The sequence below is a fragment of the Rhinoraja longicauda genome, chromosome 31 (genome assembly GCF_053455715.1).
Source record: "Rhinoraja longicauda isolate Sanriku21f chromosome 31, sRhiLon1.1, whole genome shotgun sequence".
NCBI lineage: Eukaryota > Metazoa > Chordata > Chondrichthyes > Rajiformes > Arhynchobatidae > Rhinoraja > Rhinoraja longicauda.
This window is the reverse complement of record NC_135983.1, coordinates 985,207-1,129,385: the sequence shown is the minus strand read 5'-3', so window position 1 is coordinate 1,129,385 and position 144,179 is coordinate 985,207. Positions and strand designations below refer to the sequence as shown.

General features: G+C 48.6%; 1 protein-coding gene across 1 annotated transcript; it reads left to right on the top strand.

The window, feature by feature from the left end:
- The first annotated feature begins 36,319 nt into the window (after positions 1-36,319).
- On the top strand, positions 36,320-142,495 carry LOC144608520 (gelsolin-like). The gene is made up of 17 exons (XM_078426400.1): positions 36,320-36,463; positions 66,219-66,420; positions 72,387-72,541; positions 76,745-76,906; positions 82,717-82,866; positions 83,879-83,968; positions 86,097-86,229; positions 92,171-92,259; positions 93,335-93,550; positions 95,916-96,049; positions 97,539-97,629; positions 105,295-105,465; positions 107,690-107,864; positions 110,757-110,878; positions 128,436-128,513; positions 132,709-132,769; positions 142,119-142,495. Exons 2-17 carry the CDS (start codon positions 66,228-66,230, stop codon positions 142,289-142,291), a joined length of 2,193 nt encoding a protein of 730 aa, XP_078282526.1. The 5' UTR covers positions 36,320-36,463; positions 66,219-66,227; the 3' UTR covers positions 142,292-142,495.
- Positions 142,496-144,179: the final 1,684 nt, after the last annotated feature.

The window sequence follows — 144,179 nt, the reverse complement described above, 5'->3', positions numbered from 1 at the left end:
GATCCATCATTGTACCGGTGCCAAAGAATGCCTCTCCAGCGTGTTTAAATGACTACCGACCGGTGGCCCTCACCTCGGTTGTCATGAAATGCTTTGAGAGGCTAGTCAAGAAGCACATCTGCGCCCTCCTTCCTCGCAACATGGACCCACTACAGTTCGCATACCGTCCGAACAGGTCCACGGATGATGCGGTCTCCCAGGTTCTACACACCGCTCTCTCTCATCTGGACAGCCAGGGGGGCTATGTGAGGATGCTGTTCATTGACTTTAGTTCAGCATTCAACACAATAGTCCCCAGCAGACTGGTTGAGAAGCTGCTGGAACTGGGGCTTAGCACCCCTCTGTGTGACTGGGTCCTGGCTTTCTCACTGCCAGGCCCCAAGTGGTCAGGATGGGGGAACACACATCTAGCTAGCTCCCTCACCCTGAACATAGGATCCCCCCAGGGCTGCGTCCTTAGCCCCCTACTGTACTCCCTGTACACACATGACTGTGGGGCCAGGATCAGCTCAAACTCCATCATCAAGTTTGCTGATGACACTGTGGTGGTGGGCCGGATCTCCAACAACGATGAGAAGGCCTACCGGGAGGAGGTGGCTGATCTGGCACTCTGGTGTCAGGGCAATAGCCTCCTCTTGAATGTCACTAAAACAAAGGAGCTGATTGTGGACTTCAGAAGGGCTAAACATCCAAGGACGTACACGCCACTGGAGATAAATGGGTCTATTGTGGATAGGGTGAGCAGTTTTAAATACTTGGGAGTCCGCATCGCAGAGGATCTGACATGGGCAATGCACATTGCCACACTGGTGGGTAAGGCTAAGCAGCGCCTTTACCACCTTAGACAACTGAGGAAATTCAGAGTGTCTCTGAGGATCCTTCATTGCTTCTACTCTGGGGCTGTAGAGAGCATCCTGTCCGGCAACATTACAGTCTGGTTTGGGAACAGCTCTGCCCAGGACAGTATGGCCCTGCAGAGAGTAGTGCGTTCGGCAGAACGCACCATGGGAACTACACTCGTCCCCCTGCAGGACCTATACATCAGGAGGTGCAGATCCAGAGCAAGCAAGATCATGAGGGACTCCTGCCACCCCAGTAACGGACTGTTCCAGATGCTACGATCAGGCAAACGCCTCCGCTGTCACGCTGTGAAAACGGAGAGGATGAGACGGAGCTTCTTCCCACAGGCCATCAGGACTGTCAACTTTTATAACCCCAGAGACTAAATTTTTGTCGACACTAATAGTAACTTATTAACTTTATTTATATGCTGTAACTGTAATTCTTTTTGTGCACAACCCGCAGGCATTGCCACTTTCATTTCACTGCACATCGTGTATGTGTATGTGACAAATACATTTGACTTGACTTGACTAAATAATATTATCTGATCTGTAGATAATTTTAACATCAGTACATGTGACAAAGACACTGAATCCACACCGACTATCGATCACCCATTCACACTAGTTCCATGTTATCCAAGTTTGCATCCACTCCCGAAACACCAGGGAAACTTTACAGAAGCCAATTAACCTACAACCCCTTTGGCATGTGCAAAGAAAACCCACCTGGTCACAGGGAGAACGTGCAAACTCCACACAGACAGCACCCGAAACTGGGATCAAACCCAGGTCTCAGGTGTTGTGAGACAGCAGCTCTACCATCTGTGCCACCTTATCTTTGGATTTTTCGACTAAAAAAAGATTGATAGATGTTTAGGCATAAGGTTTAAAGAGTTTGTGAAGGGATATTGGAGAAAATTACCCATGATCTTACTGAATGGCAGATCAGGCATTTGGACAAAATGGCCTGTTCCTCTTTCTATTTCTATTGCACACCTGGAATGATGCATTTTAATTTTTAACTGTGTTTTTAAATGCTATTAATATGTCCTCACTTCCTTGTAATCTTAATGCAAATATCATGATATCAATTTCATCTTTATCTGATTTCATCTTTCAGTGCGCAGTTATCACAGTCTGAAGCCAGAGATGCTGCCTGTCCCGCTGAGTTACTCCAGCTTTTTGTGTCTATCACTGTAACCTTCCTGATTTGTTGGAATCCATTCAGGACATTCAGAAAAAAGTACATTTGCCAAAAACTATTTACTCTTTATTTATGGAATCTGAATAAGATCTCGTCGCCGGGGCTGTGGCTGCGTTCAAGGTCTTGAGACGGAGATGGACCCGTGGGAAGCGCTCTGGATCACGCACCCGACTCCGGCGACGAGGATTACGCACACCGCTCCCAAGTATATTCCTCCCAAATCTAACGTTCTCTCAACAACAAAGTGGACGAACTGCAACTCCTGTGCCACACTAACAAGGACTTCTGTCGAGCCGCTGCCCTGTGCTTCACCGAGACCTGGCTGTGTGAGTCGACCCTGGACAACGCGCTGCAACTGGCTGGCTTTCAACTACACAGAGCGGACCGCGACACAGAGGCAGCGGGAAGATCAAGAGGAGGTGGAATATGCTTCTACACTAACCAGGACTGGTGCAGCGACATCACGGCACTGTGTAACTTCGGTTCCCCCAATTTAGAATCGTTCTTTATCAACTGGAAACCCTTTTACTCTCCGAGAGAATTTACCTCTTTTACTCTCGCTGGAGTTTACATCCCCCCCAAGCCTGCGTACGTGAGGTGCAAACGCAACTCGCTGACCAGGTATTGAGAATAGAGAGTGACTCCATGGTCATTGTTTTGGGGGACTTTAACAAGGCCAACCTCAGTCGTGAGCTCCCAAAGTACAGACTTCATGTTACCTGCCCCACCAGAGGGGAGAGGACACTTGATCACTGCTACACTTCAATCAAGAACGCATATCGCTCAGTTCCCCGGGCGGTTCTGGGTCTCTCCGATCATTGTTTAGTTCACCTTATTCCGACCTACAGTCAGAAACTAAAATCTGCTAAACAACGAAAAGGTGGACAAGCGAGGGCATTGAAAAACTACAGTCCTGCTTTGACTGCACTGATTGGAATGTGTTCAGGGAAGCAACCACAAGCCTCGATGAGCACACAGACACTGTGACATCCTATGTCAGCTTTTGCAAGGACAGTTGCATTCTCACGGAGCCCCGGATCTGGTTCAACAACAACAAGCCCTGGTTCACAGCAAAGTCAAAGGATGAGGCCTACAGGAGCGGGGATACAGACCTCTACAGGCAGGCCAAGGGCAAGCTGAGAAGAGGAATCAGAGCTGCCAAGGAAAGGTACTCTGAGAAGTTGAGGAGCACGTTCTCAGTTAATGACTCTTCAGTTTGGAAGGGCTTGCAAGAAATCACCAGCTACAAGAGGAAAACCTTGGACAATCGTCAGCTGACCAACGACCTGAACGAGTTTTACTGCAGGTTCGAGAAACAAAAACATAACCCTGGGACCCCCTCCCCCCGCCCCCAATCATCATTTCACATGTACTCAAAGACTGACTCCAGTTTGCAAAGACTGGATCCGTCCTCACCCACTCCTCCCCAAGCAGCAAGGAAAATCTTTTTCAGTCAGAGAGTTGTAAATCTGTGGAATTCTCTGCCTCAGAAGGTAGTGGAGGCCAATTCTCTGAATGTATTCAAGAGAGAGCTAGATAGAGCTCTTAAGGATAGTGGAGTCAGTGGGTATGGGGAGAAGGCAGGAATGGGGTACTGATTGAGAATGATCAGCCATGATCACATTGAATGGTGGTGCTGGCTCGAAGGGCCGAATGGCCTCCTCCTGCACCTATTGTCTATTGTCTATTGTTACACCTACTCAGTGACTGGCTGGAGTTTGCAAAGACTGGCCCTTCCTCCCCCCTTCCCCCCATTCCTCTGTCAAGCTCCTCAAGTTTGCGGATGACACTACCGTGATTGGACTGATCCAGGATGGGGAGGAATCTGCCTACAGATGGGAAGTGACACAGCTGGCATCCTGGTGCCACCGCAACAACCTGGAGTTCAATGTTCTTAAGACAGTGGAACTAATTGTAGACTTTCGAAGAGATCCCCCTCCCCTCCCCCCACTCACCATCAACAACACCACAGTCACATCTGTGGAGTCATTTAAGTTCCTTGGAACCATCATCTCCAGGGACCTTAAATGGGGGGGGGCACCATCGACTCCACAGTCAAAAAGGCCCAACAGAGGATGTACTTCCTGCGGCAACTGAGGAAACACAATCTGCCACAGGCAATGATGGTCCAATTCTATACTGTTATCATTGAGTCCGTCCTCACCTTCTCCATCATGGTCTGGTTTGGCTCAGCCACCAAGCACGACATCCGGAGGCTGCAACGGATCGTTCGCACAACTGAGAAGGTTGTTGGCTGCAACCTTCCCCCCATTTACGAACTGTACACTGCAAGGGCCAGGAAGCGAGCGGGCAAGATCATCTCTGACCCCTCTCACCCTGGCCACAAACTCTTTGAAGCACTTCCCTCTGGAAGGTGACTCCGGACTGTCAAAGCAGCCACAGCCAGACATAAAAACAGCTTTTTTTCCACGAGTGATAGTTCTACTCAATAACCAAAGTCTGTAGTCTCTTTTTTGCTCTGGTTTATTTTCACCCACATGTTTAGATCGTAATGTTGTCTCCTTATTGTTTTGATGTGTTTATACTTTATTCTTAATTTCATATTTTTCATATTTTCATATTTCAGATACAGCGCGGAAACAGGCCTTTTCGGCCCACCAAGTCCGCGCCGCCCAGCGATCCCCGCACATTAACACTATCCTACACACACTAGGGACAATTTTTTACATTTACCCAGTCAATTAACCTACATACCTACATAATTGTTAACTGTATGTTTGTGTTGTCATTTGTGAGCGGAGCACCAAGGCACATTCCTTGTATATGCACATACTTGGCCAATAAACTTATTCATTCATTCGTTCATTCATTCATTCATTCATTCATTCACATCTGAAAAATTGTCCTGACCCAAACCGTCACCTATCCATGTTTTCCAGGGATGCTACCTAGCCTCTGAGTTACTCCAGCACCTTGTGTCTTTTTTTGTGCAAACCAGCATCTGCAGTTCCTTGTTTCTGCTTTACTCTTTAAATTGTCTTTTATTGCAACTGAAATATATTGACTGTGGCATCATGGAATGTTAACTTGAACAGCACACTGATTCGCAAGCATCTGTGTGTTTTCAGATGGATTAAAAGGGAAATCAGGTAAATGGAGAAAGGAACGCGTTATATTAATCTGATGAGTTAATGAGGCATGTGGGGAAACACCTGGAAAGCAAAAACAAAACTGGACCAAACACTGATGTGTACATTTTGTATAATCTTACATTGAGCCATTGGGCTATGGATGCACTTTTGTAACACAAACATCATTCACATTGATTCAATACAGTGGTACACGAGCTATGTCGTATCTTGTTGGCTACATTGTCATCATATCATATCATATATACACATTGATTCAGTTTTGAGTGAAAACCTGTGTTCAAGCCACATTCCAGAGGCTTAAACCGAAAAACCTAAGGCAACAACTTCATACGGTAATGTGACGCTGCTTAATTGTTGGGGCTTGAGATTTAAAATCTGCTTTCCTATGGTGCTTTTAATATGGCAAAACATCCAAGATGTTTAACGAATGTTATCAAATAGAATTTCACACTGAGCAATACAGGGAGATGTTTCAACAAATAAAAGTAATTGACTAGTTAAACCATTGGGTCAAGATGAGCATTATCAAGTAACAATTACTAACCGCCTATTTTTGTTTTTCGAAGGTAGACACAAAATGCTGGAGTAACTCAGTGGGTCAGGCAGCATCTCTGGAGAGAAGGAATGGGTGACGTTTCGGGTCGAGACCCTTCTTCTCAGAGGAGGGTGTATCTCTTTTTCTTTCAATATGTTTGTTTTTTCATCTCATTAACTTTTATTAAAAGGAATTGTAACCTTAACAACTTTGGTCTGCATTGTATCACAGGAGTTCCCTCTGTTCTCTCCATCTCTTCCCTTCTCTGCAACATAAAACACAGTTCTAATGAACTGCTCACATACCCTGCCTGATCTGCTGACGACATCGTACTTTCTGTTTCTGCATGTTGGCCTTCATAGCGAGAGCATTTGAGTTTAGGAGCAAGGAGGTCCTACTGCAGTTGTACAGGGCCCTGGTGAGAACACACCTGGAGTATTGTATGCAGTTTTGGTCTCCTAATTTGAGGAAGGACATTCTTGCTATTGAGGGAGTGCAGCGTAGGTTCACCAGGTTAATTCCCGGGATGGCGGGACTGACATATGATGAAAGAATGGGTCAACTGGGCTTATATTCGATGGAATTTAGAAGTAAGAGAAGGAATCTTAGAGAAACATATTAAATTCTTAAGGGATTGAATAGGCTAGATGCAGGAAACATGTTCCTGATGTTGGGGGAGTCCCGAACCAGGGGTCACAGTTTAAGAATAAGGGATAGGCCATTTAGGACTGAGATGAGGAAAAACATTGCCACCTGGAGAGTTGTGAATCTGTGGAATTCTCTGCCACAGAAGGCAGTGGAAGCCAATTCACTGGATGTTTTCAAGAGAGAGTTAGATATAGCTCTTAGGGCTAACAAAATCAAGGGATATGGGGAGAAAGCAGGAACGGGATTCTGATTTTGGATGATCAACCATGATCATGTTGAATGGCGGTGCTGGCTCGAAGGACCGAATGGCCTACTCCTGCATCTATTTTCTATGTGTCTATGTTTCTAATTCATCTTTTATTGTTTGGACAAGATGTTAGAAGTTTTCAATATGCAAATTATCTGTTTATTCTTCATTTTCTTTCACTGTCTTACACAGGTTTTAATGAAGGAGAGGTACAAGCATCTAGCTTTGTCTTGTTTCGTGTACGTTTTAACTTTGTTTTGTTGTCTTTTCCTATTTCTTTCATTTGATTTCAAGGAGAGACCCAGATTCCACACTGGCCACATGGAATCCAGGTTAAAGTGTTAGAAATGTTAGTGTCTTAATTCTGTATATGAGATGTTACCACCCTCTGAATAAAGACATTTTTCCTCATCGCCTTCCTAAAAGAACGTCCCTTAATTCTGAGGCTTTGACCTCTAATCCTAGACTCTCCCACTAGTGGAAACATTCTCTCCACATCCACTCTACCCAAACCTTTTCTGTATGTTTCAATGAGATCCCCCCTCAATCTTCTAAACGAGTTTATTCCTAAACAGCTTTATTCCTAGAGCTATAGCTGCTGTGAATCGGACCTGCTGAGAGCCCCCCATGATCTATCTCTGCCCCCATGGTCATCTGGCACAACTCACCCTGCATGAACCTATTTTTGCACTTTACCCTGTTTCCTTTTTTTCCCCCTCCCTTTGTTGTTTTTGTTTTTGCTGTGATTTATTTATTCTACAGCATCGATATGGAAGTGGCATTCTTAATCTCATTGTACTTGTACAATGACAATAAAGATATATTGTAATGTAAACATAGCACAAAAAGTAAGGACATTTGTGTTTGGTAGATTATTTCTTTGTTGTAACAATGCTTCTTGGCAATAAATCTTATACCGTTGGAAAGCCTGTTTATTTCCCTTTTAAATGGTGCCACATTTGTAAGGAACATGCATTTGTGGGATGAGCAGCAGAGCTGAGTATATGGGTTGCGCTCATGAAAAATTTGCCAAATCTTTGCCAATGCCAAACAGCTTATTCTGCTGTTGCTATTGACTCTTGTTTTGAGCCTCTGGTACCCCCAGGTGCTGACAATCAGGTGCCTGATTGGCAGCATCTGTGAGCATGGGCCCTGCTACAGTGGTCAGTAGGTGTCTGCTCCAAGAATCGGCATGCCACGTTTGACTGATCTGGATAGGGCCCGTGCGATAGGGCAACTTCAAGCTGGTGTTCCGCAAAACCAAGTTGCGGCATTATTTGGAGTGAGCCCTAGTACCATCTCCAAAGTGAAGGCCAAGTTCCATATAACGGGGGATGTCAGAGACAGGCCGCGAAGTGGGCGTCCCAAGAAGACGACACCCGAAGAAGACCGTTTCCTCACCCTGTCAGCATTGTATTGAGTATTGTATTGTACAGGCTCAGTGCCAACAAATGTTCCTCATAGGTGTCCTTCCACTATCTGTTCTTCCACCTATTTTCATATCATCCTCAATTTTGGACACAAAGCCTTTAATCCCCTCGTCCAAATCATTAATATACAACGTGAGGAGCAGCGGCCCCAGCACCGAGCCCTGCGGAACTCCGCTAGTCATTGGCAGCCAAACAGAAAAAGCTCCCTTCACTGCCACTCTTTGCCTTCTGCAGTCCAGCCAGCCTGCTGTCCATGCCAGTATCTGCCCTTTGATACCGTGGGCTCTCATCTTCCTGAGCAGCCTCCCGTGTGGCACCTTATCAAAGGCTTTCTGAAAATCTAAGTAAATGACATCTCCTGACAACAATCCCTGTTCCAGGCATACACTGGCCCTATCCCCAAACTCTACCTCCGGTACATTGATGACTGCATCGGTGCTATGTCCTGCACCCTTGCAGAACTTATGGTCTTCATTAACATTACTACTCATTTCCATCCTGCACTCACATCACTTGGACCATCTCGATACAATATGATAGAACTTTATTTATCCCAGGAGGGAAATTGATTTGCCAGCAGTCATAAAACACAACATTACATGTAACATGTAATTAAAGTGACGAGTGGAAAGGATTGGGGATGTGCAAAGATTGGAGGGTGGGGGGGGGGGGAGGGGTGAGTCTACCCCACGACAGAAGGGGGAGGAGTTGTACAGTTTGATAGCCGCAGGGAAGAAGGATCTCCTGTGGCGTTCTGTGCTGCATCTTGGTGGGACCAGTCTGTTGCTGAAGGTGCTCCTCAGGGTGACCAGTGTGTCATGGAGGGGGTGAGCTGTATTGTCCAGGATGCTCCACAGTTTGAGGAGCATCCTCCCCTCCAAGACCACCCCCCATGAATCCAACTCCACCCCCAGGACGGAGCCAGCCTTCCTGATGAGTTTGTTGATCCTATTAGCATCCACGGCCTTTGCCCTGCTGCCCCGGCACACGACAGCGAAGAAGATGGCACTGACTACCACCGATTGGTAGAACATCTGCAGCATCTCACTGCAGACGTTGAAGGAGTGGAGCCTTCTCAAAAAGTACAGCCGACTTTGGCCCTTCTTGTACAGGGCCTCAGGTACACTCTAAGGTATCTGTACTCCCTGGTAAACTCTGACACTCCCCTACAGTTTCTTGATCTCACCGTCTCCATCACAGGAGACAGACTATCGACTGATGTCTATTATAAACCTACTGACTCCCACAGCTATCCAGACTACACTTCTTCCCACCCTGCTTCCTGCAAAGACTCTGTCCCCTACTCCCAATTCCTCCATCCACATCCACTCCCCCTCCCATTCCCACACTGACCTTTCTGTCCTGGGCCTCCTCCATTGTCAGAGTGAAGCCCAGCACAAATTGGAGGAACAGCATCTCATAATTCGCTTGGGTAGCTTACACCCCAGCGATATGAACATTAACTTCTCTAACTTCAAGTAACCTTTGCTTTTCCTCTCTCCATCCCAACCCCTTCCCAGTTCTCCGACCCGTCTGACTGTCTCCGACTGCACTTTATCTCTGTTTGCTTTGTTATTACCTTCTCTCAGCTGACAATAATCTATATACTAAAAGTCTTGTTTGTTTGTTCCTGAACTACAGCCGAAACGGTACATGATAGCGCCAAAATTATAGGCCCACCTTACCTACCGTCGTCCCTTTGGTGCTAAGGGAAGATGTTTCATTGAAATCGGTTATACATTTTTTAAGTTATTCACATTTTAAAGTTTAAATCTATCTCCTAGGAAGGGAGGGAGGGAGTGGGGTGGACAGAGGGGGGGAGGGAGAATAAGGGGGGTTGAGGGGGATGGAGTGTGGGGGGAGGGGAGGGGGAAGGGGCAGAGGGGGCTGCACAAATGCAGGAGAGATTTGGGCCCAACGAGTCCACTTGGTCAAGTCTATTCTAAATTTTCCTAATCTATGCATTTCCCTCCCCCTTGCGATCAGTCTTGTGAGAAACAGAATGATTAAACCACCAGAGACAGGGTGATTAATACCTGAAGGAATGAAGGGGGGGGAACTGAGGGTTTGTGAGAGACAGGACGATTAAACCCGGAGACAGGATGATAAAAGTTTAACACTGCCTTTGTTAAGACACTGAGGGAATGATTGTGGACAGAGATAAGCTACACAACCAGCCACAATCTTAAGAAGGTGTCAACGAGGCAGGAGAGGGTTAAAATGAGTCATGTAGATAGCTACTGCGCTTGCTTAATGAGGTAAATGAACATTGCAAATACGCCCCTGATCCTGAAACTGCTAATTACCATTTACCTGCAATGTATGATCTGGGAGTTACCCTGGGCGGTACAGAAGATTGTGCACCTCAGCGCTCTGATTGGAAGGAGCCCGAAGGGGAGGGGGATCCAACGAAGGGGAGGGAGATTCAAAGAAGTTGTATTGTATAAAGAGAAGGCACTGTCTTTGTCTCGGGGTGTCTCGGTTTGGAGAGGCACCCGGCTCTGCAGACTCGTAATAAATATTTCTTGTTTCAACGACTTTGTCTCTGGCATGGTGATTGTGAGCACCAAAGTTACATCTCACAGTCTGAAGAAGGGTCTCGACCCATTCCTTCTCTCCAGAGATGCTGCCTGACCCGCAGGTTTAAACCAGCATCTGCAGTTCCCTCATAAACATCTAATGACTCTCCTTTCGCCAATCTGACTTCGGCCTATTTTATCGTGAACTTCTAAGTACTCCGTAGCTTCATCCTTTATAATGGACTCTAAAATCTTACCTTCGCATTTCATCTTTTCTTCCCGTTTTGCCTTTTTTCGTTATCTTCTATTGTTCTTTAAAGGTTCTCAATCCTCTGGCTTCCCACTAATCTTTGCAATGTTATACGCCTTTTATTTTATTTTTATACTGCCCTTGATTTCCCTTGTCAGCCACGGTCGCCTTTTTCTTCCCCTAGAATCTTTCTTCCTGTTTGGAATGAAAAGATCCTGCATCTTCCGGATTATTCCCAGTAATTCCTGCCATTGCTGTTCCACCCCATGCTAGGGTCCCTTTCCAGTCAACTTTGGTCAGCTCCTCCCTTATGCCTCTGTGGTCCCCTGTGCTCAACTACAATACTGACACATCCGATTTCACCTTCTCCCTCTCAAATTGCAGATTAAAACATCATATTGTGGTCGCTACCTCCTAATGATTCCTTTACCTTGTGTTCCCTTATCAAATCCTTATCTACATGTAACACCACTTTCAGGGAGCTTTGGACCTGTTCTCCTAGATCCATCTGCTCTACAACACTCCCCAAGGCCCTATCATTCACTGTGAAGGTTTTGCCATGGTTTGACTTCCCAAATGTAACACCTTGCACTCATCTGCATTAAACTCCATGAGCCATTCCTCACTCAGCCCATTTGCCCAACCGATCAGGATCCTGCTGTAATCATCATATCATCATATCATATACATACAGCCGGATAACCATACTCGATAACCATCTTCACTTCACGATACCACTTCCATCTTCACGATTCCACCTACTTTGGTGTCATCTGTAAACTAACTTTTACATGCCTCATACATTCTCATGTAAATCGTTGATATCATCCACACACAGCGCAGGGCTCAGCACTGCTCCCTGGCGTACACTAGAGGTCACAGGCCTCCAGTCAGAAAAACAACTTTCCACAACCACCTTCTATACTTTTAAGGATCATTTCTATAGTCTGGGACAATAAAGGACTTTTGGCTAAGATCAAGTGTAGTATCTGTTCTGGCACAATCTTAATAAGAACAGGGTAAGTATAAGAGCAGTATTTGCATTGGGTCATCGACGAGGAGCGGAGGTCAGGAGCACGTGTCTGGTTTAGGGGTGGATCGATGCTGGTTGGGTAACCAACCTAACACCCTTATCCAGGTGGGATGGCAGTAGCAAGTGGAGCTGGAGGGCAGGGTATTCGGAATACCCTGCGAGTATCGGTGAAGGACCTCAAGGAGGGGAACCCTTTCTCAAGGGATCTCTTCATCAAGAAGGTGCTGCTGGAGGCCTGTGGATTCAAGGCCGGGGACATCTTCTGCCTCCAGGACTTCCCAGGTAACGGATACTTCGACGTTACCTTCCAGAACCCGGCGGGATGGCAGAAGTTACTGCAGGACTTCCGGGAGAAGGGGGATGAAGCCCCGCTGTCGCTCCTGAAGGTGCAGCCGCTCTTCACCCTCCCCACCCAGAGGGAACGGATGATCACGGTGCACATGTTCAACCCACATGTGCCCGTCGTGGATGTCCTCACCTTCCTTGCGCGCTACGTCGAAGGGGCCGGGAACTGCGTGGACATAAAGGACTTGTTCGGGATCTGGACGAGCAAGAGGCAGGTAAAAGTGAAGCTGAGGGTGGACGGGAAGGGATTCATTGTCCACCCTCCCTCGGTGTTCGCTATCGGAGGGAACCGGGGCTACATGACGTACGTGGGGCAGCCCAGGGTGTGCAGGAAATGCAACAAACCTGGGCACGTGGCGGCAGAATGCAGGACAGTCGTCTGCAGAAACTGCAAGTTAGAAGGCCACGAGACAAGGGATTGTAAAGAGAGTAAGAGCTGCAACCTGTGTGGGGAGGCAGGCCACCTTTACAGGGCCTGCCCTAAAAGAGCAAGCACTTATGCACAGGCGATAAGAGGGGCCGCTGCCAGCACACCCAGGGTGGACGAGACGCCTCCTACCACTGAAAAAGCCCAAAAAGGAAAGGAGAGCAAGGGCGATGACAGCGCGACCACCAGGAGCCCCAAACCGCAGGACAGAGCCCCCCAGGCCCCTCCCCACGAGGGTGAGTCGATGGAAGAGGGGGAACAGGAAGAGGAGGAATGGAAGGTGGTACAGCCGAGGAAAACATTGAAGGCTGTGCGCACGGAGAAAAAGGCGGAGGGGGCAAGCAAGTCCCAAAAAAGAGTCCTCTCCCAGGACGAGGCCAGCAGCCTCTCCGCATCGGAGGATGAGACGACCGGGAAGGGCCGACAACGGAGGCAGAGGCAGAGGAAGGAAACGGGGGAGGAGGAAGGTAAGAAAAAGAACGTGTCTGTTGCCCCCCAGCCCCAGGAGACTGGGAGCAGTGCCAATGGGCCCCAGCCCCAGGAGACCGTGAGCGGCACAACGGCCAATGGGCCCCTGCTCCGGGAGACCGTGAGCGGCACAATGGCCAATGGGCCCCAGCTCCGGGAGACCGGGAGCGGCACAACGGCCAATGGGCCCCTGCTCCGGGAGACCGGGAGCGGCACAATGGCCAATGGGCCCCAGCTCCGGGAGACCGGGAGCAGTGCAGTGGCCAATGGGCCCCAGCTCCGGGAGACCGGGAGCAGTGCAGTGGCAAATGGGCCCCAGCTCCAGGAAACTGGGAGCAGCGCAGTGGCCTCGCCAGAAAACACACCCTGTGCGGAGGAAGCCACCAACCTGTACCATTACCTGTGCGACAGAAATGTGCAGGAACTGAGCCAGATGATTGGCATGCGGGAGGATCGCCTGGGACACTAAGGGACAATGGAGCTGAAACTGGCATCCTTAAACGTGCGCAGTGTGAAGAGCACTGCGCGATGTGTATCCGCCTTGCAGTACCTGGCCAAGGTAAAGGCGGATGTGACTTTTTTACAGGAGTGCGGGCTGCCACACCTTCGCTGCTATCGGAGGTGGTCGCGATGGTGGCCCCACGGACTGTCGGTATGGTCGGGGGGCAATGATTGTCGAGCGTCCGGTCTGGGGATCTTGCTGCGGGGAGGGGGCTTCACCATCACTGAGGTAAGGGAGGTGGTGGGGGGGCGTCTCTTGGTGGTGGATGTAATGTACCGTGGTTCTCCGCTCCGGCTGATAAATGTGTATGCCTCACCCAGGCGGAGCGAGCGGTTGGCCGTTCTCCAGCAGCTCCCACCGCTGCTGGCCACGTCTAGACCGCTCGTTCTGGCCGGTGACTTCAACTGCATCATCGATGCGGCTGGACGATCCGGCAGTGCCAACCACAGACTGGACGGCACCTCCAAACTCCTGGTGGAGACGGTCAAAGATGCAAAGCTGCGCGACGCCTTCAGTGACCCTGCAGGCGGAGCCCAGCGGCGGTTCACCTGGTCAGGACCGAACGGTTCAGCCCAGTCCCGGATAGACTTCCTCTTCACATCGAAGGCCGTCACGGTCAGACACACCGACCTCGCGCCGGTGTTCTTCTCTGACCACTGCCTCCTTCAGGCCACCTGTCACCTACAGGAGGACCGGAAGGCGGGCAGAGGGACGTGGAAGTTAAACGTGGAGCTGTTGACCCCGGAGAACGTTGAGGAGCTAAAGAGGGACTACGCATGTTGGAGAACTGTGAGGCCCCTCTTTGACTCCGCGACACTCTGGTGGGAGGCAACAAAGGAGAACATCAAGAAGTTCTTCGTCTCCAAAGGTGTTCAGAGAGCAAGACAGGGTAAGAGGGAACTGTGTCAACTCCAGACAGATTTGCAGCAGCTACTCCTTCTGCAGAGGAGAGGGGTGGATGTGAGGGAGGAACTGAGAGAGTTGAAGGGCCGGCAAGCTCGGCACTTTACCTCTGAATCCTCCAAGATCATTTTCCGGTCCAGGGTCCGCCATGTTGAGCAGGATGAGACGTGCTCACGTTACTTCTTCCATAAGGTTCACAGGGGGAGCTCTGTGATCAAAAGCCTTAGGGAGGAGGACGGCTCGGTAACATCCTCGCAGTCAGACATGCTCAAGATCTGCAGATCCTTTTATAAGGATCTGTACGATGTAAAGAACACAGACAGCACCGCCTCCCAGAACTTCCTGTCCTCCATCACGGAAGTCTTGGACGACAGCAAGCGGGAGAGTCTGGACCAACCACTGACCCTGGAGGAGCTGACTGGCTCCATCCGTTCCTTTGACTCGAGTAAAACTCCCGGAGGCGATGGCTTACCGGCAGAGTTGTACTCGGCTCTGTGGGACTGGGTGGGCCCGGACCTGCTGGAAGTGTACAACGATATACTTCTAGCCGGCAGCATGTCAGACTCTATGAGGAAGGGCAACATCACCCTGATCTACAAGCAGAAGGGGGAGATGAATGACTTAAGGAATTGGAGACCCATCACATTGTTGAATGTAGACTACAAGATCCTGTCTAAGGCCATCGCCAACCGGGTCAAGTCTGCTCTGGGACAGGTGATCCACCCGGACCAAACCTGTGCTGTACCTGGCAGGAAAATCTCAGACAGCCTGGTGCTGCTGAGAGATACCATTGCCTACGTGCAGGACAGACGGGTGGATGCCTGCCTGGTCAGCTTGGACCAGGAGAAGGCCTTCGACAGGATATCGCACACGTACATGAGGGACGTGCTCTCCAAAATGGGCTTTGGGGAGGGAATCAGGAAGTGGATACAACTGCTCTACTCCGAGATCTGTAGTGCAGTCCAAATTAATGGGTGGGAATCAGACAGCTTCCCCGTCAGGTCTGGAGTCAGGCAGGGTTGCCCTCTTTCCCCTGTCTTGTTCGTCTGTTGCATTGAACCCTTTGCCGAATCCATCAGGAAGGATGCGAGCATAAGAGGAGTGACATTGCCAGGCAGTGGGGGCACTCAGGTCAAGGCCTCCCTGTACATGGACGATGTCGCCGTCTTCTGCTCGGATCCAGGGTCGGTCCGCAGACTGATCAGCGTCTGCGACCAGTTTGAGTTGGCCACGGGGGCCAGGGTAAACCGCAGGAAGAGCGAGGCCATGCTCTTTGGCAACTGGCCCGACCGATCTTCCATCCCCTTCACCATCAAGCCTGATTTCCTGAAGGTGCTGGGGATCTGGTTCGGGAAGGCTGAGGCATGTGACAAAAATTGGCTGGAGCGGATAGCCAAGGTGGGGAAGAAGCTGGAGCTGTGGAAGCAGCCCTCCCTCTCCATCACGGGGAAAAACCTGGTCATCAGGTGTGAGGTGCTCTCGGGGCTGCTGTACTTGGCGCAAGTGTGGCCCGTCCCTCCCCCCCACGCCAAGGGGATCACCCGGGCCGTCTTCCGCTTCATCTGGGGGTCGGCGATGGACCGGGTGCGACGAGCCACAATGCACAAGTCGGCAGACAACGGGGGTAAAGACGTGCCCAACGTCGCCCTCATTCTGATGGCCACTTTCGTGTGTGGCTGCATCAGGCGGAGCATAGAGCCAAGGCACGTGGGCACCAAATGCCACTACCTGCTGAGGTTCTACCTGTCCCCGGTGTTGCGAAGGATGGGCCTGGCGCAGATGCCACGCAATGTGCCAGTCAGCTGGACATTGCCGAACCATCTGTCGTTTGTGGACAGGTTCTTCCGGACCAACACCTTTGACCACAAGTCCATCGGGCAGTGGTCAGCACGGAACGTCCTGCAGGCACTGCAGGGGAATGACTCCATGGATCCTGTGGCGTGGTTCCCAGAACGGACAGCCCAGCTTGTCTGGCAAAATGCCTCATCGCCAGTACTCACCAACAAGCACCAAGACCTGGCTTGGCTGGCGGTGAGGGGAGCCCTCCCAGTCAGATCCTTCCTGCACCGCCGGAACCTCACTACCAGCTCATCTCATTAACTTTTATTAAAAGGAATTGTAACCTTAACAACTTTGGTCTGCATTGTATCACAGGAGTTCCCTCTGTTCTCTCCATCTCTTCCCTTCTCTGCAACATAAAACACAGTTCTAATGAACTGCTCACATACCCTGCCTGATCTGCTGACGACATCGTACTTTCTGTTTCTGCATGTTGGCCTTCATAGCGAGAGCATTTGAGTTTAGGAGCAAGGAGGTCCTACTGCAGTTGTACAGGGCCCTGGTGAGAACACACCTGGAGTATTGTATGCAGTTTTGGTCTCCTAATTTGAGGAAGGACATTCTTGCTATTGAGGGAGTGCAGCGTAGGTTCACCAGGTTAATTCCCGGGATGGCGGGACTGACATATGATGAAAGAATGGGTCAACTGGGCTTATATTCGATGGAATTTAGAAGTAAGAGAAGGAATCTTAGAGAAACATATTAAATTCTTAAGGGATTGAATAGGCTAGATGCAGGAAACATGTTCCTGATGTTGGGGGAGTCCCGAACCAGGGGTCACAGTTTAAGAATAAGGGATAGGCCATTTAGGACTGAGATGAGGAAAAACATTGCCACCTGGAGAGTTGTGAATCTGTGGAATTCTCTGCCACAGAAGGCAGTGGAAGCCAATTCACTGGATGTTTTCAAGAGAGAGTTAGATATAGCTCTTAGGGCTAACAAAATCAAGGGATATGGGGAGAAAGCAGGAACGGGATTCTGATTTTGGATGATCAACCATGATCATGTTGAATGGCGGTGCTGGCTCGAAGGACCGAATGGCCTACTCCTGCATCTATTTTCTATGTGTCTATGTTTCTAATTCATCTTTTATTGTTTGGACAAGATGTTAGAAGTTTTCAATATGCAAATTATCTGTTTATTCTTCATTTTCTTTCACTGTCTTACACAGGTTTTAATGAAGGAGAGGTACAAGCATCTAGCTTTGTCTTGTTTCGTGTACGTTTTAACTTTGTTTTGTTGTCTTTTCCTATTTCTTTCATTTGATTTCAAGGAGAGACCCAGATTCCACACTGGCCACATGGAATCCAGGTTAAAGTGTTAGAAATGTTAGTGTCTTAATTCTGTATATGAGATGTTACCACCCTCTGAATAAAGACATTTTTCCTCATCGCCTTCCTAAAAGAACGTCCCTTAATTCTGAGGCTTTGACCTCTAATCCTAGACTCTCCCACTAGTGGAAACATTCTCTCCACATCCACTCTACCCAAACCTTTTCTGTATGTTTCAATGAGATCCCCCCTCAATCTTCTAAACGAGTTTATTCCTAAACAGCTTTATTCCTAGAGCTATAGCTGCTGTGAATCGGACCTGCTGAGAGCCCCCCATGATCTATCTCTGCCCCCATGGTCATCTGGCACAACTCACCCTGCATGAACCTATTTTTGCACTTTACCCTGTTTCCTTTTTTTCCCCCTCCCTTTGTTGTTTTTGTTTTTGCTGTGATTTATTTATTCTACAGCATCGATATGGAAGTGGCATTCTTAATCTCATTGTACTTGTACAATGAGCACAAAAAGTAAGGACATTTGTGTTTGGTAGATTATTTCTTTGTTGTAACAATGCTTCTTGGCAATAAATCTTATACCGTTGGAAAGCCTGTTTATTTCCCTTTTAAATGGTGCCACATTTGTAAGGAACATGCATTTGTGGGATGAGCAGCAGAGCTGAGTATATGGGTTGCGCTCATGAAAAATTTGCCAAATCTTTGCCAATGCCAAACAGCTTATTCTGCTGTTGCTATTGACTCTTGTTTTGAGCCTCTGGTACCCCCAGGTGCTGACAATCAGGTGCCTGATTGGCAGCATCTGTGAGCATGGGCCCTGCTACAGTGGTCAGTAGGTGTCTGCTCCAAGAATCGGCATGCCACGTTTGACTGATCTGGATAGGGCCCGTGCGATAGGGCAACTTCAAGCTGGTGTTCCGCAAAACCAAGTTGCGGCATTATTTGGAGTGAGCCCTAGTACCATCTCCAAAGTGAAGGCCAAGTTCCATATAACGGGGGATGTCAGAGACAGGCCGCGAAGTGGGCGTCCCAAGAAGACGACACCCGAAGAAGACCGTTTCCTCACCCTGTCAGCATTGTATTGAGTATTGTATTGTACAGGCTCAGTGCCAACAAATGTTCCTCATAGGTGTCCTTCCACTATCTGTTCTTCCACCTATTTTCATATCATCCTCAATTTTGGACACAAAGCCTTTAATCCCCTCGTCCAAATCATTAATATACAACGTGAGGAGCAGCGGCCCCAGCACCGAGCCCTGCGGAACTCCGCTAGTCATTGGCAGCCAAACAGAAAAAGCTCCCTTCACTGCCACTCTTTGCCTTCTGCAGTCCAGCCAGCCTGCTGTCCATGCCAGTATCTGCCCTTTGATACCGTGGGCTCTCATCTTCCTGAGCAGCCTCCCGTGTGGCACCTTATCAAAGGCTTTCTGAAAATCTAAGTAAATGACATCTCCTGACAACAATCCCTGTTCCAGGCATACACTGGCCCTATCCCCAAACTCTACCTCCGGTACATTGATGACTGCATCGGTGCTATGTCCTGCACCCTTGCAGAACTTATGGTCTTCATTAACATTACTACTCATTTCCATCCTGCACTCACATCACTTGGACCATCTCGATACAATATGATAGAACTTTATTTATCCCAGGAGGGAAATTGATTTGCCAGCAGTCATAAAACACAACATTACATGTAACATGTAATTAAAGTGACGAGTGGAAAGGATTGGGGATGTGCAAAGATTGGAGGGTGGGGGGGGGGAGGGGTGAGTCTACCCCACGACAGAAGGGGGAGGAGTTGTACAGTTTGATAGCCGCAGGGAAGAAGGATCTCCTGTGGCGTTCTGTGCTGCATCTTGGTGGGACCAGTCTGTTGCTGAAGGTGCTCCTCAGGGTGACCAGTGTGTCATGGAGGGGGTGAGCTGTATTGTCCAGGATGCTCCACAGTTTGAGGAGCATCCTCCCCTCCAAGACCACCCCCCATGAATCCAACTCCACCCCCAGGACGGAGCCAGCCTTCCTGATGAGTTTGTTGATCCTATTAGCATCCACGGCCTTCGCCCTGCTGCCCCAGCACACGACAGCGAAGAAGATGGCACTGGCTACCACCGATTGGTAGAACATCTGCAGCATCTCACTGCAGACGTTGAAGGAGTGGAGCCTTCTCAAAAAGTACAGCCGACTTTGGCCCTTCTTGTACAGGGCCTCAGGTACACTCTAAGGTATCTGTACTCCCTGGTAAACTCTGACACTCCCCTACAGTTTCTTGATCTCACCGTCTCCATCACAGGAGACAGACTATCGACTGATGTCTATTATAAACCTACTGACTCCCACAGCTATCCAGACTACACTTCTTCCCACCCTGCTTCCTGCAAAGACTCTGTCCCCTACTCCCAATTCCTCCATCCACATCCACATCCACTCCCCCTCCCATTCCCACACTGACCTTTCTGTCCTGGGCCTCCTCCATTGTCAGAGTGAAGCCCAGCACAAATTGGAGGAACAGCATCTCATAATTCGCTTGGGTAGCTTACACCCCAGCGATATGAACATTAACTTCTCTAACTTCAAGTAACCTTTGCTTTTCCTCTCTCCATCCCAACCCCTTCCCATTTCTCCGACCCGTCTGACTGTCTCCGACTGCACTTTATCTCTGTTTGCTTTGTTATTACCTTCTCTCAGCTGACAATAATCTATATACTAAAAGTCTTGTTTGTTTGTTCCTGAACTACAGCCGAAACGGTACATGATAGCGCCAAAATTATAGGCCCACCTTACCTACCGTCGTCCCTTTGGTGCTAAGGGAAGATGTTTCATTGAAATCGGTTATACATTTTTTAAGTTATTCACATTTTAAAGTTTAAATCTATCTCCTAGGAAGGGAGGGAGGGAGTGGGGTGGACAGAGGGGGGGAGGGAGAATAAGGGGGGTTGAGGGGGATGGAGTGTGGGGGGAGGGGAGGGGGAAGGGGCAGAGGGGGCTGCACAAATGCAGGAGAGATTTGGGCCCAACGAGTCCACTTGGTCAAGTCTATTCTAAATTTTCCTAATCTATGCATTTCCCTCCCCCTTGCGATCAGTCTTGTGAGAAACAGAATGATTAAACCACCAGAGACAGGGTGATTAATACCTGAAGGAATGAAGGGGGGGGAACTGAGGGTTTGTGAGAGACAGGACGATTAAACCCGGAGACAGGATGATAAAAGTTTAACACTGCCTTTGTTAAGACACTGAGGGAATGATTGTGGACAGAGATAAGCTACACAACCAGCCACAATCTTAAGAAGGTGTCAACGAGGCAGGAGAGGGTTAAAATGAGTCATGTAGATAGCTACTGCGCTTGCTTAATGAGGTAAATGAACATTGCAAATACGCCCCTGATCCTGAAACTGCTAATTACCATTTACCTGCAATGTATGATCTGGGAGTTACCCTGGGCGGTACAGAAGATTGTGCACCTCAGCGCTCTGATTGGAAGGAGCCCGAAGGGGAGGGGGATCCAACGAAGGGGAGGGAGATTCAAAGAAGTTGTATTGTATAAAGAGAAGGCACTGTCTTTGTCTCGGGGTGCCTCGGTTTGGAGAGGCACCCGGCTCTGCAGACTCGTAATAAATATTTCTTGTTTCAACGACTTTGTCTCTGGCATGGTGATTGTGAGCACCAAAGTTACATCTCACAGTCTGAAGAAGGGTCTCGACCCATTCCTTCTCTCCAGAGATGCTGCCTGACCCGCAGGTTTAAACCAGCATCTGCAGTTCCCTCATAAACATCTAATGACTCTCCTTTCGCCAATCTGACTTCGGCCTATTTTATCGTGAACTTCTAAGTACTCCGTAGCTTCATCCTTTATAATGGACTCTAAAATCTTACCTTCGCATTTCATCTTTTCTTCCCGTTTTGCCTTTTTTCGTTATCTTCTATTGTTCTTTAAAGGTTCTCAATCCTCTGGCTTCCCACTAATCTTTGCAATGTTATACGCCTTTTATTTTATTTTTATACTGCCCTTGATTTCCCTTGTCAGCCACGGTCGCCTTTTTCTTCCCCTAGAATCTTTCTTCCTGTTTGGAATGAAAAGATCCTGCATCTTCCGGATTATTCCCAGTAATTCCTGCCATTGCTGTTCCACCCCATGCTAGGGTCCCTTTCCAGTCAACTTTGGTCAGCTCCTCCCTTATGCCTCTGTGGTCCCCTGTGCTCAACTACAATACTGACACATCCGATTTCACCTTCTCCCTCTCAAATTGCAGATTAAAACATCATATTGTGGTCGCTACCTCCTAATGATTCCTTTACCTTGTGTTCCCTTATCAAATCCTTATCTACATGTAACACCACTTTCAGGGAGCTTTGGACCTGTTCTCCTAGATCCATCTGCTCTACAACACTCCCCAAGGCCCTATCATTCACTGTGAAGGTTTTGCCATGGTTTGACTTCCCAAATGTAACACCTTGCACTCATCTGCATTAAACTCCATGAGCCATTCCTCACTCAGCCCATTTGCCCAACCGATCAGGATCCTGCTGTAATCATCATATCATCATATCATATACATACAGCCGGATAACCATACTCGATAACCATCTTCACTTCACGATACCACTTCCATCTTCACGATTCCACCTACTTTGGTGTCATCTGTAAACTAACTTTTACATGCCTCATACATTCTCATGTAAATCGTTGATATCATCCACACACAGCGCAGGGCTCAGCACTGCTCCCTGGCGTACACTAGAGGTCACAGGCCTCCAGTCAGAAAAACAACTTTCCACAACCACCTTCTGCTTCCTTACATGAAGCCAATTAGCTAGCTCTCCTAGATCCCCATGTGATCTAAACTTCCAGAGCAGCCGACCATGTGTAACCTTATCAAAGGCCAGGCTAAAATCCATGAAATAAGATGATTTATGGATTTATGATGTGGCTCTGCCCTCCCACCGCCAACTTTGAGGAAGTGGGAGGCAAGACCCTGGTTCACCGGCCCTTGCTCTTGTGTCCGCTATCGCTGGCTCTCTCCACTCAACTCTCCACTTCTCCCGTCCTCAGGGGACAAGCAGGGCCAGACTCAGTGGCTCCCTCTACAGGCCACAGCCCCATCACCTCCCCATGGTCTGCCATCTCTTCTGTGAGGCAAAATCACAGAATTAGCTCACAGAAAGCCCCTTGACTTAGATACAACATGTAGAAAGTTCCACGTATTTAAATTATACATTGTGTGAGATGTATAAGTTATATATTGTTTTCATATCTCTAGTTTCCCTCTCCACTGACTCTCAATCTGAATAAAGGTCACGACCTGAGGAGTCACCTATTCCTTGTCCCCAGAGATGCTGCCTGACCCACTAAGTTACTTCTGCATTTTGTATCTTTCTATCCCATACACCTTGTTCACCACTCTGTCTACATCAGTGAGATATAAACTGGGACTCCAATATCCTTCTGCACATCAATGCTGTTAAGGGCCTTGCCATTAACTGTACAAGCGGTTGAGTGTTCCAAAATGATAAGTTCTTCCCTGATTCTTCCAAAGAATTGTTGGGTATTGATCACTTAGTTATGCATTAGAGCTTTATAATTCAGACTTCATTCATACGTTATCATCTAAATAGGACATAAGTCACTTTGATAGCTTTCAGTTTAAACCACTGGTTTGAAATCCAGTTTCTCTGCAGTATTAGGTTGGAACCCAATAACAAAGATGAACCCCCATGTTGATGTGTGCACAACATCATCTTAACATAGAAACATAGAAAATAGGTGCAGGAGGAGGCCATTCAGCCCTTCGAGACAGCACTGCCATTCATTATGATCATGGCTGATCGTCCCCAATCAATAGCCCGTGCCTGCCTTCTCCCCATATCCCTTGATTCCACTAGCCCCTAGAGCTCCAATTAACTCTCTCTTAAATCCATCCAGTGATTTGGCTTCCACTGCCCTCTGTGGCAGAGAACTCCACAAATTCACAACTCTCTGGGTGAAAAAGTTTCTTCTCACCTCAGTTTTAAATGGCCCCTTTATTCTAAGACTGTGACCCCTGGTTCTGGACTCGCCCAACATTGGGAACATTTTTCCTGCATCTAGCTTGTCCAGTCCTTTTATAATTTTATATGTTTCTATAAGATCCCCTCTCATCCTTCTAAACTCCAGTGAATACAAGCCTAGTCTTTCCAATCTTTCCTCATATGACAGTTCCGCCATCCCAGGGATCAATCTCGTGAACCTACGCTGCACTGCCTCAATTACAAGGATGTCCTTCCTCAAATTAGGAGACCAAAACTGTACACAATACTCCAGATGTGGTCTTACCAGGGCCCTATACAACTGCAGAAGAACCTCTTTACTTCTATACTGAAATCCTCTTGTTATGAAGGCCAACATTCCATTAGCTTTCTTCACTGCCTGCTGTACCCGCACGCCAACTTGCAGTGACTGGTGTACAAGGACACCCAGGTCTCACTGCACTTCTCCCTTACCTAACCTGACACCATTGAGATAATAATCTGCCTCCTTGTTTTGGCGCCAAAGTGGATAACCTCACATTTATCTATATTATACTGCATCTGCCACACATCTGCCCACTCACTTAACCTGTCCAGGTCACCCTGCAACCTACTAACATCCTCTTCACAGTTCACACTGCCACCCAGCTTTGTGTCATCCGCAAACTTGCTAGTGTTGCTTCTAATTCCCTCTTCCAAATCATTAATATATATGGTAAACAGTTGCGGCCCCAACACCGAGCCTTGCGGCACTCCACTCGCCACTGCCTGCCATTCTGAAAAGGACCCGTTTACTCCTACTCTTTGCTTCCTGTCTGCCAACCAATTTTCTATTTTGTTCTGAAGAATGTTGATATGAGCCAGGCCCCTGGGAATAGGTCAATCACTGGGGTGCAGGAACGAACTGCAGGTGCTGGTTTAAACCGACAGACAGAAAATGCTGGAGTAACTCAGCGGGACAGGTCGCATCTCTGGAGAGAAGGAATGGGTGACATCGGGTTGAGCCCCTTCTAGAGGGGTCATTACCAGGGTGGAACTCTTGTGCTGGGCTATATTCTCCTTTCCTGTTTTCCCTTGTCAGGGGATACACTGTACACCAGGGGTGTGAAACTACTGGCCCACATCCGGCCCGTGAAGGGGTCCAGTCTGGCCTGCGGATGATTTCCTCGCAGGGAATATGAAGGAAAATGCAAGTGGGATCTGCAGCTGTCACCTCCCCACTCCCCAGCTCCCGGGGGTGAGTGGAAGCTACGCCCATATCCAGCCATGTGGTGAAGCGGGCGGGAAGGGGCCGGCGCTGGGGAAGGTGGGGAGTCCCAGCGTTGTTGTGGACACTGGGAAGTGTCTGGGCTGCCGTTACAGAGACCGCCACCATGTACCTGAGACCCAGGTGAGTGCGTGGATAGGTGGGGAGTCTCAGAGTTGCTGCTGCCACCATGTACCTGAGACCCAGGTGAGTGCGTGGATAGAGGCTGGTGGGAAGTCGCTGCGCTGTGAATGGGGCCGCAGCCAGCGATCCACAATCTGAGCTGCTCTCCAGGGTGGGGGCTCTGTGTTTGGGTTAAGGTTGGGTGGGATGTGAAGACACAAGGTAGTTATGCGGGAATAGGGAAGAGAAGGGAGAAGGTGGCGGTAAAGGAAGGGGAGGGGGAGCATATGAGGGAAGGGAGGGTTTTTAGGGATGAGGAAGGGAAGAGAGGGTGGCGAGGGAGGGGAGTGGGGGAGTAGTTGGTAAAGGAAGGAAGTAGGGAGGGAGGGGATGAGGATGGGAGCAGATATGAGAAGGAATGGTGTTTAGAGATGAGGGAAGGGAGGGGATTTAGGGACGAGGTAAGGAAAGAGAGAGGATGAAGTAGGGGAGGGGACTGGGGGAGTAGTTGGAAGGAAGGAAGTGGGGATGAGAGAAGGGATAGGCTGAGGAAAGGGAGAGGCAGGTGAGGGAGAAGGTGAGGGTAGAGAAGGACATGAGAGGTGAGGTGAGAGGATGTGAGGGGAAGGAAGAAAGACATAAGGAGAAGGATGTGGAGTGGGGCCTTCAGGTGAGATGATGGACAGACCACCTTTCACCATGCCAGGTAGCTGCTGTTTGGCTGTTCACCACCCAGCCAGCCCATTGTGGGCAAAACATAAACACTGTAGGAAGACTATAAGACAGGGGAACAGAATTAGGCCATTTAGCCCATCAAGTCTACTTTGCCATTCAACCATGGCTGACCTATTTTCTCTCTCGACCACATTCTATTGGCTTCTTCCTCCCTGTAACCTAATCAAGACCTATCAATCTCTGCCTCAAAAATACCCAGTGTCTTGGCCTCCACCGCTGTCTGCAGCAATGAATTCCACAGATTCACCACCCATTCCTCCTCATCTCCATTCTGTATGTATGACCTTTTATTCCAATGTTGTGACCTCTGGTTCTAGACTCTCCTATTGCTGGAAACATTATTTCCACATCCACTATATCTAGGGCCTCGATACCAATCATAAAAGTAATGCTTGCCAGGCAATTTTCTTCATAAGAAATGATATTTGTAAAGTGAAACACTTTGTAGTTATAGCAGAGACTGAGACACATGAGAGCAGGTTGAAAAAACGAAGGCAAGGAGAGCTGTGGGAGCAGCGTGCGTGCGTCCACGCGTGCACAACTGACCCGGCCCGCATGGTCACACCTTGCCCATTCCGGCCCGTGACCTAAAATGAGTTTGACAGCCCTGCTGTACACTGTCCAGAAACTGAGACTGAGTCAGCACTGCTGCTCAATGTAGTGCTGTGGTGAGTCATGAATGAAATAAATCATCAGATGTTCGCTTGTGCTGGAACAGGGCATCATGAAGAGTAAACAGCTTTGAATAAACTCTGCCTGGACCCTCAGAGGAAGGTTGGTCACTCACAGAGGACTGTGCAAGAATGTACAAACATTCTACAAGAAGGTTGAGGGGTTGCAACTCAACATGTGGGCAACAATGAAAGAAGCAGGACCAGGGAAAATGGGGAAAATAACTCCAGCAAAATCTTTCCTTGTGTAAAGCAAACCATGTCTGTATAAACTAGAGTGATGCACCGAGCTTCTGAAAGGGGGGACCAAGACAGGAGTTTATTACTTTTATGATTTACACCAAGGCATTTCTAAAGTAGCAGAATGCTGCAAAAAGTATTGCTGTGGGATGTGTCTCAGTGTGGTGTGGCCACTGCCCTGCAGCAGGGAATGGTGAACACAGCCCAGTCCATCACAGGCTCACCACTGCCTTCCATCCACTCCATCGTTATGGTGCGTTAAATCAGTAGGGCTGGAGGTATCATCAAGGATGCCTGCCACCCTGTCCACTCTTTTCTTTCTCCAACCTACTGGGAGAAGATGCAGGAGCTTGAAAGCCCGGACTTGACATTGTGAGCTAATAAACTTGACTTGACTTGACACAGTGAGGACAAGGAGAACCTGCTGTGGGTTGAGATTCATCCACTTTGACCTGACAGAATATTATGTCACAGGAAGACCATTTGCCCGAGTCAGTCTATCCCAGTTTTATGCAGGGGAAATCCACCCAGCCCCGCTCCCACCTCCTCCCCCTCACACACATCGCAAAATCAAAACGCTTTCTCAGTTCATCTTGGCTCTTCAGCCAAACACATCTCCTCAGCTATGATCCACAAATGCAAAATATAGAAAATAAATTGGTTATGAGATAAAAGGCCGAGCATGGAGGGGGGGAGGGGAGGGGAGGTGGGGAGGGGAGGTGGGGAGGGGAGGGAAGTGAGGGAAGTTGGGGGAGGGGAGGGGAGGTGGGGAGGGGAGGGGAGAGGGGAGGGGAGAGGGGAGGTGGGGAGGGGAGGGGGAGAGAAGAGGGGAGAGGGGGGAAGGGGAGGGAAGTGGGAGGAGGGGAGGTTGGGAGGGGAGGGGAGGGGAGAAGGGGAGGGGAGGTGGGGAGGGGAGGGGGAGAGGAGGGGAGGGGGAGGGGAGGGAAGTGGGAGGAGGGGAGGTTGGGAGGGGGGAGGGGGAGGGGAGGGGAGAGGGGAGAGGGGGAGAGGAGGGGAGGAGAGGTTGGGAGGGGAGGTTGGGAGGGGGGAGGGGGAGGGGAGAGGGGAGAGGGGAGAGGGGGAGAGGAGGGGAGGAGAGGTTGGGAGGGGAGGGGAGGGGGGGAGGGGAGGGGGGGAGGGGAGGGGGGAGAAGAGGGTGCTGCACCAATGCAGGAGAGGTTAGGACCCTCTTGGTCAAGTCTTCATTAAAATGATGTTGACTCAAAGATTTCAAATAACTAGATGTATGGAGAAAGAATAGAAAATACTTTTCACACGTAGGCTGAACCAGTGCCGATCACCACCACCACTACATTTTTACATGGCGTGGTGTTACATTTCCTATGATCACACTCGTGATGCTATCTTGGCATCTTTTACTCATTGTATAAATGCGATGAGACTCCAGGATGGTGCATTGCCCCCCTGGTGCCAGGGTCCAGGGGTCTCGGAGTGGCTGCACGACATTCTCAATGGGGAGGGGGAGCGGCCAGAAGTCGTTGTGCACATTGGCACAAAGGACATGGGTAGGAAAAGAGATGAGGTCCTGCAGAGTGAATATAAGTAGTCGGGGAAAATATTAAAAAGCAGGACCTCCAGGGTAGTGACCTCTGGATTACACCTGGTGCCACGTGCTGGTGAGGGTAGGAATGGGAAGATAGGACAGATGGAAGCGTAGCTGAGGGGTTGGTGCAGGGGGCAGGGATTCAGATTTTTGGACTATTGGGATCTCTTCTGAGGCAGAGGTGACCTGTACAAGAGAGGTGGGTTAACAGGGGGGCAGGGTCCAATGCAGGACTGAGGCAGGTGAGAGGCTGGAAGTTGGCATGGAAGGTTGGCATGGAAGGTTGGCATGGAAGGTTGGCATGGAAGGTTGGCATGGAAGGTTGGCATGGAAGGTTGGCATGGAAGGTTGGCATGGAAGGTTGGCATGGAAGGTTGGCATGGAAGGTTGGCATGGAGAATGATACAGGATAGACAGGAACATGACAGGTGGCACTGAAGAACAGCGGGATAAGATTGCATTTATTTTAATGTGAGAGGCCTGAGGGATGAGTTGGATGAACTCAGGGTGTGGATAGGTGCATGAGACTAGGTTGTCGGTGTTACTGAATCCCGGCTAATGGACAGGTCTGGCACCTTAATGTTCCTGGGGATTGGTGCTACAGGAGACGGGTGGGGTTACAGAGGAGGGGTGTTGCTTTATTGGTTAAGGAGAATGTCACGGAAGTAGTCTGAGATGACATTACTGATGGTTCGTCCAGTGAGGCTTTATGGATGGAGCTGAGAAATAAAAACGGAAGAGCACCTTGTTGGGGGTATACTACCGGCCCCCAAATAGTCACGGGAATTAGAAGAACAAATGTGCCAGGAGATTGCGGGCAGCTGCAAGACTAATAAGGCTGTCATAGTGGGGGATTGTAACTTTCCCAATATAGACTGGGACTGTCATAGTGCCAAGGGCTGAGACGGGTGGAAAGTTTCCTCAGGCAATATGTAGAGGGCAGCTGGGAGTTTAAAAGTCTGGATGAAAAAAAATGAGGCCCTGGTCAGGAAAGGGAATAAGGTATGAGACAGTCCAGGCAGCTGGGACCCAGTGCATCCTTGGAAGAGTATCAGTGATTGAAGAGCAGAGTTAAGGAGATCATGAGGGCAAAAAAGGACAGATTGCACTGGCAGAAAAGACAAAGGAGAATGCAAAGATATTTTATGTTTACTTCTAACTGTGAGGAATTTATGCAGGTAACGAGAGAGAAAATTGGATCCCTCAAAAGTGACCATCTCTGTGTGGAGCCGCGAGAGATCTTGGTGGTTGTAGGTATGTGGGCTTGTAGGTTGTTCCCATCCACCTCACTCTCGATGGCACGGGTCCCTCCTCACTCTGGGGTCCCTCCTCACTCTGGGGTCCTCCTTGCTCCCAGAGGCATGGGTCCCTCCTCACTCTGGGGTCCCTCCTCACTCTGGGTCCCTCTTGGCGGTCCCCCTACACTCAGTGGTTGCTCGCGGCCCTCCTCTCGACGGCCCTCCTCACACTTGGCGACGCAAATCCCTCCTCATTCTCCTCACTCCTGGTGGTGTGGGGCCCTCCTCACTCTCAGCAGTGTGGGTCCCTCCTCACTCCCGGGTCCCTCCTCACTCTCGGCAGTCGTGGGTCCCTCCTCATGTTTTGCTGTATCGCCATCTCTCAGCAGCAGATGTATTACAGAGGGGGAGCAGTCTCACAGAACTGCTGTTGGAGAGAGGGGGAGAACATCATCAAAGTTGCCAACCTTGAGGAGATTTTGCAGTGGAGCCAAGGAACTGCAGATGCCTGAATCATGCATTGAACACAAAGTGCTGGAGTAACTCAGTCAGTCAGATGGACAGGTAGATGGATAAGAAAGGTTGACAGGGGAACGGACCAAACACAGGTAAATGGGAGGAACTTAAAAGGGATATCTTCGTCGGCAATGACTGTGACTCCCAATTCTTTTATACCATTATGAATTAAGCACTGTTCCTTTTTACGATACGATACAATAGAACTTTATTTATATTTATCCAAGGAGGGAAATTGATCTGCCAACAGTCATAAAACACAACATACATGAAACATGAAATCAAAGCGACGATTGGAAAGGATTGGGGATGTGCAGATTGCCGGGGGCGGTGGGAGTCAGTCTAATATCATCAAAGACCCACACCACCCTGGCCAGGCTCTCATCTCGCTCCTCCCATCGGGAAGTAGGTACACGGCCCTGAAAACCACGACCACCAAGTTCAACCAGAGCTTCTTTCCAGCAACCAGCAGGCTCTTGAACTCGACACAGCATGAAAACCAGAACTCAGCAACGATGATCTACGCCTTGTTTTAGGTTGCGGTACAGACTTCAGTCTTACACTATTATGGTCTGTGCACTGATTATTACTGCTTACTAATTTATTGTATTAGTCAGTATTGAATATTTATTTTATGTGCTTGGCAATAATGGGCCTGTAATGATGCAGCAGGTAAGGATTTCTGTTCCATTGCCAGTACACACAACAATAAAACACTCTTGGTCTGGAATTACAAAATCCTGCAGGGAGCAGACAAGGAATAACAATCAGAGGACAAAGGATTAAGGTGAGAGGGGAAAGATTTGATATGAACCTGAGGGGCAATGTTTTCACACAGAGTGGTGAGTAAATGGAATGAGCTGTCAGAGGGGTAGTTGAGGCAGGTACTGTAACAACTTTTAGAAAACATCTAGACCATTGGACCCAAAACTCTCTTGCATTGGTCCAGCACCCTCCCCTCTCCCTCTCCCCTCTCTCCCTCTCCCCTCTCTCCCCTCCCCCTTCCCCCTCCCCCTCCCTCCTCCCCCTCCACCCTCCTTCCCTCCTCCCCTTCCCTCCTCCCCTCCCTCCTCCCCTCCACCCTTCCCTTCCCCTCCCCCCCACTCCATCCCCCTCACTCCATCCCCCTCAACTCTCCTTTATCCTCCCTCCTCCCCCTCCCTTGGAGATAGATTTAAACTTTAAAATGTGAATAAATTTAAAAATATAACACCGATTTCAATGAAACTTCTTCCATTAGCACCAAAGGGACGACGGTGAGAAAAGGAGGACCTAAAATTATCACACTATCGTGTACCGTTTTGGCTGTAGTTCAGTACTATAGTTTTAGTTTATAGATTGGATAGGTACATAGATATGAAAGGTTTCGAGGGAGATGGGCCAAATGCAGACAAATGTGACTAGCCATCTTGGTTGGTACGAATGGGTTGGACTGAAGGACCTGTATCGATGCTGTTTGACTCCATGACTAAAATCATGCCTATTTAGCTCCACATACAAAGAACATTGTTCGGCCCACATTTTGCCTTCCTGCCATATTTCCTGCAAACTCTTTCCTTCCAGATACTTACTAACATCCCTCATGAACATTCTACTTGAGTCTGCCTTCACTACAAACCCTGTCAGTGCCCTCCTGCCTCTAACCACTCACCACACGTGTGCTGGTCTTTGTGTGGGCCATGCAGGCTCAGCACATCGCACTGGCCAGTGAAGAAGGTCCACACTTTGACCCAGCAGTTGGTCATCTAACCCGATACTTCCTGTGTGATTTGATGAAAAGCTAATTGTTAATTAACCCTGTATGATTCTGTCCTGTAGCTTTTTAATGTGCCAAAGTGCCACACAACTGGAATCTGGTGTTCCATTGCTTTGTTTCCCCCTAAAATATCACAAATTATTGCACAGTCAACTAATGTGCTCTTTTAAAAGGAGGATCATTTAAAATTGATTGTCAACTATCGTAGAAACAGAAACCTAGAAAATTGGTGCAGGAGTAGGCCATTTGGCCCCGAGCCAGCACTGCCATTCAATATGATTATGGCTGATCATCCAGAATCAGTATCCCGTTCCTGCCTTCTCCCCATATCCCTTGATTTTGTTAGCCCTAAGAGCCATACCTAACTCTCTCTTGAATACATCCAGTGAATTGGCATCCACTGCCTTCTGTGGCAGAGAATTCCACAGATACCCAACTCTCTGGCTGAAATTTCTTTTCCACATCTCAGTCCTAAATGGCCTCCCCTTTATTCATAAACTGTGACATTATACTGTGCCTGCCATGCATCTTTCTGCCCACTCACCCAACCTGTCCAAGTCACCCTGCAGCCTCATAGCATCCTCCTCGCAGCTCACACTGCCACCCAGCTTTGTGCCATCTGCAAACATTGAGATGTGACATTTAATTCCTTCGTCTAAATCGTTAATATATATTGTAGATAACGGGTCCCAGCACCGAGCCTTGCAGTACCCCAATGGTCACTGCCTGCCATTCTGAAAAGGACCCGTTAATTCCTACTCTTTGCTTCCTGTCTGCCAACCAGTTCTCTATCCATGTTAATACCCTACCCCCAATAACATGTGCTCTAATTTTCACACTAATCTCTTGTGTGGGACCTTGTCAAAGGCTTTTTGAAAGTCCAGATACACCACTTCCACTGGCCCCCCCTTATCCATTCTACTTGTTACATCCTCAAAAAATTCCAGTAGAATAGTCAAGCATGATTTCCCCTTCATAAATCCATGCTGATTTTGACCGATCCTGTCACTGCTTTCCAAATGTGCTGCTATTGCATCTTTACTAATCGACTCCAGCATCTGCCAATGTCAGGCTAACTGTTCTATAATTCCCCGTTTTCTCTCTTCCTCCTTTCTTAAAAGGTGGTGTTACATTATCTTGTGGCACCTTCACGCCCACATTGGTTTTGCATACAGCCTGTCACCACTGGCAACTTGCCAGCAGCCTCACGAGAAGGTCCAGCCACACGAGCTCAATAACAACTCACACTAATTGGCCTTATCTGCACATGGGTTATGATTGGTGAGAATGTAGGTAAAAGTGGCTTTTGGAATAAACGGGACACAAGGTGTCTGGCTCGGCCAAGTGTCGTTTGTTCTTTGCTTTCTGTCGTGGGATTCAGTTGATCCTGCCACTGGTGACCCCGTTGCTACACGCAACCTTCCACTTACTCACAAAATGTATGACGATAGGTGGGACACGATGAAGTAAAACTCCAGGTCCCAACTCTTCTTACAACCAATGCCAGAGCGTGGTTTTCAATACTCAAAGCTCAATTTCACCCTCAAGGCCACGATCCAAAGGTCAAATTTCGGGTTCCTAGCAGCTTGTCTTCCAGAGCAGATCGCAGGGGAAGTGGAAGACGTGCTCCAGGAGGCTCTGAACCCTGAAGAAATTACGCCATACGACGTGATTAAATCTGCTATCTTGGAGCAAATGCAGCCCTCGAAGCAAGCACGCATTTCAGAGCTGCCGGGAGATGTTAATCTCAACGATAGGAGGCCACTGTTGGAGGGGCCGCCCCTTCACTATTTATACGGATCACTAACGGCTCAGATACACTACTCGTGTAAGAGTGGGGAGCTATTCACCGCGAGAATCCGCTACTTGGACTTCGTTCTACAGTTCTCCAGTGACAACAGGCACATTCATGGCAAAGTAAATCCGGTTGCCGACGCCCTGTCAAGACTGGAGGTGGATGCTCTGAATGTGGCCACACTCATCGGTTTTCATGCCATGGCTCATGGCAGCATACTGATTCCGATCTTATCCATTAGCACCGGACGCATACAGCCCTATAATCGGAAGATGTACCTATCGGTGACACGAGAGGAACCATCATGTGTCACACTTCCACAGGCAAACCAAGGCCGTTTGTGCCTGGGATGATGTGTCGAGAAGTTTTCAGCATGCTGCACAATTTATCACAACTGGGCAAGCAGGCTTCAATAAAACTAATCTCCGAACGTTTCATCTGGCTTTTCATCAAGTGCCGTTGGATTCTGGGCGAAGACGTCAACAATCCAAGATCTCCAGGCACACTAGGACCCCTTTCAGTGAGTTTCCTGTACCAAACAGCAGTTTTGAGCACGTGCACCTGGACCTGGTCGGCCCACTCCCACCGTCAAGAAGCTACACATATCTGCTCACTTGTGAAGACCGGTTCACAAGATGGCAAGATGCTATCCCAGTCATCAACATTTCAGCAGAAACAATAGCCCGCGTTTTTATCAACCGATGGATTCGGTCTTTGGGGTCCCAAGTACGATCACAAGAGACTGAGAACCGCAATTCGTGTCTGCGCTGTTTCAAACACTAACCAACCTCTTGGGTACGAACCGGATTTGAACGGCTGCATATCATCCACAAGCAAACGGCCTGTAGATGATACATAGTATCATCGCCAGTTGAAAGCCAATCTGGCAGCCGGGGGAGACGCGTCGAACTGGAGTGAACGGTTGGTTGCCTCTGGTTCTGCTTGGCATTCGTACGGCGGTGAAAGCAGACCGAGGATGTTCATTGGCGCAAATGGTTTACGGCACAACTCTGAAGCTGCCTGGCGAGTTTGTGGAACCAATCCCCACAGACAGATCCTATGATCCAAGCAGGTATGTTGATCGATTACTGTGAACTATGCAGCTACTCAGGCCAGCACCAACACAGCGAACACCTGCAGTGGTCCATGTGCCTGCTGACCTCCAACACTGCACGTGTTTTAGTCTGACACCACGCCGTCCACCGTCCACATTATCACCAAGTCACCCAACGCCAACACAGCGAACACCTGCAGTGGTCCATGTGCCTGCTGACCTCCAACACTGCACGTGTTTTACTCTGACACCACGCCGTCCGTCATCCCCTACATCACCAAGTCACCCAACGCCTACACAAACGTTTTGTGATCTATCGGAATGGAAAAACTGACACTGTATACGTCGACAGGTTAAAGCCAGCATTCATCGAGAAGCAACCGACTACCTCACCCACCGAACCAGCAAAGTCACAAGACCCCAACACTTCCCATCACAGACCTCCCACACTGTAGCACCAAACAAGATCAGGCTGTAAAATCAACCTGCCAGTCTGGTACAGGGCAGGACAGAGCCAGAGTTGTCACCTTGTATGACTCAGTGGCCGGGAGGGAGCTGTGGCACCTTCACACCCACGTTGGTTTTGCTTAAAGCCTGTCACCGCTGGCAACTTGCCAGCAGCCTCACGAGGAGGTCCAGCCACAAGAGCTCAGTTACAATTCCAAGCCAGACACACTAATTGGCCTTATCTGCACACGGGTTATGATTGGTGAGAATGAAGGTAAAAGTGGCTTTTGGAATAAACAGGACACAAGGTGTCTGGCTCGGCCAAGGGTCGTTTGTTCTTTGCTTTCTGTCGTGGGATTCAGTTGATCCTGAAAGCTACAGAAACTAATCCAGAGTCTTTGGATTACAGAGCCATGATCACAATGAATGGAGGTGCTGGCTCGAAGGGCCTTATGGCCTCCTCCTGAACCTATTTTCTATGTTTCTATGTTTCTTTGGAATCTAAGAAGAAGGGACAAGCAGGAAACAAACATATGGCACTGGGGAACTAGAATATTATCTTCATAATTATAGGAGCAGAATTAGGCCATTCGGCCCATCAAGTCTACTCCGCCATTCAGTCATGGCTGATCTATCTCTCCCTCCTTTCCCATTTTGTGTCCATCTTCTATTAATGGTCAACCTGGGAAAGTTGGTTGCCATTTATTTTTAAGGAGATTAGGTGGATAAAGCAGCTTGAGTTTTTTATACTAGTGTACCAATACACGCCTATTGTGTAAGTCATGTCTTGGTATGAATTAATCTCGGAAATTCACTGTGCTTTGGAGGTCTAATATTAAGCGTACAATTCTGTATAATGTGCAATCCTGTACAATTTGTGTTTTAATCCCCAAATCTTTGTAATTTAAATAGATTTCAATAATAACTTCAGCCAGAGACTGTACTAACTTGTACTTGCAACAGGGGTGTTTGAGAAACCTTCATTTCAGATATCTCCAACGCTGTCCCGAGCAAGTTTGAATTGTTTTACATGAGAACGACCATTGCAGATATTCCGAGTGAGACTGTGTGAAACATCTCCAGATGTTTGTGTTCACACCCTGGTCACTTCCTGAACTGATTCCTTCATCTTTTCCACCAGAATTACATTTCAGCAAAAAAAAAACATTGAAACGTTGCAAGAAAGTAAATTTGAAGGGACGATTCCGGTATTTAATCAGAAAATAAAGAATGCACAGTGTTTTGCGCGGGTGAAGGTTCAGCCTGGAAACCTGAGCGCCTGTGGTCGCAGATGTCATTCCTCCCGCCCCGCCCCGCCCCCCTGGCGCAGAAATAGCAGGGAGGGAGGGAGGGAGGGAGAGAGGTGCGGATAGATCAACGCACGGATAGATCAACGCACGACCAGCCAGGCTCAGCTCAACACAGCACCGGCAGGCAGCCTTGTGCCAATCACTTCTTTGCGTTGCCTGCGGTTTTGGGGGTAAGAAAGGCCGGTGCTGGTTTTATTTGTTATTGTATTTGTGATGGACCTTAAACTTGCTCTGTAGTGTGTGTTGGAGCGAGGGACGTGGCTGGCGCTGGCTCTGCTCCTGGCTCTGGCTGGGCGCTGGCTCTGGCTGGGTGCTGGCTGGGCGCTGGCTCTGGCTGGGCGCTGGCTGGGCGCTGGCTCTGGCTGGGCGCTGGCTGGGCGCTGGCTCTGGCTGGGCGCTGGCTCTGGCTGGGTGCTGGCTGGGCGCTGGCTCTGGCTGGGCGCTGGCTCTGGCTGGGTGCTGGCTGGGCGCTGGCTCTGGCTGGGCGCTGGCTCTGGCTGGGCGCTGGCTGGGCGCTGGCTCTGGCTGGGCGCTGGCTCTGGCTGGGCGCTGGCTCTGGCTGGGTGCTGGCTGGGCGCTGGCTCTGGCTGGGCGCTGGCTCTGGCTGGGCGCTGGCTGGGCGCTGGCTCTGGCTGGGCGCTGGCTCTGGCTGGGCGCTGGCTCTGGCTGGGCGCTGGCTCTGGCTGGGCGCTGGCTCTGGCTGGCTGCTGGCCGTGTCTGCCTCTGGCCGTGGCCACATTAGGGGGGCGAGGAGGGGCTGCAATGCGAGACCAGTTCACTTTCCCGTCTTTGAGGCGCCGCTCGCTGGAGGCGGTCGCGGGTTTCTGTCGATCACCCACTAAAACTGCGCGCAGTTTGTTCTGCAGAATATTTTATTTGCCTCCCTTAAAAATAAAAATAAACGAGTTCGCTCTTTCTTGCCCCGGGATAAGTGGGTGTCGTGGGCTGTAAGTGGGTGTCGTGGGCTGTAAGTGGGTGTCGTGGGCTTGTGTTGTGAGGGGGGGCTTGTCGTGGGCGTTGTCCACAGCGCTGGTTTGTTTATCACGACTCCCCTCCACACATTCCCCCAACATTAGTCAGCGGGTTAAACCACGAAAACCGCGCACCTTAATGTAGTTCACCGCTAAAATCACGTATTTCAATACATGGTCAAACGTTTTCCAGAAACGTTGGCAATAACTGGCGACAGAGGAGAGTCAGTGAGTCAGTCAGTCAGTCACTCACTCATGGTTGGTGATGACTAACTAACTCGCGGCCGATACAAGAACTATTGCCCCAGTTTCTTTTGCACATTTCTCCCTCGCCACCCGTTTCCATCTGTGACAAACTCCAGAGTGAAGTTCTGATCTGGGTGTGGCAAGGTTATCTTTGCTCATCCTTGGTTAGTTTTGGTTAAAGTTGGAGAAGGATGAAACGTCACTTTCTGAAAGTTGGTAGAAAACTTTAAAATGTTGAAGTTAAAGCGACAAGGAACTCATTGAAATAAACGCCGATAGCTACCATGTCTACCCAAAGTATGGGAGTTTCACTGAGGCCACGTTGTAAAAACGTTTGTCTGGTTTGATGTGTGAAATAATGGACTTCTCTGACATCTGCCCGTGATGAGGTGAGTGGGGTGGAGATGGATATCTTGCTTCTTCCCTTCTCCCCCACCCCCCTCAAAAAAAAAATTGCCTTGTGGAAAATTTGACCTTCAATAGACAGGGTGGTACTGATTGAGAATGATCAGCCATGATCACATTGAATGGTGGTGCTGGCTCGAAGGGCTGAATGGCCTCCTCCTGCACCTATTGTCTATTGGTCCAGGAGGCTCAGGGGAGATCTTATGGTCTCCTATAAATAAGATCACGAGTGGAATAGATGGGGTGAATGCAGAGTTTTTAAAATCCAGAGTAGGGAATCAAAAGCTAGAGGACAGGGTTCAAGGTGAGAGGGGAAAGATTTAATAGGAATCTGAGGGGGAACTTTTACACTTAGAGGGTGGTAGTTATTTGGAACAAGCTGTCAGAGGAGGTAGTTGAGGCAGGTACTTGGGGTATCTTTAGAGGGATATGGGTCAAAAGCAGTCAGGTGGGACTAGTGTAGATGAGACATGTTGGTCAATGTGGGCAAGTTGGACTGAAGGGCCTGTTTCCACAGGCAACATCTCTATATGATCATGAGAGAAATAGGTTGGGTGAATGTACAGTCTTGCCCAGAATAGGGGAAGCAAAAACAAGAGGACATGGTTTAAGAAAGGGGAAAGATTTAATAGGAACCTGAGGAGCAACTTTTTTAGTCGGAGGATGGTGGACATTTGGGATGAACTGCCAGTGAGGTAGTTGAGACAGCTATTATAACAGCATTTAGAAAACAACTAGACAGGTGCATGGAAAGAAAAGATTTGGAGGGATGTGGGCAAATGGAACTGGCTTCAATGGGGCACCTTGGGTGGCAAGGTGAGTTGTGCCAGAGGGCCTGTTTCTGAGCTGATAGTTCTATTACTCCATCTCTATGTTATACTGAGGGTTGCCTCTCTCAATTGGCCCCATCATCATGTTTCAATGGTCTATACAACAAGGGCTTCAACCTGAGGGATTTATTTTTTCCAATCCGCCTGATAATTGCATTGTAGAGCACACAGCCAAAAGCTTTTCATGGTTTAGTTTAAAGATACAGTGTGGAAACAGGCCCTTCGCCCCACCAGTTCACACACTAACACTATCCTACATACACTAGGGACAATTTGAAATTATACCAAGCCAATTAACCTACAAACCTGTGCGTCTTTGGGATGTGGGAGGATACTGGAGCACCCGGAGAAAACCCACACTGGTCACGGGGAGCATGTATAAACTCTGTACAGACAGCACCTGTGGACAGGATGGACGCCGGGTCTGTGGTGCTGTAAGGCAGCAGCTGCACCACCGTGCCGGTCCTGATGTTGGTGTCTGGGTGTGGTGCAGCTGCTGTAGTTAAATTGCTGTATTAATAAACTGTAACCAATCCACAGCTTTGTGTTCAAATTCCACAGTGGCAGCTGGCATTGTAAAAGCCTGGGTAATAATGACTACATAGCTGCTGTTTATTCACAATGCTGGAGTAACTCAGCAGGTCAGGCAGCATCTAAGGAGAGAAGGAATGGATAACGTTTCAGGTCGAGACCCTTCTTCAGTCTGAAGAAGGGTCTCGACCCGAAACGTCACCCATTCCTTCTCTCCTGAGATGCTGCCTGACCTGCTGAGTTACTCCAGCATTTTGTGAATAAATACCTTCGATTTATACCAGCATCTGCAGTTATTTTCTTATGCTACATAGCTGCTGTTTGGTCATTAAGAAATCCATCTGATTTAACTTCCTCACTTTGGTGTATGATTCTAGACCCCACCAATCTTGTGCATCTCCATTCAAGTTTAGTTTAGTGGAGTTTATTGCCACGTGTACCGAGGTACAGTGAAAAAGGTTTTTGTCGTATGCTAATCAGTCCGCTGAAAGACTGTACAGAATTACAGTCGAGCTGTCCACAGAGTACACAGTTTAACTCCCCCTCCCATTCCCACACTGACCTATCTGTCCTGGGCCTCCTCCATTGTCAGAGTGCGGCCCAGAGGAAATTGGAGGAGCAGCACTTCATATTTTGCTTAGGCAGCTTGCAGCCCAGCGGTATGAACATTGACTTCTCTAACTTCAAGTAACCTTTGCTTTCCCTCTCTCTCCATCCCCTTCCCAGTTCTCCGACCAGTCTTACTGTCTCTGACTACATTTTATCTCTGCTTTGTTGTTACCTTCTCCCAGCTAACAATTAACTATTTTACATTTTGATCTCCATTTCCTTTATCCCATTTTTCACTCCTTGCACTTCCCTGATCTTGCCTTTGATCTCTCGGTTTCACACCAAACACATCCATATCTCTGTCTCCCTCTCCCCTGATATCAGTCTGAAGAAAGGTCTCGACCCAAAACGTCACCCATTCCTTTCCTCCAGAGATGCTGCCTGTCCCGCTGAGTTACTCCAGCATTTTGTACCAATATTCGGTTTAAACCAGCATCTGCAGTTCCTTCCTACACAGTGTACAGGTGCAGGATAAAGGCTTGTGGGGGTTGCTAATAAATACTGGTAACTCAAAAATGCTGTAAAAATGTTTTTTTTAATGAGGGGTGAGGCAGGAACAAAACACAAAGTGCTGGAGATCTCAGCAGGTCAGACGGCATTTGTGGAGGGAGTGGACCCATGATGTTTCAAATAGGGGGGATCTTTGAGAGGGAAAAGTAGAGGCTTTGGACAGGGGTGCTGCAGCATCTAGTGTCCCCCAAGCTTGGGTCTTGTCAAAGATTGGCAGTGGAGCAAGTCCAAATGATCTTGTGCACTCCAAGCAAGCTGCCCCTCTCCCTTCTCTGAGTGGTTTCTCTCAGTTCTGTGCACTGAGGGAAATGCCATGGTGGGCTTGAGAAGCTCTCGTGGTGGGCTGGGCTTGGGAACCCCTCGTTGTGGTGGGCTGGGCTTGAGAAGCCCTCGTGGTGGTGGGCTGGGCTTGAGCCCTCGTTGTGGTGGGCTTGTCTTCACTGGTGCAGGGCAGGTATTGTTTGAAGAATCTCTTGAGCCGGCAAGTCTATTTTGTAAATGGTGTACCTTTTCTTTTTCAACAACTGACAATAATGGAAGTATAATTGATCAATAAATGGGCAGCACAATGGTGCAGCTGGCAAAGCTGCTGCTTCACAGCACCAGAGACCCAAGTTTGACCCTGACCTTTGGCAGGGCTGTCTGTGTGGAGTTTGCATGTTCTCCCAGTGACCACTTGGATTTCCTCCGGTTACCTCCCACTTCCCAAAGGACTGCATGTTTGCAGGTTAATTGGCCTCTGCAAATTGCCGGGATGGATGTGAAATGGGATAATGTACCACTAATGTGAATGAATGGTCAGCATGGAGCAAGTGGGCTGAAGGGCCTGTTTCCCTGCTGTATCTCTAAACTAAACCCAGATAAATTGAACCAAAATATGCACTCAAACATGCAGTACTTGCACATGCACTGCTCAATTGACACGGAACCTGAATGTGCCAATTTACACAGCGTCCATTGTTTCCTCAAATTCACCGTATGTTCCTTTTATTTCAATTCCTTCTTTAAAAAGAGAAAAAAGTTACTTTATACAGAAGTGGTCCTGATGTGGTATCATAAGTTCATAAGTGTAAAGGAGCAGATTTGAGCCGTTAGGCCCATCGCATCTGCTACACCATTCAATCACAGCTGATCAATCTTTCCCTCTCAACCCATTCTCCCCCCCTACTCCCTGTAACCCCTGACACATGTACTGATAAAATGCTGGTTTCTAACTTTGAATGGTGCAACAGGGGAAAAGTCTTATTGTTGCTTTAGACTATAGAGATACGGCACTGAAACGGGTCCTTCGGCCCACTGAGTCCACGCCAACCTGTGATCACCCTATATACTAACACTATTGTACACACTAGGGACTATTTACAATTTTACTGAAGCCAATTAACCTACGGGGAGAACGTACAAACTCTATACGGACAACACTCATAGTCAGGATGGAACCCCGGTCTCTGGTGCTGTGAGGCAGCAGCTCTTTTGCTGCACCACTGTGCTGCATCTTTAAACTAATTGTACATTTGTGCCTGTAAAACTGTTTGAATGTTTAAATTGTTTACAAGAAAATTCTAAAATCCTTGAAGGAAAATATTTTGTTTTTGAAGCCAATCTTCAAGTTGCCCAAGTGTGAACCTCGGGTAGAAAGTGCCATGTTGGGTCAAATAATGATCCAAAGTGAGCTTGGTTAATGGTGATGAAACCTGCTGTGTCATTCAATAGAGTGGAACATGAGTTGTGTTGCGTGTTAGCCTTAAGTATCAGCGTTGCGCTTCAGGGAGTGAAACTATTATAATGGTTGGATAACAAAATAGTTTACCTACTAAATTATTTATCTATGGTATGGTACTATAGTTGTCACATGTCACGGTGGCGCAGCGGTAGAGTTGCTGCCTTGCAGCGAATGCAGCGCCGGAGACCCGGGTTCAATCCTGAATACGGGTGCTGTCTGTACGGAGTTTGTACGTTCTCCCCGTGACTTGGGTGGGTTTCCTCCCTTCGTTTTCCTCCCACACTCCAAAGAGGTACAGGTATGTATGTTAATTGGCTTGGTAAATGTAAACAATTGTCCCTAGTGGGTATAGGATAGTGTTAATGTGCGGTGATCGCTGGTCGGCGCGGACCCGGTAGGCCGAAGGGCCTGTTTCCACGCTGTATCTCTAAACAGTGAAATTCATTTTTGTACACAGTTCAGTCAAAGTTTTGTATACAGTTTTTGTATGCAGTTCAGTACAGTATCATTTTTGGATTCAGTACAGTATCGCTATACATAAGCACTTTGATATATATATTGGATAAGTATCTCCGATACAATCCAAGTGTACTGTGCCAGGCTACAGGTGTGGGGCTAATGTCAACATAATTTACCAGCAGCCGTCGTGCTGTAAGTACTGGTTCGATGGGACCGCAGGTAAGGATTGTAATATGTTCAGAGAGGAAGGTGTGGGAAATTATCCCAGAATATTGAGGAAGTAGAAGTGTTACTTCAGTAAATGGGCTCTGGGCGTGTGGTCTAAACTGGGGAAGTGTACAGTGTGGTTACATGGCCGAACACAGGTAGTCCTGTGCACTGTATAACATAACCCACAAAGCAACTTTAAACTCTTTGGTTTGAATAGTTAAAAATCTTAAACTATTTGTTCTTGGCCAGTTAAATCTATTTGGGTATCTTTGTAAAACAGCACCTCATATTTTGCGTGTGCAGCTTACAGCCCAGCGGTATGAATATCGACTTCTCTAACCAAGTACCCCTTGCTTGCCCTCTCTCTCTCCATCGCTCACCCAGCCCTATTCTCCGACCAGTCTCACTGTCCTCCTGATTACATTTTATCTCTGCATGCTTCGTTGTCACCTTCCCCTCGTTAACAATGATTAATACTAAATTTTCCTGGACTTTCGTCCCCTTTGATCCCTCAGTTTCACACTATGCCCTTCCATATCTCTATGTCTCCCTCTCCCCTGACTCTCAGTCTGAAGGTCTTGACCTGAAACATCACCCATTCCTTCTATCCAGAGATGCTGCTTGTCCTGCTGAGTTACTCCAGCTTTTTGTGTCTATATTAGGTTGTCTTGTATGATATTGCTACAGTTTTATTGCACACTTGAAGACATGGCTTTGTAGGTTCGATGGTCTCAGTAAACTGCCCGCTGTAAGTGAATTGAAGAATCTGACGGCAGTTATCGGGAATGTAGAGAGAATAGAATGCGGTTAGTAGAGACAAGGGCTTGATGGTCAGCAGGGATCCATTGGGTGGAGAGTTTGCTTCTGTGCTGCATGACTGACTTGTTTAGTTTTGCACTGTTTCCTGCACGCATCTACAGTAGCATTTGCTCTTTGTGCATTGCCACACCTAGGTGCTTGTTATGCAACTAAACATATATTCTTAATTTTAGAGTCCCACAGCACTGAACAGGCCATTCGGCCCAACCTGTCCATACCGACTAGCATGCCCCCTCTCAGTCCCAATTTGCTGCATTTGGCCCATATCCCTCTAAATCCTTCCTGTCCATGTACACGTCCAAATGCTTTTTAAATGCTACTAGACCAAGTGGACCCGTTGGGCCCAAACCTCTCCTGCATTGGCACATCCCCCCCTCCCCCCACCCCCTCCCTCCATCCCCCTCAACCCTTCCTTATCCTCCCTTCATAGGAGATAATAATAATAATAATAATATATTTATTTTATATAGCGCCTTAACACATGCACAAAGCGCTTTACAAATACAATTAACATAGAAACAAACAGACAAACTATCCTGACGGAAAAGCGGCGAATAAACAACGCCAGCGTCCTCTCACGTCAGGGTCCGGCAGTAGACATTAAAGAACACAAGACACACAGATACAATTTTTTACACAAAACAGCCATCACAGTGATTGCTCTAGGCATACCCTCACTGTGATGGAAGGCAAAGTCTTATCTCCTCCTCGTTCTTCTCCCGTGGCGCCACGAGGCGATCGAGGCTCCCAACCCCTTGAAGCCCCCACCGGGCGATGGAAAGTCCCAGGGTCGAGCCGAGCAGGCCGATGAAAGTCCTGAGCCCCCACCGGGCGATGGAAAATGCCGCGGCCGAGCCACGCAGGGCGATGAGAGTCCTGAGCCCCCACCGGGCGATGTAAAGTGCTGCGGCCGAGCCACGCAGGGTGATGAAGGGCCTGCGGGCGGGTTGATCGTACCTCGTGCTTCGGGGCGGTCGAAGCTGCTACGGCTGGAGCTCCCAAAAGCCGGTCGCCAGCCAGGGACCTGCGAACTCCCGATGTTGCGGTCTGCAGGGCCCACGGCCGAAGCCTCCGAGATGGTAAGTCCAGGCCCTGCGACCGGAGTCTTCGAGGTCGATCCCAGCTGGAGGCCGCTGACTCCACGATGTTAGGCCGTTGCGCGAACGGAGATACGACACGGTAAAGGTCGCATCTCCGTTGAGGAGGAGATTTAAAAAAAGGTTTCCCCCAACCCCCCCACCACCCCCCTACATACACAGAATTAAAAATAAAACAAAACGTACATTTAACATCAACAATGACAAAAAACACAAAAAAACGTGTTTTAAACTTTAAAATGTGAATAACTTTAAAAATATAACCCCCCCTCCCCCCCTTTATCCTCTCTCTCCCCACCCCCTTTATCCTCTCTCCCCACCCCCTTTATCCTCCCTCATCTCCCTTCTCTCCCCCACCCCCTTTATCCTCCTTCATCCCCCCTCTCTCCCCCCCCACCCCCTCTAACACCCTTTATCCTCCCTCATCCCCCCTCTCCCCCTTTATCCTCCATCTCACCTCTCTCCTCCCTCATCCCCCCTTTATCCTCCCTCATCCCCCACTCCCTTCCCCCCACCCCCTCTAAGCCCCTTTATCCTCCCTCATCTCCACTCCCTCCCCCCTCCCTCCCTAGGAGATAGATTTAAACTTTAAAATGTGAATAACTTAAAAAATATAACACCAATTTCAATGAAACTTCTTCCATTAGCACCAAAGTGAGTAAGGTGGGCCTTAAATTGTTGCGCTATCGTGTACCATTTTGGCTGTAGTTCAGGAACAAACAAACAAGAGTTTTAGTATATAGATTACACTTGCAACAACTACCTCCTCTGGTGGCTTGTTCTGAATACCCACCACCTTCTGAGTAAAAATGTTGCCCCTCTGGTTCCTATTTAATATTTCCCCTCTCAACTTAAACTACCTCCTCTGGTTCTTGGTATTTGCCCGATAAATTCTCCCCCTTGATTTTGGACACCTCTCTAAGATCACCCCTTGTTCCTTGGAGGAATAAAGCTGGAGCCTGCCCAACCTCTCCCTATAGCTCGGGCCCTCTAGTCCAGACAACATTCTTGTAAATCTTCTCTGCATTCTTTCTAGCTGACCAAAGATCCTTCCTATCGTAGGGTGACGAAAATTGAACACGATACTCCAAATATGGCCTGTTAATGTGCTGTACAGTTGTCTAATAAAGAGGCAAAGGAAAGAATAATTGCTCAGGAATTTGGTTCTTGGTTGGGAAGAAAAGTGATCTGCATTGCCATCAAGTTCCATTGCACTGGGCTCTGACGTTTTAGACACTGCTGGTGATGAATTGTCTTTGAGTGTTTCTGAATTAATGATTGTTTAATTTAGAGATACAGCGTGGAAACTGAAAGCCCACTGTCGACCAGCGATCACCCATTCACTAGAAGGAATGGGTGATGTTTCGGGTTGAGACCCTTCTTCAGACGTCTGAAGAAGGTTCTCGACCCGAAACGTCACCCATTCCTTTTCTCCAGAGATGCTGCCCATCCCGCTGAGTTACTCCAGCTTTTTGTGTCTATCTATAATTAGAACTTGCTGCCTATCAGGGTTGTGAAAACATTCAACTCATCTCTGAAAAGGGGATAAGGTACATTTGATGAGAAATGGTTTGGAGGGACATGGGACTATATTGACTTGTGGATGTCATGGATTTGATGGGGCTGTCTGGTCATTTTAGCATAATAATGATTCTAATTTTGGATCCCTTTATATTCTCTCCCATTGCAGGAGCCACATTCGACATTTATTGCCCCTTCTTTGCTGAATCTTTGTTCAGACTCAAGTTTTAACTCTGTCAAAGTGGATGTAAATGCATCGAATCATTTGGATTGATTAGTCTGTAAATTGCAGACGTTGATTTCTTGGTGATATTGATTTATATTTTGTGCTTGGTATTCGTGCAACTTGTCTGACAGGTGGGGGGCTTACTCTGAATGCAAGGACGCATTACAAAAATGTAAATTATGCCGTTATGTCATGCATTAAATTAACAGCATTTTTGATGCTATTAGATTAGAAAAAAAATGTTTCTCGCCATCTACATTTACTGAAGATGTTGGTTCTCAATGCTCTTGATAAACTAAAGTGTAGAACTTGTTGACTCAAATGCGGAAACATTGTAGTTTGGCACAATTCTAAAGAAGGCATTCAGTACATGAGTCAGGAAGTCATGATGCAGCTTTATAGGACTTTGGATAGGATGCTTTTGAAGTTAGTGTGCATTTCTGGTCGCCCCAATGCAGGAAGGGTGGGGAGGTGTTGTAAAGGATGTAGATGAGGCTTGCCAGTTCCACGCCTGGATTACAGGCTATTAGCCGTAAGGATGAATCATACTATTTTCTCTTGTACTCCAGAGGTTGAAGGGAGACCTGATAGAAGTATATAATGTTTACGAGGGGCATAGATGGGATAGACAGTAGGAACCTTTTACCTAGAGTGGAAATATCAAAGACAAGAGAACATGGCTTTAAGGAGAGGTAGACACAAAATGCTCGAGTAACTCAGCAGGTCAGGCAGCATCTCTGGAGAGAAGGAATGGGTGACTTTTCGGGTCGAGACCCTTCTTCAGACTGATATCAGGTAAGTGGGCGGGACAGAGCCGAAACGTCACCCATTCCTTCTCTCTCGAGATGCTGCCTGACCCGCTGAGTTACTCCAGCACCCTGTGAAACATCACCTATCCATGTTCTTCAGAGATGCTGCCTGACCTGCTGAGTTACTCCAGCACTTTGTGTCTACCTTCGATTTAAACCAGCATCTGCAGTTTTTTTCCCCACATGTATCTCTGTCCCAGGTGACTGCTCTGCACTACATAATGATTAACTGTGTAAAGCTGCTGCACAATTAAACAGGAGACCTGTGGAGACCCTGTTCCAGTGTGTTGGATGTTGATCATGTATGTGAGGAGAATCTACTCTCCACATTCTTCGGTCTTCGGATTCATTTGAGCTACTGTGGGGCTATATTTGGCAGGTGATGAACATTGTAACATGGCAAGTTTACAGAAGCAACAAACAGGTTTTGTGAGAAATATGGCCTAGGAATTTAATGAGGAGGTGGGTGGAGAGAAAGGAATGACATTGCATCTAACTTGGCCCAACTATCTCTGGTCTCCAATCCCATTTCAAGGCTGCACTTTACCCCCTTTGCCTTGCTTTCAGGTGGGTTATTACTTCAGAACCCAAGGCAGATTTCAAACAATGAATTACAGTGGTATCTTGATCAAGTGGCCTGAGGAATGGTTCATGGAGTTTAATGCAGATCAGTGTGAGGTGTTGCATTTTGGGAAGTCAAACCAGGGCAGGACCTAGACAGTAAATGGCAGGGCTCTGGGGAGTGTTGTCGAGCAGAGGGATCTAGGAGTGCAGGTACATAGTTTCCTGTAAGTGGCATCACAGATAGATAGGATGGTCAAGAGGCCTTTGGCAGGGCCGTCTTAACGCATGGGCCTGATGGGCACTTGCCCGGGGGCCCACGAGCATAGGGGCCCCATGCTGATCTGTGTACGTTAAGTGACTTGCAATAAATAAATACTACTTTAAAAATGTAGGTTCAATAGTGCTTTTTTCGCAACATTTTCGGTCCCTAATTGCTTCTCACAGGATCTGTAAGTGCTTTTCGCAACAATGTAGCACCCTAAGTCCATCGCTAAGTGCTTTTCGGTAAGTGCTTTTCGCCGGCATGACGGGGGGGGGGGGGGGGGGGGCTGGTAGGGAAAGGGGGGTGGGGGAGAGTAATGGTAGGGGCCCCAGTACACTGCTTTGCCCGGGGGCCCATAATGCTGTAAAAACGGCCCTGGCCTTTGGCACACTGGTCGTCATCAGTCAGGGAATTGATTGTAAAAGTTGGGATGTTATGTTACAGTGGTACAGGATGTTGGTTTGGCTGCATCTGGAGTATTGTGTTTGGTTTCGGCCACCCTGTTATAGGAAAGATATTGTTAAGCTGGAAAGGATGCAGAAAAGATTTAAAAGAACGTCAGTTGAGTTTAGTTTATTGTCATGTGTACCGATGTACAATGAAAAGCTTTTGTTGCTAAAGATGTGATAGCATTACATTTGGAAAGTGGAGAAATCATCGGACAAAGTCAGCATGGATTTACCAAAGGCAAATCATGTCTGACGAATCTTATAGAATTTTTCGAGGATGTAACTAGTAGAGTGGATAAGGGAGAACCAGTCGATGTGTTATATCTGGACTTTCAGAAGGCCTTCGACAAGGTCCCACATAGGAGATTGGTGTACAAACTTAAAGCACACGGTATTGAGGGTTCAGTGTTGAGGTGGATAGAAAATTGGTTGGCGGACAGGAAGCAAAGAGTAGGAATAAACGGGTCCTTTTCGGAATGGCAGGCAGTGACTAGTGGGGTACCGCAAGGCTCAGTGCTGGGACCCCAGTTGTTTACAGTGTATATTAATGATTTGGACGAGGGAATTGAATGCAACATCTCTAAGTTTGCGGATGACACGAAGCTGGGTGGCAGTGTTAGCTGCGAGGAGGATGCTAGGAGGCTGCAGAGTGACTTGGATAGATTAGGCGAGTGGGCAAATGCATGGCAGATGCAATATAATGTGGATAAATGTGAGGTTATCTACTTTGGCGGCAAGAACAGGAAAGCAGAGTATTACCTGAATGGTGACCGATTGGGAGAAGGGGAGATGCAACGTGACCTGGGTGTCATGGTGCACCAGTCATTGAAAGCAAGCATGCAGGTGCAGCAGGCAGTGAAGAAAGCGAATGGTATGTTGGCATTCATAGCAAGAGGATTTGAGTTTAGGAGCAGGGAGGTTCTGCTGCAGTTGTACAGGGCCTTGGTGAGACCGCATCTGGAGTATTGTGTGCAGTTTTGGTCTCCTAACCTGAGGAAAGACGTTCTTGCCTTAGAGGGAGTACAGAGAAGGTTCACCAGATTGATCCCTGGGATGGCGGGACTTACATATGAGGAAAGACTAGATAGACTGGGCTTGTACTCGCTGGAATTTAGAAGACTGAGGGGGGATCTTATAGAAACATATAAAATTCTTAAGGGGTTGGAGAGGCTAGATGCGGGAAAATTGTTCCCGATGTTGGGGGAGTCCAGAACCAGGGGTCACAGCTTAAGGATAAGGGGGAAGTCTTTTAGGACCGAGATGAGAAAACATTTCTTCACACAGAGAGTGGTGAGTCTGTGGAATTCTCTGCCACAGAAGGTAGTTGAGGCCAGTTCATTGGCTATATTTAAGAGGGAGTTAGATGTGGCCCTTTTTGCTAAAGGGATCAGGGGGTATGGAGAGAAGGCAGGTACAGGCTACTGAGCTGAATGATCAGCCATGATCATATTGATCATATTGAATGGCGGTGCAGGCTCGAAGGGCCGAATGGCCTACTCCTGCACCTATTTTCTATGTTTCTATGTTGCCTGCTAATCAGGCAGCAGAAAGATAATACAAGATTACAATCTATCCATTTGCAGTGTATAGATACATGATAACAAAATAATGTTTAGTGCAAGGTAAAGCCAGCAAAGTCCAATCAAGGATAGTCCGAGGGTCATCAAAAAGGTAGGCAGTGGTTCAGCTCTCTGGTTGTGGTAGGATGATTCAGCTGCCAAATAACAGCTGGGAAGAAGCTGTCCCTGAATCTGGAGGTGTGAGTTTTCACACTTCTATACCTTTTGCCTGATGGGAGAGGGGAGATGAGGGAGTGGCCAGGGTGCGACTCTTCCTTCTTAATGCTGCTGGCCTTGCCGAGGCAGCGTGAGGTAGAAATGTTACCTGGATTTCGAGCCTGAGCTTTGGGGAGAGGTTGGGCAGGCGTGGATCCTACTCCTTGGAGTGTAAGAGACTGAGTGGTGATCTTATTGGAGTGTGTAAGGGGAACAGAGGATGAATGTACAAAGTATTTTTTACAAGGTGGGGGAATCGAGAACTAGAGTGTATATGTTTAAGTCGAGGGGAAAGATTTAATAGGAACCTGTCGGGTAACTTTTTCAGAGGATGGTGGGTGTTTGGAATGAGTTCTCAGGAGTTGAGCAGTAGTTGAAAAGGCATTTAAAATCTCTTGGGCAGGTACATGGATAGGGAGGTTTGGAAGGGCAAGTACCAAAAGCTGTCAAACGGCATTGTGTACTTAATCTCAGTCGGTCAGGGTCCGTGGCTGTGACAACGTCTGTTCCAGGGGGTCAAGACGCTTAGCACAGGTGTTATTATGTCAATAACTGTTATTCCAGACGTACAGCAGCTGAATTTAACCTCTTGTTGGGAGGGACCGGATAGAGACTGTTTGCATTCTGCTTTTTTAATCTCCAAGATTACACCTGGATCAGATATTATTTTGAGGCTGGGCACAATTAGTTTAGAGATGCAGCACAGAAACTGGCCCTTCGGCCCCCCGAGTCCACACCAATCAGCGCTTCCCACACATTAGCACTATCCTACACACACGCGGGACAATTTACACTTGTACCAAGCCTACAAATCTGTGCGTCTTCAGAGTGTGGGAGGAAATCAAAGATCTTGGAGAAAACCCACACGGTCACGGGGAGAACGTACAAACTCCGTACAAGCAGCACCCGTAGTCGGAATTAAACCCTGGTGTCTGGGGCTGCAAGCGCTGTAAGGCAACAACTCTACCGCTGTGCCACCATGCTGCCATGCCCCTCTAATCTGGAGCAACTCATTGGGTCAGCAGTAGACTTACTGCCTTACAGCACCAGAGACCCGGGTTCAATCCCGAATACGGGTGCTGTCTGTACAGAGTTTGTACGTTCTACCCGTGACCCCGTGGGTTTGCTCTCATTCCCACACTCCTAAGTTTTTCGGGTTTGTAGGTTAATTGACTTCAGTAAAGATTGGAAACTGTCCCTGGTGTGTAGGATAGTGCTAGTGTACTGGGATCACTGGTTGGTGCAGACGGTGGGCTGAAGGGCCTGTTTCCACGCTCTATATCTCAACTAAACACATTGAAGGAGGCCAACCCCAACTCTGTGCGGCCACACAATGGAAACCCCCATCAGAGGGAACTTTCCAGTAAACTACTTCTCCAAAACCACAGGTGAACAGTTGCGTAATTGTTTGGAGGAAGAAAAACCTAAATGATGCCGCTGGATAAGGGTTCTCCTTTTAAACATGCCAGGTTTACCATACTCTGGAAATCCAGTGATAGACTTTGGCAGAGAAGCTACAGTCTTGACTTTGAGATCAGCACTGCCCACACACATGGGATTGTGAAATCAACCAGCATGTGGTGGGTGGGGTGCCCAGTCTAGGTGGGGAGAGGGGCAAACAACCATCTCCAGTGAAGAATCCTCGCTGACAGAGTTAGGACTCATTACTTTGATGCCAATCAAGTACAGAATGCAAAAATGAAAGATAAGATTTAGTGAGAGGTCATCAATTTTTATCAACAATTAATGAGAACTGAGATTTAAACTTTTAATGGCAAACATTGACATTGATTGGACTCTTGTAATTAAATGTCCTTGGAGTCCAGTAGTTTAGTTTAGAGATACAGCGTGGAAACAGGCCCTTCGGCCCACCGATTCTGTGCTGACCTGTGATCCCCGCATACTAACACTAGCCTATGCACACCAGGGGCAATTTACAGTTTAACCAAGCCACAAGCCGACAAACCTGCACATCTTTGGAGTGTGGGAGGGAACCTGAGAAAACCCACACGGGTCACAGGGAGAATGAACAAACAGCACATGTAGTCAGGATGGAACCCGGGTATCTGGCCCCACTAGCTGTGTCCCCTATTGATAACTACCTCCTCTTTCTGTTCTAAGTATTTGACGCTAAATCTCTGGCTAGACAGGTCCTGGGGAGCAGAACCGTTCAGACACACTCTGGATGATCGTTCCACAATTATGTGCTCTGATCGTTCTCTCATTTATGTGCATCAGTGTGAGAACCTCGCTTTTGCACAAAATCAGTCTGGTTGTCAAAGCCAAGTGCAGATGTTGCAATTTGATATTTGAATCAGAATCGAAGGATGTACCTTTAGAAAGATGAGGATGCATTTGTTTAGTCAGGGTGGTGAATCTGTGGAAGTCATTGCCACAGAAGGCTGTGGAGACCAGGTCATTGGCGATTATTAAAGTGGAGATTGACAGGTTCTTGATTACTAAGAGTGTTAAAAGTTAAGGGTAGAAGACAGGAGAATGGGGTTGAGAGGGAAAGATAGGTCAGCCATGAATGAATGGTGGAGTAGAGTCAATGGGCCGAAATGGCCACAAAAGCTTTTCATTGTACATCGGTACACGTGACAATAAACTAAACTCAACTGACGTTCTTTTAAATCTTTTCTGCATCCTTTCCAGCTTAACAATATCTTTCCTATAACAGGATGGCCGAAACCAAACACAATACTCCAGATGCAGCCAAACCAACATCCTGTACCACTGTAACATAACGTCCCAACTTTTACAATCAATTCCCTGACTGATGAAGACCAGAGTGCCAAAGGCCTCTTGACCATCCTATCTATCTGTGTCTGTGTCCTATCTATCAGTCTGAAGAAGGGTCTCGACCCGAAACGTCACCCATTCCTTCTCTCCTGAGATGCTGCCTGACCTGCTGAGTTACTCCAGCATTTTGTGAATATCTATCTGTGACGCCACTTTCAGGAAACTATGTACCTGCACTCCTAGATCCCTCTGCTCGACAACACTCCCCATTTACTGTGCAAGTCCTGCCCTGGTTTGACTTCCCAAAATGCAACACCTCACACTCATCTGCATTAAACTCCATGAACCATTCCTCATGTACAAAAATGAAAGATAAGATTTAGTGAGGGTTGGTCAGGGTGTGGTTCTCTGAACTGGGGAGGGGATCCACCTCTTTCCCTCTTTCTTGACCAAAGATGGGTTCTCTTGTTTTGCTGTTGCCATGGTGTTATTGATGGTATATTTGGGTGTGCAGCAATTTTTAAACTTGAACATTTTATTTAAGGACAAGTTCAGACCTCTGTATTGCTAATGTAGTGCAGTCTCAAAATGTCTCCAGGAGATTCTTTTCATATCTCCGTTTAGTACATTTACTTTAATCATATACACGAACTACAAGTCTGAAGAAGGGTCTCGACCCGAAACGTCACCCATTCCTTCTCCCCCAGAAATGCAGCCTGTCCCGCTGAGTTACTCCAGCATTTTGTGTCTCTTCAACAACAAGTTAATGTCCACCTTTACATTGATTCTCCAAGCGAATCAATAATGCACTTACAAAGCACCGATGTCACCCTCGATTCCTCTTTAAACATTAACGTTTAACAATTGATTTTGCTGGTGGTGAATGCCTTGAGCAACAGGGAGTGCAAGGCTGACTCTTTGTTTGGGCGGTTTGCATTTGTGATAATTATTTACACAATAGGGTGGGGCATGAAATCTCCCCAAGGCTATACATTAATCCCTGAGTAACAGGAGACCTCTTGTGTTGCTTTCCAGTTTGAGTTGCTAAAATGTGCAGTTGAACCCAAAGGACACTGACTTATGGCCTGTTCCCAGGGTCGCGCTCAGAGACGGACATCAAGTGCTGCTGGAAGGTCATCAACTTGAGCAAGGTGTCCATCAGGGAATGTTACCCACTGGCCCGCTCCAGATTGCAGGAATACGTGCTGAGGAATGACCTGGAGCTCGGTGCAGCCAACGCCAAGGCTCTGTGGGGGAGGACCACAGTCCAGGGTCCTTCCTCTGCGAGACATTGGGGGGGGCAGAGTCCAGTGGAGACGCCCCTCAAACAAGGCAAGAGATATCACCCTAGGGTTAGGCACATGAGTGGCAAGGGAGCCAGGTGTAATGATAGTTTCGTGAACACTACCAAATATAACACTAAGGAATATATGTACAGCTGCTGAGAATGTCAGAAGTGTTTTTGCACTGTTTGTGTTTTGCATATTTATTATTCTGTAGTTTCTTTTTTTTTGGGGGGGGGGGCGGGAGTAAAACAATATGGTGAATCTGGAGATGTCCCCCAGTTGTCTGGCCTCACTAGCTTCAGTGGTGTTTGCAATGTCAGTGGTGAGCCAGGCTGCTCTGGGAGTGAACACTTCATGTGGGATGATGGGCATTTCATTCCACAAGAGGGGCCCCTTGTCATAGAGTCCTACAGCACAGAAAGAGGCCCTTTGGCCCATCGTGTCCGCGCCGCCCGTTACCAAACACAGTCTAATTTTAATCCCATTTCCCCGCATTTGGACCGTAGCCCTGAATGCTGTAGCATTTCAAGTGCCCATCCAAATGCCTCTTAAACGTTGTGAGTGTTCCCGCCTCCACCACCACCCCAGGCAGTGAGTTCCAGACTCCAACCACCCTCTGGGTGAAAAAGTTATTTCTCACATCCCCCCGAAACCTCCCTCCCCTTACCCTGTATCTATGTCCCCTCGTTGTTGAACCTTCCACCAGTGGAAGAAGTTCCCCGCCATCTACCTTATCTATGCCCCTCATGATCTTGTACACCTCGATCATGTCTCCTCTCAGCCTTCTCTGCTCCAGGGAAAACAACCCCAGTCTGCTCAGTCTCTCCTCATAGCCGAGGCCCTTCATCCCTGGCAGCATCCTGGTGAATCTCCTCTGCACCCTCTCCAAAGCTATCACATCCTTTCTATAATGTGGTGACCAGAACTGTACACAATACTCCAGCTGTGGCCTCACCAGTGTTCTGTACAATTCCATCATTACCCCCCTACTTTTATATTCGATGCCCCGGCTAATGAAGGCCAGTAACCCATATGCCTTTTTGACCACCCTGTCCACCTGTCCTGCTGCCTTCAAGGACTTGTGTACCTATACTCCAAGGTCCCTCTGTACCCCTGTCTTCCCTAGGGTCCTTCCATTCATGGTGTACTCCCTCTCCAAGTTATTTCTGCCAAAGTGCATCACCTCGCACTTTTCAGGATTAAATTCCATCTGCCACTGCTCCGCCCATCTGACCATCTCATCTATATCTTCCTGCAGCTTGCAGATCCCTTCCTCGCTATTCACCACCCCCCCTACCTTTGTGTCATCTGCAAACTTGCTGATCATGCCCTGTACGTTGACATCCAGATCATTAATGTAGATTACAAACAGTAAGGGACCCAACACCGATCCCTGCGGCACCCCACTGGACACCGGCTGGCCTCCAGTCACAGAAGCACCCTTCTACCATCACCCTCTGCCTTCTGTCACTAAGCCAGTTTCTTGTGTCTGTGCAATCCAACAGCTGACTCTATTTCACCCTCCCGGAGGTGTGTTGGTCAATTTCCCTCCCCTCCACCCCCTGTGTTGACACCACTCTTGTCCATCGCTCAGAATTACTCCCTGGATCACGACTGTAATAGAATCATAGAGTGATACAGTGTGGAAACAGGCCCTTCGGCCCAACTTGCCCACACCGGCCAACGTGTCCCAGCTACACTAGTCCCACCTGCCAGGATTTAGTCCATATCCCTCCAAACCAGTCCTATCCATGTACCTGTCTAACTGTTTCTTAAATATTGTGGTAGCCCCTGCCTCAACTACCTCCTCCGGCAGCTTGTTCCATACACCCTTTGTGTGAAAACGATACCCCTCATTCCTATTAAATGTTTTCCCCTTTGCCTTAAGCCTATGTCCTCTGGTCCTCTATTTGCCTACTCTGGGTAAGAGTCTCTGTGCATCTACGCGATCTATTCCTCTCATGATCTTATACACCTCGATGCAATCATGCATTGTAGCTGGGGGTCTCTTGGGAGATGATCCAAGAGCTGTTGCAACTGAAATCTGCAGTAGCTGTGTAGGAAAGAACTGCAGATGCTGGTTTAAATCGAAGGTAGACACAAAATGTTGGAGTAACTCAGCGGGTCAGGCAGCATCTCTGGAGAGAAGGAATGGTTGACGTTTTGGGTCGAGACCCTTCTTCAGACTGGTGCCATCGAGGGGGCGGGCGCTACAGGAGACTGCAGCCCCACCCTGCCGTGACCCGTTTGTGATCCGTATTTCCCATTGTAGCTCCATCCTGACTCACCTGGGTGAGTGGGGGCCAATGATTCACTCACACTGTTGCCTGGTCTCTCTTCATTCTTCCATGACTGGATGACTTCATGAAGAGGCAGTGGCACTCTGCTGATGATGCACAATATTCTGGGAACAGATGCATTTAGAAACTGGGACAGACTTGGAATGTTTTCCCAGGAACGCCAGAGGTTGCATGGAGATTAGACCGTGGGCCAAGGTGCTTTTTCATTTCATGTCGTCACCCACATCCCATATCTACCTGTATTTATAACATTGTGTATAGAAATTATATTTGAAACTTGTCAAGAACATAACCTGCACATATTTTTAAAATATGGAAAAAACTCCCAAATCTTGTCAATTTTCCGAGTAGTAATTGTCCAATCAAAGCACGTTTGTCATTGAGTTGGACGCCAATTAGAAAACATATAGAAAATAGGTGCAGGAGGAGGCCATTCGGCCCTTTGAGCCAGCACCGTGTCAAGCGCTTTGTTTCAGGCTCGCTAGGCAGCCTGGGATCATGGCGGAGAGTATTGTGTCTATCTTTGGTTTAAACCAGCATCTGCAGTTCCTTCCCACACACTAGCACAAAGGAAGATGGTTGTGGTGACTGGAGGGCATCTCAGCCACAGAACATCTGTGCCAGAGTTCCTCAGCTTCATGTCGAGGGCTCGGCCACATTCAGCTGCTTCATCAACTACCTTTCTTCAGTCGTCAGGTCAGGAGGGATGTGCGCTGATGATTGCACAATGTTCAGCACCATTTATGACTCCAGACACTGAAGCCATTCTACGTCCAAATGCCAAAAGACCTGAACCATGTCTAAAAATAGGCTGATCAGCTTCTTCTTTCTTGTCCATTATCTATGTTACATCACTGTCATCGTCTGTCCTAAAAAGGGCGCAAGCTTCCAGCGACAATCAGTGGGGGCCTCACTTGTACGGTAGACGATGGTGGTAGAATTAGCTCAGGACACTTCCAGTTTCCAGCCCCACCAAGTAGACGCTTCTGCTATGGGGCTAATAGGTGGCGAGTCAGATTCACCCGCACAAGTGCCCGGCTGTGACAATAACAAACGAGGAAATGCAACTATCATCTCCTGACGTTCACTGGGATTTACTTAACTGAATCTGCAATATAGATATCTGCAGATCATCATTAACCAAAACTGAACTAGATGAGCTATTTACACAGTGGCTAAAAATGCAGGTCAGGGGCTAGTAATCTTGCATCAAGCAGGGTGGCATGGTGGCGCAGCAGTAGAGTTGCTGCCTCACAGCACTTGCACTGCCAGAGACCCAGGTTCAATCCTGACTATGGGTGCTGTCTGTACGGGGTTTGTACGTTCTCCCCGTGACCTGCGTAGGTTTTCTCTGAGATCTTTGGTTCCTTTCCACACTCCAAAGACATACAGGTTTGTTGGTTAATTGGATTGGTATAAATGTAAATTGTCCCTAGTGTGCGTAGTATGGTGTTGAGGAGTGGGGATTGCTGGTTAGTGCGGACTCAAATGAGCCGAAGAGCCTGTTTTCACATTATCTGAACTAAACTAAAGCAAGCAACTCCCCTCCTAACTCCCCAAAACCTGTCCCCCCTTCGACAAAGCTCAAGTCAGGAGCATGATGGAATACTCTCCATTTGTGCAGATGAGCACATCTTCAACAATACTCAATACCAAACAGGACACAGTGGTTCTCTTAATAGACACCCATTCACATTCATCCACTCACCCCTCCCTCCCCTGACACAGAGAGGCAGCAGTTTGTACCATCTACAGGATGCTCTGGAGCAAGTCATTGACACTCTTGAGAAGGCACCTTCCAAATCCAGAAGAAGGACTCGGGGGAGCCAAAGCCTATGGACACCACCACCGGGAAGTTGCCCTGCTCGCCAGACACCAACCCCACTTGGAAACGTGTCACTGTTCTTTCACTGTTGGTGGGTCAAAGTCCTGGAACTCACGAACGAACGAACGAACGAACAACACACGGATTGCAGTGATTCAAGAAGGCAGCTCACCTGCACCTTCTCAAGAGCATCCGGAGATGAGTAATTCAATGCTGGCACAGCCTGTGATTCTCACATCCCTTGAATGAATGTTTTAAATAAAGAGTGCATTCACCGATACCAATTTAAGAACGCAAATTCACAGATTAAGAAGTTCTCTGTCCAATGTAGTTTTCACATTAACACAAACAGAATACCTCTGCAGTAAATCCTGAGAAAACCCCGCAGTGCGTGTTCAGAATTCTCTCGTCTCAGCTCCCGGAAAGCCGTGGAGTAGCCGGGACCGGAGCAGCCGGAGCGATCCCGGGATCAACAGAGCCCGCCGCTGACTTGTTATAATTAGCTTAATTAATTAGTGTGCAACCTTTTGCACTGACGAGTTATGAATTCCTTCTCAATTATTTTTTAATCTAAATCTGTGCAAAATTTCAAGTAGATACCAGAGATGGGTCACAAAAGTTAAAATCTGACACATTTTTGATGTTTGGCTTTTTATTTTGATGTCTAGATCTGATAGATGTACATAAAATAATGAGGGATGTAGATGGGGTCAGATGTAGGATCCCAGGATGTACAAAATAAATGCGAGAGGGCATAGCTTTAAGGTGAGAGGGGCAAAATGTAAAGGGAATGTACAGGGCGTGTTTTTTACACAGGGTGGTGGGTGCCTGGAACACGCTGCTCAAGGGGGTGGTTGAGGCAGATAGTGGCAATAAAGAGACGTTTGGATGGGCACATGGGTGTGCAGGGATATGGAAGATGGGCCAGCAGATAAAAGTTGGTGTTAGCGACACACAGACACTCTCACTCTTTTTGGAGTGTGTTAGGAAACCAAACCTTCCGTAGAAAACCCATTTGGTCACAGGGAGAATGTGCAAATTCCGTACACACAGCACCCGTAGTCAGGATCGAACCCACGTCTCTGGCGCTGTGAGGCAGCAGCTCTACTGCTGTGCCTCCTAAATGCCATTGCCCTGATTTTCTGGTTTGGTCAGTAAGCTCACCATTTGCTCGTGAGTTTTGCTTAAATGGCCGTTATTTCTCTAGTTGTGTGCAAATCCTCAGCCACAGCTGGTGTGTGGTGGAGCGAGGCGGTCGGCCGGCCCTCCTGTCCTCAGGTGCTGTTTGTTTGAAGTGGTGACAAACCATGACAAAGATGCTCAACGACTTTATTTTCCAGCCAGTCCCAGCAGCAGGTTGAACTCCAGTCCCACAGCTGAGCTTCTGGATGGTTAGTAAACACAACCTGCAAACAGCAGCCTGTGGAGAGGGCCACTCCTGTCAGGCAGATGTTGTGTTTCGTCTTTCTTATCGATTGGCGCTAAATATCGTGAGGGGAATAGATCAGGTAGACGCACACAGTCTCTTGCCCAGAGCAGGGGAATTGAGAACCAGAAGTTTAAAGTGAAGGGGGAAAGATTTAATAGGAACCTAAGCTGTAATGTTTTCACACCTCAGGTAGTTGAGGCAGGTACTATTGCAAAGCTTCAGAAACATTTGGACAGGACAGATTTGGAGGGATATGGACCAAACACGGACAGGTGAAACTAGTGTAGATGGGGCATGTTGGTCGGTGTGGGCAAGTTGGGCCCAAGCTGTATCACTATATCTGGTCACACTTGGTTTTGAGATACAGCATGGAAACAGGTCCTTCAACCCACTGTGTCCACATCGATCACCTGTACACATGTTATCCAACTTGTGCATCCTACACACTAGGGGCGATTTACAGAGACCAATCAACCTACAAACCTGCACATGTGGAACGAAACCAGAGCACCTGGAGAAAGCCCATGTGATCACGGAGAACATGCAAACTCCACACGAGCTGAACACAGTATTCAGGATCAAACCCGGGTCTCTGGCACTGAGCTCTACTCCTGTACCACTGTGTTGCCTTGCTGCAGGAGGTGTATATTTGGGGCATCTGATTCAATCAAGAATTCAAGTACTCGCTGTCCAGTAAAACGCGCAAGAAAATACTAATGTAGAAAACGGCCCAAGATTGCCGAGCCATGCCATCCAGCAGTGTTTTACTGGTCAGTGTCTGGTGTTGTCCCTAGTGGTAAAAGCAGTTTTAGGCAGAGATCTTAGTTTAGTTTAGAGATACAGTGCCAAAACAGGCCCTTCTGCCCACCGAGTCTGTGCCGACCAGCGATCCCCGCACACCAACCCTGTCCTACGCACATTTGGAACAATTTACAGTTTACCAAGCCGATTAACCTACAGATCTGTATGTCTTTGGAGTGTGGGAGGAAACGGGAGAAATCCCACAGGGAGAATGGACAAACTCCGCACAGACAGCACTTGTAGTCAGGATGGAACCCATTGTCTCTGCCAATAAATTACATTGCATTGGTTTGTGACTTTGATTCTTCAAGTTGATTACTACAAAAGCCAAAGTGAGAAACATAGAAAATATGTGCAGGAGTAGGCCATTCAGCCTTTCGAGCCAGCATCGCCATTCAATGTGATCATGGCTGATCATCCAAAATCAGTACCCCGTTCCTGCTTTCTCCACATATCCCTTGGTTCCGTTAACCCTAAGAGCTAAATGTAACTCCCTCTTCAGGGGCTTTTGCATTACATGCTCTCCACAGTTTGATATCCACTTCAAGACCACACTTCCAGCTTCACCATGAAGGCCTTGTGATATCGCTATTGCAGCCATCTTTGTTTAGTGCTGGTCATAGATTTAAATACAAGAGAAGTGCCAGCCAGTGATTTGTTCACCTGTTGTAACAGGTGATCCCACACAACTACAAATCCTCACTCCTGTTGCACGAGGGGAGCTGGCAATAGAAGGAAGCGTGCTTTAGAATCGTTTCAGGGCCGATCTTTTTACAGTGATTGGGGATGAAACGCTCACACTATGGGCCTTTTGCCTGGGGAATGAGTGCAGTACAGCTGTGCTTTTTGTTCCACACTACTCCAGGCAGATGAACAGCTGACTGTATGAAACATTCACCCGTGATAGACACAAAGTGCTGGAGTAACTCAGCAGGTCAGGCAGCATCTCTGGAGAAAAAGAATGGGTGACTTTTTGGGTAGGGACCCTTCTTCTGACAGAGTCTGAAGGGTCTCGACCCAAAACGTCACCCATCCTTTTTCTCTACATATGCTGCCTGGCCTGCAGAGTGAGTCAGTTTGTGTCCATCTTTGGTATAACAGCATCTGTAGTTCTTTTGTTTCTTCAAACATTCCCAATCCCTTTCCAAAAGTGGCTCAAGCAATTAGTTGGCATCGAGCACTGACACAGGCCCTTCAGCCCAACGTGCCCATGCTGGTCAAGATGTCTGAGCTTGTCCCATTTGGCCCATATCCTTCTGAATGTTTTCTGTCCGTGTTCCTGCCTCAATGCCTATCTATGACAGGACTTCTGGTTTCAGTGGAGACTACGTGCTGCCTTGTCCTGCCGTGATATCCTGGCCTGGCATCTGCACCAGTGAAGTGGCCTCAGCCCAGGAGCTTGTATCATCTGTCATGGAGCTTATTTTGAGCCAATCCATGAAATGATTTCTAAAATATACCTTTATTCATAGTGTATTCTAAATGAAATTAGAGGTGTGTCTTTGTATTCATCGAACCGTCAATGACACGGTTCCTCAAGTCAGAAAAAGGGTCTCGACTCGAAACGTCACCTATTCCTTCTCTCCAGAGAAGCTGCCTGTCCCGCTAAGGTACTTCAGCATTTTGTGTCTACCTTCGATTTAAACCAGCATCTGCAGTTCCTTCCTCCACATGGTTCCTCCACGACCCTATGAAGCATTTGAGAGTCTGTCCCTCAGGTCTCAGCCCCTCGACATCTGTCGTGGCTGAACCTGAGAACCTGTCCTTCCCCTCAAAGCTTTAGCTTCAGTGCACCCCTCAGACGTTCCCGGCACCCAACCCATGAGCTTCGTGATGCAGCTCTCTGCAGCTGCAGTGTAGGGAGAGGGCAGTGGGTTAATCTAGTCACAACCAAGAGGCCATTCGGTCATAATTGGGTAGAGATGACTACTATTCTGCTGCAGGTTGTCAAACAAGAGGAAGATGCACAGGGCTGGAGTAACTCAGTGGGTCAGGCAGCATCGCTGGAGAACATGGACAGGTAACATTTTGCGTCGGGACCCTTCTTCAAAGTCAGAAGAAGACTCCCAACCCGAAACGTCACCCATCCTTATTCTCCAGAGATGCTGCCTGACCCGCTGAGTTCCTCAGCACTTTGTGTCTATCTTTGATATACACCAACCAGCATCTGCATTCTTTGTTTCTGCGTACTGGCACGCAAGAGGTGTAGGGACATCAGTCCATCAGTCTGAAGAAGGGTCTCGACCCGAAACGTCACCCTGATCAGTCTGAAAAAGGGTCTTGACCCGAAACGTCACCCATTCCTTCTCTCCTGAGATGCTACCTGACCCGCTGAGTTACTCCAGCAGTTTGTGTCTACCTGTCAAGCAAGAGGATTACCCTGAGTGCCCCATCCATCATTCCCATTGTCGAGATGACAATTCCATTGGATCGTGTTTCATTGTCAATGTCTGTCACAAAGTGCGGAGCCTTCTAGTCGATGCCCTGAGGATATGCGAAGCTACTCTTGATGTAGAGAGAGGATTTAAATGACCTCAGACACACCCACTCTGCCTTGCTGACCTGCTGGAAGCCCAACCTTGAGCAGCAGCTGTCTCCTGTGACACGCTGAAATCTAGACGAAAATAAAATCTCAAATCCTACTTTGCTGCAGTTTAGATTGACCCCAGGTTCAGGGTTGCAACTTTCTGGGACAGGGATTCAATGGGATGTCTGGATGGAATACCAGGAATGAACGCAGGAATTATTGGGTTTCGACCATACTTGTAGTATTGTAAACATTTTTGGGTTCCATATCTGAGGAAGGATGTGCTGGTGTTGGAGAGGGTTCCAGAGGAGGTTTATAAAAATGATCCCAGGAGTGGTTGGGTTAACATATGATGAGGGTTTGACAGCACTGGGCCTGTACTCACTGGAGTTCAGAATGATTAAGGGGGGGGACCTCATTGAAACTTACCGAACAGTGAAAGCCCTGGATAGAGTGGATGTGGAGAGGATATTTCCAGTAGAGGGAGAGACTAGAACCAGAGGCCATAGCCTCAGAATAAAAGGACGTACCTTTAGAAAGGAGATTAAGGGGTGGTGAATCTATGGGATTCATTGCCACAGACGGCTGTGGAGGCCAAGTCCATGGATATTTTTAAGGCAGGGAGATTGACAGATTCTTGATTAGTAAAGGTATTGGGGGTTATGGGGTGAAGGCAGGGGAATGAGGTTGAGTGGGAAAGATAGATCAGCCACGATTGAATGGCAGAGTAGACTTGATGGGTCAAATGGCCTAACTGCTCCTAGAACTTATGAACCTCACCAATGTGTTTCTGGTGCATGTTATCCTTGTCAGCCCATCACATCCTTCAGTGACTGAACTGTACATCTCTTGGCTCCAGCTATCAATGATGTTAAATTGTTATCAGAATCAGAATAGCCTTTATTGTCATCCAAAAAAACAAGTCTTTTGGACAAAATTCCGCTACCCACAGTCCAACAATAAGAGCAATAAAAATAAGCAATAACACACACAATCACAAACCAACACAAACTAACAACAAAAAAAAGAAACATCCATCACAGTGAGTCTCCTCCAGTCACCTCCTCACTGTGATGGAAGGCCACAATGTCTTTTCTCTTCCCCTGCCGTCTTCTCCCGCGGTCAGGCTGGTGAAGTTGCCACGTCGGGGCGGTGGTCTCATTACTGTTACAGTTGCGATCTAGTAAGCACAGAGGCTCAATGGTTCAGTCAGCTGACCCACCCACCTTGTAAAACAAGGACGGGCACTGTCCATGTTCGGAGAGCCAGTCTCTATCATTGTTATTGAAGCAGACTTGTTTTTCCCCCTGCTGATGTTGATCTGGTAGAATGAGCTGCATTTGCCAAAATTCTGGGGTTTTTTAACTAAAAAAACAAGCTGCTGGAGAAATGGCAGAAGGAGTTTAATCCGAGCAAGTGCAAGGCTTTGGGAGGTCAAATCCAAGGGGAAAATATACAATTAATGGCATGGACACTCAGAGCATTGATGTACAGATCCTGGGGTCAGATTTGATAACTCCCTGACAGCCACAACACAAGTAGATAGTGTGGTAATATGAGATGTGCCTTCATAGGTCAGGGCATGCAAGTTCCAGCAGGGAGACCTGATGGAAGTGTATGAAATTATGAGAGGCATAGATGGGGTAGACAGTCAGAATATCTTTCCCAGGATGGAAAAGTCAACTACTAGAGGCCATAGCTTTATAGTGAGAGTGGCAATGTTTAAACATATGTGGCAAGTTTTTTAAGACGGTAGTGAGTGTCTGGAACGCACGTGTCAAATGTGGCTGAGGCAGATATGATACTGGCATTAGGGAGACAAAGGCAGGCATCTGGATAGCGACGGATATGGGTTATGTGCAGGCAGATAAGAGGTGCTCTCTGTGTCATATTCGGTACAGATATTTTGGGCCGAAGGGCTGTTGTGTGCTAGATAGTTTTGTTCTATGGAGGAATTCAGTGAGTCTGATAGCATCTGTGGAGGGAAATGGGCAGATCATAGAATTTAAGAAACAGTTGGACAGATACAGGGATAGGACAGGTTTGGCGGGTTATGGACCAAGCGCAGGCAAGTGGGACGAGGGTAGCTGGGACATTGTGGGCGAGTTGGACCGAAGGGCCTGTTTCCACACTATATGACTATGAGTCTAATACAAATATAGAATCATACAGCACGGAAATGGGCCCTTTGGCCCAATTCACCTCTGCAGACGAAGATGTAGTAGCAATTGTACCTGCCTCCACTACCTCCTCTGGCAGCTCCATACGTGGACCTCTGGTAGGTCCATATACCAACCACCGTCTGAGTGAAAATGTTGCCTTTCTGGTTCCTATGATATCTATCCCCTCTCACCTGAAACCCATGGTTCTTGATTCCCCCACTCGAGGTGCAAGACTCTGTGCATTCACCCTATCTATGATTTCATACACCCCTATAAGATCAGCCTTCTGGACTCCAGAATAAAGTCCCAGCCTGACCAACCTCTCCCAAGAATGGTTCAATGGTGCTTTTATCGCAAAGTGCTAACACAATGACATTTTTTTCTTACAAGCAGTCCCGTAGAGTATTGCCATATACCCGATCTTTAATGAGCAAGTCTACAGAATTAGTTGACTGAGCCCGCATGCAAGAGGCACTATGTTTTGCCACCATTTCTATATCCATGCTCTAGTTGTGACCCAGGCTGCTGCCGGCCTCCAGCCACCTCCTTCCTTGGCTCGGGCCCTCCAGTCCTGGCAGCATCTTTGTGGGGGTTAGGGGCCTTTATCTGCTGAGTGAAATGGTTAGAAATGTTTTGGGTCGGAATCTTTGTCTGCCTATTATTTTCCCCGCCACAGATGCTGCCTGATCTGCTGAGTTCTCCAGCATGTGGTTGGTTTTGCTTGAGATTCCAGCAGCTCTAGTCTCTTAGTCGGTGTGGGCAAGTTGGGCTGAAGGGCCTGTTTCCACGCTGTATGGCTCTACATGGTCTTAACCAAGCTGCTCGACTTTTTTGCAGGATTGCACAATGGTCTACCACCCTGAATTTGAGAATGCTGGGAAAGAGACGGGCCTGCAGATCTGGCGGGTGGAGAAGCTGGACCTGGTGGCTGTGCCCAAGAACCTTTACGGGGACTTCTTCATGGGAGACGCCTACCTGGTGATGCGCACCATTCAGCATCGCTCGGGCAAGTTTCAGTACGACCTGCACTTCTGGCTAGGTGAGTGCCCGCTCTCGACAACTACAGCCCTCTTACTGTCTTTCAATCGCCATTGGCACTTTCCCCCCCCCCCCCCCAAACGTCATTCGGGGAAGGTGCCGTCAGCTGTTCCATTTGCAAGCTCGTGCCTGGAACTTCGGATACACAGCTGTGGGATTTGTGTCTACATTGGGTACAGAACTAAACCAATGTTTAGTTGAGATTCTTCAATCCAAATCCAGTTCCAAAACTCAGTTGTTTTTGTTGGCTGCTTGTAAATTCTGCCATCTGTAATATTTATGCTGTGTATTTGCATCAAATTCAAATTGAAGTCTGCTGGTTTAATTTGAATGTGGCTTGTAAAGTAACTTGAAGCGACTGTGCAAGAACTCTAGCAAACTGCAGGGGGATTTCCACTTGATATGGTGTAGCAACTGATGCAATTGTGACCCTTCCACAAAAATGCCCTAGTGTCAACATGCTCAAGGGACTGTGTATTTTGTGTTGCACCTGTTCCCTGAATCCTGGTGTTACTTGGGCCCAGCTTAGATAGGATCAGACACAATATTAAAACATCTCTTGGATCAGTGGTGAGTTTCTTGGACAAATCAGTTTATTCAACGCCTTAACAGTACGCACTGGAAAAATGCTCTGAGAGAACCCAAAGTGTTTGAAAGATTCACAGCACCCACAGCGTTTTTATATTCTCACAAAACAACGGTTACTTGTGAAATCTACATTTAAATAAGTCATCATTAATCAATATCTCTGTAACCTTTGATTTTTGTATTTTCCCGGAATTAACCTCATGTTCCCTGTTACTTAAAGAGTGTTAAACAGTCCTGTTAAACAGATTCTAAACAACTAATTTTCCTTTTATAATTTTCAATTTCTGACAATAGTCTGTGGTCAAGGGAACCCTCTCCTCCTCTTTCTCTCTCTCCCCCCCCCCCCCCCCCCCCCCCACACACACGCACTCAGCCCAATACCAGAGCGGTGGGTCATTTGGGAGACAATGGATATGTTAGATATTCACAGGGGTGGCACGGTGGTACAGCGGTAGAGTTGCTGCCAGAGACCTGTGTTTGATACTGACCACGGGTGCTGCCTGTATGGAGTTTGTACGTTCTCCCCATGACCTGCGTGGGTTTTCTCCAAGATCTTCGGTTTCCTTCCACACTCCAAAGACGTACAGGTTTTGTAGGTTAATTGGCTTGGTATAAATGTAAATGTTCCCATGTATGTGTGTGTGTGTAGGATAGTGTTAGTGTGCAAGGATCGCTGATCGGTGCAGACTCGGTGAGCCAAAGACTCTGTTTCTCTGCTGTATCTCTAAACTAAACTAAACTAAACATCTGACGAAGGATTCCCCCTCCCCCATTGTTTCTCTGACGTGGGTTCAACATGTTTCCTCTGCACGCTACATAAACTGATGGAAATGCAGTAATGGGCGGGGATATGGCAGATGGAGTTTAATCTGAGCAAGTGTGCAGTGTTGCACTTTGGGAAGGCAACAGGGGAAATCAGGGAAAACTGTACAATTAACACTTGCTCTGTCAAGTCTGTGGGGGTGGGTGATGGTGGAAATCGTTGTTGTCCTGAAGTCCCTGTATCAGTTGGGGACTTCTCGGCTCTGCTCCCTGTGCTTGTATTTTTGTTTGAACAACAGATGCCACTATTATCCTGTGAAGGAGCCCGGGTCAGGAGGACTGAACTGACTTTGTTGTTTTTGTAATGTGGGCTGTGTTTGTTTCCCAGCCTCTCCATTGTCTGTTACCCTCCTGCAATCCCCTACTCAAACTCTCTCTCAATCTGCTGAAAGATGTCCTCCTTTGATTCTCACCCTCTGCTCGTCCACTTGGAAGGAGTGAGGCTCTATTTTTAGCTCTACTTTCTGAATTCTACATTGAATTATCTTGCCGAATCCCCTGCCTTTTTTTGGAACATAAACTATTTGTTTAAGTCCATCTGTTTGACCCAGCTCCCAATCACCGGCCCAAACATTTCTTTTGTGCTTTGATAACAAATTACTGTAGACATAACCATTGCTGCCATTGGGGGTTGGTAGTTGGATTGAGGATTGAGTGTTTGTTCGTGCGTTCGGCATTTCCCAGTGATAAGACCAGTCCTTCCACAGTAGCAGTGGAGCAGCTGGTATCAATAGACAACAGGTGCAGGTGTAGGCCATTCGGCCCTTTGAGCCAGCACCACCATTCAATGTGATCATGGCTGATCATTCTCAATCAGTACCCCGTTCCTGCTTTCTCCCCATACCCCCTGACTCCGCTATCCTTAAGAGCTCTATCTAGCTCTCTCTTGAATGTATTCAGAGAATTGGCCTCCACTGCCTTCTGAGGCAAAAAAAATCCACAGATTTACAACTTTCTGACTGAAAATGTTTTTCCTCATCTCCGTTCTAAATGGCCTACCCCTTATTCTTAAACTGTGGCAACTGGTTCGGGACTCCCCCAACATTGGGAACATGTTTCCTGCCTCTAGGGTGTCCAATCCCTTAATAATCTTATACGTTTCAATAAGGTTCCCTCTCATCCTTCTAAATTCCAGTGTATACAAGCCTAGTCACTCCAGTCTTTCAACATAGGACAGTCCTGCCATTCCGGGAATTAACCCAGTGAACCTACGCTGCACTCCCTCGATAGCAAGAATGTCCTTCCTCAAATTTGGAGACCAAAACTGCACGCAGTACTCCAGGTGTGGTCTCACTAGGGCCCTGTACAACTGCAGAAGGACCTATTTGCTCCTATACTCAACTCCTCTTGTTATGAAGGCCAACATGCCATTAGCTTTCTTCACTGCCTGCTGTGAAGAAAGCTATACTACCCCTTTGTTTCTTCACATCAAGGCACCTTTACTGATTTAATGAAAGGTGCAGGTTTTCTCCACGAGCATATCTATGGGGGATGGATGCCGCGCTTGTGGATCCACTTCTTGCTTTGTGATGTGGTAGTTTCTAGAACTATCTTTAATTGGACTTTATCTTGCACTAAACAATATTCCCTTTATCTTGTATATGTGGACGGCTCTATTGTAATCATGTATTGCCTTTCCGCTGACTGGTGTGCACGCAACAAAAGCTTTTCACTGTACCTGTTACCTATATGTACCACATGACAATAAACTAAGTTTAGTAATGAGTAGGTAATCTCGCCAGGAGATTATTCTCTTGCCAAGGCAAAGCATAGAGGTTTGTGCATTAGGATTTGCCCCCAACATTCCCATACAGCCTGTATGCAACCATAGCTTTCTCCAGACAAACCAGCCTTCTGACTGCGTCCGCCCCGCCCCGCCCTCACTAGTGCCCGCAGCAATGTCTCGCTCTTGTTTCACATCCACACCGCCCCACAAAGTGAGCACTCTGAAGATAAGTGGCGGAAATGAGTCGCATTGATACCTAGAACTTGTTTCCTTGTAGCTTCATGTCTCTCTCTAAAGATATGCTGTATATTTTAATTACCATAACCATGCTTTCTTCATTCCTGATGCCTTAATTATGTTTTTACTTTAAACATTTTACTCCGTAAGTTTTATATAATTAGACCGTTGCTTCCCCACAGTTACCAGATTCTTTCCCTCTCATAAACTAAGGATATTCCCAATTCCCCCAATCTGCCACATTGCATGTCTTGCACTTTTTTTCACCAGCGCTTTCTCTGTAGCTGTAACACTATTGTACAATCATCGTTTTTCCTTTTGCGCAACATGTGTAGTTGGCTGGTAATGGTGTCTGGGTGATTTAGCTGGATAGCATGCAATACTAACCCTCACACTTGGCAGACATGACAAAAGTAAACATACTAATTTGAGGTGACATTTTCCATTAATATTTGTACATTTATACTATCGTCCATTCCTCTGCTTGTTCCCACTGGACACTACTTTAAGGCCATGTAACGCTGCAGGAATGCCCCAGGACATTAATGATTGACACTTCATCATAATCATAATCATACATTATTAGCCAAGTATGTTTTGCAACATATGAGGAATTTCATTTGCCGTGCTAGTGATATACCAATAAAAAGCAACAGGACACACAAAATACATTTTAACATCAACATCCACCACAGTGACTCCTCCACATTCCTCACTGTGATGGAAGGTGCACAACAAGTTCAATCTCTTCCCTTCTTTGTTCTCCCGTGGTCGGGGGCCTCGAGCCTTCCTTTGACGGGACGATCTTGACTCCCATAGCCGGTGGTCAGGTCCTCTGTGTCAGGGCGATCGATCTCCTGCATGGGGGGGGGGGGATCTCAGCTCCCCCGTGCCAGGCGATTTATTCCCGGTCAGGGCTAATCGAACCTTCTGTAATTTGGAGCTTCCCGACATTGGTCTCTACTCGAGACTGCGAGCTCCTCGATGATGAAATCCACAGGATTGGAGCATCGATCCCAGGCAAGGGATCCACGTCCCCGTGGTGGGGCTCAAAGTCAGTCCCGAGCAAGGCCGCCAGCTCCATGATGTTAGGCCGCAGAGCGACCGGAGATACGATCCGGAAAACAATCGCATCTCCGGCAAGGTAAGAGATTGAAATAAAGTTACCCCAACCCCGCCCACCCCCCACATAAAACAAACCAGAGAACGTTAACACAAACTTTTAAAACACACTAAAAATAACAAAAAAAGACGAGAAGAAAGATCAGACCGTTGGCGAGGCTGCCATCGCTGACGGCGCCACCTGGTGGGACTTTAGCAGCCAGCCAGGCCTGTGCTTGGCTCTTTTTGAAAGAACTGTCCGATTATTTCTTGTGGTTTTCTTTTCCTCACAATCCTGTCTAGTATATTATGTATCAAGCCCTCGTATGAAAAATGCCTTTGAATCCAGAACGTAGAACAGCACAGCACAAGAAGAAGCTCTTTGGCCCACAATGTGTGTCTTGAACATGATGCCAAGACCATCACTTATCAACCTGTACATGATCCATATCCCTCCACTCCCTACATGCCTATCTAAGAGTCTCTTGCATGCCACTAACATATCGGCTTCAGGCAGCGTGTTCCAGGCACCCACCACCCTCGGGTCTGCACCTCTCCATTTAACGTTGCCTCTCATGCCTTTAAAGCTATGCCCTCTAGTGTTGGACATTTCCAACCTGGGAAAAATGTCCTGACTGTCGACTCTATCGCTGCCGCTCGTAATTTTATATCCGTCTATCAGGTCTCCCCAAAACCTCCAGTGCTCTAGAGAAAACAATCAGTCTGTCCAACCTCTTTCTGCAGCTAACACCTCCTAGTTCAGGCATCAATTTGGCATCAAAATGCTGGAGTAACTCAGAGGGTCAAGCAGCATCTCTGGAGAACATGGATAGTTGATGTTTCAGTTTGGAACACTTCAGTCTGATTGTAGGATCGTGACTTGGAACATCACCTATCCATGTTCTCCAGCGATGCTGCCTAACCCACTGAGTTACTCCAGCAATGATCGAGGACTAGCCACACCTGGTCACTCCATCTTCTCCCCTCTCCCATCAGGTAAGAGGTAGAGAAGTTTGAAAGCTCATATCTCCAGATTCGGGGACAGATTCTTCCCAGCTGCCATCAGGCAACTGGACAATCCTACCACCAGCTGGAGCCCTAACCCATCTACCTCATTGGAGACCTTGGCACTATCTGTAACAGACTTTATCTTGCACTAATTGAAAAACTTTATTGCATGTTATCCAGTCAGCAAAAACGCTGTACATGATGACAATCAAACTGTCCAGTGTGCAGATAAAGGGTGAACAGTGCAGATACAGGATAACAGGTGAATGGTGTGTTTGCTGACTGGATAACACGCAACAAAGCTTTGTGCTGTACCTCAGCATTCGTGACAATAAACTAAAGATTTAGCGTCTTTACATGTAAATAGGCATTGCTGGTTCTTTGTTTCAGCATCATTCTGGTAAGCCTTCCCCGTACCCTCTCCAAAGCCTCCACGTCCTTCCAGTAACGTGTTGTTTCTGTTTAAATGCCTCTGTGTTGTGCAGGAGACTCTTGTTCCCAGGATGAGAAGGGGGCGGCTGCTATCTTCACGGTGCAGATGGACGACCATCTCAGTGGGATCCCTGTCCAGTACCGGGAGGTGCAGGGCCACGAGTCGAATGTCTTCCTGGGCAACTTCAAGCAAGGCCTCAAGTACAAGGTAAACCTCATCAGCTGTCGTTGGGTTTGGCATTAACCCATGCACATGGACACGTTCCCTTTGCTCCAGTATTTCTGTGAGCAGGGAGTCATGGAGACGGGGCAAAGCCTTCTTGTTTCCCTCAGGATCTGGAGACATTGAAGAAGATGTTTACCTGGACTGCTTGGATTGGAAGCTCTTGGGTATAGGGAGAAGTTGGATACACTTGGATTGTTTTCTCTGGAGGTCAGGGGTTGAGGAGAGTTCTGATAGGACTGTATAAAGTTATGAGAGGCATCAGCAGGGTAAACTCAACCTTTCTCTCAGGGTGGAGATGTCAAAAACAGGAGGGCATCGTTTTAAGGTGCCTGGGGCAACGTTTAAAGACGTGTGTGAGGTGATTTATTGAATGCATATTGATGGATGCCTGGGCCTGCTGCTGCCCAGGATGGTGGTGGAGCAGGTACAATAGTGGCATTTGGATCGGCATGTGGTTGTGGAGGGATATGGATCATGTGCAGGCAGATGAGATTAGATTAAGCCGGCATCATGTTCAACACAGACTTTGTGGGACAAGTGCCTGTTCTACTGTTCTGTGTTCATGACCCATGGTGGTGAGTGCTGGCAAGGTGCGGCGGGCAGATTTGATCCATGGGCCACTAGCCTTGATTGTTCTGGGCAGCCCCCCCCCTTCCTCTACCCTGCCGGCCAGATCTGTATATAGAAGCACGATTATAAAAACAGGGATGTGATGCTGGGGCTTAGTAGGCACTGGTCAGACCACATTTGGAGTGTTGTGAGCAGTTCTAGGCCCATTAACCCAAGGAAAGATGTGTTGGCAGATGAAGGATCCAGAGGAGGTTTACGAGAATGATCCCATGAACAAATGTTAACCCAATTGTTCATATGATGAGTGTTTGAGAGATGGATCAGCCATGATTGAATGGTGGAGTAGAGTCGATGGGCCGAATGGCCTAATTCTGCTCCTATAATTGTGAACTAGCCTGTATGCAGCTAATGCAAACAGTTGAAAGATGAACAAATCTTCCCATCTTATCCCAGTTTGTACTTTTTTCCTTCCATTTTTAATGTAAGAAGCATGAAAACATGGGCACAAATGGGAATGTTGCCAATGATGCGGAAGGATGAGAGATGTAAGTGTCACAAAACGTCCCAACAGGACGTGTTGGATGTTATTTTTAGAAATACAGCGCGGAAACAGGGCCCACCGTGTCTACACCGACCAGTGATCCCCACACATGAAGACTATCCTGCACACACTAGGGACAATTTTACACTTTTATACCAAGCCAACTAACCTGTAAACCTGGACGTCCTTGGAGTGTGGGAGGAAACCGAAGATCTCTGAGAAAACCCCCTGCTGGTCACGGGGAGAGTGTACAAACTCCATACTGACAGCACCCGTAGTCAGGATCGAACCTGGATCACTGACGCTGTAAGGCAGCAACTCTGCCGCTGTGCCACTGTTTTACCGGCTGTTCTGTGAAGGTTGAGACAGATCGTTTGACCCATCCCATTAATCGCGTCTGGCATCTCTTGGACCATGTTGTTGGAATACATAATGTTCAGAGCAAGATGGTGTTTGTGGATGTGGGGTCGGGGTTTGCAACAAGGAAGGGAAGGTTACACTTGATTGATTTAACATAACTTTTTTGTGAAGTGGTGGCAATATTATGAGATGCGTCAACTAACAGTGCAGGGCTTGCACTGAATGCAGCACTGCCGGGGTTAGCTGGAGAGGTGAAGGGCAAACGGTGAGTGGGTGCAGGTGATAGTGGGCAGAGTGGGTGCAGGGTGATGGGCAAACAGTGGGTGATGGTGGGCAGAGTGGGTAAAGATGATGGCAGGCAAACGGAGATTGGGTGCAGGTGATGTGGGCAGGCTCTCCCCAGGGGTGGAACTACTCCAGAGAAGTGTCACATCTCCAGTGCCTCTGAACCCAAGAATGAGCGAGATAGATCTTGGGGTGGGACTGGACTGGAGATATTGCCAATTAAAGGGATAGTTCCCTTTTGTAGAATGTTGGTGGATTTAAGAGGCTTTTGGATAGGCACATGGAATGCTTGAAATGGAGGGATATGGGTTATGTACAGGCAGACAGGTGATGGACTGGGCATCATGTGATGGACAGGTGATGGACTGGGCATCATGTGATGGACAGGTGATGGACTGGGCATCATGTTTGGCACAGACATTGTGGACCAAAGGGCCTGTTCCTGTTCTGTCATTGTTGTATGTGTAGACTTGCTCTGACTTTAGTTTTGTGGTCCATGCATTACCATGCAGCTTGTGCCAATGAGTGCACTTGTTTTGAGTTGATCAGTAAAAGACTTGATGAACTGGCTGAACTAAGCGGGCACATGGATCTCGCTCTCTGGGCTGGCATGTACGACCATGAACTGCAGAGTAGTTATTGCAGGATGTTGGTGGCCTGGAGTTGGCCAAACTGGGCAAGGGTAGAGAATGACCATCTCAGAGGTGCTGGACCTTCTTGGTGGATCAGATGGGGTTGTTTCTAATTGGTCAATAATTCTATGGTCACCGTTGTTGAGATTGGACTTTATGCCAGATTTTGAGTTGTTGAGATTTTTAAGATGTTCTGCTCCAAGTGGAAGTGGCAGTTTTGAAGTTGGTTGAGGGAGCTTAGCATCATAGAGTGATCCAGTGTGGAAACACGCCCTTCATAGAGTCATAGAGTGATACAGCGTGGAAATAACTCGCCTACACCGGCCAACAATGTCCCAGCTACACTATACATCAGCTACTCTGTCCATATCCCTCCAACCTGTCCTATCCATGTACCTGTCTAACTGTTTGTTAAATGATGGGATAGTCCCAGCCTCAACTGCCTCCTTTAGCAGCTCGTTCCATACACCTGCCACTGAAGCTGAGCTGAATATTGAGGTGGGAGACAGTGTTGCTTTGAAAGCGTTAACCATCCTTTTGCTGGTTTGGAGGAGGGGACTTTATGGCAGCAACAGGAATCAGGACTGCATTGGTGCATGCACGTGGCACTGCCCGGCCTTCGGGATATGCATGTTTAGACGTCACACTGTGCGCAGAGCAGCGGTAGAGCTGCTGGTTACTACACTGTGGCACAGCAGTAGAGCTGCTGGTTACTACACTGGCACAGCGGTAGAGCTGCTGGTTACTACACTGGCACAGCGGTAGAGCTGCTGGTTACTACACTGTGGCACAGTGGTAGAGCTGCTGGTTACTACACTGGCACAGCGGTAGAGCTGCTGGTTACTACACTGGTGGCACAGCGGTAGAGCTGCTGGTCACTACACTGTGGCACAGCGGTAGAGCTGCTGGTTACTACACTGGTGGTGCAGCGGTAGAGCTGCTGGTTACTACACTGTGGCACAGCGGTAGAGCTGCTGGTTACTACACTGTGGCACAGCGGTAGAGCTGCTGGTTACTACACTGGTGGTGCAGCGGTAGAGCTGCTGGTTACTACACTGTGGCACAGCGGTAGAGCTGCTGGTTACTACACTGTGGCACAGCGGTAGAGTTGCTGGTTACTACACTGCGCAGCGGTAGAGTTGCTGGTTACTACACTGTGGCACAGCGGTAGAGCTGCTGGTTACTACACTGTGGTGCAGCGGTAGAGCTGCTGGTCACCATACTGTGCGCAGCGGTAGAGCTGCTGCCTTGCAAAGCCAGAGACCGAAGTTCGATCCTGACCTCAGGTGCTGTCCGTACAGAGTTTGTACGTTCTCCCCGTGACCAGCGTGGGTTTTGTCCGGGTGCTCCGGTTTCCTCCCACACTCCAAAGGCGTACAGCTTTGCAGGCTAATTGGCTTCAGTAAGTTGTAAATTGTCGCTAGTGTGTGTAGGATTGTGTTAGTGTGTGGGGATCGCTGATCGGTGCGGACTCGATGGGGGAAGGGCTTGTTTCCACGCTGCGTCTCTAAACTGAAAAGTATGCTCTCCATGGTACTCTCTCTTTCTCGTGGTGCAACCTGGGTTGTGTGACTGCCCCATTGGGCAGGGTGTCGAAACCACCAGCGACTGGGGGCTTTAAATGCAAGACTATTTATAAACTACGAGTGCACCTTATGTGCTAGTTGTTCCAGTTGTCAAAGAATTATTGGGAGCCACTGGTCAAGTAAACTGTTCAGTGTGGTGGATGTTTGGGGTATTGGACATGACCTGTCCTGATGCATTAACTGCAGTTGTGTGCTGCTGTGTTTGCTGCAGGCTGGCGGAGTTGCCTCAGGATTTTCCCACGTGGTGCCCAATGAGGTGACGGTGCAGCGATGCCTCCATGTAAAGGGCCGCAGGACGGTGCGAGCGATCGAGGTCCCCTTGGCCTGGGACAGCTTCAACTCTGGAGACTGCTTCATCGTTGACCTGGGAGATGTGAGTCTTGAACCCTCTCGGCAGGTGCCTGGTGTTGCTTCCTAACCAAGCCAGGAACTCTGTGTTTTAATTACCCATGGCAGCATCAGGAGTCACTTGTATTCTGCAGGTGGACTGTGAAGAGGAACTGATTCCAAGTACATGTAACCAGCTGACACAAAATGATGGAGTAACTCAGCGGGTCAGGCAGCATCTCTGGAGAGAAGGAATGGGTGACGTTTCGAGTCAAGACCCTTCTTCAGACTGATGTCAGGGGAGGCAATAACACAGCAATCCCTCATTTTGCCAAATCGTTCCAAATGTCTGAAACTAAACGTACACCATTTTAATGGGTTTTTAAGAGTCTGAACGTGTTCTGACCTGAAACATTGCCTGTCCATGTTCCCCAGGGTTGCTGCCTGACCCGCCAAGATGCTGCCAGCATTTTATGTCTGTCTCTGGTATAAGCCAGCATCTGATGTTCCTCTTTATTACAATGTTACTGGGGCTTGTGTGGCTGCAGGTTCAGCACTGCTGTCTCCTCTGGCTGAGAACTCTGGAACCGGCAGTCTGCCTTGAAACAAGGACTCTGCTGCTCAAATAATACCAGGAATTTCTTTGCCTAGATTTTCTACCTAAAAGTGGACAAGCATTCATGGAATAACTTCAAGATGGATAGTAGCTCTTTGGATATTTAGCGTGTTTCAGAGATACAAAGTAATGCATAAAGCTGTGGCGAGTTTTCTAATTGAATGGCAAAGCAGAGAGATTGTGGCCTACTCCTTGTGTATGGAGTGGTACAGCACGGAAACACACCCAACTCATCCCTGACAACGGCCAAGAGGACCCATCTAAGCTAGTCCTGTTATGTCCACGTTCGGCCCTCATTCCTCTGAGCCTTTCCATGTTGCTGTCCAAATGTCTTTTAAATCTTGTTGTATCTGCCTCAACTACGTCCTCTGGCAACAAGACACCAAGTGCTGCAGTATCTCAGTGGGTCAGGCAGCATGTCTGGAGAACATGGAAAGGTGATGTTGTGGGTCGGGACCCTTCAGACTAGTGAGGTGGGGTAGGGGGAAGACAGCTGGAAAAGAGGACAGGCAGGAAAAAGCATGGTGAGTGGTGTGCAGATACACGTGGGGGAGGTGCAGATACACGGGGGGCAGATACACGTGGGGGTGCAGATACACCTGGGGGGAGGGGGCAGATACAGGTGGGGGGGGGACAGATACACGTGGGAGGAGGGCAGATACACGGGGAGGAGGCAGATACACGTGGGGGGGCAGATACACGGGGGGACAGATACACGTGGGGGGGCAGATACACATGGGGGGGACAGACACACGTGGGGGGGGCAGACACGTGGGGGGGGCAGATACACGTGGGGGGGGGGGGGGGCAGATGATTGAGCAAAGGCCAGAAATAATAACACAGAAGGAGGGAGACAAAGAGTCATGAATTGTGAAACTAGATGAAAGAACGGAGCGATGAAGTGGGTGGGAGTTCAGGTGGGCACGAGAGGGGGAGGGGGGGGGGGTTTGGTAGTTGTTTAAATTGGAGAATTTAATGTTCGTACCGTTAGGTAGTAAGCTACCCAAGGGGAATATGAGATGCTGTTCCTCCTGGTTGTTATGTCCTCACTCTGGCAATGAAGATAGAAAGGTCATTGCCCAGGATAGGCCCTGGGTCTGGCCCAGGATAGAAAGGTCACTGGGAATGGGAAGAGGAGTTGGAATTGTCAGGAGCCTGGAGATCCAGTAGGCCTTGACAGACCAAGCACAGTGGTCGGCAAAATGTTCGCTGAGTCTGGGCCTGGTCTTGCTGATGTGCAGGAGGTCATCTCAGGAAAACGTGATGCAGTAGATGAGATTAGAGGAGGTGCACATGAACCTCTGAGTCATCTGGAAAGACTGCTGGGGTCCCTGGATGGAGGTGAGTGAGAAGGTACTGACAGAGCTTTCTCTGACAGCTTGTTCCATATACCCACCATCCTCTGGTGAGTGAAACATTTGCCCCCTGGTTTTTATTAAATCTTACTCCTCTCACCATCCACCCTTGCCCTCTGGTTCTTCATTCTATTATCCTGGATAAATGACATTCATCCACTGTGTATTTCCATTATCTCTAAGTCCTATCTATTCTCCTCATGATCTTGTACAGCTCTATAAGATCACCCCTCAATCTCCTGCGCTCCAAGGAATAAAGTCCTAGCCTGCCCAACCTCTCCCTACAGCTCAGGCCCTCAAGTCTAGGTAGCATCTTCATAAAATTTACAGGTCTACATTTGAAATGCATAAACTAGTGTTCACTGCAATTACTTGCTGTTGATAACAAATTGCACCAGATAGTCAAAACAATTATGTCGGAAATAGTTGTCAAAATAAGTGTTGCCGTGGTGATAACTGTCCCCTGTGGACAGTGTTAATTGGAAAAGTATTTTCTGTATTTTTGGAAGCAGATCCTAATCCCTTGGTTCTGAATGGTTTGTAAATCTAACTTGTAAAAGCATGATTATTGAAAGGTTTAGTAATAGACAATAGGTGCAGGAGGAGGCCATTCGGCCCTTCGAGCCAGCACCGCCATTCAATGTGATCATGGCTGATCATTCTCAATCAGTACCCCGTTCCTGCCTTCTCCCCATACCCCCTGACTCCGCTATCCTTAAGAGCTCTATCTAGCTCTCTTTTGAATGCATTCAGAGAATTGGCCTCCACTGCCTTCTGAGGCAGAGAATTCCACAGATTCACAACTCTCTGACTGAAAAAGTTTTTCTTCATCTCTGTTCTAAATGGCCTACCCCTTATTCTTAAACTGTGGCCCCTTGTTCTGGACTCCCCCAACATTGGGAACATGTTTCCTGCCTCTAACGTATCCAACCCCTTAATAATCTTATACGTTTCGATAAGATCCCCTCTCATCCTTCTAAATTCCAGTGTATACAAGCCTAGTCGCTCCAGTCTTTCAACATACAACAGTCCCGCCATTCCGGGAATTAACCTAGTAAACCTACGCTGCACACTCTCAATAGCAAGAATATCCTTCCTCAAATTTGGAGACCAAAACTGCACACAGTACTCCAGGTGCGGTCTCACTAGGGCCCTGTACAACTGCAGAAGGACCTCTTTGCTCCTATACTCAACTCCCCTTGTTATGAAGGCCAACATTCCATTGGCTTTCTTCACTGCCTGCTGTACCTGCATGCTTCCTTTCAGTGACTGATGCACTAGGGCACCCAGATCTCGTTGTACGTCCCATTTTCCTAACTTGACACCATTCAGATAATAATCTGCCTTCCTATTCTTCCCACCAAAGTGGATAACCTCACACTTATCCACATTAAACTGCATCTGCCATGCATCCGCCCACTCACACAACCTGTCCAAGTCACCCTGCAACCTCATAGCATCTTCCTCACAGTTCACACTACCACCAATGTTGGTGCTGGTAGTTTTTGTTTACTCATCCCACCTTCAGAGAGGCCATGGAGTGAATACACTGCAGCTGCCTAGAGTCATAGAGTGATACTGTGTGGAAACAGGCCCTTCGGCCCAACTCGCCCGCACTGGCCAACATGTCCCAGCTACCCTAGTCCCACTTGCCTGTGCTTGGTCCATATACCTCCAAACCTGTCCGATCCATGTACCCGTCCAACTGTTTCTTAAACGATGGGATAGTTCGAGTCTCAACTGCCTCATCTGGCAGCTTGTTCCATACACCCACCACCCTTTGTGTGAAAAAGTTACCCCTCGGATTCCTATTAAATCTTTTCCACTTCACCTTGAATCTATGTCCTCTGGTCCTCGATTCCCCTGTTCTGGGCATGGGACTCTGTGCATCTACCCGATCTATTCCTCTCATGATTTTGTACAACTCTATAAGATCACCCCTCATCCTCCTGCGCTCCATAGAATAGTGATCTTGCCTACACAACCTCTCCCTATAACTCACACCCTCTAGTCCTGGCAACATCCTCATAAATCTTCCTTGTCTCTGGGTGGTTTTGTTTTAATTTAGTTTGGAGATACAGCGCGGAAACAGGCCCTTTGGCTCAACGACTCCACTCCGACCAGTGATCCCCACACATTAACACTATCCGACACACACTAGGGACAATGTTTTTACACTTGTACCAAGCAAATTAACCTACAAACCTGTATGTCTTTGGGAGTGTGGGAGCAAACCGAAGATCTCGGTGAAAACCCACGCGGTCACGGGGAGAACATACAAACTCCGTACAGACAGCACCCATAGTCAGGATGGAACCCGGATCTGTGGCGCTGCAAGTGCTGTAAGGCAGCAACTCTACCGCTGTGCCACCGTGCCGCCCCTAATGATGCTGTTCTGTTCATTTACACTATGCCTTGGTCCTGGTTAGTGGAGGCTGGCACAAAGCCCTGTGTTCAGGGGCATTTTATGCCCACATTGAAACTGGCAAATTTGCTTATACATGGACTTCCCCCACATCTGAAATTACTTGTACAAGGAAATTGTGCCATTTGTTGAGAGACTGAGTTTGATAGTGCTGGTTATTTAGCACTCTCCTGATTATATATTCCACCTTCAGCCTAACTCTCCCACGTAAAGATGCTCCATCTACACTAGTCCCACCACCGTTCAGGAAACGGGGTTTCCCCTCTTCCATTATAGATGAGGCTCTCACTAGGGCCTCTTCTACACCCCGCAGCTCCACTCTTGCTCCCCCTCCCCCCATTCGCAACAAGGACAGAATCCCCCTCGTTCTCACCTTCCACCCCATCAGCCAGCGTATCCAACAAATCATCCGCCAACATTTCCGTCACCTCCAACGGGACCCCACTACTGGCCATATCTTCCCATCCCCTCCCCTTTCTGCTTTCCGCAGAGACCGTTCCCTCCATAACTCCCTGGTCCACTCGTCCCTTCCTACCCAAACCACCCCCTCCCCGGGCACTTTCCCCTGCAACCGCAGGAGATGCAACACCTGTCCCTTTACCTCCCCCCTCTTTAGATAGTTCCTCTGTCCCTCTCTTCCCCTCCCCTTCCCAGTTCTCTCTCTATCTTCCTGTCTCCACCTATATCCTTCCTTTGTCCCGCCCCCCTGACATCAGTCTGAAGAAGGATCTCGACCCGAAACGTCACCCATTCCTTCTCTCCCGAGATGCTGCCTGACCTGCTGAGTTACTCCAGCATTTTGTGAATGAATATCTCCAAACCTTTCCCATCTGTGTATCCATCCATATTACTTTTAAATGCTGTTATAGCACCTGCCTCAACTATCTCCTCTGGCAACACTTTCTGTATGCCCACCACCATCTGAGTGAAAAACCTTGCCCCTTTGCTTCATATTGAATCTTTCCTCTCTCATCTTAAACCTCTGGTTCTTGCTTCCCTGACTCTGGCTAAAAGCAAAGTGAGATGCATCTGTGATGGGCAAGAACACAACGAGAGCTTCATTGAGGTTAAAGTCACTGCTTGGAACAGGTGCCGAGGAAATCATTTGTACTAGAGTACAAAACTCATCCGTGTTAATTTAAGTAAAACTGCTCCCAGGCCCATCAGTGGAGATGAAGTGGGATATCATTGCTGTCCACAGTAGTGTAGGTAAAAGGCACCAAGCTCGGTGTGATTGCAGGAAACATGATGTCTGATACAGGTAAGCTTTCATATTTATTGTTCTCATGGACAGCCTCTGTCCTTGACCAAAGGCACGGGTCTCGATACTGGGTTAATGTTGTCTTATCCTTTGCAATCCTGACATTTCTTGGGCAACACAGATGCTTTGATGAGCTGTGAAGTGTGTGATTGGCCTTCATGGAGGTGCTGACAATGTTGCTTTCTGCTGCTTGTCACAGGAGATCATGCAGTGGTGCGGCTCTAAGTGCAACAGGTTTGAGCGGCTGAAGGCCACCTACATTGCCAAGGGTATCCGTGACAACGAGCGGAGTGGTCGTGCCCGTGTCAGGGTGATGGAGGAAGGCAGTGAAAGGGAACAGCTGTTGGAGGTAAGCATCCATCTCAGAAACGGCCACGAGCTCTCACATTAGATTAGTTTCGACGCAAACAGACTCTTTGGCCCACCGCGTCCACGCCGACCGGCGATCGGCCCGTGCACTAGCACTACCCTATACACACTAAGGACAATTTACAATCTTTACCAAAGCCAATTAACTTGCAAACCTGCACATCTTTGGAGTGTGGAAAGAAAACGGAGCTCCCGGAAAAAACCCGCGCGGTCACGGGGAGAACGCACAAACTCCGTACAGACAGCACCCGTGGTCAGGATTGAAGCTGGGTCGCTGGCGCTGTGAGGCAGCAACTCTACCGCTGTGCCACTTCCTGTGTAATGTGATGGTAAAAGGAATGGCCTTGTGGGGTGCAGTTTGCTGCATTACCAGTAGATGTCACCACGGAGTGGCCTGACATAAAGTCTGGGGGAACAGGCCACTTGACCTGAGTCCCGTCAGCTACCAGCCACCCAATTTGCACGAACATTGCATTGGTCCCATTTATTAATTGGGCCCAAACCTCTCCTGCATTGGTGCAGCAACCCCACTGCCCCTCCCCTCCCTCCCCCCCTCCCTCCCTCCCTCCCCCTCCCTCTCCCTTCCCCCCCCCTCTCTCCTCCCCCCCTATCCCTCTCATCCCATTCTCCTGCCTTCTCCCCATAACCCCTGACACCCGTACTAATCAAGAATCTGTTAACCTCCACCTTAAAAATATCCATTGACTTGACCTCCACAGCCGTCTGTGGCAATGAGTTCCACAGATTCACCGCCCTCTGACTAAAGAAATTGCTCCTCATCTCCTTTCTAAAAGTCCTATGATGGGAAATGTGCGTGCTCTAGACAAGAGTGAGGCCACTACAGGGTCTAGGAGGTTTGTACACTGTATGATTAGGTCCATGTTGGAGGCATGGATCCTTGATGTAGGGAGATAACTATTGGTCTAAAATCCTCGGTTATCCTGGTTGAAAGTGTGTTGGGTTTGTGACTGCTGAACCATTTTGTTTTGAAGGTTCTTGGACCAAAGCCGGATCTGCCCGAAGGATCGGACGATGATATTAAAGCTGATGCATCCAATCGGAAACTGGCAAAATTGTACAAGGTATGAAGCATAATTCAAAATGTACCAAGATTATTGCGAATGGATTAAGCAAGTGGATTTCCTGACAACAGCAACAACTGATCCATGTGATCTCCAACCATTCATGGTGCTTTTATTGTCACATATGTGAAGTTCAAATGCACAGAAAAAGTATTTTCTTACACACTGTCGAGTAGAGTATTGCCCTGTGGATTATTGCCCTGTGGAGTATTGCCCTGTGGAGTATTGCCCTGTGGAGTATTGCCCTGTGGAGTATTGCCCTGTGGAGTATTGCCCTGTGGAGTATTGCCCTGTGGAGTATTGCCCTGTGGAGTATTGCCCTGTGGAGTATTGCCCTGACCTTGATTAGCAAATTGTACAGAAATAGTCCCCGGAGCCCGTGTGCAAGAGGCGGAGGTCCACACTCTAGTTGTTATGAGAGGTGCCTGTTCGAGGCCAATCCCAGGCTGCTGCGGCCTCCCGCCACCACCTTCCCTTTGACATGTGGATTGTCCAGCAAACAGACCTCCCTCTCCTCTCCGTCCACCTTTGTGCCCGATGGCAGCTCACTCCAGGCCAGCAGCCAGTCCCCCCTCCTCTCCTACCGACCTCTCCTCATCTGTTGTCGTTGCCGGCTCCTTCCCCCGGGTCTCTGGTCTTCGGGGGACGAGGGGACGTCAGCTCGGCGGGCTGCCCGCCAAGGTCTGAGCAGGGCCGGGCTCGGTGGCTGCACCCTGTGGTCCAGGGCGCTCTGAGAGTTGCTCGGGCTGACTTCATGGTCGGCGGTGGGAGCCGGCCCCTGGGCTGTCGTCAGACTCGCATGGGGCTAGGAAATGGCACAGGTGCAGGGGTGCGGAAGGTGAGGATGAACCTACCAGCCCCCTCTCTTCTCCCTCCCTCCTCCAGAGGTGGTGGACCCAGGTCATCGGAGACTCCGTCCCCAGGATCCCCGATCAGCCGGGATTATTGTGGCGAGCCCGGTCGGTCAGTGTCCGTCTGACTGACCCCTGGTGGGGGAGTTAGTGTAGTGGTGCTCTGACCCAGCACCAGGCTGCAGGATGTTACCCTCGCTGAGCCAGCAGGAGGTCTACCCAGCAACGTGACGTGTAGATCCTTGTGACCTGAGTGTGTAAGGAATGCGTCAGAACTGAGCCGCCCACCCAGTGATCCAGCGACGGCCAGTTTGTATCTTGGCCACAACTCTCCAATCTACTGTGTTGTGTTTTCCCACCTCAAAATCCATCCATCTCAACCTCTTGATATATTCAACGTTGGTCTCCATGGTTCCCTGGAGGAAGGCATTGCCTTTTATCCCAATTCTTAAAGAGATTTTTTTTCCGGGATGTCTGGTTTCCTCCCACATTCCAAAGACACACAGGTTTGAAGGCTAATTGGCTTCAGTAAAATTGTAAATTGTCCCTAGTGTGTAGGATAGTGATAGTGTGAGTGGATCGTTGGTCTGTATGGACCCATTGGCTGGAGGGCCTGTTTTCGTGCAAAATCTCTAAACTAAACTAAAAATTCCCTCCCAACTCCTCCTCAAACTTGTGATTGGGATGGCCACTGTTTATTAACTGAGTCCTTATGAATTTTGTTCAGTAGCCGGGTGTCTTGGAGATCATTTTGCTATGGACTTTGGTGCACTGATTAGTATCTGCTTCCTTCAACCCAGGTTGAGGTCCTGTCACCAGTTTGTAGGCAAAAACCCTCTGGATAGCAGTAGTTCCATCCCAACACAAACTCTTGCCATGCTACTGGGCGGGCATCCACTGTGGTGGGCTGCTTTAGCCAAGTATCCATGCAGTTCTGACTGGTCTACTGATCTGTGGACCACACTGGAGATCTGGGGCCTCTTGAGTGGCTGAGCGTGGGCATTAAACGTCAGCCTGGGCTCCATGACAAGTTAGTCGATAGCTTAGATCTTGATGACTTTCATAAACTGGATTTTATACAGACAACCCATGTCGGTCAGTACCCGTGATGGACTGGGCAATGTCCACCAATTTCCAATCTTCGTCGGTGCTGACGAACCAGTCAATACACGCTCCACTCTTGCACCTGTGGATGTTCTGGCGAGTATTCACCAAATGCCAACGGCAAGTGAAATACGTGGCAGCTACTGACCAATATTCCTTGTCTTTTTGTTCAGGTTTCAAATGCTTCTGGAGGACTGAGTATTTCCCTGGTGTCTGCAGAAAACCCCTTCAAGCAGGACATGTTGCAATCCGAGGACTGCTTCATCGTGGACAACGGATCCAACGGGATGATCTTTGTGTGGAAAGGTTAGAATCGTTTCAGCAACTGGTAGTGCTACAAAATGTGACTCTGGGTGCAAAGGCTTTTGCAAATGTGCAGCCTGATTTTGGTCGAGGCACATCAAACTGTTTTTTGCCTGCAATTGGTTCTGGTTCCCAATGCAGAAATGATAGATATTGCCGGTTCCTTGCTTAAGAAGCTGGATATTATCTAATCACTGCCCCATTCAGTGTTTGGCCCACGTGAGGTGCAAGTTTTAAGCTGCTGGGCAGTGTTAGAATTCCGGAGTATGGGAACGGTTTGGGAGATTCTGGTTGTGTGAAGAAGCTTGTACCTACATATACTGTTTGATTATTCAGACACTGCAATGGTTTAGCACGTGGCTCGCATGTGGATGTTTCACATTGCCCTGAAACTTGCCAGGCTCTCTGGAAAACTTAGTACTGTATATCTTAAATTGAGTGGGTTATTAATAGGAATTAATGTCTAATGTTGCTGAGATCCAGTAGATAAACTTTGTTTTGTGCACCATCCATCAAACATGGCACTGGAATGGGCCCTTTGGCCCACAATATTGATGCTGAACATGATACCAAGTTAAACTGATCTCGCATGATCCATATCCCTCTATTTGCTGTACATCCATGTGCCTATCGCAATGGTTCAATGGTCTTTTATTGTCACATGTACCAAGCTACAGTGATATTTCATTTACAATACGGTCATACCAGAAAAAGCAACAAGATACAGGTACAGCAGGCAGTGAAGAAAGCTAATGGCATGTTGGCCTTCATAACGAGAGGATTTGAGTATAGGAGTAAAGAGGTCCTGCAGTTGTATAGGGCTCTGGTGAGACCGCACATGGAGTACTGTGTGTAGTTTTGTCTCCTAATTTGAGGAAGGACATCCTTGCTATTGAGGCAGTGCTGCGTAGGTTCACGAGATTAATCCCTGGGATGGCGGGACTGACATATGAGGAAAGATTGGATAGACTGGGCTTGTATTCACTGGAGTTTAGAAGGATGAGAGGGGGTCTTACAGAAACGTATAAAATTATAAAAGGATTGGACAAGCTAGGTGCAGGAAAAATGTTCCCAATATTGGGGGAATCCAGAACCAGGGGCCACAGTCTTAGAATAAAGGGGAGACCATTTAAAATTGAGATGAGAAAAAACGTTTTCACCCAGTGAGTTGTGAATTTGTGGAATTCTCTGCCACAGAGGGCAGTAGAAACTGGATGAATTTAAAAGAGAGTTAGATAGAGCTCTAGGGGCTAGCGGAATCAAGGGATATGGGGAGAAGGCAGGCACGGGTTACTGATTGTGGATGATCAGCTATCTTCTTCTTGCGTTTGAGGCAGCAGAAATTATGTAACGCCCTCCAGGCGCTGTAGCCAGTGCAATGTGCTGTTGTCGAGGGCCGTGAGGTCTACCCCTCCACCAGGGGGACGGAGGACAGTGCAGTCGGACATGCCGCACTGCGCTGTTTGCTGGTCTGCTCCACACACGCAGGCTGCTGATGGACGCAACCCCCAACGATGCATGTTGGCGTTGAACCGGCCGACCCCTGTGCGGAGCCGGTTCAGGGCGACCCACTCTTTGCGGGGCATGTCCGAGCCGGGTGGGGCTGTGGTGTTCGGTGCGATGGTGAATTGAGGAGGTGGCGATGTCTGTTCCCAGCTGGTTCTCCATGCTCCTAGTATGTTGAAACCGGAGCCACAGACGGTCGCTGCATGACGGGAGAAAGGGTGACGAGATGACAGGCGTTGAGGTCCCAGTTGCTGTGAATCCTGGGCGAGGTGGTGCAAAGGATGTTTGGCGTCCGATGGGGCCTTGCGGTCGGGGCGGGTTGGAGCTCCCAAAGTCGATACCTAACAAAGAGACCGCAGCTCCACGATGTTAGGCCGCAGTGCGGATGGAGATACGGTACAGAAAAAGTCTCATCTCCGTCGAGGGAAGAGACAAAAAAAGTTTCCTAAAAGCCTGTAACTGCACTATCATATCTGCCTTCACCACCACCCCAACAATGCACTCCACGTCACCACCATGTCCATGTCTCTGTTATCTGGGCCTGCACATCTCCATTAAACTTCTGTTCAAGAAGTTCTATGCTCACTGTGTACAGTTAAAGCAAATTTGACTGGTCCAAGGATATCATGTGAAGGGAGACAGCACTTCTAACAGCTGGATTGATAAGCTGAAATAGTGGGAGGAAGGTTCTCTGGGCAAGGGCCGGTACAGTGTTAGAACATAGAACAGTGCAGCACAGGAACAGACCTTTAGGCCCACTATGTCTATGCCAAACATGATGCCAAGTTAACCTTCTCTGACTGTACGTCATCCATTCCCTGCACATCCACGTGTCTATCTGAAAGTCTCTTAAATGCCATTCTCATATCTCCCTCTAACGCCACCCCTGGCAGTGCGATCCACGCACTCACAACCATCTGTGTGTCTTTTTTTTAAGAAAGAACGTCCCACACATTGCCTTTAAACTTTCCCCCTCTCACCTCAAAGCTTTGCCCTCTAGTATTTTATATTCACATTCTATGGAAATTGGTCCTGCCTGTCCATCCCTCTCATAATTCTATCGGATCTCTCCAGAGTTCCACTTGCTCGGATTAAACTCCATCTGCCATTTCTCCATCCATTTCAATATCTCGTTGTATACCTCAACAGCCTACATCACTGCCAGCGACCCCAGCGATTTTGGTGTCATTTGTGTGTGTGTGTGTGTGTGTGTGTCTCTGCGTGTGTCTCTGCGCGTGCACGTGTGTCAAAATATACAAACAAATATATTGGCGGAAGCAGAGGTCCTGGCACAGATCCCTCTGGAACTTCATAGGTCACAGACCTCCAGCCAGAATATTGTCCTTTAACCACAACCCTCTGTCTTCCATGAACAAGACACTTCTGATTCCACACAATCAAGTCACTGTTAATCCCACGCATATTAATCTTCTGGATCAGCCTAGCATAGGGGGACTTTATCAAATGCCTTATGTACATCTATGCCTTATGTACAGCTTGCACTGCCCCACCCTCATCCATCACCCTCGTCACCTCCTCAAACAAAAGCTCAATCCAACATGACCTGCTGTGTACAAAGCCACGCTGATTGGTCCTAATAAGCCCATTCTCTTTCAAACGGCCGTGAATGCTTATTCTTGACTCTTGTTTGTAGAGTGCCTTCGAGATGGATTCTTGGAACAGCTTGTACTGGAGCCTACCAGGGAGAAGGCAATTCTGGATTTAGTGTTGTGTAATGATCCTGATCTGATAAGGGGACTAGAGGTAAAAGAGCCATTAGGAGGCAGTGATCACAACATGATAAGTTTTACTCTGCAAATGGAAAGGCAGAAGGGAAAATCAGAAGTGTCAGTATTACAGTTTAGCAAAGGGGATTACAGAGGCATGAGGCAGGAGCTGGCCAAAATTGACTGGAAGGAGGCCCTAGCAGGGAAGACGGTAGAACAGCAATGGCAGGTATTCCTGGGAATAATGCAGAGGTTGCAGGATCAATTTATTCCAAAGAGGTGGAAAGACTCTAAGGGGAGTAAGAGACACCTGTGGCTGACAAGGGAAGTCAGGGACAGCATAAAAATTAAGGAGAGGAAGTATAACATAGCAAAGAAGAGTGGGAAGACAGAGGATTGGGACTCTTTTAAAGAGCAACAAAAGTTAACTAAAAAGGCAATACGGGGAGGAAAGATGAGGTACGAGGGTAAACTAGCCAATAATATAAAGGAGGATAGCAAAAGTTTTTTTAGGTACGTGAAGAGGAAAAAAATAGTCAAGGCAAATGTGGGTCCCTTGAAGACAGAAGCAGGGGATTTTATTATGGGGAACAAAGAAATGGCAGACGAGTTAAACCGTTACTTTGGATCTGTCTTCACTGAGGAAGATACACACAATCTCCCAAATGTTCTAGGGGCCGGAGAACCTAGGGTGATGGAGGAACTGAACGAAATCCACATTAGGCAGGAAATGGTTTTGGGTAGACTGATGGGACTGAAGGCTGATAAATCCCCAGGGCCTGATGGTCTGCATCCCAGAGTACTTAAGGAGGTGGCTCTAGAAATAGTGGAAGCATTGGAGATCATTTTTCAATGTTCTATAGATTCAGGATCAGTTCCTGTGGATTGGAGGATAGCAAATGTTATCCCACTTTTTAAGAAAGGAGGGAGAGAGAAAACGGGTAATTATAGACCCGTTAGTCTGACATCAGTGGTGGGGAAGATGCTGGAGTCAATTATAAAAGACGAAATTGCTGAGCATTTGGATAGCAGTAACGGGATCATTCCGAGTCAGCATGGATTTACGAAGGGGAAATCATGCTTGACAAATCTACTGGAATTTTTTGAGGATGTAACTAGGAAAATTGACAAGGGAGAGTCAGTGGATGTGGTGTACCTCGACTTTCAGAAAGCCTTCGACAAGGTCCCACATAGGAGATTAGTGGGCAAAATTAGGGCACATGGTATTGGGGGTAGGGTACTGACATGGATAGAAAATTGGTTGACAGACAGAAAGCAAAGAGTGGGGATAAATGGGTCCCTTTCGGAATGGCAGGCAGTGACCAGTGGGGTACCGCAAGGTTCGGTGCTGGGACCCCAGCTATTTACGATATACATTAATGACTTGGACGAAGGGATTAAAAGTACCATTAGCAAATTTGCAGATGATACTAAGTTGGGGGGTAGTGTGAATTGTGAGGAAGATGCAATAAGGCTGCAGGGTGACTTGGACAGGTTGTGTGAGTGGGCGGATACATGGCAGATGCAGTTTAATGTAGATAAGTGTGAGGTTATTCACTTTGGAAGTAAGAATAGAAAGGCAGATTATTATCTGAATGGTGTCAAGTTAGGAGGAGGGGGAGTTCAACGAGATCTGGGTGTCCTAGTGTTGTAGTACGTGCCCTATGAACAGAATAGTCAGACAACCGAATTCGTATAACCTCTTTATTCTACTCACCCAGGTGGGAGAGTCTAGAAACCGGAGCGTTTAGAAACACTCAGGAAGCTAGTGTAGTCTCTCTCCCCGAATGCTAACAATTACACATATTTATACCCAAAATACATTTCCTGTTGCTACCATATATGGCAAGTTTTACAATGTCCTATAAATCTTTATGTCCCCTTTAGGACCCCCCATGTCCTCCGTGTCCTGTGTGACCTACATGTCCTCGGTATTCCCAGGACCAAAGAACAGTCGATATGACCAAATGTTCCCCTTAACCATCAAAGGATGGTCAACCATCAAAGCCTTAAAGCCAGTTGCCCATATCAAAGGATGCACTTAGCCATAAACCGTGCCTCTGTGCTGTCAACAGGATGTCCTGGCAACATAATCGAGCTGGAGCTTTTACACCTTTTTTACACCCCTGAAATAAAACCCATATGGCAAAATGTCAAATGTTTAACCCCTTACATTCCCCTCTTTGATTATACTATAATCACCGTTTGTGTTGTTTCTTTTTCTTTTTAAATTGACCGATTAACAAGTAGTTGGCGTATACATGGACCGAAACAATAACAAATTAACAGAATCACTACAATTAACAGAAAGATACTGCCATAATGGAAAATCGGCCCCCACAAATATCCTAAACCAAACCAATCCCATCTGGAAGCATTATTTTGATTTTGGGCTAAATCTGCCCCTATTTTCCTAGTCAAGCCAAGTCAATTTTATTTGTATAGCACATTTAAGAACAACCCACATTGACCAAAGCGCTGTACATCAGTTCAGGTACTAAGAACATACATACAATGGCACACAAACATAACAGCATATACATAAACAGTTCACAGCGCCCCCTCAGAGGGCTCAAACACTAAATGCTCTTTCTATAACCTCCTTCACATGCCCTGCGATATTGGTGATATTAGAGGATACATCTGGTACAAATGTACAACATTCTTGCCCGATCATTCTAAACGTTGCTCTCTTTTGTGAACTATGAAAGGTAAGCAGGCCGACCCAGAGGAACGCAAAGCTGCTCTGAAAGGTGCAGAGGACTTCATTTCCAAAATGGGGTATCCTAAACACACCCAGGTAAGATCAACTGGGAGGGTTGTTTTCATTAAATTAGTGCATGAACTTGAGTTGTTGAGGATATGAACCCACAGGTAGAGCTGCTGCCTCACAGCGCAGCACCCTGCTGTCTGTGTGGATGTTGCACGTTCTGCCAGGTGCTCTGGTTTCCTCCCATGTCCCAAAGACACGTTGTATGTTAATTAGCTTCTGCAAATCGTCTCTGGTGTGCAGGAAGTGGATGAGGAAGTGAGATAGCATAGAACTAGTGTCAATGGGTGATCGATGGTTGATGGGCCGAAAGCCCTTTCATAAGTGATTGGAGAAAATTAGGCCATTCTACTCCGCCATTCAATCATGGCTGAGCTATCTTTCCCATTCTCCTGCCTTCTCTCCATAATCCCTGACACCTGTACTAATCAAGAATCTATCTATCTCTGCCTTAAAAATATCTACTGACAGCCTCCACTGCCTTCTGTGGATGAATTCCACAGATTCCCAACCCTCTGACTAGAGAAATTCCTCCTCCTCTCTTTCCTAATGAAACATCATTTTTATTCTGAAGCTGTGACCTCTGGTCCTAGACTCTCCCACTAGTGGCATCATCCTCTCCACATCCACCTTTCACTATTCTGTACATTTCAATGAGGTCCCCCTCATTCTTCTGAACTCCAGCGAGTACAGGCCCAGTGCTGCCAAACGCTCATCATTGGTTAACCCACTCATTCCTGGGATCATTCTCATAAACCTCCTCTGGACCCTCTCCAGAGCCAGCACATCCTTCCTCAGTTATCTCACAATACTCTAAATGCGGTCTGACCAGCACCTTGTAGAGCCTCAGAATTACATCCCTATTTTTGTATTCTAATTCTCTCTGTTCCATTTTCCATGCTGTATCTCCAGACTAAATGTGTCCAGTTACCCATTACTAAATGTCATGCAATTTATTCACTTGATTCTCTCCCACTTGTAATTTGTGTTTTTTGGTAGCTGGTATTTTCTGTTGGTTTTGCTGATGAAGCCTAGTGTTGAGTGGGTGGGATGTGCATGACTTGGAGTTGTATGTGGGTTACAGCTCTCCACTGTGTTATCCTAGGTGCAGATGCTGCCAGAGTTGGGCGAGACCCCACTCTTCAAGCAGTTCTTCAAGAACTGGGTGGACCTGTACCAGACCCAGGGAATGGGGGCCTGCTACATCTCCGGGCAGATCGCCAAGATTGACAAAGTGCCCTTTGATGTTGCAACTCTGCACGAGTCTCCAGCCATGGCTGCCCAGTTTGGAATGGTGGACGATGGGTCTGGGGAGAAAACGGTAAGGACCACGTCCCAATCAGATACGGACTAGCCCGAGTCACAAGGCCGTCAGTAGGAAGCACTGGAGAAACCAACCTGTCTGTTTATGTCCACGTCATCTACATGTGTCACAAACAGCAGAGGTCCCAGCACAGATCCCTATGGAACTGGTCACAGACCTCCAGCCTGAATATCTACATTCCATGTCAACCCGAAGATAGACACAAATAGCTGGAGTAACTCAGCAGGTCAGGCAGCATCTCTGGAGGAAAGGAATGGGCGATGTTTCGAGTCTCGAACCAAAACATTACAGGAATACAGAGCTTTATTGTCATTCGATACCGAGATACCGAACGGAATTACATTTTCCAGCAGTCACAGAACACAAAAAAAAAAGAACACAAGACACACGACCCCAACACAAACATCCATCACAGTGACTCCAAACACCCCCTCACTGTGATGGAAGGCAACAAAACTTCCCCTCTCTACCCCCATGCCCACGGACAGACAGCTCGAACCCTACCGAGGCGACCGACCCGCACAGCCCCCGCAAGGGGATGGAAGTCCCCGCGGCCAAGCCGCAATGAGCGCTGAAACGTCCCGCGGCCGTACCGGGCGATGGAAGGCCCCGCGGCCGAGCCGCACTGGGCGATGGAAGGCCCCGCGGCCGAGCCGCACCGGGTGATGGAAGGCCCACGGCCGAGCCACGCCGGGCGATGGAAGGCCCCACGGCCGAGCCTCGCCCCGAGGAAGAGACCTAAAAAAAGAAGGGTTTCCCCCACCCCCCCACACACCCGACACATACACAGTACACATACTGTGGGTGTACACATGTGGGTATACACACATACCTATTTCTTTCTCCAAAGATGCTGCCTGTCCCGCTGAGTTACTCCAGCATTTATGACTATCTTTGGTGTCAAGCAGCATCTGCTGTTCCTTCCTACAAGTTCCACCACAACCCTCTGTCTTTGATCAGTAAGCCAGTTCCAAATCCAGACAACCAAATCACTGTTCACCCTATGCATCTCAATCTTCTGAATGTTGCATTACATGGTCCAGTAAAACTGCAGCAAGTTGGATTTCACTGTTCTGCTCTTGCTACACATAACAAAGTCACACCGACCCTTGACAGTTTGCCTTTTCCCCACTCATTCCTCTATTAAACCTCCCTGCTGCTCTTGATCTCGAGTCGTGACTTCCTCTTGCACCATGTAAGGCATCTGCCAACAATGGGCGCCCATTGTTTGGGTTTGGACGTGTCTTTGTCCATCCTCAATGGCCATGCACAAGCAGGGGGTCAATGCCTGTGGCTGCAGGGCAGAGGTGCTGCAAGCAGTCTGCCGAGCACACGGCAGCTGTGTGACGAGAAGCCCATTCACGTCTTGGGTTGGGACCTCTCCTCAGCACTGGGGTTGTACAGACTGTGCCCAGCTTTAACCAGACAAACCAGGGCAGGGTAGAGCCCTGGAGAGTGTTGCAGAACAGAGAGATCTGGCAGTACTGGTGCACGGTTCCCTACACATGGACAGGTGGGTGTACAATGTGGTGAAGAAGGCATTTATGTTTACTGCCTTGGGCAGAGCATTGAGTATAAATGTTGGGGCATTATGACAAAGCTATACGGCACATTGGTGAGATCACCAGCTTGGAGTACTGTGTGCATTTCTGGTCGCCCAGCTCAGGAAGGACGTCATTAAGTTGGAAAGGGCGCAGGTGTGATTTACCAGGATGTTACTTGGGCTTGCAGGTGTGTTATAGGGAGAGGTTGGATAGGCTAGGATTTTTTCCCTTGGGGTGTGGGAGGCTGAGAGGTGACCTTATTGAGGTGGACAAGACCATGGATAAAATGAACATTCTGTCTTTTTTTCCCCAGGTTAGAGGATTCTAAAATTGCAGCACATAGGCTTGAGGTGAGAGATATATTTAAGAGGGATCTCGGAGGCACTATCTTTGCTCGGGGTTTGTCTGTATGTGGAATGAGCTGCCAGAGGAAGCTAGAGATTAGATACAATGATGACCTTTGGAAGACATTTGGACAGTTGCGTGGATAGGAAGGGATTGAGGAACTATTGACCAAATGCAGGCAAATGGGACTAGCTCAACTTGATCAGCATGGACAAAGAGCCTGTTTCAGTACTGTAGACTGAGTGCAAAATGTTATTTTGCTTGAATGTTTATGGTGCATGTCCACGTGGTGACCCTGGTTGAACCAGAGTAAGGAAGGCTTGGAGCCTACACTGACAGGTGAGTGCTGGAGGGCAGGGTGAGAAGGACTGTGTCTTGCACTGTAATGTGAGTGGTTGATGGTTGGAGTGGAGACCTGGCATTGGCCTTGCAGCACGGGTGGATTCAGTTTGTGCTGTTACTGATCCCCTCAGATCTGGCGAATCGAAGGCAGTGACAAGGTGCCGGTGGACCCTAGCACCCATGGCCAGTTCTATGGAGGGGACTGCTACATTATCCTGTACGCCTACACATCCGTTGGGAGAAGCGGCAACATCATCTACTTCTGGTGAGCTTGCTCTGATATTTATGTGAAGCTTTGGGAGGTTCCTGATGACTGGAGGTTCCTGGTCTCCTCCAGTGAGGTGTCCAAGTCTACTTGGTCAGATGTTTATAGCCAACCAGTTAACTGTCGCTGCCTCTTCTACTGAGATGAATTGGAATGAACGTCTCAGTGTTGTGCTCCATTTTGTTAAACAGCCTATAGAAACATAGAATAATAGAAAATAGGTGCAGGAGGAGGCCATTTGGCCCTTCGAGCCAGCACCGCCATTCATTGTGATCATGGCTGATCATCCACAATCAGTAACCCGTGCCTGCCTTCTCCCCATATCCCTTGATTCCACTAGCCCCTAGAGCTCTATCTAACTCTCTCTTAAATCCATCCAGTGAATTGGCCTCCACTGCCTTCTGTGGCAGAGAATTCCACAAATTCACAACTCTGGGTGAAAATGTTTTTTCTCACCTCAGTTTTAAATGGCCCTTTATTCTAAGACTGGCCCCTGGTTCTGGACTCGCCCAACATTGGGAACATTTTTCCTGCCTCTAGCTTGTCCAGTCCTTTTATAATTTTATATGTTTCTATAAGATCCCCTCTCATCCTTCTAAAGTCCAGTGAATACAAGCCCAGTCTTTCTAATCTTTCCTCATATGACAGTCCCGCCATGCCGGGGATTAACCTCTTGAACCTACGCTGCTACGCCTCAATAAATGTTTTGGATTGCTGGCCAGATCCATAAATTGAATTCCTAAAGGAAGGGGTGGCTGACCTCTACCCATGATGTGTGCCCAGTGCCAATACTGAGCAAGTCCAATTCTCGCTGTGGGAATGGGGAGAGTGTGGTGTTTATCAGACTTGACCAGCATGGTCAAGATTGATTGAAGAGCCTGTTTTCAGTGCTGTAGACTGTGACTTCAAAATGTATTTTACATGGGAGCTGAGACTCTGGGGGAAACTGATCTGACAACTGACTGTGAAGATGCAGCTTGCAAACAGGCCCTTCAGCCCACCAAGTCCACACCGGCCCGCAATCCCCGTGCACTAGCAAAATTCTACACACTAGGGACAATTTACAATTCATACCCAAACCAATTAACCTACAAACCTGTATGTGTTTGGAATGTGGGAGGAAACCGATCGCCCGGAACAGAACCCACACGGAGAACGTACAAACTCTGTACAGACGGCACCTGTAGTCAGGATCAAACCCAGGTCTCTGGAGCTGTAAGGCAGCAACTTGTGAAGTCTGAAACCCTCTGCCATTGATGACAATAATTCTACAATCCAAAGACTTGTTTTATTTTTCCTCGTGATCTATTTTCCTGCACACGCTGAGCATTTCATTGCCTCCATTCCACTGGTGTTTTGTCATCTCTGATCGGCATCTGTGGACGCGGTGGTTCCGCTCTGTTTTCCTCGGGCATGAACAAGCCCGGGCCGTGTATTACAGAGGCGCGAGGAGAGCCCGTGTTTAATCAGCCCGTTGCTTTGTTTCCAGGCTGGGAAGTGACTCCTCCCAGGATGAGATTGGTGCGTCGGCCATCTTGACGGCCCAGCTGGATGAGGAGCTGGGTGGTGGCCCAGTGCAGGTACGTGTCGATCCCTCCACGGTCACACAGCCCTCTGCTCAGTAAACCCTTATTTGTCATCTCTGCCAACAAATAATGTTGGGGGTACAATTGCTGGAGTAACTCTGCGGCTCAGGCAGCATCTCTGGAGAACATGGATAGATAACGTTCTGGGTCGGGACCCTATCCATGTTCTCCAGAGATGCTGCCTTGACCTATTGATTTGCTCCAGCACTTTGTCTCTTTTTGTAAACCAGCATCTGCAGTTCCTTGTAGAATAATATTGAACCTGATCAGTTTACTTAAAATGGGGATAGACACAAAAAGCTGGAGTAACTCAGTGGTTCAGGCAGCATCATTGGAGAAAAGGAGTAGCTGACTTTCAGCTCGATGGCGTTCTTCAGTCTGAAAAAGAGTCTTGAAACAAAATATCACCTATTCCTTTTTCTCCAGAGATGCTGCCTGACCTGCCAAGTTACTCCAGCTTTTTGTGTCTATCTTCAGATTAAACCAGCATCTCCAGTTCCTTCCTATACTTAAAATGGAGGCCTTTCAAAATGGGACCGTTAAATTAAAAGTAATGTTGTGCTGTGACAAAGTGTCAGCAGTCCCAGGAGACATCTTGAACAAAACAATAGCCTGAGTTTTTGCCCTTGTTTGTGTGAAGAGCCAGTGCTGTGTGGCATTCTGTGGGTGTGTTGTGGATCATCACTTGCACTTGGTTCTCTGCCAGACACTATTATCTGGTTATTTTTGTGCATTGCAGGCAGGTAGCAACCACTTTAATTCTAGGGTTTTCTAAATGAAACTCACTTGGCTGATTAATAAAGACAGGCCCTGCTGCAACCACCCAGTTGAATATTTTTAATGTGTAAGTTGATTCTCTTTGCAATTGTCTTTGAATTAATAAAATTAGTTCATGCAGGCAGTTAAACTGATTGCTATACTTAGAAGTGTTATTGGCTGAAGGAACTTGTATTCCTAGCAAGAGTTCTTAAGTTTATAAGTGATGGGACTAGAATTAGGCCATTCAGCCCATCAAGTCTACTCCACCGTTCAATCATGGCTGATCTATCTCTCCCTCCTAACCTAATTCTCCTGCCTTCTCCCCATAACCTCTGACACCTGTACTAATCAACAATCTATCTATGCCTTAAATATATCCACTGACTTTGCCTCCACCGCCTTTTGTGGCAAAGAATTCCACAGATTCACCACCCTCTGACTAAAGAGTTTTCCTACTTTGGAGAGGTTTGCTGATCTTGTTTCATTAAATGGGAGGCCATTTAAAACTGGGTTGAGAAGAAACTTTTTCACCCAGACCGTTGTGAATTTGTGGAATTCTCTGCCACAGAGGGCAGTGGAGGCCAATTCACTGGATGAATTTAAAAGAGAGTTAGATAGAGCTCTAGGGGCTAGTGTAATCAAGGGATATGGGGAGAAGGCAGGCACGGGTTACTGATTGTGGATGATCAGCCATGATCACAATGAATGGCGGTGCTCGAAGGGCCAAATGGCCTCCTCCTGCACCTATTTTCTATGTTTCTAGTGGTTTGTACATTGTACCCAGCAGGGCACTCCCTTGTGTGGTTGTCTGAAGAATCTTGGTAACTGACACAGACATGGATCTCTGAATTGAAGTGTGAAGGACGACCATTAGTGCAGGCCACCTAGTAGTTCAACGTCACTGTATTGTGATGGTCTCCTGCCCAGTGAAGTCATTGGAGGCTGGGAATGGTGCTTGTTGTTTCTTGGCCAGTTGCTCGAGACCCCTGGTGAGTCCAGCATTAGAGATGGTGGTGCGTGTCTTCCACATGATCAACGTGCTTGTAGGAACAGTGTCCTCACCAAACGTAATTCCTGGAAATAAACACCTAATCATGCAAATGATATTTGGAAAGCCTCGAAAGAGGAAAATGTTTCCGTTTGGTTTATTGTCACCCGTACCGAGTGAAAAGCTTTTTGTTGCGTGCTAACCAGTCAGCAGAAAGACAATACATGATTACAATCAATCCATTTACACTGTATAGATACATGATAAGGGATTAACGTTTAGTGCAAGGTCAAGCCAGCAAAGTCCAGTCAAGGATAGTACAAGGGGCATCAAAGAGGTAGATAGTGGTTCAGCCCTGCTCGCTGGATATGAGGGACACCTGGGGGTCTCCCTATCCTCTTGTTTAGTTTGTGATGGAGGAAGTATTTCTTCTCTGCAGCTGAGTGTCCTTGGAATTCCTTTTCCAGAAATGTGGAAGCTTAATCCTTGAATTTGTAGAAACCTAAAATAAAATTTGAATTCTTAAGGAAATTATGTTATGGAAAATCGGAGGAGGCTGAACTTTGGTGAAGATTTGATCCGATGGAATTCCTTTCCCAGAAACGTGGAGGATGAATCCTTGAATTTGTGGATACCTAAAATTTAAATTATAATTCTTAAGGAAATTGTGTTATGGAGAATGGGAGGAGGTTGAACTTTGGGGGAGATTGGATGTGATGGGATATAGTTTGGTTGGGCAGGCATGACCTCCTGTTCCCATTCCTCGTTTAATTATTTGCACATCATTGCTAACGGACTGAATTCCTAATTCCCCACAGGGATCTGACGGTTCCAGATTTGTTAACCAGGTATCGCTGAATGTGCTGTGGCTCTGTGGGGCAGAGTGTGTTGGAATGTAGACGTGCTCTTGTGTTAGAGTGTAGTGCAATGTGCCAGTGTACCAGTGCTGCTGCCAGTGGGGTCATGCCCTGTCCGCTGGCACACAGTGCAGAGCTGGTGCCGCAGTGTTGGGGAGTAGGCACTGGGTGGTCCTCCAACACAACCTCACCTGGAACTCCTCGCTTCATTCCCTCCATCAGATCTCTGCCCCTCTCCTTCCAGTGCCCAAACCACTGATCAAATGAAGCATTACGTGACATGAGCACAGAACAGTACAGGCCCTTCAGCCCACAATATCTGTGCCGAACATGATGCCAAGACCAACTCTTATCTATCCCCACACTATCCATTACCTGCATCTCCATGTGCGTATCTAAAAGCCTGTTAAATGCCACAAACATCTCTGCCTCCACCACACGGTTCCAGACTGTGTCAAGAAATTGCCCCTCGCATCTTTTTCAGCTTCGCTCCTCTCACCTTAAAACTTATGCCCTCTAGTATTTAGCATTTCCCTCCTGGGAAAGGCTCTGCTTGTCTACCAAGTCTGCCTGTCTACCCAGCTCTACCTGTCTACCAAGCTCTGCCTGTCTACCCAGCTCTACCTGTCTACCAAGCTCTGCCTGTCTACCCAGCTCTACCTGTCTACCAAGTCTACCTGTCTACCCAGCTCTACCTGTCTACCAAGCTCTGCCTGTCTACGCCATGAGAAAGATGGATGTATTTCTTTCGCTCCCTTGCCTTTCCCGTTTTGTAAAGCAGCACACTTTACCTGCCAGTAGCTTTTCGGCCAGACTGCCCAGCCCCTCTTGTCCCTCAGGCTGACACCCCATGGTCTTGTCTTTGGTGTCAATGCGATTGTGGCCACGCCTGCAATGGCTTCTCCCCTTCATGGATCCATCCTCTCCACCCCCTCACATCACCTGCTGGCACTCGGCAGCTTTGCTCAGTCAAAGGTCCCAGCACTCGCTCCAACACCCTCCCCTTCCCGTCTGTCCCAATTTGCCTCCAGGTTTGTCTGATCTCTGCAGAATCTTCTGCAACATTAGGAAAACTTCAGGAATCTCCAGGCATTCCTGGCTTGTGTTCAGCTGCTGGCTATTCCTGAACTGGGCTAATTATAACCTGGGTTTCTGTGAACTCCGACCTGGGGCACCATTTCCCAGCATCTTCACTCTTCTGCTGGAACTCTTGCCTGTCTCCTGTATCCTTTGCCCTGACTCTCCCAACAGTGTCCTGGTGGCCTCCAACATTCTACCCTCTCCTGCTCCTGGTGTAACTCGTCAGATCAAATCCACCCGGCACCCCTGTGCACAGGAGCGTCAGTCTCCTAGCTTACAAATGTCACTTTCTAAGTGTCTGTTTCCCAGCCCGGCACTTCATCACGCTGCTGTTATTCACTCTGCTTTCTCTGCCTAGTCCCAATCCTTAGTATTTGTTTCCTCAGCCACTCCACCTCTTGACCATCTGCCTTGACCGAGTTCACTAGCTCTGGTGTTGTCATGTAGCTGTGCTTTATTAGAAATAGGTCATTCGGCCCTTCGAGCCAGCACCGCCATTCAATATGATCATGGCCCATCATCTAAAATCAGTACCCCGTTCCTGCCCTTTCCCCATATCCCTTGATTCCTTTAGCCCAAAGAGCCATATCTCTCTCTTGAAAGCATCCAGAATTCCACCGATTCACAACTCTGGGTGAAAATGTTTTTCCTCATCTCAGTCCTAAATGACCTACCCCTTATTCATAAACTGTGACCCCTGGTTCTCCCAAGGGTCACAGTTTAAGAATTGTTCCCCCAACATAGGGAACATTTATCTTGTATCGAGCCCGTCAATTCCTTTAAGAATTTTATATGTTTCTATAAGATCCCCTCTTATCCTAAATGTCATCATATGGCAGTCCGCTATTCCCTGCCGCTATGCTGGGAATTAACCTGGTGAACCTACGCTGCACTCCATCAATAGCAATATTTTCTTTCTGGCGACACTCCACTGCACTACCTCGGTACGTTCTGTTATGTAAAGGCTCTACTAAACTACGTTGTTGCACCCATTAACTTCTTGAGGGTTGATGCCAGAATATTGTTTACTTTCACTTGCTTGCACATAGTTCCCTCGAAGGTTAATGTGGGTACCTTTGAGGGAACTATGTGCAAAAGGCACGTTGTTTCTTGGAACTTGTGCTAAAACCTGCCTCTCGTTCAATACAGACACCGCTCTCTCCCCCCTCCTGATTCATGGGGGATACTAACTGTGCGTTTACTACTGTGTATGGATTTTGGATTAAAACTGCACGATTACATAATGGAATTGCCTCGGTCCTGTGTTAACATTTTTAATTTGCTCTAACACCCCTTGCCATACCAGGAGCAATTGCTTCAGGCTGTGATTGTCCTTGCATTATAAGCCTAATAGCTAATTTGCTGTTTGATGCGAGTTTGTTTTGGCAATCCACCTGAAGCCTGTTTGAGATATGGCCATGCAGCCAATTGGCCAAGCCTGGCGTCTGTGCCATGGGAGGGCAATGCCACTCCAGCACTGACACTAACAGTGGTGCCAGCTGTTGCAAGCCAGTGAGGTAGGTGCACAACTCCTGATGCAGTGGACATGTTCAACGCAGCACCCATTTATTAACTTGTCAGTGTGGAAGCTTTTGCTGCAAACTTGTTTGTGAAAGTGTGGAGAAGCAGGCACGCGTGGCTGTTATCCAACGGGCTCACGGTATGGACCCATGTGCAATTAGTCACGTGTGATGCTGTCTGTTATGAGTTGCCCTCCTATTGGGCACCATGGTCTGACAGTCTGCTTCCACTAGATGGAGCTGAGCAGAGCCTGGGCAGAAAACTTCATCAGTCAGAGTATTGAGTATAGAGGTTGGGAGGTCATGTTGCAGTGGTGTAAGACGTTGGTGAGGCCACATTTAGAGTATTGTGTTCAGGTCTGGGCACCATGTTATAGGAAAGATGTTGGTAAGCTGGAACGGGTACAGAGAAGATTTTCGAGGATGTTGCCAGGACTAGCGGGTCTGAGCTATAGGGAGAGGTTGAGTAGGCTGGGACTCTATTCCCTGGAGCACAGGAGGGTGAGGGGTGATCATATAAAGGTGTATAAGATCACGAGAGGAATAGGTCGGGTAGATACAGTCTCCTGCCCAGAGTAGGTGAATCGAGGACATAGGTTTACGGTGAAAGGGTAAAGATTTCATAGGAATCTGAGGGGTAACTTTTTCACACAAAGGGTGGTGGGTGTATGGAACAAGCTGTCAAATGAGGTAGTTGAGTTAGGGACTATCCCAACGTTTAAGAAACAGTTAGACAGGTACATGGATAGGGCATGTTTGGAGGGAAATGGACCAAATGCTGGCAGGTGGGACTAGTGTAGCTGGGACATGTTGTCCAGTGTGGGCAACTTGGGCCGAAGGGCCTGTTTCCACTCTGTATCACTCTGGCTGTATAAATGCATTGGGGCCAGCACGGAGCTGCAGCAGGTTCACTGCACAACCTCTAGCGCATGCACAATGTGAGCAAGTGGGTAGAAACTAAAATGAAAATGAAAGGGCCAGTATTCATTATAATAAAACATGTAACTTGCCTCTGGTTTGACGAAGTGCTCAGATTAATTTTTTACACTATTCCAACACAAGTTCCAGAGAATTTCCTTCCGTTTGATTGCAGCTGGCTGTGGTGGGCGGTGATCCACGATGCAGCATGATTGCTGCTGACGAGCATGGTCCCATGTCCCAGGAGATCTGTCATCCCAAGTTCCAGACCCCTGAGGCTTTCCGACTCTTGAATTCACAACAGAAAATTTGTAAATTAAATTGAAGTAATTCCAAGCAAAAAAAGTCCATTCTCTGTAAACTTGAGGCTTGGTTGGCAGGGATAGAACACATTTTTAAACATCTAAGGAAGTGTAGTTAGTGGAGTGCTGCCTGTCAGTCCAGCGGCCTGGGTTCAATCCTCACCACCGCTGGTCTCCAGGGCTTCACACTCCCCTCAGAAACATGGATTAGACAATAGACAATAGACAATAGACAATAGGTGCAGGAGTAGGCCATTCAGCCCTTCGAGCCAGCACCGCCATTCAATGCGATCATGGCTGATCACTATCAATCAGTACCCCGTTCCTGCCTTCTCCCCATACCCCCTCACTCCGCTATCCTTAAGAGCTCTATCCAGCTCTCTCTTGAAAGCATCCAACGAACTGGCCTCCACTGCCTCTGAGGCAGAGAATTCCACACCTTCACCACCCTCTGACTGAAAAAGTTCTTCCTCATCTCTGTTCTAAATGGCCTACCCCTTATTCTCAAACTGTGGCCCCTTGTTCTGGACTCCCCCAACATTGGGAACATGTTATCTGCCTCTAATGTGTCCAATCCCCTAATTATCTTATATGTTTCAATAAGATCCCCCCTCATCCTTCTAAGGATTGGCAGATTAATGGGCCGCAGAGTGTAGGTGGGTTGTGGAATCCAGGGGGAATTGGCCTGCAGTAGCTTCCCGTTTCTAGTGATCTGCTGCCAGGAGCTGGAATTCACAAGGACCGTAGTGTACAGGTCATTAGTGATAGGAGTACAATTAGGCCATTCAGCCCATCAAGTCTACTCCGCCGTTCAATCATGGCTGGTCTATCTCTCCCTCTTAACCCCATTCTCCGGCCTTCTCCCCGTAACCCCTGACACCCGCATTGATCCCTGGAGGGGTTGGTTCTGGTCAGTGACTGCTGTTGCTCCCAGCTGGGTGAGGGAGGTTTTAGTGGATCTTTCTCAGACCAGGCCTTGCTTACGCAGTACTTTGGTACCCAGCGGCGGAGGGAGGCGTGGGTGAGGGAGGGGGGTGTAATTCCAGAGGGTTTTTGTGATGGTGGTGCTGCCTGTCGATGTGAGGGGCCCCTGCCTTGTGTTCCTGCATTGTTTAATTGTCTGGGTGGGATCAGATTTGCCCGTGTTTGATCACTTTCCCCAGCCAGTCTCTGAGTCTGGCTGCCAGTTCCTGTGATGGGTGCGAGTTGCTCACTGCTGTTTCTCTCCTGGGCAGGTGAGAGTGATCCAGGGCAAGGAGCCGGCGCATCTGATGAGCATGTTTGGCGGGCAGCCGCTGGTGGTGTACCATGGTGGCAGCTCGCGGGACGGTGGGCAGAGTGCGCCAGCGGACAATCGCTTGTTCCAAGTCCGGGCCAGCAGCTCTGGGTCCACCAAAGCAGTGGAGGTTAGTGGTTTACCCATCCCATCACAACGTGAGCATGGTCTCACACGGACAACCCCTTCCTGTAAGGGCACGTGACGGACCTTGTTTCTCAATGCGATTTACTTTTGAAGAGTTGCTTCCACTGTTGTAAGGGGGGGTGCAGTGACACAGCTGGTAGAGCTGCTGCTGCCTCTCAGCTCCAGAGATCCTGTTTCAATCCTGACCTCAGTCGCTGTCTGTGTATGGAGTTTGCATGTTCTCCCTGTGACCACATGGGATTCCTCTGGCTCCCTCCCACATCCCCAAAATGTTTGGCCTCTATAAATCTACACTTTTTCTATGTTATCCCACTTTCTCATCCACTCACAAGTTCACAAGTTATCAGAGTAGAATTAGGCCATTCGGCCCATCGAGTCCACTCTGTCATTCAATCATGGCTGATCTCTGCCTCCTAATCCCATTTTCCTGCCTTCTCCTCATTACCCTTGACACACATTCTAATCAAGAATCTAGTGTGCCGGGAGTGATTGAGGATGTGGGATAACATAGAACTAGTGTAAACAGGTAATCAATAGTTGAAGAAGAGTCTCAACCCCAAACGTCACCTATTCCTTAGGCAGCCAGTGATGATCCGCATGGTGTCGTTGAGGGTGGCGTCTAGCTTGCTGGTATGAGCGCTGCGGCACCATGCTGGGGCAGCGTACTCAGCGGCGCTGTACACGAGTGCAAGAGCACTGGTTCCAAGAGTAGATGTCCTGGCGCCCCATGACGATCCGGCCAAGCAACGCAGGAGGTTGTTCGGTGCCGAGACTTTAGTACAGAGAGCTTCAAGGTGTTGCTTGTAGGTCAGCTGCCGATCTAGTTTCACCCCGAGGTATGTAGGAAATGGGTTGTAGGGTAGGGGTGACCCATTGAGGGTGAAGGTTAGCTGGCGTTGAGCTTCCTTGTTGTGTCTGCCGAAGATAGGCACAAAGTGTTGGAGTAACTCAGTGGGTCAGGCAGCATCTCTGGAGAAAAAGGATGGGTGACGATTCATGTCAGAACCTTTCTTCAGATAAACCAGCATCTGCAGTTCCTTTCTACACAGTTTCTAGTGTCTACATTAGTTTTGCCCATCTGACCAGGAGGGGTAGCAGAGCTGATTGCTGCCAGCAGATGTCACTGGTGTGCTGCAGGCTGGGGTGAACATGGGCCTTGTTACAAACAGGCAGCGATAGAGCCGGGTCCACTCCACCCTCCAATGCTCCCGAGTAGACAGTGTAATGTTTGTGCCTCTCCTAGACATGCAGGCTCCCACACGAGCCACTGTCTGATCCCCACCCCAGACAGAGGACTTGTGGGTTTACACCACAGATAGACACTCGTGCTGGAGTAACAGCCGGACAGGCAGCATCTCTGGAGAGAAAACCCGTCTTCGGAAGTGGCATTGCTTCCTCCAATAGCTGCCCCCCGCCTTCTCCCCGCAGCACTAACTCTGCTCTCCTGCCTCAGTTTGACGGTTCAAATCCTGCTCGAGGCCGGCTACAGTCGACTTTTATTTTTGGATGAATTTTACACCGCGCTGTTGTGCTATTAATGGGAATGGACCAGTAATCTCTCAGGGACTGAGAATGGCCCAGGGCTACTGTTGGAGATTAGTTAATACAAGTAATTAAGTAATTAACGACGGTCCACTCGAGCTGCAAGGCTTTGGAGGAGCAGGGAGAGAACATGGAGCAGGCTAGACTATCTGGTACATCTAGGGATGTGGTTCGTAAGTCATAGGAATAGATTTAGGTCATTCAGCCCGTCAAGTCTACTTGAATCAATCATGGCTGATCTATATTTCTCACTCAACCGCATTCTCCTGCCTTCTCCCCATACCCCCTGACACCTGTACCAATCAAGAATCTATCAACCTCCACCTTAAAAATATCTTTTGACTTGGCCTCCACAGCCATCTATGGCAATGAATTCCACAGAATCGCCACCCTCTGACCAAAGAAATCCCGCCTTCTCCTTCCTAAAGGAATGTCCTTTAATCTTTGATCTATCTTTCCCTCTCAACTCCATTCTTCTGCCATCTCCCCGTAAACTTGCAGTTGGAGATGTGAATGGGGTGGCGGGCGGGGTGGAGGGGAAGTACTTTGTGAATAGTGTGGGGATGATCCTGTGGTCTGACCTGATGTTGAAGGTGATAATCAGTGGGGGTGGGGATTACTGTGGTTGCTACTGATGCCGTGACCTCTGCTACCCCCACCCACAGGTCGATGCCACTGCCTGCAACCTGAATTCCAACGATGTCTTTGTGCTGAAGACCCCTGACTCCAGCTACCTGTGGGTGGGCCTTGGTGCCAGCGACCCCGAGAGGCAGGGGGCCCAGCAACTCCTCGACATCCTGGGGGTCGGGGCCACAGAGGTTGGGGAGGGCAGTGAGCCGGGTAAGGTTCAGTGGATTTATTATCATGTGTACAACGGTACAGTGAGATACCTGTGTTGCGTGCAGGGTTGCCAACTTCCTCACTCCCAAATACGGGACAAGGTGATGTCACCGCCCCGCGTCCCATGTGACCTCACCCAGCCAGTGGCCACGTGCTCCCACTCCACCAATGGCGACCGACTGGGTGCCGCCTGATGGAGGTTGCGTAGCAACCCGCCTCCTGGCCCGAAGCAGGAGAGGTTTGGGCCCAACGGGTCCACTTCGTCTAGTCACACATAACGAGCACCATCCCCCGGTTAGTGTTGAATGTACAGTGCAGCTCTCTGAGTCTAAATGCAGTGGAACAGAGGGATCTGGGAATAACTGTGCATTGTTCCCTGAAGGTGGAATCTCATGTGGATAGGGTGGTGAAGAAGGCGTTTGGTATGCTTGCCTTTATAAATCAGAGCATCGAGTATAGAAGTTGGGATGTAATGTTAAAATTGTACAGGGCATTGGTGAGGCCGAATCTGGAGTATGGTGTGCAGTTCTGGTCGCCAAATTATAGGAAGGATGTCGACAAAATGGAGAGGGTACAGAGGAGATTTACTAGAATGTTGCCTGGGTTTCAGCACTTAGGCTACAGAGAGAGGTTGAACAGGTTGGGTCTTTATTCTTTGGAGCGTAGAACGTTGAGGGGGACTTGATAGAGGTTTTTTAAATTTTGAGAGGGACGGACAGAGTTGACGTGGGTAGGCTTTTCCCTTTGAGAGTGGGGAAGATTCCAACAAGGGGACATAGCTTCAGAATTGAGGGTCAAAGGTTTAGGGGTAACATGAGGGGGAACTTCTTTACTCAGAGGGTTGTGGCTGTATGGAATGGGCTTCCGGTGGAAGTGGTGGAGGCTGGCTCGATTTTATTATTTAAGAGTAAATTGGATAGGTATATGGATAGGAGGGGATTGGAGGGTTATGGTCTGAGTGCAGGTAGATGAGACTAGGTCAGGGAGAATGGTCGGCGTGGACTGGTAGGGCCGGACAGGCCTGTTTCCATGCTGTAGTTGTTATATGTTATATGTTATATGCAAGAGCTGCCATGTTGGGGCCATTTTACAGTCCCAGCTGCAGCTGGCCATGACGGCCCATTACAGCTGGCGCCACCAATCGAGTTGTCCAGCAAACCGTCGTCCCTCTCCTTGCTCCCTGTTTCTCAGCCCTTGTTCCCCGGGGGGAGTTCCTGCAGCCAACCTCGAGGTTACAGTACCCCCTTTGTGCAAAGAGACATGAAGGGTGAACGTCCATCTTGTTCCTCAGTTGTGGTGAAGTGCCCTTTGTTCAGCATCTCCCTTCCTCCTCCTCCCCCTGGGTTTCCCCTCCAGGCGGGTTCCCGGTGATGGGCCTACTGCTTCTTCTAGCCCCAAGGCCGGTTGCCATGGTGACGACCCCTCATTCCGAGCAGCAGCCGTCAAACCTGTAGAGCGAGGTTGTCACCGCTCAGTGTCAATGAGGTGAAGCCAACCCGTGTCACACAGCATCAGGGCTCTCCAATCTTGGTGTGGAATTTATTCCTGTACTTGTTAATTGATATCTTAAAATTTGTAAGCTCAAATGTGATGAGCCTTAAGGACTTTTAACCCCTATCACGGTTAATATTGCTGTTGTTTCAACGTCCTTCTGCTCCTTGAATCCCCAAGTCTCTACAGTCATACAGCATGGAAACAGGCCCTTCAGCCCAACTCATCCATGCCGACCAAGATGCCAAATCTACGCTAGTTCCACCTGCCCGAGTTTGGCCCTATCCCTCTTAACCTTTCCGGGCCATGTACCTGTCCAAGTGTCTTTTAATGGTTGTTATAGTAACTGCCTCGACTACCTCCTCTGACAGCTTGTGTGTAAGAAGGACTGCTGATGCTCATTTAAACCGAAAATAGACACAAAAAGCTGGAGTAACTCAGTGGGACAGGCAGCATCTCTGGAGAGAAGGAATGGGTTTTGGGTCTGCCGGTCCCGCTGAATTACTCCATTTTATTGTGTCTATCGTCTGACAGCTCATTCCATACCCACCTCCCTCTTGTGTAGCAAATGTTGCCCCTCTGGTTCCTATTAAGTTTTGCCCCTCTCACCTTAGACTTATGTCCTCTGGTTCTTGATTCCACTAACCTGGGTAAAATCCACCCTATCTATTCCCCTCATTGTTCTACACACATCCATAAGATCTCTCCTCAGCCACTCACACGCCAAGGAACCATCCTCTCTCTGCCCAATCTGTCCTGATAGCTCCACCCTCGTCCTGACAACATCCTTGTACATTTTCTCTGCACGTTTTCCAGTTTAATGACATCCTTCCTTTCGCGGGGTGGCCAAAACTGACCACAATATTCCAAATATGGCCCTACCAACATCTTGTACAACTGTAACATAACGCCCCAACCTCTACACTCAGTACCCTGACTGATGACGGCCAATGTACTGAAAGCCGCCTTGATCGCCTGTATACCTGAGACGCAACTCTCGGGGAAAAGTGGCTATCAATTTTCAACGTTCAAAATTTGTTAATCTTGCCCTTGAGTAGACTCCTCCTCCTGAATGTCAGGGTCCCCTAGCTGGAGGGTTCCAATCCCTCGCCATTTCTTCACCGCCGTCCCTCATGGCCGACCCTATCTTGAGATGCTCACTCTGTTTCACGGATCCCTGTGGCTTCCTACAAATGATTACAGGATGGAGAGCCCTGTGGAGAGCTGGCTCAGTGTACAGTCAGTGTGGGGCTTGTGAGCTGGGGAGAGCTGGCTCGGTGTGTGGTCAGTGTGGGGCTTGTGAGCTGGGGAGAGCTGGCTCAGTGTACAGTCAGTGTGGGGCTTGTGAGATCTCCCGTTCCCTGCGACCTCACACACTTTATTTCCCTGTTCTGACGGCAGATGATTTCTGGAATATCTTGGGAGGGAAGGCTGAATATCGCACTTCATCGCGGCTGAAGAACAAGATGGACGTCCACCCTCCTCGTCTCTTTGCCTGTTCCAACAAGACCGGCCGTTTCATTGTGAGTTTGCTTTACCCCTCCCTCCCTCCCTTTCTTTGAATTGTGGGGCGTGTGTTGCCAGAGTCGAGAGTCGCAGGGACCAGGCTACAGATGAGCAGATACGACAAGGGCACCTGAGGGGCTTTTACACAGGAACGTAGACATGGAGGAGTAGGGATCAAATGCAGACAGCACACAGCATGGAACGAAGCCCTTTGGCCCAACTTGTCCATATACACTAGCCCCACCTGCCTGCATTTGGTCCCAATCCCTCCAAACCTGTCCTATCCATGTACCTGTCTAACTGTTCCTTAAACGTTGCGATTGTTCCTACCTTAACTACCTCCTCCAGCAGCTTGCTCCATACACTCACCACCCTTTGAGTGAAAAAGTTACCCTTCCGATTCCTATCAAATCTTTTCCCCTTCGCTGTAAACCTCTAGTCTTTGATTCCCCTACTCTGGGCAAGAGACTGTGCATCTACCTGATCTATTCCTCTCATGATTTTATACACCTCTATAAAATCACCCCTCATCCCCCTACGCTCCAAAGGTCAGTCTAACTCCGCAGAGGTCAGTCTAAATGGGCAGAGGTCAGTCTAACTGGGCAGAGGTCAGTCTAAATGGGCAGAGGTCAGTCTAACTGGGCAGAGGTCAGTCTAACTGGGCATCTTCTGTACTGCGCTATTAATATTCTACCAAGTAGCTGGGCCCTTCTGGAGTGCAGTGTGTGAGGGGGGGGGGGGGGGGGTGGGGGGAGTGTAGGTGTGGGGGGGTGGGGGGAGTGTAGGTGTGGGGGGGTGGGGGGAGTGTAGGTGTGGGGGGGTGGGGGGAGTGTAGGTGTGGGGAGGGTGGGGGGAGTGTGGGGGTGGGGGGGGGAGTGTAGGTGTGGGGGGGTGGGGGGAGTGTAGGTGTGGGGAGGGTGGGGGGAGTGTAGGGGTGGGGGGAGTGTAGGTGTGGGGGGGTGGGGGAGTGTAGGGGTGGGGGAGTGTAGGGGTGGGGGGAGTGTGGGGGTGGGGGAGTGTAGGTGTGGGGGTGGGGGGGGGCAGGGGGGACTGTAGGTGTGGGGGGGGTGGGGGGAGTGTAGGTGTGGGGGGGGTGGGGGGAGTGTAGGTGTGGGGGGTGGGGGGAGTGTAGGTGTGGGGGGGGTGTGGGGGTGGGGGGAGTGTAGGTGTGGGGAGGTGGGGGGAGTGTGGGGGTGGGGGGAGAGTAGGTGTGGGGAGGTGGGGGGAGTGTAGGTGTGGGGGGGTGGGGGGAGTGTAGGTGTAGGGAGGGTGGGGGGGTGGGGGGAGTGTAGGTGTGGGGAGGGTGGGGGGAGTGTAGGTGTGGGGAGGGTGGGGGGAGTGTAGGTGTGGGGAGGGTGGGGGGAGTGTAGGTGTGGGGGGGTGGGGGGGGTGTAGGTGTGGGGGGGTGGGGGGAGTGTAGGTGTGGGGAGGGTGGGGGGAGTGTAGGTGTGGGGAGGGTGGGGGGAGTGTAGGTGTGGGGGGGTGGGGGGTGTAGGTGTGGGGGGGTGGGGGGAGTGTCGGTGTGGGGAGGGTGGGGGGAGTGTAGGTGTGGGGGGGGGTGGGGGGAGTGTAGGTGTGGGGGGGGGTGGGGGGAGTGTAGGTGTGGGGGGGGGGTGGGGGGAGTGTAGGTGTGGGGAGGGTGGGGGGGGTGGGGGGAGTGTGGGTGGGGGCAGGGGGGAGTGCAGTGTGTGAGGGGGGTATTGAGCGGGGGGAGTGTAGTGAGTGAGGGGGGGTGAGGGCAGGGGGGAGTGTGGGGGTGGGGGCAGGGGGGAGTGCAGTGTGTGGGGGTGGGGGCAGGGGGGAGTGCAGTGTGTGAGGGGGGGCAGGGGGAGTGTAGTGTGTGAGGGGGTGGGGGCAGGGGGAGTGTAGTGTGTGAGGGGGGGTATTGAGCAGAGGGGAGTGTAGAGAGGCGGGGGTATTGAGCAGAGGGGAGTGTAGTGTGAGGAGGGGTATTGAGCAGTGGGCAGCAGCCATGCTGAGGCACTCCCTGTCCTTCTCTTTGACTTGCATGGGAATTGCTAATATAAATCGCCCCATCGAGGGAGAATGGGAGAGTGTGAACTGGAAGAGGCAGCAAATGTTGTGTTTGATGTGTAAGTGGGCAGTAGCTGGGAAGAGAATTGACGCTTTGACCACCACAGATGGGAGCACAGTAAAACTCTGATATCTAACTGTAATTCTGTGTAACATCTTCGTGTTGGGTATTGAGACCAGGCAGCACAGTGGCGCAGCAGTAGAGTTGCTGCCTCACAGCCAGGTACAATCCTGACTACGGGTGCTGTCTGTATGGAGTTTGTATGTTCTCCCTGTGACCGCGTGGGTTTTCTCCGGGTGCTCTGGTTTCCTCCCACACTCCAAGGATGTACAGGTTTGTAGGTTAATTGGCCCTGTGTAAACGGGCGGGCGTGTGTAGGATAGAACTAGTTGTACTGATGTTCACTGGTCGGTGGGCTGAAGGACCTGCTTCCATGCCATATATGTCCAAACTAAGCTCAATGTCCAATGGTCCAGAAAATCTGACGGCCTCGAATGTGCTGGATTATCAGTTTTACTGGTATATGTGGAATCTGGCACATGTGGAATCTGGTACATGTGGAATCTGGCACACGTGGAATCTGGCACACGTGGAATCTGGCACATGTGGAATCTGGCACATGTGGAATCTGGCACATGTGGAATCTGGCACACGTGGAATCTGGCACATGTGGAATCTGGTACATGTGGAATCTGGCACATGTGGAATCTGGTACACGTGGAATCTGGTACACGTGGAATCTGGTACACGTGGAATCTGGTACATGTGGAATCTGGCACACGTGGAATCTAGCACATGTGGAATCTGGCACATGTGGAATCTGGCACACGTGGAATCTGGCACACGTGGAATCTGGCACATGTGGAATCTGGCACATGTGGAATCGGGCACATGTGGAATCTGGCACATGTGGAATCTGGCACATGTGGAATCTGGCACATGTGGAATCTGGCACATGTGGAATCTGGCACATGTGGAATCTGGCACATGTGGAATCTGGCACATGTGGAATCTGGTACATGTGGAATCTTTTTGAAGACTGTGCTTTCCCTGGCAATCCCAACACTGCAAAGCATTTGATAAAATGGCTGCAACGTTGCACTTGGTCAGCAGGACTCCACTCGCACTTTACGAGGCTGCAGTGGTTTGAGACTGATTGCCCTGTAGTCATACAGTACGGACACGGCCCCCTCAGGCTAACCTTCAGCGGTGAAGCGGGTAGAGCTGCTGCGGAATGTGCGCCAGAGACCCAGGTTTGATCCTGGCTGTGTGGAGTTTGCACGTTCTCCTTGTGGGTTTTCTCCAGGTGCTCCGGTTTCCTCCCACATTCCAAAGACGTGCATGTTTGTAAGTGAATCAGCCTCTGTAAATTGCCCTGAGTGTGCAGGGAGTGGATGAGAAAGTGAAAGTGGATGGGGAACAGTTCAACAGTTCAGCAGAGCTTTATTTGTCATTCGGTACCAAGGTACCGAACGAAACTACATAGCAGTCACACGCAAAAAAGAACACAAGACACATGACCCCAACACAAACGTCCATCACAGTGACTCCAAACACCCCCTCACTGTGATGGAGGCAACAAAACTTCCACTCTCTTCCCCATGCCCACGGACAGACAGCTCGTCCCCGACCGACCCGCACAGTCCGCGCAAGGTGCGACCGAGCCGTGCGCAGCTAAGTCCCGCGGCCGAGCCGCACCGGGCAATGTTAGGCCCCGCGGCCGAGCCGCACCGGGCGATGGAAGGCCCCGCGGCCAAGCCGCACCGGGCGATGTTAAGTCCAGCGGCCGAGCCGCACCAGCGATGAAAAGTCCCGCGGCCGAGCCGCGCCGGGCGATGTTAGGCCCCGCGGCCGAGCCGCACCGGGCACTGTTAAGTCCAGCGGCCGAGCCGCACCAGCGATGTTAGGCCCCGCGACCGAGCCGCACCGGGCAATGGAAGGCCCCGCGGCCGAGCCGCACCGGGCACTGTTAAGTCCAGCGGCCGAGCCGCACCAGCGATGTTAGGCCCCGCGGCCGAGCCGCACCGGGCGATGGAAGGCCCCGCGGCCAAGCCGCACCGGGCACTGTTAAGTCCAGCGGCCGAGCCACGCCGGGCGATGTTAAGTCCAGCGGCCGAGCCGCGCCGGGCGATGTTAAGTCCAGCGGCCGAGCCGCACCGGGCGATGGAAGGCCCCGCGGCCGAGCCGCACCCCGCGCCGTGAGGAAGAGACCTAAAAGAGAAAGGTTTCCCCCACCCCCCCACCCACACCACCACCCCCCACCCCACCACCCCCCACCCACACCACCACCCCCCATACATACACAACCAAAAAAAAAAACCAAAAAACCATCCCAACACCGACACACAAAAAAAAAAAAGGAAAAAAGACGAACAGACTGCTAGCGAGCCGCAGCCGTTAGGCGCCGCCACTTCCGCTTCCGTGATGGATGATTGGCCTGGACTCGATGGGCCGAGCGGCCTGTCTCTAAACTTGTCCATGCTGACCAGGTTGCCTCTCTAGGTGGTCACACTTGCTAGCATTGTGCTGTATTTCTGTTCCTGGAATCTGTCCAAATGCTGTAATTGTACCCATATCTGCTGCTGGCTCTGGCATCTCCATGGATTTTTGGACGTGAAGGGCAAGCTTTATCACCCCTTTATTTCCCCTCTCCACGTGCTCTCTTATGCTCTCTACGTGGGAAGAGAGTGGAGGGACTCTGACCATTATCTGTTATAAGTCTCTGTAAAGTCACCTCTCGGTCTCCTTTCATCCAGTGGAATTGCCCCAGTCACTCCCCGTAACACAAGCCCTGCAGCCCAGCAACATCTTCGTGAATGGCTCCTGCACCCGCCCCAGCTTAATCGCCACCTTCCTGCAGTTTGGCAATCGAAATTGCACCCACCATTTCAGGTATGGCCTCACCAACGTCTTGTGCAGCTTTAACATGATGGCCCAACCTACTTGACTTCTGTGCTCTGACCGATGAAGACAAGGGTAACAAATGCCACCTTGTGTGCCAGTGTCGCCACTCTCTGGAACGTTGCACCTGTACCCCTAGCTTCCTCTGTTTACAATACTCCAGTCGGCTTGTCATTTACTGTCTATGGCTGCCATGTTTATAAGTTACTGGAGCAGAATTAGGCCATTTGACCCTTCGCATCTACTCCGCCATTCAACTATGGCTGATCTATCTTTCCCTCTCAAACCCATTCTCCTGCCTTCTCCCCATAACTGGACTGGTTTAATGTGGCAGAATGCTTCACTTGCTGTAGGTTAAATTACATCAGCCAATCCTTTACTACTCACTTTGCCAATTGATCTGGATCCGATTGTAACCTTAGCAAACTGTCATTGTCCAAACGCAACCAATTTTGGTGTTGTCTGTAAACTTACTAATCACGCAACCTACATTCTCATCTGACGTGTGCTACCTGCCTGGGGAGTGACGACAATAGACACTTTGTCTCTGCCAGTTTGCTGCTTTCTACGGTGATTATTGCTCACATGTCTTGTCTGCTCATCAAACCTCAATGAGCAAATTGGAAATGTGAAGACAGCTTTGGGAACAGCTTCACTTCATCTGAAGGGGTGGCTTGGGAATGGCTGTGGTTTTGGACTGCTCCCTGGGGTTTGATGTGTGTGTGTGTGCGTACGTGTGTGTGTGTGCGCGTGCGTGTGCGCACGCGTGTGTGTGTGTGCGCGCGTGTGTGTATGCGCGAGCGTGTCAAAGCCGGCTGGCTGGAGGAGAGCAATGTCACGCGAAGCTCAGAATGACTTGCAGGAAACTACACGTGATTGCAACATGTTCCCCTGGCAGTAACCCACCTCCAGAGGAAAGTGTGGTGACTGCTCTTGGCACTGTTCATGAGATGAGCAATGTGAAATGGTCAGCATATCGTACAGCATGGAAAGAGGCCATTTGGCCCAACTTGTGTGCGCTGACCAGTGGGGACCCATCCTTGTGAATCCTGACGGGTCTATGTGGCAGGGTGGTGCAGCGGTAGAGTTGCTGCCTTAGAGCACCAGAGACCCAGGCGTGGAAGATTGACCCTGACTACGGGTGCTGTCTGTGCGGAATTTGTACATTCTTCCCCTTCACCTGCGTGGGTTTTCTCTGGGAACTTCGGTTTCCTCCCACACTCCAAAGACATACAGGTTTGTGGTTTAATTGGCTTGGTAAAATTGTGAGTTGTCCCTAGTGTGTGTAGGATAGTGCTAGTGTGTGGGGATCGCTGGTCAGTGCAGACACGTTGGGCCAAAGGGCCTTTCCATGCTATACCATTAACTAAACTAGTGATTGCCCTGCATTATCTGGGCTCACCCTCGTGTGGGAGAACATTGGTCTGCCATGAGTAATTTCAGACAGAAGAACGGTCTCAACCCGAAACGTCACCCATTCCTTCTCTCCAGAGATGCTGCCTGACCCGCTGAATTACTCCAGCATTTTGTGTCTATCTTCAGTTTAAACCAACATCTGTAGTTCCCACATGTATGTCTGCCGTTTATTCATTGCGACACATGAACTAGTCTCCCATGTGGGACCTTGTCAAAGGCCTTGCTGTAGTCCGTTAAACCTCATCGACTGCCTTGCCCTCATCAATGCACTTTGTTATGCTCTGGAAAGTATTTGAGCAAGTTTGTCAGGCGGGGTTTGCTGTGGACAAAGCCGTGTTGTTTCTCTACCAATCGCTGCCTATCCATGTGATCAGCAGTCCGCCTCGGCTCACAGGTCTACCGTTCCCAAGCTTCTCCATGAAGAGGGGGCCAGGTTTTCTGTCCTCCAGTCATCCTGTACCTCATTTGTGTCCAGCAAAGACTTCACAAACCTCAGCCAGACCACCTGTCATCTCCTCTCGCTTCCTGTAGAAGCCTGAGCCACATCACATACGGGTTTATCCACCGTGTAAGCCTGTTGAGGCATTGAGTTGCTCCTATTTATTTATGGAGATATTAGACTTTCAGAGAGTTAAACTGCCTGGATACAGGACCTTTGGCCCAACTTGCCCACACCAACCAAAATATCCCATCTATATTAGCTCCACTTGCCTGCGTTTGGCCCGTATCCCTCTAAACCTGTCCTATCCATGTACCTGTCTAATTGTTTCTTAAACGTTGCAATTGTTCCTGCCTCAACCACTAGCAGTTCATTCCATACACCACTACACCCACCCCCTCATCCTCCAGTGCTCCAAGGAATAAAATCCCAGCCTGCTCAACCTCTCCCTATAGCTCACATCCCAGTCACGGCAGCATCCTCGTCAATCTTCCCTATACCCTTTCTAGCTTGACAACATCTTTCCTGTAATGTGGTGTGTAGAACTGAGCACAATCACCCAAATGTGGCCTCACTAACATCTTGTATAACTGCAACATGACCTCCCAACATCTACAAACCCACCCCTCCACTGAACTCTACAATAGGTTCAAAGTGAAGGGGAAAAGATTTCATAGGAATCTGAGGGGTAACCTTTACACACAAAGGATGGTGGGTGTATGGAACAAGCTGCCAGAGGAGGTAGTTGAGGCGTGGATTATCCCATCATTAAGAAATAGTTAGACAGATACATGTATGGGACAGGTTTGGAGGGATATGGACCAAGCGCAGGCAAGTGGGACTAGTGTAGCTGGGACATTGTTGGTGTGGGCAAGTTGGGCCGAAGGGCCTGTTTCCACACTGTATCACTCTATGACTACAAAGTCTGTTCTATTTTAAATACTGAAAAAGTATTGAATTGGAGCCTCCCTTGCCCTCAACACACTGTGCCCATGTCGTACCACGGGCCTTACTTACTTTGGTTGTTCTTTGCCATGAATGTATTTTTTGGACAGCCTTCCAATTGCCTTTTTAAGTGCTTTCCTACTGTTGTTACACGTTTCACAGGCCTCTCCAGTCATTGATTCCCGCATCTGTCATATGCTTAAGATAGACACAAAAAACTGGAGTAACTCAGTGGGGTCAGGCAGCATCTCTGGAGAGAAGGAATGGGTGACGTTTCGGGTCGAGACACTTCTTCAGACTGGTTAGGGATAAGGGAAACTCCCTGGAAGTGATGTGGAGAGATAAAGAACAAAGAGTGAAAGAGAGGATGATAAAAGAAACAGGCCATTGTTAGCTGTTTGTAGGGTGAAAATGAGAAGCTTCTGCAAAGGAGAGAGAGAGAGAGAGAGAGAGAGAGAGAGAGAGAGAGAGAGAGAGAGAGAGAGAGAGAGAGAGAGAGAGAGAGAGAGAGAGAGAGATGAGAGAGAGAGAGAGAGAGAGAGAGAGAGAGAGAGAGAGAGAGAGAGAGAAGAGAGAGAGAGAGAGAGAGAGGAGAGAGAGAGAGAGAGAGAGAGAGAGAGAGAGAGAGAGAGAGAGAGAGAGAGAGAGAGAGAGAGAGAGAGAGAGAGAGAGAGAGAGAGAGAGAGAGAGAGAGAGAGAGAGAGAGAGAGAGAGAGAGAGAGAGAGAGAGAGAGAGACAGACAGACAGACAGACAGACAGACAGACAGACAGACAGACTCACACAGACTCAATCACACAGAGACAGACAGGATCACACAGAGAGAGAGAGAGAGAGAATATCACACATTCATACCATTGGGATCACACATTCATACCACTGGGTTGTAAGCTGCCCGTGAACGACGGTTGGTGCTTTTGCTCAATTGTTCCTCAATCAGTTCACAATGTACCAGGCCCGTGAAATACGGTTGGTGCTGTTTCTCAATTGCACCCCAATCATTTCACAATGTACCAGACCGCAGTGTGACGATGGCACTTTACTGGAGTAACTCAGTGGGGTCAGGCAGCATCTCTGGAGAGAAGGAATGGGTGACGTTTTGGGTCGAGACACTTCTTCAGACTGGTTAGGGATAAGGGAAACTCCCTGGAAGTGATGTGGAGAGATAAAGAACAAAGAGTGAAAGAAAGGATGATAAAAAACAGCCCATTGTTAGCTGTTTGTAGGGTGAAAATGAGAAGCTTCTGCAAAGGAGAGAGAGAGAGAGAGAGAGAGAGAGAGAGAGAGAGAGAGAGAGAGAGAGAGAGAGACAGACAGACAGACTCAATCACACAGAGACAGACAGACAGACTCAATCACACAGAGATAGACAGACAGACTCAATCACACAGAGATAGACAGGATCACACAGAGAGAGAGAGAGAATATCACACATTCATACCACTGGGATCACACATTCATACCACTGGGTTGTAAGCTGCCCGTGAACGACGGTTGGTGCTTTTGCTCAATTGTTCCTCAATCAGTTCACAATGTACCAGGCCCGTGAAATACGGTTGGTGCTGTTTCTCAATTGCACCCCAATCATTTCACAATGTACCAGACCGCAGTGTGACGATGGCACTTTACTGAGGTTTCAGGTTGTGGCCAAGACTGGAACGTTGCATCTAATGAGGCAAGTTTAGATGGGTTGACTTGTTTTCCTCCCTGTTTGCTGTATTTCCATAGAAGACAGGATCAGAAACTTCAAGTAACTTGGAGATGCCAGGAACTGCAGATGCGGCTTTATACAAAGTGCTGGAGTAATACAATGGGTCAGGCAGCGCCCCTGGAGAACTTGGATAGGTGACATGATTCAGTCTGAAGAAGGGTCCCAACCCAAAAGGTCACCTATCCATATTCTCCAGAGATGCTGCCTGACTTTGGTCCTGCACTTTAATCAAGCAATTCACTTGAAGTCAAACTCCAAGCAAGTGTGAGGTGTTGCACTTTGGAGGTCAAATGTAAGGGGAAGGTACATGGCTGATAGCGTGACCCTGAACAGCGTTGATGTACAAAGAGCTCTCAGGGTCCAAGTCCGTTGCTCCCTGGAAGTGACAACACAAATAGATTGAGTGGGACAGCAGCTTTTGATATTCTTGCCTTCATTGGACAGGACATTGAGGATCAGAGTCAGAGGGTCATGATTCAGCTGCATAAGGACTTTGCTAAGGCTATATTTGGGCTTTTGCATACAATCTAGTTTAGTTTTGAGATGCAGTGCAGCACTGAGTCCGCGCTGACCACACTGAGTCTTGCTACACTATCACTATCCTACACACACTAGGGACAATGTTGAACAGACATCGCCACCTCCTCAATTCACTGTCGCACCGAACACCACAGCCCCACCCGGCTCGGACATGCCCCGCAAAGAGTGGGTCGCCCTGAACCGGCTCCGCACAGGGGTCGGCCGGTTCAACGCCAACATGCATCGTTGGGGGTTGCGTCCATCAGCAGCCTGCGTGTGTGGAGCAGACCAGCAAACAGCGCAGCACGGCATGTCCGACTGCACTGTCCTCCGTCCCCCTGGTGGAGGGGTAGACCTCACGGCCCTCGACAACAGCACATTGCACTGGCTACAGCGCCTGGAGGGCGTTACATAGTTTCTGCTGCCTCAAACGCAAGAAGAAGACTAGGGACAATTTGCAATCTTTACCGAAGCCAAATAAAGTACAAACCAGTACAACTTTGGAGCGTGGGAGGAAATCAGAGCACCCGAGGAAAGCCCACGTGGTCACGGGGAGAACGTACAAACTCCATACAGACAGCACCCGTAGTCGTGATGGAAGCTGGTCCTCTGGTGCTGTGAGCCAGCAGGTCTACCACTGCCCCACTGCTCCCCCAATATCTGGTCATTCCATTGCAGGAAAGGTGTGGAGGTTTGGAGAGGGTGCAGAAGAGATTTACCAGAATGCTGCCTGGATCAGGGGGTATTAGTTAGGGTTGGTCAGACTAGGATTGTTTTCTCTGGAACACTGGATGACCTCTTCAGCCGAGTCTGAATCTCCTCCAATTAGGAGAAAACCCACGCAGGCCATGGGTGGAACATTCGAACTCTATACAGACAGCATCCATTGTGACAGGATGGAACCTGGGTCTCTGGCGCTGTAAGGCAGCAGCTTTACCACTGCGCCATCATTCCCGCATCTCGTGTTTCCTACCTTCCCTCTTGTGACTGGGCTAGTTTATTTCTTGTGACTTCCTCTACGTGCACTCCTCTGGAATAAAAGTTGATGAATTGGCTCTCAGCAGGGCAGGCTGGAGGTTTAAAGAAACCACAGTGGATGAAATTAGAAATGCAGAGAATGAATTAAAGTGATTGCAAAGGAGCAATTGGTGAGTCGCACAATGATGGGCATGTGTTGCATAAGCAAACCGCTGGAGGAACTGAGCAAGTTGTGTTGGGTAAGAGATCATCGTCCTTCCAGCTCGAGATCCTGGTCAAATGCAGGGCGTGCACCTGGTCCCTTCTTGCTCCAGCAGTTTGCTGCTGTCCTAGACTGCAGCGTTGGCAATGTCTAGAACATCCCACCCAACTCACCCACACTGGCCAACATGTCCCAGCTACACGAGTCCCACCTGCCTGCGCTTGGTCCATATCCCTGCTAACCTGTCCTATCCAATTACCTGTCTAACTGTTTCTTAAACAATGGGACAGTCCCAACCTCAACTACCTCCTCTGGCAGCTTATTCCATACACCCACCACCCTTTGTGTGAAAAAGTTACCCCTCGGATTCCTATTAAATCTTTTCCCCTTCACCTTGAACCTACGTCCTCTGGTCCTTGATTCCCCTACTCTGGGCAAAAGACATCTACCCAATCTATTCCTCTCATCATTTTGTATACCTCTACAAGATCTCCCCTCATCCTCCTGTGCTCCATGGAATAGAGACCCAGCCTACTCAACCTCTCCCTAAGGCTCGCACCCTCTAGTCCTGGCAACATCCTTGTAAATCTTTTCTGAACCCTTTCAAGCTTGACAATATCTTTCCTATAACATGATACCCAGAATTGAACACAATATTCTAAATGTGGCCTCACCAACGTCTTATACAACTGCAACATGACCTCCCAACTTCTATACTCAATACTCTGACTGATGAAGGTCAATGTGCCAAAAGCCTTTTTGACCACCTTATCTACCTGTGACTCGACCTTCAAGTAACCATGCACCTGTACTCCTAGATCCCTCTGCTCTACAAAACTACCCAGAGGCCAATCATTTACTGTGTAGTCCTGCCCGTGTAAGACTTCCCAAAATGCAACACCTCACACTTCTCTGCATTAAATTGTCATATGTTGAAAGACTGGAGCGACTAGGCTTGTATACACTGGAATTTAGAAGGATGAGAGGGGATCTTATCGAAACGTATAAGATTATTAAGGGGTTGGACACATTAGAGGCAGGAAACATGTTCCCAATGTTGGGGGAGTCCAGAACCAGGGGCCACAGTTTAGGAATAAGAGGTAGGCCATTTAGAACTGAGATGAGGAAAAGCTTTTTCAGTCAGAGAGTTGTGAATCTGTAGAATTCTCTGCCTCAGAGGGCAGTGGAGGCCAATTCTCTGAATACATTCAAGAGAGAGCTAGATAGAGCTCTTAATGATAGCGGAGTCAGGGGGTATGGGGAGAAAGCAGGAACGGGGTACTGATTGAGAATGATCAGCCATGATCACATTGAATGGTGGTGCTGGCTCGAAGGGCCGAATGGCCTACTCCTGCACCTATTGTCTATTGTCTATAAATTCCATCAACCATTCCTCAGCCTACCTGGCCAATCGATCCAGATCCAGATCCTGCTGCAATCATTCACAACCATCTTCGCTATCTGCAAACATGTGAAAGAGGAATTCATCAAACAGGCATGTGAATTTTCCACGGAAAATCAATTTTCCACGCTTTTTGCATGGTTTCCGTGTTTTTCACTTTGCCAAATAAACTGAGAAATCGGATCGAAAAAAAGAAAGGGGAAAAAATGATGTAAAGACTGGTAATGAACACTAGGTTCCACTAGAGGTCGCTAGGGGTTCTGCGAGAACCCCCCCCCCCCCCCACCGCGCGCCTGCCCTGGAAGTCTCCCTGGAAATGTGGCACCTAGGCTGGGCAAGGCAGCCAATCTTGACCTCATCGGGACTTCCATGGCCGATCGGTGGGTTGAATTTGCAACCTGCGGCCGGGGCTCTGGAACTCCAGCCCAGCTGGAGCCAGCACATCTATCCCCATAGCCGACTTCCTTGGCCTGCTGGATAAACCAGCAAAGCTCTGGAACCAAGAGTGCCAGAAAATCAGTGGTGGAACTGTAATGAGTAAATATTAAATTTAAGTGCAAGATTATATAACTAAATTAATTAAGACAGGGTTAAAATATAAAACACAGCAGAAAAGCCAATTACCATCTTTTTGGGCTGATTATCAATTAATATGCAAATTTACTTCAAAATGTTATTAGAATGTTAAATCAAATTCTTTACCTTCAGTCTGAATAATCACACGTGATACTGGATTAGCACATCAGATTTATTCCACCATGGGGTTCTTCCCGAGAAGATCTCCAGACACAACACTAGTGTCTGAAGAGAGCTCAACTCAGGGGAGGGGAAGAACAACTTCTCCACCATTGTTTACTTTTTTATACAGAAAAAGAGAGGTGTGACAAAAAGAAATCAGGGACCAATTACACATCTAATACAAGGACCAATTACACATCTAATACAATTCCCATGGTTACAGAGAAGACAAAATCATTGATACAGGTCACATGCTCAAAAACCAAACCATTAATATAAGTCACATGTATTTAGAGAAACGCATCAATTTACCTAGCGTGGATTCAAACTTTTCCTACTTTCACACGCACCCAAATAAGGAGTTGCTAATAAGAAAGAAACTTTCTTATCTTTCAAGTCTTTCAAACTTCAACTTCTAATCAAATCAAACTTCAACTTCTAATCAAATCAAACTTCAAACTTCAACTTCTAATCAAATCAAACTTCAAACTTCAACTTCTAATCAAATCAAACTTCAACTTCTAATCAAATCAAACTTCTAATCAAATCAACTTCTAATCAAATCAACTTCAACTTCTAATCAAATCGAACTTCAACTTCTAATCAAATCAAACTTCAACTTCTAATCAAATCAAACTTCAACTTCTAATCAAATCAAACTTCAAACTTCAACTTCTAATCAAATCAAACTTCAAACTTCAACTTCTAATCAAATCAAACTTCAACTTCTAATCAAATCAAACTTCTAATCAAATCAACTTCTAATCAAATCAACTTCAACTTCTAATCAAATCGAACTTCAACTTCTAATCAAATCAAACTTCAACTTCTAATCAAATCAAACTTCAACTTCTAATCAAATCAAACTTCAAACTTCAACTTCTAATCAAATCAAACTTCAACTTCTAATCAAATCAAACTTCAACTTCTAATCAAATCAAACTTCAAACTTCAACTTCTAATCAAATCAAACTTCAAACTTCAACTTCTAATCAAATCAAACTTCATCTTCCCCTTCACTCTTACCTCCTAATCTAATAATCTTCCTAGTCGTTCAAAACTCTTCCTTCACACTATCAACATCCTCGGCCTCCTTATCATATAATTCAGTTTGTCTTACCACTAACATTCTTGAAGTACCAATACTCTCTAACACCATCTCCATTCTTCTCAATACGCATTTCAGAATAGCCAACCCGACAAAAATACAAACAATTAAAATTCCCATATACAATGCTATATTAATCAACTTGTCCGACCAGCCCCCAAAATCCTAATCACCCAAACTATTCGACTCCTTCATGTTATCCATTTACTCTCTTATCTTTGTAATAAAACTAGTAATATTCTCTGTCTGATCCCTAACTCCCATCATACAACTACCTTTTACTATAGCACAGACACCTCCTTCCAGAGCCAACAAATAATCTAGGGCATATCTGTTCTGCATAGTAAAGAGCCTAAGTTCAGTAAGTCCCTGGGTAATCATGTCGAGGACCCCCATGGTTGCATTACCCAAGATAGTGAGACCACAAATGAGGTAATTGCGATTATTGGCAGCCAAATAACCTCCAGTGAAGCCTAGACTAAAGAAGCTCGCCCATCCCTATCCCACAGAGCTCCCATGTGTTCCTAGAGATGTGGGATCTTTCCACTTTGAACAAAATTCTTCTGAAACAGTTTTAGTCACCAACCTTTGACGAGAGACCCACTGGGAGGGACAGGTTATTGTCATAGGAGTTAAACACCCTAAACCATTCAGTGCTTTATGAATCAACAGTAGTATTTTGAAATTAATTCTTTGATAGATTGGATGCGAGTGTGAGACCTCAGAACTGGAATGATGTGATTCACTTTCTTGGCCTAAGTGAAACTTGAGTGGCTGCTTCTGAAACCGCTGCAGCTATCCTGCTGAGCCATACGTCCTTTAACCCGTGAGATATTCTTAAGGTGATAGTAGACTGACTGAAGTCAGTAAGCAGGCGGAGTAGGTGCTATGAGAGAGAGAGAGAGAGAGAGAGAGAGAGAGAGAGAGATAGGCAAGAAATGGAAGAAATAGATTGAGGAATGGAAATATGAAGAAAGAGGTGTGGGAGGAGTTTCAGCATATTGGATGGATAATCTAAGTTGTAGAGGGATAGAGTTACATAGGAAAGAAGGCATATTGAAAGGTTGGGATGTATTATTGGCAGAGTGCCAATGGCATGATGATCAGGAGGAAAAATGCAGTTGGCCAACAGGATTGTAAACAATTGGTAATGCAAAAATGGAAACCTAAGCTAAATAACCCCGAGGACTCCTTGTCCGGCATGGCGACCCTGTTTATAGAAGAGGAGGATGAGGAGTAAATTGGGAAAGTCGGGAATGGTGTAGAACACCTCCCCCATATGCCCCTAGCCACCTGTCCCCAAGAGCAGGAACTGCCCCACTAAGATCCCATCGGGGGGGGCATCGGCAGCCCCACAGGGAAGGGCATCCCCAGAGGAAGATGATACCGATAGCGACCGGGAAACTGAAAAGGAGGATGAAAGGAGGGGAAGGGCTGAGGCAGAAGAGGAAGGAGCAGCAGTAATTGAATTCATCAGTGAGAGAGTGCAACGAAGAACAAAGGAAACGCGAGGCTGAGAACCAGCAGGAAATTAAAAAGACTAAAAAGATAATGCTACTGAGAGCAATGCCAAATCCATTAGCAGGACAGAATGGGGCGCAGGCTGTGATGCATGTATACACCCCATGGAAGTTGCAGGAAATGATGAACATTTCTAGGAATGCCCCAGACTGCGTTTGGATTTGTGAATTGTATAAGATCAACATTAACCATGTACAAAACAGTCGCAAGAGATGTAATGTTAAATCAAATTCTTTACCTTCAGTCTGAATAATCACACGTGATACTGGATTAGCACATCAGATTTATTCCACCATGGGGTTCTTCCCGAGAAGATCTCCAGACACAACACTAGTGTCTGAAGAGATCTCAACTCAGGGGAGGGGAAGAACAACTTCTCCACCATTGTTTACTTTTTTATACAGAAAAAGAGAGGTGTGACAAAAAGAAATCAAGGACCAATTACACATCTAATACAATTTCCATGGTTACAGAGAAGACAAAATCATTGATACAGGTCACATGCTCAGAAACCAAACCATTAATATAAGTCACATGTATTTAGAGAAACGCATCAATTTACCTAGCGTGGATTCAAACTTTTCCTACTTTCACACGCACCCAAATAAGGAGTTGCTAATAAGAAAGAAACTTTCTATATCATATCATATCATATATATACAGCCGGAAACAGGCCTTTTCGGCCCTCCAAGTCCGTGCCGCCCAGTGATCCCCGTACATTAACACTATCCTACACCCACTAGGGACAATTTTTTACATCTACCCAGCCAATTAACCTACATACCTGTACGTCTTTGGAGTGTGGGAGGAAACCGAAGATCTCGGAGAAAACCCACGCAGGTCACGGGGAGAACGTACAAACTCCTTACAGTGCAGCACCCGTAGTCAGGATCAAACCTGAGTCTCCGGCGCTGCATTCGCTGTAAAGCAGCAACTCTACCGCTGCGCTACCGTGCCGCCTCGTAGCTGCATGACCTTGCTTTACTGTTTCAATACACAGCACTCGCAGTCAGACAGAGTAGTGGGAGAGGACAATAGCCCATCTCTTCTGTACACTCCTTATCACTCGTAAAGGGACAAACACATTCTGTTCCCAAGGATAACATTTCTGCCACAAGCATCCATCTTACTGCTTTCCACTAAAATAAGCATCCATTTTATATTAGCTAAAACAACAAAAGAAACCATCTTTACTACAACAAAATATAATATCTCTAATTGACTATACCAGCTAATAGCATAGATTCTCAAGTGTACAGTGACATATTCACATTATTTTGTAATGTGTGATTTTACTTTGAAATATACTAAAAGAGGCTTGAAACTGGTAACTTGTGTGTACATTTTTGACCTCCCGTTGCAAGTGCTGGGATCTTTTCCTCTTGTTATTTTACCTCACATGCCTGATCAAAGTCACTGTGATGGCTCACATCTCTCAGCACTTGATTTGCCGCTGTCAAGTCTTTGTCCAGGTTTGATGGTGGTACCAGCAAACCTAACAGTGAGTATCTGGACGACGGTTCGATGGCCACACATTGATTGCTGAGAAGAGCCTCGTCTCAATAACTTTGTGCTTTGACTGGCCTGAACCTGACAGATGCTCCAGTGTAAAGACGTGTGCCTGGGACTGGCCTGTGATTGCTCTCTGTTTGATCCACAGATCGAGGAAGTTCCTGGCGAGCAGACCCAAGACGACCTGGCCCCTGATGACGTGATGCTTCTTGATACCTGGGACCAGGTGAGGTGACTGGTTGATCCACGTTGTGGGCTTGTTCATGTTCCCCATGGGATGGTGTTGGGACATGCCTCCAGAGGCTTGAATTGAAGATGTGTGGGTGTGTGTGAAGTGGTAGGAGGGCCGCCAACATGAACACAACCCTCACCAATCCAGCTTTCACGGCCTGTTGTGTCCTACTTGCTGCAGAGGTGTTGAAGCCGGAAATACGTGAGAAGAAATATGTGTACCTGATTAAACTGCTGCTCTATGAGAAAGACTGGTTAGGCCGCATTTGGAGCATTGCGTGTAGTTCTGGTTGGCCCTTTACAGGGCCGATATGGACGCTTTAGAGAGGAGGTTTACCAGAATCATGTCTGGATTCGAGGGTTTCGGCCATAAGGAGAGGTTAGATAGACTTGGATTGTTTTCTCAGAAATGTCAGGTAGAGGAGAGACTTGGTAGAAGTATATAATAATATGAGGGGCATAGATAGGGTAGACAGTCAGCACCTTATTCCCAGGGTGGTTATGAACAACACTAGAGCACCCAGCTATCAGATGAGAGGAGAAAAGTTTAGTGGTGATGTGCTGGGGAAATGATTTTACACAGAGAAGTGGGGGGTCTGGAATGTATTGCCAGGGTGGTGGTGGAGGCAGATGCTATAAAAGGCTTTTGGATAGGCAAATGCAAGTGAAGGGAATGGAAAGACATGCATGGGGCATGTACAGGCAGATGTGACAGAATAGGTGTACAGTTCTCCACTAGTGATGAGTAAATGGTGTTTGACACACTTGCCTTCATTGGGAAGGGTATGGAGTACAGATGTTGACACATCATGATGCTGCTGTGCAAGTCATTGATGAGACTACACTCAGATACTGTGTGCAGTTCTAGTTGCCCAGTTTGAGGAAGGAAAGGGTGCAGCAGAGATGCACCAGGCATCATCTGGGCTTGACGGCTTGAGTTATTGGGAGTATTGTATCGGCTGGGACATTTCCTTGGAGCATAGAAGGTTGCAGGCTGACCTGATTGCGATGTATAAGATCACGAGGGGCATGGATAAAGTGAACATTTGCAATCTTTTACCAAGGGTGGAGGATTCTAAGACTAGAATGTAGAGGCATTTGATGAGAGGATGGATATTTTGCGGGTGGGTGGGCAAATCTCACTCTAAGTGTAATCTGTGTCTGGAATCAGCTGCCGGGGAAACTATAGAAGCTCATAAAATGACACACATTTAAAAGACATTTGGGCAGATATATGAATAGGAAGAATTTGGAGGGATATGTGCCAAATGCAGGCACGTAAGACTAGCCCAGTATGCCAACTTGGTCAGCATGGACACGGTGAATTGAAGGGCCTGTTTCTGTGCTGTATTCCCTTGATTACTTAAAGCTTGCTCACAAATAAAATAGACCTTGTTTTATTTGCAACACCATTCCCTGTTGTGAGGAGTTTATAGCCGACAAGGACCACAATTCCTCACTGAAGTGGTTGTCTGGTGTTTGTTGCTGAGCAGTACTGCCTCACTATTGCGGCTGAAACTTCCAGTCAGAGGAGTGGGGCAGTTGCAGTGAGGTTGGGCACAGCGCAGGGAATGCAGATGCTGCGTCTGTTACAATTGGGAATGCAGCTGGAGGATGGGTGCGTCGGGCAGCTTCCATGGAGGGCAATGGACAGGTGATGTTGTACCTTCACCTCGACTGCTCTGTCATAAATAGGACCAGTGCAGAGGGATCTGGGCCAAATGCAGGCAGGTGGGACCAGTGTAGATGGGACATGATGGGTCTTGCCCTGCAGGGACTGGGGGAGCTGAGGAGAGCAGCCAGTCATGGTTTATAGTGGGATATAGATCAGATGGAATTTCATCCCAGCAGGTGAGAGGTGTGTAATTTGGGCAGTTGAATGTCAGGGGAAAATATACAATTAATAGTGTGATGTCAGTGGTGGGGAAGCTAGTGGAGAGGGTTTAGTCCCATTTAAAATTCCCATGTGGAAGAGAATGGGTTAATTTAGGACTGTTGACAGGGAATTTGTGCTTGGAGTCTGGAGATGTAGGCGAGGTATCAAACCCATACTGTGCATCTGTTATCACCAGGGAGAGGGATGTGGAGGACAGTGAGGTCAGTGTGGGGAATGCCACCATGCCAGGGCAGCTTGAGATTTGAGAGGAAGCAATGTTGGGATACTTAATCCCCAGGACCTGGTGGGATCTATCCCAGGTTCCTGAAGAGGCAAGAGAGGAGATTGCAGGAGCCTTGATCGTTGTGTCTTCTCCAGACACAGATGAAGTCCCTGAGGACTGTAGAGTGGTAGGGTTGTTCCTTTATTTAAGGAGGGAAGTAGAGAAAATCCTGGGAATTTTAGTCCTGTCTCCAACATAGTCTGGTTGGTTAGTAAGCTTGCAGATGACACCAGAATTGCTGGGGTCACAGACTGCAAGGAAGCCAGTCAAGGTTTACAGCAGGATATGGATCAACTGGCAGATGGAGTTTCGTCCAAACCAGTGTGAGGTGTTGCAATTTTGGCAAGGGGAAAATATACAATTAATGGCATGATGTCAGTGGTAGGGAACCTATTGGACAGGGTTTCCAATTTGGAAGAGAATTGCCATTTGGAAGAGAATGGGATAATTCGGACAGTCCGCATGGGTTTGAACATGGCAGGTCGTGTCTTACTAGCGAAGTTTGTTTGAGAAGGTGACGAAAGTGATTGATAAGGGTAGGGCAGTGGATGTTGTCCAAATGAATTTTAGGAAGGCATTTGATAAAGTCCCCCATTGTAGGCTGATCCAAAAGATTAAGATGTACGGAATTACAGTGACTTGGTTGTATGGATTCAGAACGGGTTTACTGATAGAAGACAGGGTGTTGTGGGGGTAGGACACTATTCAGGCTGGAGGTCTCTGATCAGTGAGGTTCTGCAGGGATCAGTGCTGGGACCCCTGCTGTTTGTGACATAGAGGCAAATGTAGATGGGTTGGTTAGTGAATTTGCAGATGACACCAAAACTGCGGGGGTCACGGACTGTGATTCAGGGGGTTATGATGCAGCTTTATTAGGCTTTAGCTAGGCCGCATTTGGAGTATTGTGTGTGGTAGTGGTCGCCCTATTACAGGAAAGATGTGGCGGCTTTGGAGATGGTGCAGAGGAGGTTTACCAGAATGTGCTTGGATTAGAGGGTGTGGGCTAGAGGCTTGGCTTGCTTTCTCTGGAACGCCAGAGGCACCTGATAGAAGTATATAATGTTATGAGAGGAATGGGATAGTTAGCCAGAATCTTTATTTCCCTGGATGGAAAGGTCCAAGATTAGAGTGCAGCGCTTTAAGGTGAGAGGAGCAAAGTGTAAAGGAGATGCATGAGGCAAGTTTGCAGAGTGGTGGTTAGTGCCTGGAAAATGCTGCTGGTGCTGTGATGGACACAGGTACCATAGTGGCACTGAAGAGACCTTTGGATAGGTGTGGAAGCTGCAGTATCACAAAGGTTAGGATGGCTGGACAGCACAATGTGCAAACTGTAGTATGACAAAGTTAGGATGATGGACAGCACAACAACCTTTCTGCATTCACTGACCCACATGAATGTTCCTGATAGGTATTCATTGACGTGCCCCATGTTTTGGCATGGGTATTCCTTGACGCACACTAAAAGGTTCTTGATATTGAAAATTAAATAAAGAATTAAGAATAAAGCATGTAGGTTTACTTGTATTAGTGTTATTGCATTATATGTCAATGTTTTGGGAACGTATTGTTATTGATAAGAAATTAGAAAGTGCGCACAATTTCAAGGGTCAAAATCCGTATAAAACGTTGTTGACTGTTGTGATTGGAATTTGAGAGAAGGGTAACTGGGACTGTGCTGTTGCTGTGCAGTAAATATAATGTGTCTGGAAAATGGATGCAAGTTGTCAGAGTCTAGCTGATCAGCGACAACATAGGCTCATGAATATGGAGGGATATGAATTGTGTGCAGGCAGATAAAGGTTGGTCTTAGTATCATGTTTGGCACAGACATTGTGGGCCGAAGGGCCTGTTCTTGTGCTGTCCAGCTCTCAGCTCTATTCTGCCTCTCCCACTGTGTTTTCCCAGCTACTTCCTTTGCTTTCTTTTGAGTTCAAGATGGTCAATCTACAGAGTGACTCGTTAGCTGCAAGATCTATCTTGTCAAAGCTTTTGGTTGTAACATGTTCATCAATTCCACTTTCCTATCGCCAGGTCTTTGTGTGGATCGGTAAAGATGCTCAAGACGAGGAGAAGTCTGAGGCCATGGCATCAGGTGAGAACACGGCAAACGGCTAGGGTTGCCAACTATCCCACGTGACCTCACCCAGCCAGCAGCCACATGCTCCCACTCCACCAATGGCAGCCGCCCGGGCCGGGAGGCGGGCTAAGCAACCTCCGTCAGGCGGCGCCCGGGCCTACAGCATCTGGGCCTAAAAGTCTGGGCCTACAGTGCCCCCCCCCGGGCCTAATACGGGACAAGGGCGGTCCCGTATGGGACAAACCAATTTAGCCCAAAATAGGGGATGTCCCGGCTAATACGGGACAGTTGGCGACCCTACACACGGCACACATTTCATTTCCTTCATTCAATTTCCATGTCCTCTTTGTGTGGGAAAAGAGAAAGGAGAGATGGAGGTTGTGGACAGCAAGTCGCTGGTAACCCCCCCTGTTGTCATCTCCCACAAGTTCATAGGTGATAGGAGCAGAATTAGGCCATTCGGCCCATCATGTCTACTCCACCATTCAATCATAGCTGATCTATCTCTCCCTCCTAACCCCATTCTCCTACCTTCTCCCCATAACCCCTGACACCTGTACTAATCAAGAATCTATCTCTGCCTTAAAAATACCCATTAACGGCCTCCACAGCCTTCTGTGGCGATGAATTCCACAAATTCACCGCCCTCTGACTAAAGATATTCCTCCTCTTCTTTCTGAAGGTACGGACTTTTATTCTGAGGATTTGGATTCTGGATTCGGAGATCCTAGACTCTCGCACTAGTAGAAACATCCTCTCCACACCCACCCTATCCATATCCCAAAGGCATCTGTGGGAAAGAGTGGAGAATATGATGGGAATAAATAAACTAATGTAAATGGGTAGCAGCCATGGGTTTCTCGATCCGAAACGTCACCTATTCCTTTTCTCCAGAGATGGTGCCTGAGCCACTTCAGCATTTTGTGTCTGTCTTGGGCCAAAGGGTCTGTTTCAGTGCTGCTACTATTTAGAATTTGCAGAACAGGCCCTTCAGCCCACCGAGTCCGTGCTGACCAGCGATCCCCGTACACTAACACTATTCTACACACTAGGGACAAGTTACAATTTTTACCGAAGCCAATTAACTTGCGTCCTTGGGTTGTGGGAGGAAAGCGGATCACCTGAAGGAAACCCACGCGGTCACAAGGGGAACATACAAACTCCATACAGACAGCACCTGTAATCAGGATCGAACACGGGTCTCTGGCGCTGTAAGTCACTGCGCCACCGTGCCATCCTTGTTCATCTCTCTCGATGGGTGAATGGGACTAAATAGGAAATGGTGGGGTTTTGTGTGGCATTGTCAGGGAAAGAAAGCTTCAGTCTGTCATCATTGAGCCGGCAACTTAACCATCCTACCGCAACCAGAGAGCAGTCCTGAACTACCATCTACCTCATTGGAGACCCTCGGACTATCTTTGATCGGACATTACTGGTTTTATCTTGCACTAAGCATTATTCCCTTTATCATGTATCTGTACACTGTGGATGACTCGATTGTAATCATGCATTGTCTTTCCACTGACTGGCCAGCACGCAACAAAAGCTTTTCACTGTACCTCAGTACACGTGACAATGAACTAAACAAACTCCCAGACGAGATCTGCAACAATCTGACAAATGTTGCCTACAACTGGGCGTGATCAGAGGGGGACTTCCATGCATTGATTTGCATCCATTTTACAGTGTCTCTGCAAGGATTCATTAGCGTACTAGATCCTAATCTGACTCCTGTCTTCGGCCTTCTGTGTTTCAATTTTTCTCTTGTATCGTTATTTCCTTAACAAGGTCAGAGTCCGTAGGGTTTATGCTGAAGTGTAACAAACCCTTTCCCTCAAATGTGCGGCACGGTGGCGCGGCGGTAGAGTTGTTGCTGTGCAGCGCCAGAGACCCGGGTTCAATCCTAACTACCGGTGCTGTCTATACGGAGTTTGTACATTCTCCATGTGACCAGCGTGGGTTTTCTCCGGGTGCTCCGGTTTCCTCCCACACTCCAAAGACGTACAGGTTTGTAGGTTAAATTGGCTTTGGTAATATTGTAAATTGTCGCTAGTGTGTGGGATGGTGCTGGTGTACGGGGCGATCACCGGTCGGCACGGACCCGGTGGGCCGAAGGGCCTGTTTCTGTGCTGTATCTCTAAACTAAACTCAAATTATTTCCTTGCAACTTGTTCCCACCATCCATGTATGCCTAGGGCAGTCTGCAGTGATAATTAGCCATGGTAGGGGATTGGACACATTAGAGGCAGGAAACATGTTCCCAATGTTGGGGGAGTCCAGAACAAGGGGCCACAGTTTAAGAATAAGGGGTAGGCCATTTAGAACGGAGATGAGGAAGAACTTTTTCAGACAGAGAGTGGTGAAGGTGTGGAATTCTCTGCCTCAGAAGGCAGTGGAGGCCAGTTCGTTGGATGCTTTCAAGAGAGAGCTGGATAGAGCTCTTAAGGATAGCGGAGTGAGGGGGTATGGGGAGAAGGCAGGAACGGGGTACTGATTGAGAGTGATCAGCCATGATCGCATTGAATGGCGGTGCTGGCTCGAAGGGCTGAATGGCCTACTCCTGCACCTATTGTCTATTGTCTATAGTAGACATATATTGAAGAAGGGTCTCGACCCAAAACGTCACCCATTCCTTCTCGCCAGAGATGCTGCCTGTCTCGCTGAGTTACTCCAGCATTTTGTGTGTCTACCTTTGATTTAAACCAGTATCTGCAGTTCTTTCCCACACAGTAATAATTAGGCAACTAGGTGTGATAGGGGTGTGGGAGGAAAGCAGAACAATGAGAGGAAACCCGCTTCACAGGGAATATGTACAAATTCCCCACAGACTCGTTTTTTTAGTTTAGTTAAATTTATTATTTTCACACGTACCGAGGTTCAGTCTTCTTGCGTCTGGCGTGTACAGCCTAACGTTGTGGGTCAAGGGTAGACATCCAGGCCAGGGCAGCATCAGTCGCTGGGTGGATGGCCTTGATGCCACCAGGGAAAAGCCTCAGTGAGCAGTCATTCACGATGTGTGGGATGGTCTGGTCTGGATATCCGCAGTCACAGGCAGGGATGTCTGTCATCCCCCACTTGTGCAGGTGATGGGCTGTTCTTGCATGGAGGGTGTGGATCCTGTTCAGGGTTAGCCATTGCTTGCGATGGAGGTCAAATCCCGGTGGTTTCACTGTGGGGTCCGTGATGACCTTTCCATTGTTGGTGTTGGCATCTTTCCAGGCTCTGCTCCACTCAGTCTTGGGGTCAAAGTCTTCCAGGGATTTAGCTGAAGACCAGAAGGGTTTGCGGGACTTCAGGCACATGTTGGGCAGATTGTTCAAGTCAGCATGGATGGGAAGATCAGGGTGCACCTCGATGGTGCACCAATCTGTCAACATCCTCTTCCTTCTGCGTATGCTGGGAGGGACGATGTGAGAGAGGACAGGGAGCCACTGCAAAGGTATTGACTTAAGTGTCCCTGTGATGACCTGCATTGCAGAGTTAAGGACAGTGTCAACTCGTTTGGTGTGGTTCAGTGAAAAGCTTTGTTTTCACTGGATAGCATACAATCAAAAGACTATACGTGATCACAATCAAGCCATCCACAGATAAAGGGTGAAGGGTCCAACATTTAGTGCAGGAGGAATTACGGTGAAAGAGCAGTGAGAGATGGTGTTGCAGAACTAACGTTTGAGAAAAGATCGGCTTACCTTGAGGACATTTCACAGTGGAGCAAACACAATGTGTAGGAAGGAACTGCAGATACTGGTCTACACTGATAAAAGACACAAAATGCTGGAGTAACTCAGCAGGTCAAGCAGCATCCCTGGAGAGAAGGAATGGGTGATTTTCTGGGTCAAGACCTTTCATTGAATGATTTCAACCTTTGTGCCTAGTTTTGGACTTGTGCCAGATCATTATCTTTGAATTCTAGACCAACAATTGCTAGTGTATTGCAACCATTGTTCCTTCAAACCTTCACAAAAGTTAATTGTTGCAGCCTGTGGGCAGTTTCCTGTTGGATAGTTTGACTGGCTGGGCCTCGGGCATGGGGCTGGGCCTCGGGCATGGGGCTGGGCCTCGGGCATGGGCCTCGGGCATGGAGCTGGGCCTCGGGCATGGGGCTGGGCCTCGGGCATGGGGCTGGGCCTCGGGCATGGGGCTGGGCCTCGGGCATGGGGCTGGGCCTCGGGCATGGGCCTCGGGTATGGGGCTGGGCCTCGGGCATGGGGCTGGGCCTCGGGCATGGGGCTGGGCCTCGGGCATGGGCCTCGGGCATGGGGCTGGGCCTCGGGCATGGGGCTGGGCCTCGGGCATGGGGCTGGGCCTCGGGCATGGGGCTGGGCCACGGGCATGGGCCTCGGGCATGGGGCTGGGCCTCGGGCATGGGGCTGGGCCTCGGGCATGGGCCTCGGGCATGGAGCTGGGCCTCGGGCATGGGGCTGGGCCTCGGGCATGGGGCTGGGCCTCGGGCATGGGGCTGGGCCTCGGGCATGGGCCTCGGGCATAGGCCTCGGGCATGGGGCTGGGCCTCGGGCATGGGGCTGGGCCTCGGGCATGGGGCTGAGCCTCGGGCATGGGGCTGGGCCTCGGGCATGGGGCTGGGCCTCGGGCATGGGCCTCGGGCATGGGGCTGGGCCTCGGGCATGGGGCTGGGCCTCGGGCATGGGGCTGGGCCTCGGACATGGGGCTGGGCCTCGGGCATGGGGCTGGGCCTCGGGCATGGGGCTGGGCCTCGGGCATGGGGCTGGGCCGCGGGCATGGGGCTGGGCCTCGGGCCTGGGGCTGGGCCTCGGGCATGGGGCTGGGCCTCGGGCATGGGGCTGGGCCTCGGGCATGGGCCTCGGGCATGGGGCTGGGCCTCGGGCATGGGGCTGGGCCTCGGGCATGGGCCTCGGGCATGGGGCTGGGCCTCGGGCATGGGGCTGGGCCTCGGGCATGCGCCTCGGGCATGGGCCTCGGGCATGGGGCTGGGCCTCGGGCATGAGGCTGCTCCACAGTGGCACACAGTGTGTGGCGTGTTCTCCTCCTGTTGTCTACAAACAGGTATTTGGCACTGCAGCCAACGCTGCCCTTTTGTTTGTTTTGCTACCATTGTATTGTTCCCAATGTTGCTCCCTAAATCTGAGGAGGGAAATGTTTGAAGACTCTGGCACCACCTTTACCTTACTGCATTAATATAGTGACATTGTTCCTCCTTGTTCAGAAGGCATCTTAGTTTTAGGTTTTTTTAGTTTTAGAGATACAGCACGGAAACAGGCCCTTCGGCCCACCGGGTCCGCGCTGACCAGCGATCCCCGCACATTATCACTCTCCTACACACACTAGGAAAATGTTTTCACATTTACCAAGCCAATTTACCTACATACCTGTATGTCTTTGGAGTGTGGGAAGAAACCGAAGGTCTCGGAGAAAACCCACGCAGGTCACGGGGAGAACGTACAAACTCTGTACAGACGGCGCCCATCAGGAGGGAACCCAGGTCTCCGCCGCTGCACCACCGTGCTGCCCGCATCTGACGTTTGTTTGGGGATGGGGTGGGGCTTCTAGTGGAGATTTCCATCTCTGTGCGAGGACATCACATGCAGTGATGTGAAAGTGGATTTGTAGTTCTTTGGACTTGGCCACTTTGAGTGAATGCCAGTGGGCGTTTTATGACTAGTTTAGTTTGGCGATACAGCGCGGAAACAGGCCATTCGGCCCATTGAGTCTATGCCGACCAACGATCCATGCGCACTTACGCTATCCTACTCGCATTAGGTACAATTTACATTTATACCAAGCCAATTGGCCTACAAACCCATACATCTTGAGTGTGGGAGGAAACTGGAGATCCTGGAGAAAACCCACACAGGTCACGGGGAGAACGTACAAACTCTGTACACACAGCACCCGTAGTCAGTATCGAACCCGGGTGCCTGGCGTTGCAAGGCAGCAACTCCACCACCTAAAGCCCAGTGCTTTAGTGGAAGCTTTAGAAAGCAAAACATATTGTGAAGCCATGTGGCCAATTGTTGCATTTTCACTTTAAACTAGCTTGGATTTTTTCCCTCCCTAATTAAACTTTTTTACATGGAGTTTAATGCAAATAAGTGTGAGGTGTTGTAGTCAAACCAGGCAGGACTTTCACAGTGAATGGCAAGGCCTTGGAGCGTTGTAGAGTGGAGGGATCTCCGGGAACAGCTACATAGTTCCCCGATAGTGGTGTCACAGGTAGATAGGGTGGTCTAGAATGAGAGGAGTTGAGTATTAGAGCAAAGAGGTCCTACTGCAGTTGTACAGGGCCCTGGTGAGACCACACCTGGAGTATTGTGTGCAGTTTTGGTCTCCTAATTTAAGGAAGGTCATTCTTACTATTGAGGGAGTGCAGTGTAGGTTCACCAGGTTAATTCCCGGAATGGCGGGTCTGTCATATGATGAAAGACTGGAGCGACTGGGCTTGTATTCACTAGAATTTAGGATGAGAGGGAATCTTATGGAAACATAAAAAATTATGAAGGGATTGGACATGGTAGATGCAGGAAACCTGTTCCCAATGTTGGGGGAGTCCAGAACCAAGGGCCACAATTTAAGAATAAGGGGTAGGCCATTTAGAACGGAGATGAGGAAAAAGTTTTTCACACAGAGAGTTGTGAATTAGTGGAATTCTTTGCCGCAGAAGGCAGTGGAGGCCAATTCACTGGATGCATTCAAAAGTGAGTTAGATAGAGCTCTTAGGGCTAGCAGAATTTAGGGATATGGGGAGAAGGCAGGAACGGGGTACTGATTGTGGATGATCAGCCATGATCACATTAAATGGCAGTGCTGGCTCAACGGGCCAAATGGCCTCCTCCTGCACCTATTGTCTCTGCATAAGAAGGGCATTGGTACATTGGCCTTCATCGGTCAGGGTATTGAAGAGGTTATGTTACATTTCTACAAGACATTGGTGAGGCCTCATTTGGAGTATTGTGTTCAGTTCTGGTGACATTGCTATACGATAGATGTTGTTAAACTGGAAAGGGTGCAGTGAAAACGGACTGGACAGGAACTGAGGGAAGGAGCTAATTGATCTGGAATGAAGAACAAATGTGAACAGCCCTGCCCTTTCCCTGTGTCAGTCTGTGGATGAATGTGCATGATGCAGCCATGTGGAAAGAGTGGGGGAGGTGAAACGTCCACGCTTGTATTCCCGGCTGGTGTAGTGACTCCATGCTGATCAAAATGCCCCATTGAAGTTCGTCCAATTTGGCCCAAATCCCTCCCAACCTTTCCTGTCCATGTACCTGTCCAAATGTCTGTTAAATGTTGTCATAGTACCTGCCTCAACTCCCTCCTCTGGCACCTCGTTCCATGTACCCTCTGGAAAAATTGCCCCTCAGGTTTAAGGTGAGAGGGGAACGGTTTAAATTGGAACCTATGTCCTCTGGTTCTTGGCTCCCCTACTCTGGGTAAAAGATTCTGTGCCCTACGGCCCTGCCCTTGTCAACCTTTGTAGTTAGTTCAGCAAAAAAACAATCTCAATCAGATTTGGAGAGACACTACCTCCCATGTACATACTCATGCTGACCATCCTTAATCAGCCCCTGTCTATCCAAAGGCATATGTCGTATCCCTCTGAATCCTTTCCATGAACCTGGCTAACACAGATGTTAGGCTCACTGGTCTATGGTTCCCAGACTTTGCCTTGCAGCCCTTCTGAAATAGAATCTATTTTAGCCCGTGTCTAATGATGATTCATAATTTCAGTTGGAGCTCCTGCAATCTCTTCTCTAGCTTCCCACAGTGTTCTCAGAAACATCTGATCAAGCCCGGGAGATGTATCTACCTTCATACACCTTAGAATATCTAGCACCTCCTCCACATGATTACAATCGAGCAACCCACAGTGTGTAGATACGTGATAAAGAGAATAACGTGAATAACGTTCAGAGCAAGACAAAGCCAGTAAAGTCAATTCAAAGATAGTCCAACGGTCTCCACTGCTCTCTAGTTGTTGGTAGGGTGGTTCACTTGCCTGATATCAGCTGGGAAGAAACTGTCCCTAAATCTGGAAGCGTGCCAAGTCACACTTCTATACCTTTCCCCGATGGGAGAGGGGGGAAGAAGGCCAGGGTGTGACTTGGTCTTGATAATACTGCTGGCCTTGCTGAGACAGCGTGAGGTGTAAATGGAGTCAATGGAAGGGAGGTTGGTTTGTGTGATGGTCTGGGCTGCGTTTCTTGCGCTTACATATGCTCCTCAGATCCCAAAACTCCTCCATAGGTGCACTTGATCCCGGGACTCCTCTATAGGTGCACAATCCCAGGTGCCTAAACCTGGCTAAACGTCCTTTTTCCTGACCAGAGTCTCTCTTTCTCTTGTCATCCAAGTTTCCTTCCTCCCATGTGCTTTGCCCTTCACTCTAACATGAACACACATACTTTGAACCATCACCATCACACCAGAGACACTCTGAACGTCCTTTTATCTGCAAACAACCTCCTCCAATCCACCTTTGCAAGCTCCTGTTTAATTATTACATTCAAACTTGGCCTTTGGTCTTTAGTTTAGATTTACTGCATGGAAACAGACCCTTTGACCCACCGAGTCCGTGTCGACCAGCATTAGTTTTCTGTTATCCTGCTTTCTCAACCACTCCATGTACAAACTCATGCCGACTATCCCTAATCAGCCCCTGTCTATCCAAAAGCATAACCACTCAGTAAATCTCCCCAAGTGTGTAACTCAAGGCAATTTACAGAGGGCCAGTTCACCTACAAACCTGCACGGCTTTGGGATGTGGGAGGAAATCGGGGCACCTGGAGAAAACCCATGTGGTCACGGGGGAAATGTGCAATCTCCACACAGACAGCACTCGAAGTCAGGATCGAACCGGGATCTCTGACGCTGTGAGGCAGCGGCTCCCTCAGCTTGTGTTGAATGATCTGATTTCTGTCTCTGTTATAAGACACTATAACTGTGGATTCATAGGGAAATGGCGGGGGTTTCAGATCGCCATGGGCCATCGTGTGTGTAGGAAGGAACAGCAAATGATGGTTTACACCGAAGGTAGACACAAAGTGCTGGAGTAACTCAGTGGGTCAAGCAGCATCTCTGGAGAAAAAGGATGAATGATTTGTGGGTCGGGACCTGAACGATCACCCACCTTTTTCTCCAGAGATGCTGGCTGACCGGCTGAGTCACTCTGGCATTTTGTGTGTGTTATTGTGTTAGTGCGGGGTGAGGCCGTGCACTGTGTACCTGGGGCTGAGCGTGGGCCCAGCCACTAATCTAAACCCAACCTCGGGTTGCAAAGCACGTGACCTTGTGGCTCCTCTCCCATTTCCCAGTCGCACCTCCTGTAGTCAAGTGATGTTGAATGTGAAATATCTCTGGTAACGTGTTTTCTCTCTTCCCTTTCCAGCTACGATGTACATCGAGACCGACCCGTCGAACAGGGACTGTCGGACTCCCATAGTGACAGTCAAGCAGGGCTTTGAGCCCCCCTCGTTCAGCGGCTGGTTCCTGGCGTGGGATTACGATTACTGGAGCGTGGATCCCCTGCAGAGGGCCATGGCTGACCTGGAGATGGAGTGAACCGCTGGCTCTCCTGCCCCTCCCGTCCACTTGCTCCCTGCACCAGGCTCGGGACAGATGGAGAAGCTGCTTCAGCAACTAGCACTGCCATTTCCTCCAGCTGATTTATTTTTTACTGTGCAATATTTAGGCCACGCATTAATTAGCACTTGTTAAACAGTATCTCAGGCTTCCCAAATAAAGATTGACATGTTTGGAGCAGAATGGGGTGGTGTCTCAGTGCATTTGATGTGAGCTTGCCTTCTGTCCAACAGCTCCAGCACCTCCGCCCAGTGCTTTAGAACGCAAAACATATTGTGAAGCCATGTGGCCAATTGGTGTATTTTCACTGAGGCTATTTTCACTTCTTTCACTTGGAAGAATTTTCACAATTTTCACTTGGATTTTTTCCCCACCTAATGAAGCTTTTTTGCATGGACTTTAATGCAGATAAGTGCGAGGTGTAGTCGAATCAGGCAGGACTTTCACAGTGAATGACCGGCCGTTGTAGAGCAGAGGGATCTCTGACTACAGCTACATAGTTCCCTGATAGTGGCGTCACAGGTAGATAGGGTGGTCTAGAAGGTTTTTGGTACATTGGCCTTCATCGGTCAGGGTATTGAGGTTACGTTACATTTCTACAAGACGTTGGTGAGGTCTCATTTTGAGTATAGTGTTCAGTTCTAGTCACATTGCTGTATGATAGATGGTGTTAAACTGGAAAGGGTGCAGTGGAAATTTATAAGAATGTTGCTTGAGCTGTCGGGAGAGGTTGGGCAGGCTGGGACTTTCCTTGAAGTGCCAGAGGGTGTTTCTAGAGGTGTTTAGGAGTGATCTTCTAGAGGTGAAATGACAATTAGCCACAGGTCTGCACAGTATATTTAGTCTGAACCTTTTACCCGAGTAAAAGAACCAAATCATCAACCAGAGGACATGGGTTTATGGGGGGAGGGGAAAGATTTAATAGGAACCTGAGGTTTTTAGGCAGAAACAATAACAGCATTTAAAGGGCACTGGGCAGGTACATGGATAGGAAAAGTTTAGAGGGATATATGGGCCGTCTGCAGGCAAGTGGGACTAGTTTAGATTGGGCATCTTGATTGGTATGGATGAGTTGGGCCAAAGGGGCATTTTCCTTGCTGTAGACTCTATTCATATGCAGTAAATCTTAAATGTGCGCTATTTGAATTTGGTGAGAAATCCCACATGGTCACATGGGGCTGGGCCTCGGGCATGGAGCTGGGCCTCGGGCATGGGGCTGGGCCTCGGGCATGGGGCTGGGCCTCGGGCATGGGGCTGGGCCTCGGGCATGGGGCTGGGCCTCGGGCATGGGCCTCGGGTATGGGGCTGGGCCTCGGGCATGGGGCTGGGCCTCGGGCATGGGGCTGGGCCTCGGGCATGGGCCTCGGGCATGGGGCTGGGCCTCGGGCATGGGGCTGGGCCTCGGGCATGGGGCTGGGCCTCGGGCATGGGGCTGGGCCACGGGCATGGGCCTCGGGCATGGGGCTGGGCCTCGGGCATGGGGCTGGGCCTCGGGCATGGGCCTCGGGCATGGAGCTGGGCCTCGGGCATGGGGCTGGGCCTCGGGCATGGGGCTGGGCCTCGGGCATGGGGCTGGGCCTCGGGCATGGGCCTCGGGCATAGGCCTCGGGCATGGGGCTGGGCCTCGGGCATGGGGCTGGGCCTCGGGCATGGGGCTGAGCCTCGGGCATGGGGCTGGGCCTCGGGCATGGGGCTGGGCCTCGGGCATGGGCCTCGGGCATGGGGCTGGGCCTCGGGCATGGGGCTGGGCCTCGGGCATGGGGCTGGGCCTCGGACATGGGGCTGGGCCTCGGGCATGGGGCTGGGCCTCGGGCATGGGGCTGGGCCTCGGGCATGGGGCTGGGCCGCGGGCATGGGGCTGGGCCTC

Coding starts and splice junctions, on each gene's coding strand:
- LOC144608520 (XM_078426400.1), top strand. CDS start 66,228: ATGGTCTACCACCCTGAATTTGAGAATGCTGGGAAAGAGACGGGCCTG. Junction 83,969..86,096: donor AACTGGCAAAATTGTACAAG/GTATGAAGCATA, acceptor CTTTTTGTTCAG/GTTTCAAATGCTTCTGGAGG. Junction 128,514..132,708: donor TTCTTGATACCTGGGACCAG/GTGAGGTGACTG, acceptor TCCTATCGCCAG/GTCTTTGTGTGGATCGGTAA.